Genomic DNA, 121,393 nt, shown 5'->3' on the forward strand with positions numbered 1-121,393 from the left:
TGGAATAGACCACAAGGGCCATCGAGTCCAACCCCCTGCCAACCATCAGAGCACTCCTGACATATGGTTGTCAAGCCTCTGCTTAAAGACCTCCAAAGAAGGAGACTCCACCACACTCCTTGGCAGCAAATTCCACTGTCGAACGGCTCTTACTGTCAGGAAGTTCTTCCTAATGTTTAGGTGGAATCTTCTTTCTTGTAGTTTGGATCCATTGCTCCGTGTCCGCTTCTCTGGAGCAGCAGAAAACAACCTTTCTCCCTCCTCTATGTGACATCCTTTTATATATTTGAACATGGCTATCAGATCACCCCTTAACCTCCTCTTCTCCAGGCTAAACATGCCCAGCTCCCTTAGCCGTTCCTCATAAGGCATCGTTTCCAGGCCTTTGACCATTTGGTTGCCCTCCTCTGGACACGTTCCAGTTTGTAATTTGAGCAAACTGGAACGTGATAATAATTTGCGCATGTTACACCAATCCTGGCCCAACTGCATTATCTGCCAATGAGTTTCCAGGCCCCATTCAAATTGCTGGTTTTGACCTAAAACCAGCCTCAAACCCCAGATAAACTAACCTTAAAACCCTTAAAACCCAGATAAACTATCTAACCAGATAATGCCTTAAACCCCAGATAAACTAACCTTCTTCAGGTGTCTCCTGCACAAGTGGTCCAGAGAGTGACGGCACAAGAACAGGGCCTTTTCTGCAGTGGCTCCCCATTTGGGGAGTGCTCTCCCCAGGGACGCTCACCCGAAACCTATTTATCTTTAAACACCAGGTGAAAACGTTTTTCTTCACCCAGGCCTTTGGCTGATTGAACAACCTATGGCCTTTTGAATGTGTTGGAGATATGGCTTTTGTATTATGTTTTTTGTTTTACTAATATGTTACTGTATGTGTTTTGTGGTTTCATTTTGTGTTTTTATATTGTAAACTGCCTTGTGATCTTTGGATGGAGGACAGTATATAAATTTAATAAGCAACAACAACACTGCAGATAACAAATGAGTTCTTATAGTTCTTGATCCAGCAGAATTGAAATTACATGAGGACCAATAAGATTTCATCTGACCCTATAAAGCTGCCTTTGAAACAGGAAATGGCCAAAATATAAGTATTCTGTCACTTTCTTTCTTTCTATTCATCTGTAGATCATGGTGGTTTACAACACAAAAAGCGATAGGTCTGTAAAAATCAGGTCAGCTGCTACAAGATCAAGCACAGCATCGTTGACATTCTGGTCAAAGAGATCTCAGCTGAAAACACAGCACTTTACTTTAAAAAGTAGTAAATATATGTACTGTATAGCCTACTTTGCATCAGGTTATCAATTCCTTATTGAGTCAGAACTTAATGAAGACGTGCTGCCTTCTGGTATATGAGAAGATATTGTTAAACTATTCCCCTACCCAACACACAAACAACATCTCATTTAAGGCATTTCTATGTTTTTGTTTATAACTGTTTCCAGAGTGGTTCCCATATAACAGAAGTTAAGACAATGTCCAGAAGTCAAGGCAGTTGGGTTGCTGACTAGTTTCTTCTCAAGATGCTGGTCTTCCATATGCAGGGAGATTGTTTTCTGTAGGAGAACATTTAAACATGGAATTCCCTCTCCTGCATCTAAAATGCTGCATAAATAGATTCCTGCTACATCAAGCCAAAAGGTCCATGTAGCCCAAAAGGCTTCCAACAGTGGCCAGGCAGAAGACAGAGACTTCCTGCTTGTCGCCACCAAGATGGCTGAAATTCCATCGCAGCTGCTCACACTGGTAGTTAGAGACTGAGATGAGAGTAATCAGCCTTCCAACCTCCCCCCTCCCCAGGTTCGGAGGGGCACTCTCATCCTCAGTTCGTCCAACAACTGGCCCCAAATTTGGAAGGAATGAGGGGCCAGGGGGCGCTGGGTGCATAGCACAGTGAGTTTCCTGGCAACTCTCCAAAGCTGTCTCCATGAGCGACAAACTTTCATTTCTTAAAATGAAAATTTGGATTTAAGTTATGGACATGCTCTGAGCGAGGAGGGGGGAAATATTCTTCTAATTACCAGCCACTGAGGTGCTAAAAAAGGATTTGATCGGAAGAAGGACTATTATCTGCTTGGAGGCATGCTGGAACAGAAAGGGGGTGTGTGAGAGCGTTGTTGTTTTCATTATACTTTTACTATGCTACTCAGCAAAATCCCCTCTAGAAGGTCCGGCTACTCGATTAACCATGAAGTAAGTGAGATTGAAAAAGTTTGGTATTTATTGATATAATATGGGTTTAACAATTATCAGCTGTGTGGAGACAACAATTATTTTAAACAAAAAACTAAGGATTTTGACTTTTGGCTTGTTGGAAAAAGATTTCTTGGTTTGATTTACGATATTGGCATAGAAGCAACATCTCATTAACAACTGGAGAGATGCCAAAGAACTCAGGATGACTGCCTGGGATTTGTGATGCAATCTTAATTGGCTGCCATTATGGACAGAAGTGCAGACCAGTTTGTTGTTAAAGTGTATAGGGTGTATGTTGTTAAAGTCATAGGGGGAGGTGAGTCTTCAATATTCTATGTTTGTATTTTTAACTAACACCCTTCCCTGGAAAGGCTAACGTTTGAATGAAAGCTGGTATGGGAAAAGTATGGGGCAGATGACTTGACTGGATTTTATCTGGACAGAATAGACTGGACATCTGCATCTGCATGTAATGGGAGGATTCTTGGACTGATTTGGCAGAAACACCAGCCTGTGAAGAGACGCTGCGAACCTATATAGGGTAATCCTGGACATAAAACCACACAGAAACATATTGTTTGATTTATCTCGCTTGTTGGAAGAACTCAGAGGCTCTGGAAAATAATGAGGATTACCACCAGAGTGACTTATGGGAACCATCAGAAATGAATATGAGAAGCAGTAGAAGTATGAGACGATCAGAATCCCTCTGACCTCAGAGAATGGTGAAGTCTCCCCGAAAAAATTATAATTTGGCATAATATTTGGATTGTTTAATTAATGAATAATTTGTATAATTCGGAATATATGATGTGATTTGATTGGAATGTTAAAATGCAAAATTTAATAAATATTTTTTTAAAAAAAAAGTGGCCAGGCAGAAGCTTCCAGAAGCCCACAAGCAGGACATGGAAAGGGCAGCCCAGTGTCTGGTATTCAGAGAGAAATATTACCTGTGAATTTGGAGGTTCCATTTCCCCATCATGAAGACTAACTCCCGCAGAGAGGCATCCTTTCATTCATCTGTGTCAATGGCTGTCAATGTGTCCTGTGGCATCAAACTCCAGTATAAGGGCCCCCAGAAGTTTTTTTTGGGGGGGGGTGTTTTCCATGGTCTCTCCCCGTTTGTGAAATGCAGGGAGGTGTGCCTGGCACCATCATTTTATATCTTTAGGTGCCAGGTGAAAACATCTCTCTATACTCTCTCTCTATATATCTCTCTATACTCTCTAAACCTTTGGCTGATTAAGCAGTCTGTTAAACTGGAGTGGGTGGGGGGTTATTGTTTTGTTTGGCAGCAGCAGCAACAACAACACCACATCAGGTATCGTTTGGAAAAATTCTCTTTCCTGCCCAATGGGCAGCAGATCCAAGAATAAATTTATTGAGTGACCACATGATTCTGATGATCATGCAAGCTCATCTTTAGTTCATTGCAAACTTTCCAAGTTATCTGAGCTTGTGTGCCTGTGCCTAATCGTCTGTGACAATGCTGGACAGCAAGTGATAGAGCTGCATGTTTTCTGCATGCACCCACAAAGGACAAAACTTTCCCATGGTCTCAGAAACGTTGTTGTTGTTGTTGCCCTTCTTCTTCTTCTTCTTCTTCTTCTTCTTCTTCTTCTTCTTCTTCTTCTTCTTCTTCTGGACCCAATTTACACATTCAGGAGCCTGTCCTCAAGCAGATGTCAAGTGTACGATGCCGATGTCTGTGTGACAGACCTAATGTTCACCAAACAACATTCTCAGTCCCTTTGATTTCTTTTCGCCTGAACTGTGTGTGGCGCATGTGTTTGTTTTGAAGTGATTTCAGTTCAAACCCCTTATTAGAAACAGAGGTTGACCGTTCACTGCTGAGGAGTCAAGGAATGGATTAGCAAAATCAAAGATTCTCCCTCCCTGTTATCTGTGAAACATGCTTGTCTCATTTCGAGGGAGCAGAAGGAGGGAGCCGGGTTACCATAGTGATCAATGAGGAAAGGACATGGTTACCTGGATACGAAACTGTTTCCATCCACTGAAGCAGCTTTTCCTTTATTTGTTTATTGGTGAGAGATCAAAGCCGACTCCTCTGAACTAGGAAGCAGCTGCTCTCATTGCAATTGGGGGGCATCATGGAGCAGAAGGGAGAGGAAGACTTCCAGAACTTACTTTTGACAGGGCTGTCAGTTCTCTGGCTGTACAATAATCATCCCCATCTCTGTCCACCTGGGCAACGATAGCTGAAAACAAGTGAAGGCCTGGATGAGTTTGTAGGGCTCCGTTTGTTCCTGCAGAAACCTCATTCCGCTGCCAATATGTTATGCTGTCATGATTTTGTGGGTGCCAGACTTCCCTCAGAGGCGGATTTCGGGGAGCATGACTATACATTCAAAGCAGTATTAGACCGTAGTAAACAGCCATGGCTTCCCCTAAGGAATCCTGGAAATTTTAGCTACAGATGCCAGAGTTCCCTGGGAATACAGATTGGTTTTAAACTACTCCAAGAATTGTAGCTGTGTAGCCAGGGGAGTCGGAGGTTTCCTAAATCAGGATGTGTCTATTCTGCCAGCATCATCTCTGCCAATGTAGCTGACAGAGATCTGGAGCAAGAAAGAGGGAGTGAATCTCCAGGTCCTGGCAGAGAGGGCAGGGAATGAAATAAAGTTCCGCTCACATGTAAAGCAGAATTTGTCAAATTTGCAGTTTCCTAAACTATATGGGAACTGAAACACGACCCTCCTTCAGAATGTGCGCTTATTCACATCCTGCAATGCAGTTCTCCAACCAACCAAGCAATCTTTAAAGAAATGCATAATGTGGGCAAAAATGTGCATAAAAATATTATTATTTGGGTGAAAAAATATATACAAAGATGCATCTTATTAGGAGAAATGGCTTTTAAAAAGGCTTTAAGAAATGGCTTTAAAAAATGCTTACATTTGTCTGCATCAAAACTGCAGACACAAACTGCGCCTGTTGGGAAAAATTTGTTCTAAAATGCTGATGAATATTCATGAGGATTTTTTAAAATGGAAAATTGCAAATTGCTGCAGAAATGTGGAAATTTGAAAAATCTTACCGTAGTGATGGTTACTATATCTGCAATGTGATCTGGGAGCGGTCTATAATTATGTTTTATATTGTTTCTTTATTTTATTATTATTATTATTATTATTATTATTATTTCTCTTCCCTTTTTTCCACTTAAATTTTATTTCCTCTCTTTCCCTTTCTCTTCTGCTTGTTAAATCTGCAAATGAAAAATTAATGTTTTTTATTTTTAAAAATGGGGAAATGAATAAACTGAAGGGACCAAAATTGACAGAACCTTCCATTCCTACTAGCAGATTCTCCGTTCCCCACTCCAAGCGCCTGGGCAAAGGCAGGGCAAGAGGAAACCAGGACAGGAGCAGTAATCAGGCACGGCCTCCCTCTTCCATCAGCCTGCATTGTCGGGCTGATTTTCTGTAGCCTTCGGCTTCTGCAGGAGGCTTCTGGAGGCAAGCTTCTTCTAATCATCCCTGGGAGCTGCTGCCGGCCTGTCACAGCAGACGTTTGCGGAGGCGCTGCCAACCGACGCTCAGTACTCTATCCCACTTAATTCCCATCCCTGCTTCGACTCAACCACCTGGACTACAGCTCTGATGCGAAACAAGAGGGATAAGAGGAAAGCTAATTTCCTTGAGTGAGGCAAGCAGATAAATAAGGCTGCCATCCTGTACACACTTACCTGGGACTGCGCAATTGAACGCAACAGGGCTTACTGCTGCGTAGCCATGCATGGGATCACACTGCACGTTGCCCGAAAGAAACTTGTCAGCTTTGACAAGAGCCATGACAGTGCTCACATTCAATATGTAATTCTCCAATTACTGTGTTTTCAAAGCATACCGACAGGCTTCCTGGAGGTATACAAACAGAGCTCATTACTGTCACTCAGATCCCTTGAAGTTGCTGCACTAGTGTACCAGATGCAAGAGGGCTGCCATCGTTTGTTTTAAGCCAAATTCACTCGGCCGCAACCAAAATCTCACGTCTTCGCTTTCTGTGTCTTGGCAGATGGAACAGTGGCATGGCACCAGCTGTGGAAGACTGGCCTCTGGAACATGGAAGCAACCGCATGCCCTTAGGGGTGCAATGAGCACCCATGATTTCAGCTGTCTAAAGTAAAAGAAACCACATGCACAGCCATGGAGAAGTGTCCTGAGTATAGAAATGGGTTGCTGTACAGTTAACACGTTTTTTAAAAAATAAAGAAAGAACAAGACTGCACTGTTAGGGCTTTTTCACTGAACAGAGACGAGTTGCATGATAGGCTCAAAGGGCTTCGCTCTTTCTCTGGACACACTGAAATCTGCAAAGCACGCATCCAGCCCTTCCTGTCATGGCCTTGGCGGCCCTGATGGGGACCCAGCATTGAGAGCAAGACAGGGGGAGGGCAACTCTTCTCTTGCTTCTCGTTCTCCCAGCTGCTTTTGAAACACCCGACCACAGAACCTTCCCCGAACCAAAAGTGTCAGGTGGTACAGGGGTTGGGGCATTGTTTTGCAGTCGTTCCATTTACCTTTGGAGCCATGTTCAGAAAGTAGTGCTGGGGGATTGTGTCTCAGTCCCAGGGTTCTTGCGCTATGGTGTACTGCAAAGCACAGTTCTGTTGCCAACGCTGTTCAATGTTTATATGAATTTGTGGGTGGTGGTCATGAATTGGGGGAGGGGGCAAAGTATCACTAGTACTCTTAACTTTATTTGGATTCATATAAATGTACACTACAGCTCTACTTTATTTGACTTCAGGGGGAGAGAATAGTACCCTGCAGAACTTCATAGCACAGCTGCCAGGGGTGCAAGGACCACTCAACCAGTGCTACTCTCTGAACACAGCCCTAAAGATAAGAAGAGAACATTGTAATACAGTGTTTCTAATACCCATCCCACTGAGATGATCCATGCAGGTATCATGGTCTAAGGCATCAAAAGCCACTGAGATAACAAGTATAGCAAAATAACAGGGTCTCTCCCCCCCCCCCCCCGCTGTCCCTCTCACAATAAGCACCACCAAGGCTGATTCAGTTCCAAAGCTGGGTCTGAACACAAATTGTAGCAGTCACATCCAGCAATACCTGCCATTGCTCCACAACCATCCATCTTTGCCCAGAAAGGGGTGTTGCTGACTGGTCCATGGTACACACCATTACGTCTACAGTGGGCTTCTTAAGAAGTGGATGCCCCACCGTCACTGTAAGCAGGGCCGGCCTACCCATGAGGCAAGGTGAAGCAACCGCCTCAGGTGGCAGGATCTACAGGGGCAGCAGATCATGTCTCCAAGGAATGCATCGCCCACTGTTTCTGCCACTGCTGCCAATGGCTGCAGTGTGTTCCTGGGAAGCCAGGTCTACCACCTCACCAGCAAACTTCCATCATGCCACCTCTGTGTGGTCTCTTTTGAATAGGAGGTACTGCTGGTCTCTTCCCATCCTTGTTCCCGATAGAGATCTTCACTCGCCCCTCCTTCACTGGTGGCTCATTTTGTGGTTCGCCTCAGGTGCCAAAATGTCTTGGGCCAGCCATGATTTTAAGGGCAGCAGGCAACACTCCATTCTTCAATTATGTGTTTGTCACACCTCTGACCCATCCAGCTAGCTTCCATAAATGTGTTAATGCTTGAAGGTTTTCACCAGATTTCCACCATAGCTCTGAAACAACAACACCTTTCCATGCTGGCGCCATCTTTGCCATTAATGGAGCATTAGGCACCTCTGTACATGTGCTTGTTGAAGAAGCCTTATCAATTATGTGAATGTAGCCACACATTTTATTCATAACTGTATTTGCAGTTACCACTTGATCTCATGAATGTACAAAATTGCTATAATAGCTATCTCTTGGTCAGTCATCATGAGCCATTGTCTATATTTCAGTCAAGAAATTACCCAGCATAATGAGCTTCCTTGCTATCGTTCAAACTGTGTGCAGGTAAACTCCAATCACAGAAAACGTTGATCAAGCTCTTCAACCTGTAGTTGAAGTTACTCACCTGAGCCACTCCTGAGGCAAATTCTATTAATTGTAAAATTTTTAGCTATCTGATTGGTTTCACAGGAAAAACTAAAAGGCCTCTCTCACTAAGCAGAGATAACTTGGAGGAATCAAATGCACAGAATATGTCAGATGTGCCAGGCGGATATTCCTTGGAATGAATAGAAGGAACGGATGCTGCATCAAGTTTGGGCAGCTGTTATAGGCCAAATTAGAAATGCAACAAATATCCATGGTTCTTAGTTTCCAAAGTGAAAGCCATATATTTGTAGCTGCACATATATGTGGGGAAGAGACCGACAAGTTTCCGAGCAGTTATCATAAATCAGTGAAGAAGAAACACTGTGATGTGTAACAGAAGACATGCAGCCGAGGACTACAATGATTGGAGAAGAAAAGAGGAGGCTTCCTAACCGTTTCCGTAGAACTATGGAAAAGGAGGAAGGGGGAGGAAGCACAATTAAAGGGAGTTTTGCACAAGGACCCTGTGAAATAGCAAGCAAGTCAACACTTCCAGTAAGAACTAGCCCCACCCTTATTGCTAGGATGTGAGCTGACAGTGCAGAAAATCCCACCATCACAGGAACTGCATTGCAACATGTGGTACCAGTGCTTGTCAAGACAGAAGTATGCATGTGCAAAAAAACTGGAAAAATATTTGCATATTCCTGGGACAAAAAAACTAAGATCCCAACACGACAGCAGATTCCCAACGTTAGATAGTATCTTTAAATTTGCCATTATCTAGTTTCAAGCTTCTTTCATAGAATCATAGAATTGTAGAGTTGAAAGAGACCATGAGGGTCATCTAGTCTAGCCCCCTGCCTATAGACTTCCCAGTAAATTTAACCCATCTTGACTAAATAATATATGCTAATCACACTTTGGGGGAGGAGGGAAATGATTCAGACACACTGCCTGAACCAAAGGTTGAGCCAAGGTTATTTGCAACAATATAATCAGGGATGAAAACGCTCAGGTGTGCACTTCAAGGAAAATCAGAATGGGACCTGTTTCACACAGGACATTTCCCCCTAAATCTGGAGTGTGTGTGTATATATATATACAGCCATGCACTATGTCATGTGGAAATGAGTGTTCAAGTATTTATTTCATTTTGCAATTATTAAACATAATGAGAATGTGATGTAGCAAAGACACGTTGAATCATGTCCAGCTGAACTGAAGTTCTGAGAGAACAAATACATTTGTAAAACAGAGAGCTCAAAAGTCAAACAGGCTGCTGTGTTTAAATGAGACTTTTATTACCCCATTCTGGACTTAATGGATTCTTGCTAAGCTTCACCAACTTGCATTAAATTTGATCTCTGCTACCTGTTGTTTCTGGATTAAATGGAACAGTTTTGCTGTAGTGATGGGTGAGGTACATTTAATTTCCCTGGCCTCTCTTAGAACAAGTAGTTAATCAGAAATAGTAGGACTTGAAATTGCAAAAATTGCATTGTAATCCCTCGGGTTTGAAATAGAATTTGCAGGTGGAAATGAAAGCTTTTAAATTGGGTTTTAATGGAATGTTATCAAAATTGACAAAAATATATGGGGAAATAATTAGCATGGCAATCAAAGTAAACGAGCAGAGCTGGAAGGCTTAGAAAGATGACAATAAGTTCTAGGGCATTTCCTTGTCAATATAATATGTTTACAGCATCTTGCCTTAGAATGGCAATAGACAATTTCTTTTGTCACTCCCTCACACTCTGCTTAGGGGTTGACCAGGTTTCTGCCTTGAAATGGGAATGCCTCAGCTTCCCCTGTGTTGTCTGTCTGCGGAGCCCAGCTCCCCAGCTGAAGAACTGGCAAGCCTCCCTTCCCCTGGAAATGGAAAGGTTCCTCTGCTCAGAATTCCAGCTCTTCCCTTAGCCCCATACAGAGGAAGGGGGTAAATTCTACCCTTCCTCACTTTTTTCTTAGCTTATATGGGGATATACAATCATCATTTCATGTTGTGAGAACAATATTATTTTATTTTATTTTTAAAAGGTTTAAACCTCTGTTCCAAATACTCCAACTTTTTTCAGATCAAAGAAATATATCTTAGCCATCTGAGGCACTAACTAATGCCATCTAGCAGGCACTACTCAACAACCAATTGGCATCTCTCTCTCTCGCCCTCCCTCTCTCTATATATATTTGCTGCAGTCATTTTTTAAATCTAGTTTTGGCTCTTCCTGAGTTGAGCTTGAAACAATACGACCTCCTTGAAAAAGCAGGTACCACTATGGGATGCAAAAAGGAAAAAATGTTTAAACATGAGCAATGGCAGGTCTGCACTGCTGCTGCTGTTGTTGTGAATCTTATCGACTTCTCTTCACCAGTAGGTCCCAGGGAGGTTACCACAGTTTGAAAGTCAGAGTTAAAAGCAGTCACATGAATGGGGACCCCCTGAAAATGCACATCTCAAGGGTCAAAGGGCAAGCTGAATACTGAAAACTGCACTTTTGACATGTGTGATATACAAACATTCATATATATAAAGATAAAAATAAACATGCCACTCAATTCAGAGGTGGGGTATCATTTATTACTTTAAAATAGCCTGACCTAAAGATTTAAGAGGTTGAAGATTTATTTGGCCTATAGATGGAGAAAGTGTCAGCTGCTTAAGTGGCCACGGACAGATCTGTTTGTTGTACCTCTCTTCTTGCTGATGTTTGCCTGGTTCATTTGCTCTGTCTGATTTCATTTGTGGATTGACCGTGTTGTGCTTTCTCAGCCTGCCATGGCAATATACTATCTATGAGCAATGCGAGATTCCAGGGACTCCTGGCAGCTGACCATGTTTCCTTTTGGGAATGAGGCATCGTGGGGGCTATAAGGTTTATCTACACATGCGTACCACCTGAGCCCATGATGGAGGGCCTCACAGCTTTTAACATTTTCTGGGTCCAGGGATTAAGCGGTTGGCACCCACAAACACTTAACACAAACTCATAACAACACTGAGAAACACACTGCAGATGTTGCACGGTGAGGAAGGGGAAATGTTTTAGCATCAGACTGCCAGTCTGCAAAATTGTTATGCTAACCCTTATTGAAAATACATTAAAGCCATAACAGAAATTATAACATGACTGCAAACACTAATAACTTATCCCTTCCAGACCAGAAACACAGAGCAAATGATAAATTGCCATCCTTATGGGAACACCAACTGCATTAATCACAAAATGCAACAAATGGCATTTTCAGAACCTGTTTGTAAGAGTGACTGGCAAATTACAAAATAAAAATAAAAATGAAGCTTAATTTGCAACTGTATGGATTTCCTTTGACATACAGTGGTACCTCGGGTTACAAACACCTTGGGTTACAAACACTTCGGGTTACAGACTCCGCTAACCCGGAAGTAGTACCTCGGGTTATGAACTTTACCTCAAGATGAGAGCAGAAATCGCATGCCAGTGGCACAGCAGCAGTGAGAGGCCCCATTAGCTAAAGTGGTATCTCAGGTTAAGAATGGTTTCATGTTAAGAACGGACCTCTGGAATGAATTACAGTTGTACCTCTGGTTATGTACTTAATTCGTTCCGGAGGTCTGTTCTTAACCTGAAACTGTTCTTAACCTGAAGTACCACTTTAGCTAATGGGGCCTCCTGCTGCCACCGCGTCGCCGGAGCACAATTCCTGTTCTCATCCTGAAGCAAAGTTCTTAACCCGAGGTACTATTTCTGGGTTAGCGGAGTCTGTAACCTGAAGCGTATGTAACCTGAAGCGTCTGTAACCTGAGGTACCACTGTAAGTTCATAACCAGAGGTACCACTGTATAATAATTTTCTTTATGCTACAGTAGCAGATGTGCTATGTGTCCACACCAAGGTAGGAGAGGAGATATATTCCTGGATATATTAAGTATTTTTTTCTGCCATTGTCTCTGCATCTTCAAGAGATGTGTGACAAGTGAAAATTCAGCAGGTGAAGCTTTTCATAGCAGGCACATGAAGTCACCAGAAATCCTTCCATGGATGCTTTTTCGCCAAGGGCCTTGCCTAAAATAGCATGGACAGGTTGTTGTTGTTGTTTTTTAAAGTTAAATGGCCCTTACCAGGCATGGCGGCTGAGCTCATCATCACCAGGGTTGCAGTACATAGCAAGGGGAAATGTAATTCCCGCCCCCCCCCCATTATTGGTAAGGAATGCAGGTGTTGCTTTGCAGTGGTATCCTGTGAACACATCTCTGTGCCCATTTTGCAACTAACCTGCTTGGGTGCCTCCTTCTCTCTCACCAGGGCTGGCCCTTCTCTGAGGCAGAGTGAGGCAGCAGCTTCAGGTGGCAAAAGTGGCTGGAAATGTGTGCCGTGTGGTCTGCACTGCAGCCCCCCAGCTAGCTTTCTGCTCTAGGGTGTGACGAAGAGTGCACTGCCTTGTCCTTTGCCTCCGGCCTCTCGCCACATCTCCCCGCAGCTACTCCATGCGGGATCAGGTCCCAGCACCTGAACTGGCCCCGTTGCTCCCGCCTCTGACCTTGCCTCAGATAAAGGAGAAGTTTAAAAATAAGGTTGAAAGCCTAGCTCTTCACAGTCTTCTCAGATAACAGCAACAAACCTCCAGGCCTTTCAGCACCAACAGCCTCTTGTGATTCCGGTCAGTGGTCTAAGTGATCGCGCTCTTGTCTAGTTGGAGGACGTTTTGCAGTTCACTGATTTAAAGAACGTATCCATCCCAGAAATGTCACAACCATTCTGAGAAAGACAGGGAGGGGATGAAATGATATTGTTAAAAGGCAGCCGCTCATGGACAACAACATCATATGATGCAGAATTTGGCCAGCAAGGACAAGCCAAACCACAAGGGGCATAATGTGCTAAGAGCAACGGATGTTTCAGGTTTTTATTTTAGGGGGAAATGAAATAAGCAGCAGCAGGAGAAGAGAGATGGGAATTCTGTAGTGGTCAGATAAAGGACAATAGGACATACTGTTAGGAAACAAGAATTATGATTTCTCTGAATAGTTTCTTTTTAAATAATAATATTTGCATTTTTGCAAGCAATTCCCCCCTAGCATAATGTAATTTTGAACATTATTTTCACTAATACATACAATCTTATGTGCATCGTTTTACTTGAGAATTGCATTACAAAATTCTGAGAAGTGCAAATTTTCAGGGATAACGGTTTCAGCTTATGCATTGGTTTGGAAAGTATGAATCAGTTAGACGCACTGTAAAATTTGAAGCGAATGAATTTCACGCATATACACAATCCCTACTCTGTACCTTGGGAAAATGGAGGGCACATATTGCACTGGGCTGCCAGAGCCACAGTTTGATCTGAAACAACTCTTAGACTAAAATCTTACTGGGGCATGAAAGCCATCTTGATCTTACAGTCAAAGATTTCATAGCATGTATCAGTTTATTATTACAGAGGAAAGAAGTTAACGAACCTATAAAATTCACTGAATTTTCCCCAAGTGAGCTTCCTCTCTTCTTCTCAGAATAACTGCGGTAATATCCTCAATCTGGGTGTTTCCTAAGATTCATCTTCCTGCCAATATTTTGGCAATGTGCTCTTTTACTTTCAGTCAGCCACTGCCCCCTCACGGCCAAAGTGAGTTCCCACACTCCACCCACCAAAGGACCAGGCAGGGTAGAAATCACCCTGGGAAACTAGGTTTCTTCCCAACAACCTGTGTCCAAAATTCCCCTTTGCACAAGGTCCTACACACATAAGTCAAAGTATTTGCTGAAAATGTCCAAATTTTGAGAAGAGGTGTTTTGCTTATGGGGGAGAAGTGACACTTGTTTCGTTTTGTTCCAATGTGATTTAAAACCTCCCTCCCAGCTTCTCATGATCTCCAGTACAGAATTATCAACTGACTTCCAGTGTATTACCAAGGCATGTAATTTGTGGCAGCCTCACCATCATTTTCTTCCACAGAGAAGAAAGGCACTGAGGCTGGAGGGGTGAATAAGGGAGGGGCGGAGAAGGGTCATCCCCATGCTTCTGGCTCTTTGCCTCAAGACCCCAGGGGTGGAAGGAACCCTGAAGACCAGGCAAGTTTACCTTAAAAATACAGAATATGAAAACAATTGCTGAGTGCCATCCTCAAATGATTTCTGCTGCTGTAATGCCACCTAGTGGTAGATTTGCAATGCTAAAACAAAATATGCAGACAGAAGCACATACCGGTAATTCTGTTTGGATTATTAAAAAAAATAATCTCTGATGATTAAAAGAAGACTTATTATTTTGAAGGCTAACTTAATTTCTGGGTAGGCTGTATTCCTGAGTGATATTCTGATAGGGTCAGCTCTACCAAACTGAATGTGTCTGAAAACCAATTCACACTTTGGGGTACTAGCATTAAACACAGTAGAAGATGGAAGCAGAGACAATAAAAGAAAAAAAATACCTTGTTTCTTTTTTTATTATCATTACAGGGAGATTGGGTCATTTGAATGCTGATGTTACATTCATAGAATCATAGAGTTGGAAGAGACCACAAGGGCCATCGAGTCCAACCCCCTGCTAAGCAGGAAACACCATCAGAGCACTCCTGACATATGGTTGTCAAGCCTCTGCTTAAAGACCTCCAAAGAAGGAGACTCCACCACACTCCTTGGCAGCAAATTCCACTGTCAAACAGCTCTTACTGTCAGGAAGTTCTTCCTAATGTTTAGGTGGAATCTTCTTTCTTGTAGTTTGGATCCATTGCTCCGTGTCCGCTTCTCTGGAGCAGCAGAAAACAACCTTTCCCCCTCCTCTATGTGACATCCTTTTATATATTTGAACATGGCTATCATATCACCCCTTAACCTCCTCTTCTCCAGGCTAAACATGCCCAGCTCCCTAAGCCGTTCCTCATAAGGCATCGTTTCCAGGCCTTTGACCATTTTGGTTGCCCTCCTCTGGACACGTTCCAGTTTGTCAGTGTCCTTCTTACAATCTGGCCTTGCCTGTATTGTGCCATGAAAAAAGGATTTGTTTGTTAAACTGCTCTGGGAATTGTAGCTCTATGGGGGAATAGGGGGTCTCCTAACACCTAACTGCCAACCTAGCAGTTTGAAAGCACATCAAAGTGCAAGTAGATAAATAGGTACCACTCCGGCGGGAAAGTAAACAGCGTTTCCGTGTGCTGCTCTGGTTCGCCAGAAGCGGCTTAGTCATGCTGGCCACATGAACCGGAAGCTGTACGCCGGCTCTCTTGACCAGTAAAGTGAGATGAGTGCCGCAACCCCAGAGTTGGCCACGACTGAACCTAATGGTCAGGGGTCCCTTTACCTTTTAACACCTTTCAGCACCCATAACAAACCACAGTTCCCAGGATTTTTAGAGGGAAGCCATGACTATATAAAGTGGTATGATGCTGCTTTCAATATATAGTGCAGGTGGGGCCCGAGTCTCCAGCAGAATAGCATGGCCTGAGTCAGGCAGCGTGGGAGGTTTTTGCAGCCAAACCTAACAATGCATATTTGCTAGTTAATATATGAAGAGATGAAGGACCACAAAGTTCTAGAGCAGGCTCACGTCACGTCCCTTCTTCTCCTGAGAGGGGGGAAATAATGCCTGGTGCCTGATGCCTGTTCCTCTCTCTCTCTCTCTCTCTCTTTGTGTGTGTGTGTGTGTGTGTGTGTGTGTGCGCGCGCGCGCGCAAGTCTTAGAGGCAAATGTGCCTCAACTTAGCTCCCAGCCTCAGAAACATATCTGAGGCTGCTTTGTTGCGTTTACTTGCATTATTGTATTGCTGCTGCATAAGGAAAACGCATGTCTGAGACCAAGAAACTGTAAGTAAAGCATTTAAAACTTACTCTGCAGGCTGTGATTTATTTATTGAAAAGAGGGTGAAAGGGGGTCAGTCAAACGAACTAAATGAGGTTTAATAGCCTATGTTCATAAGTTTCACTAAACTGCTTAACAATGGGAATTAAATTTCGCTTGGCGGCGCTTTCTCCCGTAGGAGAAATCGTAAAGCCCTGCATTTTAAAAACAGGCCCCAGCCATTTTTCCTTTTGTTGTTAACCCCCACACATGGGTCTCTAGAGGATTAGATAGAACTACAATATCCTCTTGCCAATTCCCACCAGTGGTGGCTTTTCCTCCTCCTGCTGCACTTTCTGCTCTTTCCTGTCTCTCTGCCTGCATCGCATCCTCCATGGGCTGCTCAGCCACTTCTCCTCCTCCTCTCCCCCCACACTCAGAATAATCCCCCACTGGCCGCCCAGTGCAGCTGCTCCTTTTCCTCACTGGGGACAAGGCTGCCTGGCGTGTCCCTGCCCACCCCTGGGCCATGTCAATGGCAAGGTACTAATAAATCATGAGCTTTCAACCATTATCACACTTTATGCAGTATTTTTAAAAGTCGCTTTCCACTGCCACAGCAAGCAACCCAGATACCCATAATATCTCGCTCTGAGGCAGGGAGTTCCAGAGCTGCGTTCTCAGCATCACTGAGCAACCGGGAGGGAGAAGGAAGGTCAGCGTCCGAGGGGAGGGAGAGTGGCAGGGAGAGATTTGGGTAAACAAATCTGTCATCTCACCTCCTTGGATTCCTTGGGAAGCTCAATAGCGCTTCAAGGTACAATAAAAGCCATTTTTAAAAATTAACAATTCTTTTAGTAATCAGGAAATGTAATATCCTGATTAATATCCTGGTTAATATCCTGATTAATGCTGCAAATATCACTGAACCTAAGGCGCATTAAAAGAGGGGAAAGGTTGTCAAGGCAATGCGCCAAACTTTTGAAACTGAAATAGAAACTGGTATGTTTAATCAGCTGTACAGCTTGAGTAGAATTCTTAAACACAAAGCTTAAAAAGCCAAGAATTACCAATAAATCTTCTTCCCTCCTTCCAAATCTCAAGTCATCCCTGTCCTGCATGTAAGGCTTCCAGAGCTCCCGAGTCTTTTTCTCTACACACAATTGCAAGATATGCTGTCAAGATGTTTCTACCCTGCTCTTTCTTCCTATCCTCCCCCCATGGAATAGATCACCCTTCCAAGCCCTTTATCAAACACAGCATTTTATGCTTAGCTCTAACTAGTGAAGCGGCTGGGCGCTTTCAGAAGGCAACCAGGTGCCACCTCCGAGGCGACGTCCAAGGCCCTGTGAAGCCTCCAACACGACTTCCTGTAGAAACTGGAAGCCATGCTGGAGGTCTCACAAGGCCTGGACGTGACCTCCAAGGCCCAGATGTCACAACGTCATGACATCACATTATGTCATGGGTGCGACTGGGCACCCATAATCTGGGGCCCAAGTCGGCGCCCCTGCACCCATGAAAATTTCACTGAATCCCCCCCCCCCTTTGATAATTTTCAATGTCATTTCTTTTCTCATTAATTAACAGCAATTGCCAAAATATGTGGGAGAATTTTTTTGGCACAGCTTGGTTGCTCTTATGTCCTGGACAGCAGCTTGATCTACATGAGTCGGTGGAGCCTCTCATAGCATGGAGATGCGCACAATCGCCTATTAATGTCTGCAGATAAAGCTGCCAAGGATCAGGAGCCGGTAAACATTTGCAACACCAGTGACTTTCCATTCACTCTGCCCAACTCTCTGTTTGATCCTGCACTTGCGCCTTTAAGCACAGCATCCTTTGAGACACAGAAATTAGGCAGATCAAGCTTTTGCACCAAGCACTGAGATAAAAGGATGGGCTAAGATTCACCAGCTTAATTGCTGTATATTGGGCTACTATTATGTACAAAGGAACGGGGCAGCAGACACAGTAATGCTATGCTTTCCTCCTCTGTGTCAAATTCAGGTCGGCAATCAGAAAACAACCCACCAGGCATATGTTGTGGGCTGCCATGTGTTTGACACACACAGACACACCTCTTTTGCCCTCCCAATAAAGCTGCAAAAACAGACTGTTTATTGAGCTCATCCCGTATGGCTTGTGATTGACATTTGGCTTTGTAGGTGACATGTTGTGGGGGATTTGTCCCTTATTCCATTCTGGCTGCAGAGTGATCACTCTTCAGGTGGTGCTACTTGCCAGATCCCTAAGGATCTTTGAAATATAGCAGATTCTTAAATATTTCACAGGCTACCCTTTTACTAGTCATCCCCTTGAGTGCGATCTCATGAAATATAAATTACTGGTGGTGTAACATTTTGCAGTGACTAGAGGCAACTGTGCTTCTATTATTATTGAGGAACAGGAAGCATTTTTTTTTCAGCTGCAAAGGAAAACAGTTTAATATTTGGGATAAACAGAGGTTTCCAATTCCCTGTGTTTATTTTCAGTGCACAAAGAAGCACTGGGTGGGCAGTCAGAACATACTGAAATCTATGCTTGAAGGGTGGGGGCAGGCCTCAACCCCCCTCAACGTATCTGAGTTCCCATCCACGGGGCAAACATGTGCTTTGTTCTCTCAATGCACAGTCTGTACCCTGAAAAAACAGAGGGCGCCAAGGGCACCCTCAGGGCATGGGTGCATTGGGGTATATGTCTTTGCGTGCATAGAGGTTGTGGGCAGCCCCAGCATGTATAATATTCACACATATCTGTGCACAAACTGAACATTACTCAGGCAACCAAATATATTTCTGTCCTTGTCCAGAGATCAGAACAACATTGGCTGAATTCTTCCCTCCAGACGGATTCTGCAGAGCAGAAGAGTTCTACACATTATGGCGAATGGTGATGGATTAACACTGTAGCATTCTGAACTCTGCTGCTTCAGACAGCAAATAAAGTCTTGTTTTTGACAGCTCCCTCTCTCTCACGACTCACTCCAGGTAGGCAATTTCTACAGTAAGCGGAAAGGTTTAGAATAGCCCTCTCTCTGTTATTACATGTAGACAACTGGGCATTTATTTATTTATTTATTTAGTATGCATGCCACCTTATACCCATAGATCTCAGGGCAGTACGCAACATAAAATTACAATATAAAAAACACAAAATACATAATAAAAGTAAGAACAAAGACAACCCGATAAAGAAGCTGTCCTTGTTTCTGCTTTGATCCTGGAATGTCCTGCTATTCCTTAGGACGTCAGAGAGATGTTGGATGGGATAGTGTGAAGTCCTATTTTCAACGGAGGAATGTTGGAGGGTGTGGAGTTTATGCAACTCCCAAGCCAAGGATATGATCTAAGGAGATACAAACTTTAGAAGACAGCTGAAGGCAGCCCTGTTTAGGAAAGCTTTTTAATGTTTAATGTTTTTATTAACAGTTAAATTAACAATAACAAAGCAGGTGAAGTATTTCACAGTATAAAGAATAATTAGCAACACCTGCTAATATGTGAAGATAAAGCTGTTGCCAAAAGCACTGCTTCTTGCTTGGATGAAGTAGCAGCTGACCGCAGGAGAGGACCTCAGAGGCAGCCCATTACCTGAGCCACACCTGCCCAGAACCCAGATACTGTCAGGCGGCTCCTTTGTCTGCTTTCTAAGAGCTGTTAGGAGGGGCCCCATATCTTTTTAATGCAACTGCACTTTTTAGCAGGCAGCCTGTTCTGCAGAAACAAGGAGGTAATATTTTTCTGGTATCGGAAAAAGGCTTGTTCTGCTTTCAGCACATCAGGTGGCTGTTAAAGACACAGTAGCAGCAATAGCAAACGGGTAACCTTGGTTACCAGCTTCCACCCAGCCATGGCAATCTGGAAGCCTTTTCAGAAATGATTTGTTGGTTAAATTAGCATCCAAAATCCCACCTTTCCACCAAATGGTGCTCAAGGCAGCTGGCAATGGGAAAAATAAAAGTCAAAACATAACAGCAGGTTGGTAAACCATCAATGAAAGCAATAGGAAAAAAGCCAAACTGCTCATTTACTACAGCCATAACAAGTCAGTTCACAAGGCCAAAAGAGTCTCTAAATAAAAATATATATTTGCCAGCCAACAGAAAGTGATCGGAGGAGGGTTTCCTTTGTCAGGAATCCCTAGAGCCACCAAGAAATCCCTCTTTCAAGATCCCATCAAGCACATTGGAGATATTGGTGGGATGGGAGAATATGATCTTTCAGATAACCCCATCCCAAGTCATGCAGGGTTTTATATGTCCTAAACAGCCCTTTCAACTGTACCTAAAAATCCAGATTGGTAGTCAGAGCAGCTCTTGTAACTCAGGAGTCCCATGATCCCAGCAACCAGCTCTGGTCAATGGCTTGGCTGTGGCATTGTGAACCAGCTGTGGCATTCTGAGCACCCTTCAAAGGCAGCCCCGCATAGAGCACATGACAGTCGTCCAAATGCAATAGCACCGTGGCTAGCTCTGACATTTGGGCAAACATTGCACAGCACCAACCACGGGCTGGTTGCTGGAGGTGCACCGCACAGGAAGCCACACTTAACCCTGGCTCCCTGATGAGAGTATGCGCAACAGTAAAACCAGGTTGTCCCCACTTTTTCATTTCCAACTGTACGCTGTAAATGTCTCCGAGTAGAACTAATTATACATTATGTTAAATTCATGACTATGCTGAAAATAGCAACCATGCACTTGATTCTTCTGTGACATCTAGGTCAGCTTATCAGTGTCCTGATACCATTTCCCCCATGTCTGCCAGTGGCAGCCAGTGGGGTGTGCATTGCAGCAGCATAGCTAGCCGCTTGGGCGCCTGGTGCGGCGGCGTGTCCTGCAGCCGGGGGCAGGGTGGGGTGGGGCGAGCTGCCGTGGGGCGGGGCGATCTGCCCATGGGCTTGGGGTGATCCGCTATGGGGGCGGGGCGAGCATTTCTGGCGCTTGGAACCTCTCCGCCACACCCCCCTCAGCTGTAGGGCTGCTGAGGGAAGGCAGTAGGCAGGCACAAGTCCCACGCTACTGTTTCAGGCAGCGCAGAACCTGCAGGTACCTAAGCCACCATGTCACTCCTAAAAAGTTTCGTGAGCCCAATTTTTTTTTAACTCATTTTGTCATACACACACCGAAGTGATGACACCCAGGGTGGGCCGCACCCCCTTCATCTGCCACTGGTGGTTTGGGAAAGTGCCCAAGGTCCTGACATCAGGATACAGCTAAGTTCCCCTAGGCATTACAGAGTGGTGTGAGGAAATTAAACACATGGTTGCTGTTTGTTTTCTGTGGGAGCCGTAAATTTAACATGACATGCACTTTTGGTCCAGTCCAGGTCCAGTAGAGAGAGCTTTGCTGAATCAATATTATTTATTTATTTGAAAGATATTTACATACCCCTATATCATAAAAGTTTTGAATTCTGGTGCTGGAGGAGACTCTTGAGAATCCCATGGACTGCAAGAAGATCAAATCTATCCATTCTGAAGGAAATCAGCCCTGAGTGCTCACTGGAAGGACAGATCCTGAAGCCGAGGCTCCAATACTTTGGCCACCTCATGAGAAGAGAAGACTCCCTGGAAAAGACCCTGATGTTGGGAAAGAGCACAAGGAGAAGGCGACGACAGAGGACGAGATGGTTGGATAGTGTCTTCGAAGTTACAAACATGAGTCTGACCAAACTGCGGGAGGCAGTGGAAGACAGGAGTGCCTGGCGTGCTCTGGTCCATGGGGTCACGAAGAGTCGGACAAGACTAAGCGACTCAACAACAACAACATATCATAAAAGAACTTCAATAATACAATAATATCTATATGTAATGAAAACTCGTAAGCATTTAAAATCAGAGACCAATAGCTAACTATTATGGAACTATGTGTTCTTAATTGCCTGCTTAAGCCTGGTGGAGTAAAAAGTGGTCAGCAGGCATGTGAAGGTGCTGCTGTATCTTCATGGCCAGAGACTTCCCTCATACTAGGCTGATGGTGCTGAAGGCTCTGTTTTGTGCTGATGTTGACTCAGGGGACAACCAATGACCCTCCTGCTGGTGATCTCGGGGATAGAGCTGAGATATCAAGTATTAGGCGCTCCCTGCCATCTTAGTACTGCGCTGGGCACTTGGGTATAACAGTGTTGGACCTCCTCCAGCTTCTCTCTGTCTTCTGGCTTTCTGGGAAAGGAGGGATTGCACAGCTTTGTTTTTATTTTTCTGTTACCCATACCTAGGATCTGGGAGATGAGAGTATCTAAGGAAGATTCTTGCTGAACACAAAGCCAAGTGTCCATTGAGTGAGATGCTGCCCTGAAGTCCACACTCAAAAGTCTTCCCCTGTGGTTTGTTCCACAGTAACTGGTGGTAACATCTGAAGATGTAGGGCTCATTGAGCTGGACCTCTTCTCCATGAAGAAGAGAAGTACATAGCCATGTGGAAACTGATATGACATGATTCAATAGTAAGAACTGCTGCTTCTCAAAAGTCTACTGAATATTAATTTCCTGCACTTCAAACAGGGTTGGCTTTCTCACACGAAATGCCACAAGGCATCTCCTTTGATGAAAAAGAGGCTTTCATACTAATTCTGTTCACAGGCGATCTGATCAACATGTGGCAGGCAATACTTCGCTCAAAGCAGTTTTGACATGAATGGATTAATTAGTCTGTACAGCCAGGCTGTCAGGGTTGCACTCAGCACCAGCGGCATCGCACAGCATCTTCAAGTGGAGGTCTGCCCTGCGCACGTGAAAAGCGGGGTGGATGTGTGACTTAAAGGGGGGTTACTGAACACTCACAAACACACAGCACACACTTTCACCAAGCAGTGCATTCCTAGAAGTCCTTTTCCTCCAGATGTCTCTTGATATTAGAAGATAACTGGCAGGGGCTGGGGCTGAGGAGCAGAAAGCGGCAGGTAGGAAGAAGGAGGGTTTGTCTTTAACTTTTATCCTTCATTAAATCACACACCCCTTTACAAAGGAATGGGTCACCCATGAGGCAAAGTGAGGCAACTTGGATCCACAGGGCAGCAGATCTGGCCTTCAAGAAATGAAACACCTGCTCCTGCTGCCCGAGATCTGCCTGTGGAGCCAAATCTGCCTCTGCCCTGCCCCCCCCCCACCAATGCCGTCTCTACAGCAGCCTCTTGGTGAATAGTGTTCCCATTGTAGATCTTTATCCCTGAAACCTGTTCCTTATGTAGAACCTCTCTCACCCCTTCTTCCTTGATGGAGTGAGGGTGATATTTTGTGGTTTGCCTCAGGTGCCAGATTGTTTTGGGCCAGCCCTGGGTCACATGTACCATTAAAATCCAACATTAGTCATACTCCAAGTTGAATCATTGAGATAAGTGGATTAGATATGACCCACGGGTCTTGCACTGCCACCTGCAGTTGTGGTCTCCTTGCTTGGTCAGGATAAAAGAGGAGGAGGGCTAAAGTTAGATGTAGGAAGAAGTTTAAGTGTTGAGCAGTGTTTAACTGCATAATGGTAAAGGTACCCCTGCCCGTACGGGCCAGTCGTGTCCGACTCTAGGGTTGTGCGCCCATCTCACTTAAGAGGCCAGGGGCCAGCGCTGTCCAGACACACTTCCGGGTCACATGGCCAGCGTGACAAAGCTGCTCTGGCGAGCCAGCACCAGCACAGCACACAGAAACGCCATTTACCTTCCCGCCGGAGCGGTACCTATTTATCTACTTGCACTTAAGGGTGCTTTCGAACTGCTAGGTGGGCAGGAGCTGGGACCGAACGACAGAGCTCACCCCGCCGCGGGGATTCGAACCGCCGACCATACGATCGGCAAGTCCTAGGCACTGAGGTTTTACCCACAGCGCCACCCGCGTCCGTTTAACTGCATAGTCAAACTATATTGTTCCTCCCTCTCTTCTTCCACAGGGCCTGCAGAAGAGGAGCAGGCGTCATATTGGGGGCTGGCATGTTCTGCTTCAGCTCAAGCACCAAAATCTCCCAGGCCATCCCTGCAGGATCTGAACCTTTCAAGGAAGGGGGAATTTTTTGTCAGGTACAGGTCATTGCGCGCTGGCAAGAAAAGCTGCACCTCAAGAATCATAGAATCATAGAATCATAGAGTTGGAAGAGACCACAAGGGTCATCGAGTCCAACCCCCTGCCAAGCAGGAAACACCATCAGAGCACTCCTGACATATGGTTGTCAAGCCTCTGCTTAAAGACCTCCAAAGAAGGAGACTCCACCACACTCCTTGGCAGCAAATTCCACTGTCGAACAGCTCTTACTGTCAGGAAGTTCTTCCTAATGTTTAGGTGGAATCTTCTTTCTTGTAGTTTGTATCCATTGCTCCGTGTCCGCTTCTCTGGAGCAGCAGAAAACAACCTTTCTCCCTCCTCTCTGTGACATCCTTTTATATATTTGAACATGGCTATCATATCACCCCTTAACCTCCTCTTCTCCAGGCTAAACATGCCCAGCTCCCTTAGCCGTTCCTCATAAGGCATCGTTTCCAGGCCTTTGACCATTTTGGTTGCCCTCCTCTGGACACGTTCCAGTTTGTCAGTGTCCTTCTTGAACTGTGGTGCCCAGAACTGGACACAGTACTCCAGGTGAGGTCTGACCAGAGCAGAATACAGTGGCACTATAACTTCCCTTGATCTAGATGCTATACTCCTATTGATGCAGCCCAGAATTGCATTGGCTTTTTTAGCTGCCGCGTCACACTGTTGGCTCATGTCAAGTTTGTGGTCAACCAAGACTCCTAGATCCTTTTCACATGTACTGCTCTCAAGCCAGATGTCACCCATCTTGTATTTGTGCCTCTCATTTTTTTTGCCCAAGTGCAATACTTTACATTTCTCCCTGTTAAAATTCATCTTGTTTGTTTTGGCCCAGTTCTCTAATCTGTCAAGGTCGTTTTGAAGTGTGATCCTGTCCTCTGGGGTGTTAGCCACCCCTCCCAGTTTGGTGTCATCTGCAAATTTGATCAGGATGCCCTTGAGTCCATCATCCAAGTCGTTGATAAAGATGTTGAATAAGACCGGGCCCAAGACAGAACCCTGTGGCACCCCACTAGTCACTCTTCTCCAGGATGAAGAGGAACCATTGATGAGCACCCTTTGGGTCCGGTCAGTCAGCCAGTTACAAATCCACTGAGTGGTAGCATAGTCAAGACCGCATTTTACCAGCTTCTTTACAAGAATATCATGGGGCACCTTGTCAAATGCCTTGCTAAAATCAAGGTAGACTACATCCACTGCGTTCCCTTCATCTACCAGGCTTGTAATTCTGTCAAAAAATGAGATTAGGTTAGTCTGACATGACTTATTTTTCAGAAATCCATGCTGACTATTGGTGATCACAGCATTCCTTTCTAGGTGCTCACAGATTGTTTGCTTAATGATCTGCTCCAGAATCTTCCCTGGTATTGATGTTAGACTGACTGGGCGGTAATTATTTGGGTCCTCTCTTTTCCCCTTTTTGAAAATAGGGACAACATTTGCCCTCCTCCAGTCTGCCGGGACTTCGCCTGTTCTCCAGGAATTCTCAAAGATGACTGCCAGTAGAGAAATTCCCCTCTATATAACAAGTCTTGTCCCCCTTTGCTGGTGGTGTGAGTAGTGATTATAATACTGTGCTGTGAAAAGTATTTTCTTTAAAAGCACAACTGCTTTTGAAAGGAAAAGAACAGGCCAGATGGAGATGTTTTCCAAATCAGTTGGTAGCCCTGTTAGATTCCCAAGTATATATTTGACCGCCATGAAGTGCTTGGGAAATTGACATTTGCAGTTGTCTCTTTTCATGCAAACTGTGTAAACTGATATAGACTTGTGCCATGGAGGAATATCGGGAACAGGTGGGCTATTGTTTTTGAAGCGGAGGAAATGCCATTAACCTGTTGAACCGCAGGGTTTTCACAGCAGAACAGACACCAGCAATAAATCTTTCATTAAAACAGATGGTGGTGACTGAGTTAATTCTAGCTGGCGCTGTGGCTGCGCAATGTGTAATGAGTTTGTCCTCTGGACTTGGAGATACAGGACAGGAAACTGAGGGTTGGAGTCAGATTTCAGCTAACTGCACATGTACCTGTTTCTGCCAGTCATGAACATCATCATCATTTATTTAAATTTAAAATAGACTAAATCATTGTTCCAAATCAGAATTGGAAAGAATGCAAGGAGAGGACAGGTGAGAAAGGAAAGTGCAGCCACAGCACTGGTTCCTGGCTTCATAAAGCTGGCTGTCACCAAACCTGCCTACCATGTACTGGAAGGAATTACAGTGGTACCTCGGTTTACAAACTTAATCTGTTCTGGAAGTCCGTTCTTAAACCAAAACTGTTCTTAAACCGAGGCGCGCTTTCCCTAATGAGGCCTCCCGCTGCCAGTGCCCTTCCACCGTTCAGCTCCCATTCTTAGACCGAGGTAAAGTTCACAAACTAGGACACTACGTCCAGTTTTGCGGAGTTCGTAAGCCGAATCGTTCGTAAACAGGACTGTTCTTAAACTGAGGTACCACTATATAAGATAGAAACACACATGGTGCATTCAAAATACTCTGTCCTTTTCCATCTGGTGGAATTTGGACAATCTGTCCCTCTTCCTATCAAATGATATTCAGCAGCCATGGTTCATGCCCACAATGGGCAAGAGAAAAATTACTTGCAAGTAAGCTCTGCTACATGAGGCCTACAGCCTAAAGACGGAAGGGCTGCTTCTTACATTTCAAAACTACCATGTGGTAAATTGTTGTGGCGTTATCAAGAAGCCCTCACACTTAAGCAATCTAAACTCAGGATCACAATCAGCTGGCGGTTCTGCAATGTACTGGGGCAAAGCCTGATGCTAGAGACTTCTTTGCTAAGGGAGGAGCCAAGTCCTAGGGGCCAAGATCTCTTTGTCACCCCAATAAAACATTAAAGCCCCCACCCTCGTTTATGGGCATTGCCATTCAAATTGTGTGCATGAGCCACATCTTGTGATCAGTTATGGGAGTGGGGCTTACTTCTTTCCAAAATAGATTCTGCTCTGAATGTACAGCAAACTGCTGTCATCTTTTTTAAAAAATCAACAACTCTTGTAGTAACTTGAAGATAACGAATTTGTTGTGCTACAAGCTGGCATTGGCCACTTCATCAAATACAGTGGTACCTTGGGTTAATAACTTAATTCGTTCCGGAGGTCCGTTCTTAACCTGAAACTGTTCTTAACCTGAAGCACCACTTTAGCTAATGGGGCCTCCCACTGCCGCAGCACTGCCGTTGCGTGATTTCTGTTCTCATCCTGAAGCAAAGTTCTTAACCCAAGGTACTATTTCTGGGTTAGCGGAGTCTGTAACCTGAAGTGTCTGTAACCCAAGGTACCACTGTACAACTATAAAATGATGCTCTGCAGTATTGCCAGGTTAGCTGGCATCTTCACCCCAGATCCTCAAAATCAGATGTTAGATGTAGAGACCACTCCAAGTTACCTCCTCGTGCATCTCTCTTCTTTTTTCCCTCACAGTGAATCTGATTGTCTTACTTCTGAGTAATCATGGCTAGGGTTGCACTCAGGAATGTGCCAGGGGGCAGCAGCACAGCAGCCATGTTTTCATATTTCATACAAAAAAATCTCATATATTGTTCAGAGGTTTTTCTGCAAATACTTGTTTTTTCTAGCAAGAATGATTCCCTTTCTCCTATTTGATATGACCATCTACTGTATTCTAGCTGTCCCCTCTGTGGGCTTGAATGACCTTTCACCAGAGCACCCCACTTCTCTCCCATTGCTTGTCCGCAACAGACGGGTCCAATTCTTCCTTCAGAAAACAAACATTTGCTTTTGAACCTCAGAAGTAGATGGCAGGGGTGGGAGAAGACCTAGCACAGATCTGCAGGCATTTGTGCGTCAACAGCATTGGCTCCGATAATATTTATGTTAAGGCAACAGATGGAGACAAAGGAAATTTACGTGTCTGGGATCAACGTTATTCATAGTTTTAGGTGCAACACCCACAGTTGTTTTGACGTGGGAACTGTCACTCTAGTTGTCAAGTAATCTTGCACAGGGGGGCTGCTTTAAGCCAGGGGGTTGGCAGCCCTGCAACTCGGGTGGGACTCCAAACTCCCACCAACTCCTGTCAGAAAGGTCAGACTCAGGGGTGATGGTAGATGAAGTCCAACGAGCCCCGTTTTAAGCAAAGGCTGAAGAGTCAGCAACATGGGCTTCACCCACAGACTCAGTCACACCAAACTGGGCTCTTTAGCCTCCTTGAGGTGAACAGCAGCAGAGATTTCGACAAAGGTGCCCAAGGCAATTCTTTGTGGACATGTGCTACTAAGGGGAAATGGGCTACTAGGTGCAGAACCCCACATCCCACAACATCCTCCACCACTATGGCCAAAAGAATGAACTTAGAGCCTGGTTGCAAATATACGCTTTCAAAGGTGTGCTTTAGGCAATGTCTGCTGGCGAGGAAGCAACAGGGTGTGCTTGGGAGTGGGGCGTCGATGGCTTTGCATAGCTCCTTGTTCCTCCCCATGATTAGCGAAACCAGAACAAATTGTGGGAGCAAGTGCTCATATAAGATGCATGGTGCAGAATTTAGCAGTTCTTAGCTCATAATTTTGACTAGCTGGGTACAGCAGAAAGAACAGGGAGATAGTTCCTTCACAGTTAATTTCATTTCAGGAGAGAGCGATAAGGGTTTCCTCTTGAGCTGCTTCTTTCCTCTGCTTTTTATCAGTATTTCCCCAGACTCCCCTGCTGTTTCCTTTTCCTTACTCACAGCTAACTGTAGCTGCTGTTCAAGAAGGTGTTCACATGCTCCATTTCCCACCATCCTCTTTTGCTTGTGTGAGCCAATGGCACAGACATTGACGTCCCTCAACCGACTTAGCTCCCTCCCAGACCTCGTCTTCCCTGCTGAGGCAGGGCCTCCTCCATCACATGGTGGATCAGTGAATAAGCTTCATGCAGATGCCATGTTCTGTTGCTATATAACAAACACTTTTCCTGTGGTGGAGCACTCTCAACGGAGCCAGCAAAGCAATAAGGGAGCTGGAAAATTCAAATGACAAACTCATTAGACTTGTACATAAAAGGCCAGCCACCCCCCTTAACCCACTCATCATCATTGCTTCTGGTAATAGATGTGCCTTCTGTGGCCGGCTGTCATGGAATGATCTACAGCAATGATAAAAGTATTTAAATAAAAGGACTAAGAAGAAGAAGCCTGCACTTTAAGCTACAACCCATAAAAATGAAACAGTGCCATGTGGCAGGCCAAGGAAAGATAATGTACAGTGAGCTAAAAATAATTTGCAAAGTAGTGTTATCAAGATACATTAAATCAGCATAAATCCACCAACTCATAAGCAGTGGGATGAAACATGGATTGCAAGCGGACATTTCTTCTTTTGGTGCACATCTGTACTCAGCCTGCCTGCAATTTCCTGAACTTGACGCACAAGGTTTGTGTTGTGCTTTGCTTGATGAGGCCTGCCACCACCAGTGGGTTCCTAATGTTTGTAGCCCCTTGCAACATCAGCTTGCCTGCCAAGGAGCCCCTGCACATAATAAATAATAACAATAATAACAATAATAACAACAATAATAATAATACCTTTATTGTCAATGTACAGCCTGTGTACAATGAAATTAACCGAGCCTTTCCCCCCCCCCAAACACTCAGTCTCATTGCACTCTGTGTCCTTGTCGCACAACGCACCAACCCCAAAAGTCAGTTGCACTGGATTATTTTCCGTTCAGCAGCTGATTACAAACCCTCCAAGTGTCCCTTATTTTCCAGGGACAATCCCAGAATTATGAAAGTCGTCCTGGCTTCTGGTTTGATGCCGGAATGTCTCTATTTCTCCAGTTAGTGCCACTGCTGCCAATCTCAGGGATGAGGAGGACTCAGTGCTCATCCTGAGCAACTGTGGTGGCGCCAGCGGTGGCTGCAATGGGGGCATCCCATGGCCTCTCCATGGCCGCAGCCCTCCTCCCTTGAGCAGCTTGTGGCAGCTGCTAGAGATCAGGAAAGGAGAATGAGAAGGATTTAATTATTCGTACATGTTTATTTATTTTTAGGTATTTTGGATTTGATGTGTTACTGTGATGGGGAAAGGGGGAAGAATGCCCTTCTTGGTAAGAATTAGTTGTAACTTTGAGTTATAAAATTGCAATATCTCAAAAAGAACTTTAGGTTAAGGATTTGATAATATGTAAATCTGCTAGAATGTAACTTAAAAACAGGTGGCCTAAATAAAACCAATAAAATTAATATGTAGTAAGTAGGTTGTATTAACAGCCAGTAACAGTAATGAGGTGAGATCAAAATAGACTAAACATATTTCTAAAAGATAAGATTACCAGCAACCCCCAAAGTAATTAGAGTATCCAGTCTTTCATTTTGACACCTAGGTGTTTGGAAGTATGAGGACTTTGGGAAGAATCTGACATATCCAGGTACAATATTTAAGCATTCAATCCATTGTTGTTCATGCAGCGCCATTCTCACTGACAGCACTATGGATTTCACAGCAATCAAAGCTCTCGTTTACATTTCCAGAGGTCCATGTTACAGTACTTTGCTGCAGCACGAATAACCCAAAGTCTTGTGGCACCTTAGAGACTTAACAGATATCTGATAGCATGAGCTCAATTCACCAGCTGCATGAACTGCTGTCCTGAGTGGTGGGATTGTTCAGGAGCTTGGCCGGCTTCTGGGATGAAGCGCTCAAAAATCCCTCCCAGCAGGCGGCCAGTGTGAGTGTGCCCTTCCCTCCCTTTCTGTTCGCTTTCCTTTCCTGCTGATGCAGCATTGAAAATTACTGAGCAAGGATTCCGGGAGGGAAATGGGCTCACAAAGCAGCTCTATCAACACCAACAGGAGCGCCAACTGGAGATTATTCTTAACCAGCAAAATGCCTGTCCTCCTGATATGCGGCACATGTGCAAAGGGAGGGTGTGTCTATTAAAGGGCTCTCTGGGGACGCAACCTCCTGCAGGAGCCTTCTCAGCCAGGGTTGGCTGCACATTGTCAAGAGCAGAGTTTCTTCTTCATCCAAGTTTGGCACTTCACTTTTCCTGATCGGCTCCCGTTTACACACCTTGATCTCTGTTGCTTGTTGTGCCACAAGGGTAGAACAGAACGTTGGGAACTGGCTTTTATTTTTTAATGGCATAAACAAAAAGGATCTTGCCCAAACCAGGAATTTCACCATTTGTTTCATTTCACAGAGTCATTCATTGGAGGCTTTGACCTTCATTCTCGGATGACCAAGATGGCTTGGAAGCAGCAGCCAAATCCTTGGCTCTGGATGGATGAATCTGTCAGTTCTGGTTTCCGATTTCCCCAGTTTCCACATCAGTTTGCTGCGTCTCTCTGAAGCGGCTCCCCAATTGGGGCAGAGCCACTGTGGTTGCTTCCTAGCAGATGCATAGTTGCTGCTTACTGGAAGTGGGAGGGGCAAGGCAGTGGGGAGGTTGTTGCAGTGGACACGATTGGCTTTGCTGGTGTGTTCATACTGTGCCAACCCCCCACTGCCTTGCCCTACCCAATTTTCTTCCCAGTAAGCACCAATGACCCCACCTGTCAGGAAAGTAGTGTAGAAATTCTGCCCCCCCCCCGGGCCCCATTAGAACATTTTGCCTGGCACTTGACTAAGGAAGGGTCATTATGATTTTGTATTTGAAGGCCTTACTGTACAACTTTTGAGGTCCAAGCAAATGGGCACAGCTGTCTTGCAATGCAGAGTTTCCTCTTCCAATGAATGTTTTCCTTTAATCTGATGTTTTACTTAAAACAAATTCGTGTTTGTAGCTGTCCATGGCTGGAGCTTGATTTTCCTGACTCCTTGCAGAGACACCTTTTCAAAGATTCTCTCAACCATCTCACGTTCATACAAGTTATACTTAATTTCATTAAAAAATACTAATAGTAGTAAAAAGTATCTGACTTGATCTGGTGTTTGACTGTGTTGTTCTTCAGGATTCTGCCCTCTCCTCTAGTTCTCAAGAAATATGTTCCTGGAGATTGATTGATTGATTAAATAAATAACTAAATAAATCCCACCATTTTTTTTTATCCCGGTGGGCTCTGGAGTTTGCTTGGATTGGATTTTCTGACGCTTCTCCTAACTTAAATATGCTTGCAGAAAAGCAATTCATATTCACGTGCTGCAATCCTGTAGTTCCTTTTCCCCAACTTGAATCTCTGTTGTAAGCACAGAACACCCACAAGCATGAAAATGTTTTAAACATTTTAAATATTAACTCAAAATACCCCAGCTCATGATAAAATCAGAAACTGTGGAAACAAAAGACGTGTGTGCCTTGGTTACTGATCACAGCAAGCTGCTGGCTAAACACATCCATTTCTGCTAAAAAAATTGTTAGCGGACTATTTGGCATATTTTCGCCTGTGCTCTTTCCTGTGCGCCCCCTCTCTCCCTCCTTCTACCTTGTCCAATGGCGACGATGCCACAGCTCAGCAGAGCAGAAAGCAATGTAATCACCGCACTTGATCTTTGGAATTGCTCTTATAAAACAGCAATAAACAACCCAAAGCAAAAACTGTTGCCTGCATGCACTTATGTAGAGACATAATTCTTGTAACTAGGGGAGTCCACAGAGTTCTCCACTTCGCCTCACCACATCATGTATGTGTGCAACAACTGCTCTTCCAATACACACACTTGCAGGGCTGCATATAAAAATTGTGATGAAACAACTGGGATATTAAAGAAACAAACTAAAAACAACAAATATTAAGCAGCATTAAAATATCAGAACTTGAGAAAGCAGCATAATACACTGAAAGCAGCATAATACACTGAAACGTTTTTTAAAATCCTGGGCAAATGTAAAGACCTTTCATGGAAATCCATGGGAGTGTGTGGTGTCTCTTGCTTTTCCATACAATTGCTGCCTATGTTAGATACTTGGGTGGTTTCCATCACCATAAAAAGAATTTGCAGGAACCGGGATGCATCATTGTGGAGCCTCCGTCTTATCGAGCAGTTAATAACAAATGGCACCTCCAGCTGACTCTTGCAGACAGAGCTGGGTGCTCCTGCTCAGGATTGCAGCTGGCCTGTGTTGGATCCCATTCCATTCCTTCTCTTCCCCTTCCAACAGCCAACCAGTATTCTAACTCAGGGTTGTTGTTTTTCGAGAGCATGATCTGGTGCCGAGTTAAGATGCCACAGCCACACATTTGCCATGGCACTGACAGCCTTATGCTCCCATCTAGGGAAGCATGAAGATGTTTGACTTTTTTTTTATTAAATCTGTACACTGCCCTGTACCTGTAGATCTTAGGGCAGTTCACAGCATAAAATCACAATATAAAAAACCACATATTTGTACAGAAACAGCTGGCTAATTTAAATGCCATTTCCTGGAGGGGTGTTTGGTCTTTCAAATTTTCAGCAACAGCCTGCGCAAGGCCAAAATCTGGAGCCCACCCCCCTTGCCTTCTGCTCTGCCTGTGCATCAGAGCCCAGTGCTGGGGAACCGGTAGTGCTGCCCTGAATCCGCTTCTGCAGAAACAAAGATGCGCTAAAAATCATATTCCACAGAAGTCCCAGGAATCAGTCAGTAAAGCTTGAAACCGAATCTCAGAGTGGTAAGTTCGAGCCAAGCATCGTGCAAAAAGACCTGCATTGCAGAGGGTTGGACTAGATGACCCTTGAGGTCTCTTCCAACTCTGCAGTTCTGTGATTGATTATAGAATCGGAGCAAGGGAGGCGCCTGCCCTTTTGGAGCCCTCCAGCACTCTGCAGATGCTCAGGGGTGTCTTGTTCTTCCGTTTTAAACTTTGCTCCCCACTGGGGGACTTCCCTCCCCGCAAATATTCTTATTAGTTGCCAATACAGCAAGATTCTGATCCCCCCCCCCTCCGCCTACAATGGGAAGATGCGCGTTTCACACAACACCAGCCGCTCCCCTTCCTGCTCCAGAGGCTCGCGATCCTGCAAGCACACAAGCTGGTTTGGGGCGGGGGGCGAAGTGGAGCGGAGCTTCGCCCTCCCCCCGCCTTGGGCTTTGGCCCCCCGCCTCCTCCCGCCCCCCGCTGCGCGCCAGGAAGAAGCCGCCTCCCTCCCTCCCTCCCGGCCGGGCGCAGCGCATCTCCCTCGGCGCGCACGGACCGCCCTCGCCCGCCGCGCCGGACCGAAGCCCCAGCAGAGCGGCGGCGGCGGCGGCAGGAGGCAGGAAGGCGGCGGAGCCGGCCAGGCCGGGCGGGAGGCTCCCATGGCGGCAGCGAGAGGCGGCCGGAGACCCACCTCGCGCCCACCCCGAGCGGCTTCCCCCGCCGCCGCCCCGGTGAGCCCAGCCAGCGCCTTGGGGGGGGGGTCTGGGAGGGAGAGGGCGTCTCCTGCTCCAGGGATCTGCTCCGGGGGATCCCTGGCCGGGGTCTCCTGGCCGGATTTCCGCGCTCGAGCCGGGGGGGGGGGTCGGGGAACCGGAGAGACCCCCCCCCGGCTGCTGCGGCGGAAGCCACGCTGGGCTCCGGCAGGGAGGCCGCGGGGTCCTTCGGCTTCCTGGCCTCGCGCGCCGGCCAAGGTGAGCCAGCGGGGGGGGGGGGGGCGAGAGGCTTTCGGTGCAGGAAGCGGACCTGAGCGGGAACAGCCGGGCGGGGGTGGCGCTGGGTGCGTCGGGTTCTCCCTCCGGGGGGCTGTCGGCCGGGAGCGCGGGGGAAGCGTGGCTGGTGCGCTTCGGTCCGCCTTGCCTGACCCTGCCGGCTCTTCTCGGAGCATCCTCAGAGCAGCGCATCCTCACTGGTCCCATGGACACCCCTCTTGCTCCGAGGAGGAAAACCCCAGCGAGGCTGATGGAGAGAGAGAGAAGGGCTGGCCCAAGGAGAGCTGCAGCTCATGAGTTTGATGGCTGGAAACCATAGTAATATAATTTGTTATCTTTTGTGGCTGGGTTGGTTGAGCATGAGACTCTTAATCTCTGGGTCCTGGGTTCGAGGCCCACCTTGGGCAAAAGGATTCCTGCATTGCAAGGGGTTGGACTAGATGACCCATGGGTCCCTTCCAGCTGTACAGTTCTGGCATCCATCTGGCTCAGGAGAAGTCACACCGTTGGAGAGTTACAGCTGCTGGCTACTGAGGCTGTAGATAGTGATACTGGAGAAATATTGCATGGGTAGGCAAACTAAGGCCCAGGGCCCAGATCCGGATCTGGCCCAATTGCCTTCTCAATCTGGCCCCCAAATGGTCCAGGAATCAGTGTGTTTTTACATGAGTAGAATGTGTCCTTTTATTTAAAATGCATCTCCTTGGGGCATAGGAATTTGTTCATTCCCCCCCCCCCAAAAAAAATATATAGACCGGCCCCCCACAGGGTCTGAGGGACAGTGGACCAGCCCCCTGCTGAAAAAGTTTGCTGACCCCTGTTTTATTGCATGTGGGGCAGATGATTCTATGATTACTGTAGGGACAGTGGCTTCATGCTCCAGCATGGGGGGGGGGGAGAGCAGATGGGGGTGGGGCTGGCGCGTGTCCTGGGGGCAGGACGCCCAGTGCAGGGGAGTAGCTGCGATGGCACCCTGCTGGGGTCGCTCTGCCGGGAGTGGTGCACTCCTCTTCCTCCGCCAGTGTGTAGGGGTGTTTTATATTAGTTGCTTTCCTTGCTTTAAATGTGTGTTGCCAATCAGGAGAGGCTGGCGGGGCAGCACATCAGAGTTGGCCTCTTGGCAGTGGTGTCGCTGCTTCTTACCAGGGTGGGGTCAAGGTTAGAGTGGCACTGCTGGAGCCAAACTAGCATTTCCAATAGTACTACAGCTATTATACTGTAGTCCCTCTCTCACCTCCCCCCCCCCCCAATGTTTAATCAGATGCACCTCCCCATCACCAGTCACCTCTCACATTTTACAGGGCAAAGACAGACAACCCCTCTTGCCAAGGGAAAAACTGGGAGCAATTTAAGGCTCCCAATTCTTGCTTGGAAGTTTCCGCCTGCCCCACATCTGACGCCCTTTGTGGTGTCTAGTGCAGGGCAGGGAGGTGTGATTTGAAGAAGACAGTCTTGCAAGCTAAATGGCTACCCAAATTAGGCCTTTAAGCCAGGGGTTCCTCACCGCTGCTATAACAAATTTAGAACAACATATTCATTAAATTTACATTTACATGTTTTTCCTGTTCTGTTTGCCATTTAAGATTTCTTGATCCTCCCCTCCCCACCCAATATATTTATGTTAGAAAATGTAAAAAGCACGAAATAGCTGTACAGGAGGCTTAAAACCCTGTGGGTTGAGCATTAGGTGACGTTTTAAATTAATGACATTAATGGACTTAACTTAGTCCTGCTCATTAAGTTCAGTAGGTCTACTCAGAGTAAAACACTCCATGACCCTTGCTGTCCAGTGGCTTTGAGGCTGTTTCAGAGTCAGGTTTACATGTGGCATGACGTTTTTCGCTTCTCCCCCGTAATGTTCAATGACCAGAGATTTATGTGTGCCGTGTTGCATGTTTTCCCCCCCATGTTGATACTGGTGGGATGAACATGGAGTGACTGTTTCCTAAATATAACAGAGGAGAGTAGCAGAACACAACATCGGGGTGCCTTGACTGCATCGCACATAGTGAGCAGCTCTAGCCTCAGATGAAGCTTTTTAGAAATACTTTCACAAAACTGCATTCTTATTAACTGTTCCTCCTGCTGAGGTTTTAAATATTTGTTGTTGGGTATGGAAAGGGTGGCTGAAGTGGATTCAGACTTTCCTGACAGTGTCTTTATGGAGCAGTCGTTTTTGTTGATCCGTTTGTAAATGCTTGTGTGTTGCTTCTTCAAAACTTACCTAATTACTTTTCAGTTTAAAGTCAGTGTCATTGTTTCACTCAGGTGGCCCCTCTCATTCACGATGTGCAGGCAAAATGGGGTCGGATGCAGACACCTGTAAGCAAAGGTGCCTTTTACTTTATTTATATGCTATATGCTGAATACAGGAAACTGTGACATTCGTGTTTGGTCCCCTGTATCTAATTCTCCCTGCTTTGGCAAAATAAATGGATCTCAGATAGTAGGATCTGAAAGGACATTAGCTTAACAAGCTCAAAACAGCCCAATTTTCTCATGTCAGAAGCCCCTGGGTTCATAGGTATGCAGCACTAAGCCCATGTAAGAGCTGGTTTTGTGATGCAGGTTGGTGCTACTCACCTGAGAAACCTATAGAGCAGAAGCAAATATTGGGAAGGGTGAGCATAGCTATCATTGTATCAGCCTTAAGTTATGGTCTTAAAAGAAATGACCAGCTTGCTTATCACTTGCCGTAAGTTGAATTTTTAAATCATTTCTTAAAGTGAGATAGAAAAGAGGGGAGAGTTTCATACATAAGGGGCCACAAGAGAGAAGGCAAGAAATAGCAGAAGGAAGTGGAGCTTTAATAGGAGTTGTGTTTGATGAGCAGAGGGACCGTGGAAGAGAGTAACCAAGATAGATGGCCATCAGCAATACCATCAAGAGGCTTAGGCTATGTACCCATTCGCAGCTTAAAACGCAGTGAGGTCATTTCCCCTTGCTGGGTTTCAAGTTGTATTCACATGTTGCAAGTTGCAACAGCAGCATTTCTCAAGAAACCACATACGGATTGTGGCTAATGCCATGTGCAAAAGGCCTAGAACAGCAGCAGTGGAGGCGCACTAGAGGCAGTGTGGTGCAGCGGTTAGAGTGTTGGACTAAGACCTGGGTTCAACTCCTCACTCAGCCATGAAGATCACTGGGTGACCTTGGCCCTATCGCTGCCTCTCAGCCTAACCTACATCGCAGGGTTGTTGTAGGGATTAAAGGGGGTGTGGGAGAGCCAAGCAGGCCGCTTCCAGCTCCCTGGAGAAAAAGATGGGATATCAATGCAAGGAATAAATAAAATAAACCATGGTGACAATTGATGACAATTGCTTTACATAACTGACAATTGCTTTACATAACAAATCTTATTAGTATTATAGAGGGAACTGACAAATTTTAGCTAGGGCAGGAATTTGAACTAGAAAAGGAAATATGGTGTGTATGAGCATGCAGTCATTGCTATATAGGCCAGATGTGATGTTCTCTCTGCAGGCTCACTCTGTGGACAGAACCCACATTCGCAGCCTAAGTGTAGATCTCCCCTAATGCTTTCTAGAGTCTTCCAATCAACAACTTTGTAAAGTAGGTCAGTATTATTGCCGTATTGCAGGTTGAATTCTGATACATAAATGAATTATTAACATAAACTCCTATTATCTGTTGCAACAGGGCATATATTATGTTCAGCTCAATCCTGTCTATGGAAGTTATGTCCCATTGGGTACAGTGAGGCTTACTCCCGAGTAAGCGTGCCTGAGGCTGCAGTCTTAGAACTGCTGTTTTTCCTGCTCTGCACCATGTTAAAAGTGGACCATTTCGTGGTTCTGTTGTTAACTGAGCCATTTCATGAATTCCTAGTTCTGTGGGATGCGCAGAAGACATCCACGGATTTTCTCTCAGGTGTCCAGGAGCTGAGTGGGTGTATTTGTGTGAGCTGTACATTCTTCTAAATCTTGCAGATATTTATGTAGTCAAGCAGGCAATATAGCACTAGAAATTGTTGGCCCAATTTGTGGCAGTATGTATTTGAAAATCTGGCTGGGTTCCTGTCTTGAAACCTAAACCCACAATTATTCCTTGGCTCATTCTGCTTACGTTCTTTATATTCTGACGGAATAGTTTTCCGTTCCATTCTGTTCTGTTCTTTTCACTTGGCAATATTGTGGAAGTAAAATATAATTCCTGTGAAAGATATCTAAATTACCTCTAATAATTTAATGTGGAAAATGTACAGGATTAACAAACTATGACTTGAATGCGTAGGAAAACATTGCTGAAATGTTGATCAAACACCTGAACTGTGTTCAACATTGAAACTGAAAGTCAAGACATGGGGAAATCTCTATTTTAGGCTTGTAAAGGCTTTAAGCAGAACTGTGTGCACACCACACTAAAAATTCTGCTTCAGGAAAAGCTGAATTCTGTAGCCTGCACAAAGTTTACAAGTACCTCGGTTTTCAAACGTCTCTGTTTTCGAACATTTCGGTTTTCAAATGCTATAAACCCGGAAGTAAATGCTTCAGTTTTTGAACATGCCTCGGAAGTCGAACATGCCACACGACTTCTGTATTGAGTTTTTTGTATTGAGGCTCCCTGACTGAGTTTTCGGATATTTCGGAACTGAAACGGTCTTCTGGAATGAATTATGTTCGAAAACCGAGGTACCACTGTACAATTATTGCCATAATTTTGCTAGTGAAGGGGGAAAACAAGGAAGTAATACAGGGCATTCTAGATCACTAGAAACTGTATTTACATTTGTGACTTCTGAGATTTCACCAGACTGGCACTGTCCATGCATTCAAAAGCATATCTTCATTGGGGCATTGTTATGACCTTGTTAGTCTAAAAATGAGGTGCAGTGGAATACAGTCGTATCTCGTGTTGCGTTAGGTTCATGTTGCGTCCTTTTGGCTTGCGAACGCGGCAGACCCGGAAGTGTATACTTCTGGGTTTCACCACATGCGCAGAAGCGCTCTATCACACTCCGTGCTTGCGCAGAAGCACCGCTCTAGTTGCAGACTTTTTGGGATGCGAACTGCACCCCGGAACGGATCGTGTCCGCAACTAGAGGTACCACTGTATGTCATTCCATTCTACACCTAAGTAAGATATCACAACAATATATTGAGATAACAGTGAGAGACATCTAATTCTAATAGTACAACGGCTTTAAAATTGTGTACTAGGGGATTAAAGTGTGTGTGTGTGTGTGTGTGTGTGAGAGAGAGAGAGAGAGAGAGAGAGAGAGAGAAGCCTTCCTAACCTTCTCAAAATTCAAAATGGTGTAACTGGTGTGGGAGAGGGATTGTATTTGCCTTCTCTTTATATGAATATAAAGAATATTCTTTATCTGCAGTTGTTAAGTAAGGTGTCCGTAGTCATTTTACTTTATGGGAAATATGAAGCAGTACTGTAAAATAACAACTGATAAAGTGTTTAGTGCAGTGTTCTTTGTCACATGTTGTAAGCCGTAGAGTCAGCCTTAAAATGGGCTTTTGATTCTCCCCCCCAAATAGGCTGAATAGAACCCCAGAGGGTTAAACACTGACCATTTGAATGCTTTGCTTTGACACAGCCAGCTGACTGGCAAGAGCTGCATTTAGGTCCTCAAAATGGGGGGAAATGCGGGGGGGGGGGATATGACACCAGGTTTGTTGGAACCCACTGTTAGCAAAGTTAGCATCTTTTTCTTCTTAGAACCATCTTAAGGTAAGATATCCTTTATAGCTACCACCAACTAATTGCAAAATCAGCCAACGTGTGGAACCTGTTTAGAATGCTTCACCCTGTTCAGATTTCTTTGGTCTCCATCTTTGTTGCAGATTAATTAATTAATGGATGCATTGGGTTCAATAAACATCTCTTTGTATCTGGAGGTTTCCTCTCTTCCTTCAAATCAGTGCCCAAGTTCCCGCTGACTTGGTCTGCCTTAGCAAGTGTAGCTCAAACAGCCTTTTGCTTTATTCCTATTTGGTGCAACTGCTGAAAAGCATACATGAGGCCAAAATATGGTTTGAAATGCTCTCTCTCTCTCCTCCTGATTTCTGTGCTACGTTCACAGTGTTGATGTTCTGAACTATGAGGCTCTCCATTGCTCAGGGTGAGCTGGCTCTAGCGCTGCCTTCTCAAAGGTGCCCATGGGAGACCTTGATACCTAGGAGGCTTCTGGAAATTAAACAAATGCTTTTAAACAATGTATTTGCCAGGAGGCCCGGCTTGCTACAGAAGGAGCTCCTTGGCAATCGCAGGTGCCCTTAGAACAGGGGTCAGCAACCTTTTCCAGCTGTGAGCCGGTCCACTGTCCCTCAGACCTTGTGGGGGACCAGAGCATATTTTGAAGGGGGGGGGGGAAATGAATGAATTCCTATGCCCCACAAATACAGTGGTGCCTCGCAAGACGAAAAGAATCCGTTCCGCGGGTCTTTTCGTCTTGCGGTTTTCTCGTCTTGCGAAGCAAGCCCATTGACGGAGTAGCGCTATTAGCGCTATTGGCTAAAAAAGGGCTAAAAACGGCTTTTTAACACTTGGGAGATTAGCGGTTTTGCTGCTAAAATGCTTTTAGCAGCTTAGCGATTCAAAATAAGGGGGTTTGGAGCGGAAAAAAATTTCAATTTTTTTTCGTCATTTTTCGTCTTGCGAAGCAAGCCCATAGGGAAATTCGTCTTGCGAAGCGCCTCTGCAGACGGAAAACCCTTTCGTCTTGCGGGTTTTCCGTCTTGCGAGGCATTCGTCTTGCGGGGCACCACTGTAACCCAGAGATGCATTTTAAATAAAGGGACACATTCTACTCATGTAAAAACACACTGATTCCCGGACCGTCCGCGGGCCAGATTGAGAAGGCGATTGGGCCGGATCTGGCCCCTGGGCCTTAGGTTGCCTATCCCTGCCTTATAATCTGAATATGATGTGACTTTCCCTGCTAGGTGATACATTTCCAAAAATTAAGTGGAGAATCTGCATGCCTGGCTTTGCAAAGCGCACAGAGACCATTAAATATTTTAGTGTCACTTGTGAAAACCTGAACCAACTGAGAAATTCACCCGTGTTTTGTTTTAAAGGACAGATGCAATCCTACCCGAGCTGCCCTTTGAGAGCCTGCTGAAGGCTGCTGCAGATTCCAGTTGCAAATAAGGGCTGGCTTGTTCAAAAATCATCTGGTCCTTGTTCAATCATTTTTTGGAATTTTGCTTTGTAGGTGGAAAGGTTTGTGGGTGTAGAGATTTGAAAGAGAGAATTGTGGTTATAAGTATATTTCACTGCTGATTCTAAGCCACCAATCCAAATTAATTTGCATTTACATTTTCAGGCAAGCAAAATCTCTAGGACCAGCACTGAATGCTAAATGCAACCTGACAGCTAAATTGGAGAACATGCTTCATAGCTGTCTGGAGCCTTCCTCTGCTAGAATAACTAGGTTGAATTCCTCTCCTCCTATTAGACTTTGCTTGGCGTAAATATACCTCTGATTAAAGGGGGAGGGTAAATTTATCCAACAACTTCTCCCCCACCAACTTTATTTTAATGGTTACTTTAAATATTTATATCCCGCATTCAGATTTTAGAAGTGCCTATGGTGGCAGCTTACAATGGCACAGTTGATAATGACCATTATTACAGTTAATAGTAAAGGAGCACTAAAAGAAATGCAAGAAATTGAAGATAAGGAAGAGCCGTAAAAATTCACAATTGCTGTTTCTTAAGAGCTTGGGCAAATGAAGAGGCCTTGAGCTGGTGCCTGCTTTTCCGTGGAAACAGCCCCGGGGGAGTGCAGTTTTCTGATGCTGGGGTGTCCTCATTCAAAAGGTCATGTCTCCAGTTTCCATCCACCTGACCTACCAAGTTCTGGAGCAGAGCCTCCATTTATGACTGTAGAGAGCAGGGAGGCTCGGGAAGAAGGGGGCGACTGGCTATTTTGCTTTGATGCTTGCTTGCCAATTGTCATGATCAGCTTTTGTTCCATCTGTCTTAAGATGGCTAATAAAACTTAGGATCGCTTGAATGAAGAGAAAGAAGTGGAGACCAAGCTGGAAGAGGTGGGGGTGTGCACAGTGGCGTAGCGTGGGTTGTCAGCACCCGGGGCAAGGCAAGTAATTTGCTCCCCGCCCCCGGCTGCACTGTCCCTCCCCCAGATAGTCCCTCGCTCTCTCTCCACACCGCACCGCACGCCTGGCACCCTCCCCTCCACAGTGGGCGGCTCGGATCGGATTCGCACAGCCAGCACTGCAGTGAGAGAGAGTGAGTGAGCCAGGTAGGGGCAGAGAGCTGCGAGTGCGAGCGCACCCCCCAGATGTTGCGGCCGGCCCCCCCGCACCCCCCACGCTACGCCACTGGGTGTGCAGGAAAGGGGCAGGATCAGATCTCAGTGGCTGCAGTCTAATTCTATGGGACAAAGAAGCTACAGACTGAGTCTCAGTTAAAAGGAGGACATTTTGACACAGAGCTCAGTCACTGCTACACCGAGGTGGGTTTAAGTTCTATCCATTGATTCCATGAGTTGGTTCCCTTTACCCATGGATATCATATGGGGGACGACGGAATAATGTGCTGTGTTTGGGTACTGTATTACAGAAGGGATACAAGCTGACCATTTATCTAAGTTGCCCGGCTGCTGCCAATGATCAGATATGGTCATCTACAGCTGTGTAGAGAGATATGTTAGGAGATACAGCCAGGGACAGTTCTTTTGCCAGCCACTGCCATCTTAGAAACTCCTGTGATGCACATCCATTTTTATATGATGGCAGATTTTTGCACTGCCAAAAAGAGTTTGTGGGTGTTCTTGAGTAAGGAAAACTGCCCAGGAGACAGGGTGGATTTGATTTAAATCGAATCGATTTAAATCACAATTTACACCACTAGTTAGCAAGACTTGGTTTAATTTTATTTATTTTTTTACAGAAAAATTAACATTTACAACCAGATGAAGGTTTCATTTTTGGAATAATAAATTTTCAGAGTAGTTTTTACAGTTATATCAAAAATTACTGATTTGGTTATACTATTAGAAATACATAGACAGATAATTATGAAATTATTGTGAGGTGTAATAAGTTAACTGTTTATATTTGGACAACTTTTCTGCTGTACTTTATTGGAAGGTGAAAAATGACCATTTCCTTAATAACAATTTAAACAATTTATTTAACTAAAACAATAACATTATAGCATATGTATCCATGTTTGATAACTGATGTGGTTAAACTTAAAAAACAAAACAAAAACTTAGACTGAGTTTTAGCACACATGAAAAACTTAAAACAAATCCTTATTTCCTGGTTAATAGCCTTTGGACTATAATGTAACTTAAGTAGAAAACTATCTTTAGAAAGATTTTTCCTCCAAAAGCGTTTTATTTTAAAAATCCAATTTAAATTAAAAAAAATCCAATTTAAATAATTAAAAAATCGGATTTAAATTTTAAAAATCCAATTTTAAAAATTTATTTTTTAAATCATTGGTTTTTATCCACCCTACTTGCAAGTACAGCGGACGCTCAGGTTGTGAACATGATCTGTGCGGGAGGCACGTTCACAACCTGCAGCACCGCGTCTGCGCACGCGCGGGTGGCGATTCTGTGCTTATGGTCAAAACGTGATGTAGTGTTTCTGCGCATGCGCAAGCGCCGAAACCCGGAAGTAACCCGTTCCAGTACTTCCGGGTTCAGCACGGTGCGCAACCTGAAAACGTCGCAACCTGAAGTGTCTGTAACCCGAGGGATGACTGTAAACATGTATGATGTTGAGCTGCTAGTCACTAAAATAATATTTAATAGCCATTCTTATCAAATGAATTCAGCTCAATAGCTATGATTCAAGCTATTTGACTACCATACCTCAGTTTAGATCTGCACATATAAAGACAATTCTCTGTCGACAACCCCACGAACTGAAGAGATCAGCATTATTTATCTCTACATTTATGTTATTGAGTTAAGTTTGCTTCTTCCGCTGTTATTTTTCCCTTTCCATAATTCAACAGACAGCTGATGTACAGTGAAATCCCTATTTTTACTGTTAATTCTGCATCTCTACAAACTTAGCTGGGGAGGACTTATAAAAGTCTTGTACAACTAAACAGGCATTCATCACTTAGGTGGAAAAGCAAACACAGAAATAAATTGCCTCAGTGTTACAGTTTTATAAAAATGCCTGTTAGTATAACTTGAAAGATTGTAAATTCAAGAGAGTCTAAACAGATGGTTTGCATTTGTCATCTTAGCAGTAGCAAATTGCTTATTCTATTACCGTATTTTTCGCCCTATAGGACGCACTTTTTCCCCTCCAAAAATGAAGGGGAAATCTGGGTGCGTCCTATGGGGCGAATGCAGGCTTCGCGGACCTCTCCGCAAACAGCAGGAGCGCTCCCGCTGCTGGCGGAGAGGTGCCTGCATGCTGAAGCCTGCGCGCGCTGAGCTCAGCGCGTCCAGGCTTCGCGGACCTCTCCGCTAGCAGCGGGAGCGCTCCCGCTGCTGGCGGAGAGGTGCCTGCATGCTGAAGCCTGCGCGCGCTGAGCTCAGCGCGTCCAGGCTTCGCGGACCTCTCCGCTAGCAGCGGGAGCGCTCCCGCTGCTGGCGGAGAGGTGCCTGCATGCTGAAGCCTGCGCGCGCTGAGCTCAGCGTGTCCAGGCTTCGCGGACCTCTGCTAGCAGCGGGAGCCAGCACTGGGCTCCCACGGCTTGCAGAGAGCTGCCTGTTTGGGGGCTGGGGTCGGGGGAAGCTCGGGCTTCCCCAACCCCGCGCCTGGGGGGGAAATAATTTTTTTCCTTTATTTCCCCCCAAAAAAACTAGGTGCGCCTTATGGGACGGTGCTTTTTATGATGAAGCTTTTTAGAAATACTTTCACAAAACTGCATTCTTATTAACTGTTCCTCCTGCTGAGGTTTTAAATATTTGTTGTTGGGTATGGAAAGGGTGGCTGAAGTGGATTCAGACTTTCCTGACAGTGTCTTTATGGAGCAGTCGTTTTTGTTGATCCGTTTGTAAATGCTTGTGTGTTGCTTCTTCAAAACTTACCTAATTACTTTTCAGTTTAAAGTCAGTGTCATTGTTTCACTCAGGTGGCCCCTCTCATTCACGATGTGCAGGCAAAATGGGGTCGGATGCAGACACCTGTAAGCAAAGGTGCCTTTTACTTTATTTATATGCTATATGCTGAATACAGGAAACTGTGACATTCGTGTTTGGTCCCCTGTATCTAATTCTCCCTGCTTTGGCAAAATAAATGGATCTCAGATAGTAGGATCTGAAAGGACATTAGCTTAACAAGCTCAAAACAGCCCAATTTTCTCATGTCAGAAGCCCCTGGGTTCATAGGTATGCAGCACTAAGCCCATGTAAGAGCTGGTTTTGTGATGCAGGTTGGTGCTACTCACCTGAGAAACCTATAGAGCAGAAGCAAATATTGGGAAGGGTGAGCATAGCTATCATTGTATCAGCCTTAAGTTATGGTCTTAAAAGAAATGACCAGCTTGCTTATCACTTGCCGTAAGTTGAATTTTTAAATCATTTCTTAAAGTGAGATAGAAAAGAGGGGAGAGTTTCATACATAAGGGGCCACAAGAGAGAAGGCAAGAAATAGCAGAAGGAAGTGGAGCTTTAATAGGAGTTGTGTTTGATGAGCAGAGGGACCGTGGAAGAGAGTAACCAAGATAGATGGCCATCAGCAATACCATCAAGAGGCTTAGGCTATGTACCCATTCGCAGCTTAAAACGCAGTGAGGTCATTTCCCCTTGCTGGGTTTCAAGTTGTATTCACATGTTGCAAGTTGCAACAGCAGCATTTCTCAAGAAACCACATACGGATTGTGGCTAATGCCATGTGCAAAAGGCCTAGAACAGCAGCAGTGGAGGCGCACTAGAGGCAGTGTGGTGCAGCGGTTAGAGTGTTGGACTAAGACCTGGGTTCAACTCCTCACTCAGCCATGAAGATCACTGGGTGACCTTGGCCCTATCGCTGCCTCTCAGCCTAACCTACATCGCAGGGTTGTTGTAGGGATTAAAGGGGGTGTGGGAGAGCCAAGCAGGCCGCTTCCAGCTCCCTGGAGAAAAAGATGGGATATCAATGCAAGGAATAAATAAAATAAACCATGGTGACAATTGATGACAATTGCTTTACATAACTGACAATTGCTTTACATAACAAATCTTATTAGTATTATAGAGGGAACTGACAAATTTTAGCTAGGGCAGGAATTTGAACTAGAAAAGGAAATATGGTGTGTATGAGCATGCAGTCATTGCTATATAGGCCAGATGTGATGTTCTCTCTGCAGGCTCACTCTGTGGACAGAACCCACATTCGCAGCCTAAGTGTAGATCTCCCCTAATGCTTTCTAGAGTCTTCCAATCAACAACTTTGTAAAGTAGGTCAGTATTATTGCCGTATTGCAGGTTGAATTCTGATACATAAATGAATTATTAACATAAACTCCTATTATCTGTTGCAACAGGGCATATATTATGTTCAGCTCAATCCTGTCTATGGAAGTTATGTCCCATTGGGTACAGTGAGGCTTACTCCCGAGTAAGCGTGCCTGAGGCTGCAGTCTTAGAACTGCTGTTTTTCCTGCTCTGCACCATGTTAAAAGTGGACCATTTCGTGGTTCTGTTGTTAACTGAGCCATTTCATGAATTCCTAGTTCTGTGGGATGCGCAGAAGACATCCACGGATTTTCTCTCAGGTGTCCAGGAGCTGAGTGGGTGTATTTGTGTGAGCTGTACATTCTTCTAAATCTTGCAGATATTTATGTAGTCAAGCAGGCAATATAGCACTAGAAATTGTTGGCCCAATTTGTGGCAGTATGTATTTGAAAATCTGGCTGGGTTCCTGTCTTGAAACCTAAACCCACAATTATTCCTTGGCTCATTCTGCTTACGTTCTTTATATTCTGACGGAATAGTTTTCCGTTCCATTCTGTTCTGTTCTTTTCACTTGGCAATATTGTGGAAGTAAAATATAATTCCTGTGAAAGATATCTAAATTACCTCTAATAATTTAATGTGGAAAATGTACAGGATTAACAAACTATGACTTGAATGCGTAGGAAAACATTGCTGAAATGTTGATCAAACACCTGAACTGTGTTCAACATTGAAACTGAAAGTCAAGACATGGGGAAATCTCTATTTTAGGCTTGTAAAGGCTTTAAGCAGAACTGTGTGCACACCACACTAAAAATTCTGCTTCAGGAAAAGCTGAATTCTGTAGCCTGCACAAAGTTTACAAGTACCTCGGTTTTCAAACGTCTCTGTTTTCGAACATTTCGGTTTTCAAATGCTATAAACCCGGAAGTAAATGCTTCAGTTTTTGAACATGCCTCGGAAGTCGAACATGCCACACGACTTCTGTATTGAGTTTTTTGTATTGAGGCTCCCTGACTGAGTTTTCGGATATTTCGGAACTGAAACGGTCTTCTGGAATGAATTATGTTCGAAAACCGAGGTACCACTGTACAATTATTGCCATAATTTTGCTAGTGAAGGGGGAAAACAAGGAAGTAATACAGGGCATTCTAGATCACTAGAAACTGTATTTACATTTGTGACTTCTGAGATTTCACCAGACTGGCACTGTCCATGCATTCAAAAGCATATCTTCATTGGGGCATTGTTATGACCTTGTTAGTCTAAAAATGAGGTGCAGTGGAATACAGTCGTATCTCGTGTTGCGTTAGGTTCATGTTGCGTCCTTTTGGCTTGCGAACGCGGCAGACCCGGAAGTGTATACTTCTGGGTTTCACCACATGCGCAGAAGCGCTCTATCACACTCCGTGCTTGCGCAGAAGCACCGCTCTAGTTGCAGACTTTTTGGGATGCGAACTGCACCCCGGAACGGATCGTGTCCGCAACTAGAGGTACCACTGTATGTCATTCCATTCTACACCTAAGTAAGATATCACAACAATATATTGAGATAACAGTGAGAGACATCTAATTCTAATAGTACAACGGCTTTAAAATTGTGTACTAGGGGATTAAAGTGTGTGTGTGTGTGTGTGTGTGAGAGAGAGAGAGAGAGAGAGAGAGAGAGAGAGAGAAGCCTTCCTAACCTTCTCAAAATTCAAAATGGTGTAACTGGTGTGGGAGAGGGATTGTATTTGCCTTCTCTTTATATGAATATAAAGAATATTCTTTATCTGCAGTTGTTAAGTAAGGTGTCCGTAGTCATTTTACTTTATGGGAAATATGAAGCAGTACTGTAAAATAACAACTGATAAAGTGTTTAGTGCAGTGTTCTTTGTCACATGTTGTAAGCCGTAGAGTCAGCCTTAAAATGGGCTTTTGATTCTCCCCCCCAAATAGGCTGAATAGAACCCCAGAGGGTTAAACACTGACCATTTGAATGCTTTGCTTTGACACAGCCAGCTGACTGGCAAGAGCTGCATTTAGGTCCTCAAAATGGGGGGAAATGCGGGGGGGGGGGATATGACACCAGGTTTGTTGGAACCCACTGTTAGCAAAGTTAGCATCTTTTTCTTCTTAGAACCATCTTAAGGTAAGATATCCTTTATAGCTACCACCAACTAATTGCAAAATCAGCCAACGTGTGGAACCTGTTTAGAATGCTTCACCCTGTTCAGATTTCTTTGGTCTCCATCTTTGTTGCAGATTAATTAATTAATGGATGCATTGGGTTCAATAAACATCTCTTTGTATCTGGAGGTTTCCTCTCTTCCTTCAAATCAGTGCCCAAGTTCCCGCTGACTTGGTCTGCCTTAGCAAGTGTAGCTCAAACAGCCTTTTGCTTTATTCCTATTTGGTGCAACTGCTGAAAAGCATACATGAGGCCAAAATATGGTTTGAAATGCTCTCTCTCTCTCCTCCTGATTTCTGTGCTACGTTCACAGTGTTGATGTTCTGAACTATGAGGCTCTCCATTGCTCAGGGTGAGCTGGCTCTAGCGCTGCCTTCTCAAAGGTGCCCATGGGAGACCTTGATACCTAGGAGGCTTCTGGAAATTAAACAAATGCTTTTAAACAATGTATTTGCCAGGAGGCCCGGCTTGCTACAGAAGGAGCTCCTTGGCAATCGCAGGTGCCCTTAGAACAGGGGTCAGCAACCTTTTCCAGCTGTGAGCCGGTCCACTGTCCCTCAGACCTTGTGGGGGACCAGAGCATATTTTGAAGGGGGGGGGGGAAATGAATGAATTCCTATGCCCCACAAATACAGTGGTGCCTCGCAAGACGAAAAGAATCCGTTCCGCGGGTCTTTTCGTCTTGCGGTTTTCTCGTCTTGCGAAGCAAGCCCATTGACGGAGTAGCGCTATTAGCGCTATTGGCTAAAAAAGGGCTAAAAACGGCTTTTTAACACTTGGGAGATTAGCGGTTTTGCTGCTAAAATGCTTTTAGCAGCTTAGCGATTCAAAATAAGGGGGTTTGGAGCGGAAAAAAATTTCAATTTTTTTTCGTCATTTTTCGTCTTGCGAAGCAAGCCCATAGGGAAATTCGTCTTGCGAAGCGCCTCTGCAGACGGAAAACCCTTTCGTCTTGCGGGTTTTCCGTCTTGCGAGGCATTCGTCTTGCGGGGCACCACTGTAACCCAGAGATGCATTTTAAATAAAGGGACACATTCTACTCATGTAAAAACACACTGATTCCCGGACCGTCCGCGGGCCAGATTGAGAAGGCGATTGGGCCGGATCTGGCCCCTGGGCCTTAGGTTGCCTATCCCTGCCTTATAATCTGAATATGATGTGACTTTCCCTGCTAGGTGATACATTTCCAAAAATTAAGTGGAGAATCTGCATGCCTGGCTTTGCAAAGCGCACAGAGACCATTAAATATTTTAGTGTCACTTGTGAAAACCTGAACCAACTGAGAAATTCACCCGTGTTTTGTTTTAAAGGACAGATGCAATCCTACCCGAGCTGCCCTTTGAGAGCCTGCTGAAGGCTGCTGCAGATTCCAGTTGCAAATAAGGGCTGGCTTGTTCAAAAATCATCTGGTCCTTGTTCAATCATTTTTTGGAATTTTGCTTTGTAGGTGGAAAGGTTTGTGGGTGTAGAGATTTGAAAGAGAGAATTGTGGTTATAAGTATATTTCACTGCTGATTCTAAGCCACCAATCCAAATTAATTTGCATTTACATTTTCAGGCAAGCAAAATCTCTAGGACCAGCACTGAATGCTAAATGCAACCTGACAGCTAAATTGGAGAACATGCTTCATAGCTGTCTGGAGCCTTCCTCTGCTAGAATAACTAGGTTGAATTCCTCTCCTCCTATTAGACTTTGCTTGGCGTAAATATACCTCTGATTAAAGGGGGAGGGTAAATTTATCCAACAACTTCTCCCCCACCAACTTTATTTTAATGGTTACTTTAAATATTTATATCCCGCATTCAGATTTTAGAAGTGCCTATGGTGGCAGCTTACAATGGCACAGTTGATAATGACCATTATTACAGTTAATAGTAAAGGAGCACTAAAAGAAATGCAAGAAATTGAAGATAAGGAAGAGCCGTAAAAATTCACAATTGCTGTTTCTTAAGAGCTTGGGCAAATGAAGAGGCCTTGAGCTGGTGCCTGCTTTTCCGTGGAAACAGCCCCGGGGGAGTGCAGTTTTCTGATGCTGGGGTGTCCTCATTCAAAAGGTCATGTCTCCAGTTTCCATCCACCTGACCTACCAAGTTCTGGAGCAGAGCCTCCATTTATGACTGTAGAGAGCAGGGAGGCTCGGGAAGAAGGGGGCGACTGGCTATTTTGCTTTGATGCTTGCTTGCCAATTGTCATGATCAGCTTTTGTTCCATCTGTCTTAAGATGGCTAATAAAACTTAGGATCGCTTGAATGAAGAGAAAGAAGTGGAGACCAAGCTGGAAGAGGTGGGGGTGTGCACAGTGGCGTAGCGTGGGTTGTCAGCACCCGGGGCAAGGCAAGTAATTTGCTCCCCGCCCCCGGCTGCACTGTCCCTCCCCCAGATAGTCCCTCGCTCTCTCTCCACACCGCACCGCACGCCTGGCACCCTCCCCTCCACAGTGGGCGGCTCGGATCGGATTCGCACAGCCAGCACTGCAGTGAGAGAGAGTGAGTGAGCCAGGTAGGGGCAGAGAGCTGCGAGTGCGAGCGCACCCCCCAGATGTTGCGGCCGGCCCCCCCGCACCCCCCACGCTACGCCACTGGGTGTGCAGGAAAGGGGCAGGATCAGATCTCAGTGGCTGCAGTCTAATTCTATGGGACAAAGAAGCTACAGACTGAGTCTCAGTTAAAAGGAGGACATTTTGACACAGAGCTCAGTCACTGCTACACCGAGGTGGGTTTAAGTTCTATCCATTGATTCCATGAGTTGGTTCCCTTTACCCATGGATATCATATGGGGGACGACGGAATAATGTGCTGTGTTTGGGTACTGTATTACAGAAGGGATACAAGCTGACCATTTATCTAAGTTGCCCGGCTGCTGCCAATGATCAGATATGGTCATCTACAGCTGTGTAGAGAGATATGTTAGGAGATACAGCCAGGGACAGTTCTTTTGCCAGCCACTGCCATCTTAGAAACTCCTGTGATGCACATCCATTTTTATATGATGGCAGATTTTTGCACTGCCAAAAAGAGTTTGTGGGTGTTCTTGAGTAAGGAAAACTGCCCAGGAGACAGGGTGGATTTGATTTAAATCGAATCGATTTAAATCACAATTTACACCACTAGTTAGCAAGACTTGGTTTAATTTTATTTATTTTTTTACAGAAAAATTAACATTTACAACCAGATGAAGGTTTCATTTTTGGAATAATAAATTTTCAGAGTAGTTTTTACAGTTATATCAAAAATTACTGATTTGGTTATACTATTAGAAATACATAGACAGATAATTATGAAATTATTGTGAGGTGTAATAAGTTAACTGTTTATATTTGGACAACTTTTCTGCTGTACTTTATTGGAAGGTGAAAAATGACCATTTCCTTAATAACAATTTAAACAATTTATTTAACTAAAACAATAACATTATAGCATATGTATCCATGTTTGATAACTGATGTGGTTAAACTTAAAAAACAAAACAAAAACTTAGACTGAGTTTTAGCACACATGAAAAACTTAAAACAAATCCTTATTTCCTGGTTAATAGCCTTTGGACTATAATGTAACTTAAGTAGAAAACTATCTTTAGAAAGATTTTTCCTCCAAAAGCGTTTTATTTTAAAAATCCAATTTAAATTAAAAAAAATCCAATTTAAATAATTAAAAAATCGGATTTAAATTTTAAAAATCCAATTTTAAAAATTTATTTTTTAAATCATTGGTTTTTATCCACCCTACTTGCAAGTACAGCGGACGCTCAGGTTGTGAACATGATCTGTGCGGGAGGCACGTTCACAACCTGCAGCACCGCGTCTGCGCACGCGCGGGTGGCGATTCTGTGCTTATGGTCAAAACGTGATGTAGTGTTTCTGCGCATGCGCAAGCGCCGAAACCCGGAAGTAACCCGTTCCAGTACTTCCGGGTTCAGCACGGTGCGCAACCTGAAAACGTCGCAACCTGAAGTGTCTGTAACCCGAGGGATGACTGTAAACATGTATGATGTTGAGCTGCTAGTCACTAAAATAATATTTAATAGCCATTCTTATCAAATGAATTCAGCTCAATAGCTATGATTCAAGCTATTTGACTACCATACCTCAGTTTAGATCTGCACATATAAAGACAATTCTCTGTCGACAACCCCACGAACTGAAGAGATCAGCATTATTTATCTCTACATTTATGTTATTGAGTTAAGTTTGCTTCTTCCGCTGTTATTTTTCCCTTTCCATAATTCAACAGACAGCTGATGTACAGTGAAATCCCTATTTTTACTGTTAATTCTGCATCTCTACAAACTTAGCTGGGGAGGACTTATAAAAGTCTTGTACAACTAAACAGGCATTCATCACTTAGGTGGAAAAGCAAACACAGAAATAAATTGCCTCAGTGTTACAGTTTTATAAAAATGCCTGTTAGTATAACTTGAAAGATTGTAAATTCAAGAGAGTCTAAACAGATGGTTTGCATTTGTCATCTTAGCAGTAGCAAATTGCTTATTCTATTACCGTATTTTTCGCCCTATAGGACGCACTTTTTCCCCTCCAAAAATGAAGGGGAAATCTGGGTGCGTCCTATGGGGCGAATGCAGGCTTCGCGGACCTCTCCGCAAACAGCAGGAGCGCTCCCGCTGCTGGCGGAGAGGTGCCTGCATGCTGAAGCCTGCGCGCGCTGAGCTCAGCGCGTCCAGGCTTCGCGGACCTCTCCGCTAGCAGCGGGAGCGCTCCCGCTGCTGGCGGAGAGGTGCCTGCATGCTGAAGCCTGCGCGCGCTGAGCTCAGCGCGTCCAGGCTTCGCGGACCTCTCCGCTAGCAGCGGGAGCGCTCCCGCTGCTGGCGGAGAGGTGCCTGCATGCTGAAGCCTGCGCGCGCTGAGCTCAGCGTGTCCAGGCTTCGCGGACCTCTGCTAGCAGCGGGAGCCAGCACTGGGCTCCCACGGCTTGCAGAGAGCTGCCTGTTTGGGGGCTGGGGTCGGGGGAAGCTCGGGCTTCCCCAACCCCGCGCCTGGGGGGGAAATAATTTTTTTCCTTTATTTCCCCCCAAAAAAACTAGGTGCGCCTTATGGGACGGTGCGTCCTATAGGGCGAAAAATACGGTACTCTTAGCTGATACAGAGAGGGGGGATCTTTCTGAAATATACTTAAATTAGGGCTGGGGAATTTGTTCAGCGCAGGCAGTGATCTTGGAGACTTGTGCCCTAGAGCGTGATGATAATAACTCGCCTTTTCTTAAGGCTGGTTGGTTTATTGCGTTTTTATCCTGTTCTTCATTATATAAGCTGCTGATGTTATACATTTCCCCACTCCCATTTTAGCCTTACAACAACCTTGTGATAGGGGTTTGGTGGAGAGGAAGTGAATTGTGTGAGGGAGGATTTGAACTCAGGCCTTACCAGCCCTGAAGCCTCCCATTCCATTACGTCTCAGAGGTTCAGACATGCACATGAATCAATGCTGTTTGCTACAACACTGTTTTGGCTGTCTAATTTGTAGCACACGGGTTAATCCTTTTAGAGCTGATAGTCCAAAACCACAAATGCTTTATCTCTTTCCACCATCCTGGTGAGGGCACAGTGCTATCACTTACTTTGAGGAATACGCAAAGGTAGATGTTTTCCTTTGTCAGCACGTGCGGCCTTTTAAGTGTTAAATGGAAGAGCCACCTTGTATGCTGTTTTTCTGCCCACAAAAGCTTGTTGATGTTATAAGAATTTTAAGGTCTTATATATATAAAATAAAGGTAAAGGTAAAGGTACCCCTGCCCGTACGGGCCAGTCTTGACAGACTCTAGGGTTGTGCGCTCATCTCACTCTAGAGGCCATGGGCCAGCGCTGTCCACAGACACTTCCAGGTCACGTGGCCAGCGTGACATCACTGCTCTGGCGAGCCAGAGCCGCACACGGAAACACCGTTTACCTTCCCGCTAGTAAGCGGTCCCTATTTATCTACTTGCACCCGGGAGTGCTTTTGAACTGCTAGGTTGGCAGGCGCTGGGACCGAACAACGGGAGCGCACCCCGCCGCGGGGATTCGAACCGCCAACCATGCGATCGGCAAGCCCTAGGCGCTGAGGCTTTAACCCACAGCGCCACCCGTGTCCCCATATATAAAATAGATGTTCATAAATGTACCAAGCAAACACATATGTAAACCACATGTCTGAAACCCACAGAAAAGTCCTGAAACCATTTTCTCTCTTCCAAATTCACCTCAAATATTTCTCTGCAAGGTGGAAGGAAAGGGGGAGCCTCCCCATTGTCTCTTGGCTCACAAATCCTGTCTCAAGGGCACATTTCAGCATAGCTGTCAACGTTTCCCTTTTTTAAAGGGAAATTTCCTTATTCCGAATAGGATTCCTCGCAAGAAAAGGGAAAAGTTGACAGCTATGCATTTAAGATATGAATAGGGTGAACCTGTGACCTGGATTCAGGAGTTGAGTAGTTATCATAACAAAAGAGTGGCCAGGATGCCCAGGTAATCCAATCAGGTAACCTAGCAGACAGGAGAAGAAGAAAAAAATGCACTCAGATTTCTGTTGTAGTCCGCCCCTTCTCTGATGTATTGTCTTGGGCTACACCCCTTCTGTGCTGTAGGTATGATGTATCTGGGGGGGTGGTACTGAGCTACAGGGGTGGGAAATTTCAAAGTCTATAAAAGGGCTTGCACACCTTTGCTCTGGGTCCTCCTCGTCTCTCCTTGGGGGGGGGGGGAGTACCCTGTTGCAACAGCTTTAATAAAGATCAGGCTTATAGCAGCTTTGCTTTCGTATTTCCTGGTCTGGTTTCTGTTCATTTTCCGACCGGTTAGAGCCTTAAAAGGTCCACTGTCTCTGAAGGTCCAGTCTTCCTTAAGAAGCTGAACAACCCCTTGAAGGGACCCCTCAATATTCTTATTTCATTGACTTTGGAATTTCATGGGAAATTCAGTACAGAAATGCAAATGTATTCAAGGAAGCCATAAATACCCAGTATTAAAACTGGTGTTTCTTTCTCTTTGCAAATACAGTGGTACCTCGGGTTAAGAACTTAATTCGTTCCGGAGGCCTGTTCTTAACCTGAAACTGTTCTTAACCTGAAGCACCACTTTAGCTAATGGGGCCTCCTGCTGCCGCCGCGCCACTGCTGCGCAATTTCTGTTCCCATCCTGACGCAAAGTTCTTAACCCGAGGTACTATTTCTGGGTTAGCGGAGTCTGTAACCTGACGTGTCTATAACCTGAAGTACCACTGTATGCCATGGGTGGTGGCCATACCTGAATCTGGAAGATGGATATACCGTATTTTTCGCCCCATAGGACGCACCGGCCCATAGGACGCACCATGTTTTTTGGGGGGGAAATAAAGAAAAAAATTTTTATTTCCCCCTCAGGCGCTTGTGGGGCCAGGAGCGGGGAGAAGCGCTTTTCTCCCCACCGCCAGCCTTCACATCAGGTCCGGGGACAGGGGGAAGACTCGCTGCGCCTCCCCACTGTCCCGGGAGCTTGTGGGGCAGGCAGCGGGGAGAAGCGCTTTTCTCCCCGCCGCCAGCCTTCACGTCAGGTCCGGGGACAGGGGGAAGACGCGCCGCGCCTCCCCGCTGTCCCCGGAGCTTGCGGGCAGGCAGCGGGGAGAAGCACTCTTCTCCCCACCGCCTGCATGCAGAACAGGTCCGGGGACAGCGGGAAGACGCGCCGCGCCTCCCAGCTGTCCCCGGAGCTTGCGGGCAGGCAGCGGGGAGAAGCGCTCTTCTCCCCACCGCCTGCATGCAGAACAGGTCCGGGGACAGCGGGAAGACGCGCCGCGCCTCCCAGCTGTCCCCGGAGCTTGCGGGGCAGGCAGCGGGGAGAAGCGCTCTTCTCCCCGCCGCCAGCCTTCACGTCAGGTCCGGGGACAGGGGGAAGACGCGCCGCGCCTCCCCCCTGTCCCCGGAGCTTGCGGGGCAGGCAGCGGGGAGAAGCGCTCTTCTCCCCGCCGCCAGCCTTCACGTCAGGTCCGGGGACAGGGGGAAGACGCGCCGCGCCTCCCCCCTGTCCCCGGAGCTTGCGGGGCAGGCAGCGGGGAGAAGCGCTCTTCTCCCCGCCGCCAGCCTTCACGTCAGGTCCGGGGACAGGGGGAAGACGCGCCGCGCCTCCCCCTGTCCCCGGAGCTTGCGGGGCAGGCAGCGGGGAGGAGCGCTCTTCTCCCCGCCGCCAGCCTTCACGTCAGGTCCGGGGACAGGGGGAAGACGCGCCGCGCCTCCTCGCTGTCCCCGGAGCTTGCGGGGCAGGCAGCGGGGAGAAGCGCTCTTCTCCCCGCCGCCAGCCTTCACGTCAGGTCCGGGGACAGGGGGAAGACGCGCCGCGCCTCCCCCCTGTCCCCGGAGCTTGCGGGGCAGGCAGCGGGGAGAAGCGCTCTTCTCCCCGCCGCCAGCCTTCACATCAGGTCCGGGGACAGGGGGAAGACGCGACGCGCCTCCCCCCTGTCCCCGGAGCTTGCGGGGCAGGCAGCGGGGAGGAGCGCTCTTCTCCCCGCCGCCAGCCTTCACGTCAGGTCCGGGGACAGGGGGAAGACGCGCCGCGCCTCCCCCCTGTCCCCGGAGCTTGCGGGGCAGGCAGCGGGGAGGAGCGCTCTTCTCCCCGCCGCCAGCCTTCACGTCAGATCCGGGGACAGGGGGAAGACGCGCCGCGCCTCCTCGCTGTCCCCGGAGCTTGCGGGGCTGGCGGCGGGGAGAAGCACGCATCTCCCCGCCGTCAGCCTCTAAACCACATAGGGAGACAGCGGGATGGCGGCGTTCCGCCTCCCTGCTGTCCCCCGACCTTGTGGGGCTGGCGCTGTGGCTCTCCTGAAGCCTGGAGAGCGAGAGGGGTTGGTGCTCACCGACCCCTCTTGCTCTCCAGGCTTCAGCGAAAGCCTGCATTCGCCCCATAAGACGCACACACATTTCCCCTTCATTTTTGGAGGGGAAAAAGTGCGTCTTATAGGGCGAAAAATACGGTATTTCTCTAGCTAAAGATCAGTGGCTTTGGCTGGAAGCTAGAGTCTGAAGTGCAAAGCGAAGGAGGATATGGATCTGTTGAGTAGGCAAGGGCAGAAAAATAGGCACCCAGTATTTATACCTGGTCTGGCCTGGCCAATCCAGTGGCTTTACACCGTGTGCAGTAGGTAGGAACTAATGTAACACATCTGTTCTCTACTCTCTGTGTACAGAGGGCTCTGGGGTCTGACCATAAACTAAATGCATCTTCGCAAAATGAGCCTATCCCTGGGAATTCTGCCCTGGCATCATCCCTGTAGCAGAATAAATTCACTGCCAGGTAATGCTTTGACCTGCAAGGCAATATTAGTAGGAACTGGTGTGACTGCTGTATGTGCTGAGCCTGTGAGTGGGACTTTTGTACCCATTCACATAGCTAGGTTTGCTGCAGATCGATCGGGATTTCTATGGGTTTCTCTTCCAAATCAAAAGGCCATTTGTGGGTGGTTTGTTTCATAGCCCCAGTTCCATTGGCCAAGATTTTATGCAGACGCCGACCCTTGGGTGTGCTCAGGTGGACTTGTGACCTTGAAGAGCAAATTCACCCCGTGCCATATTGTAATCTGTTGCTTTAAAGTTTCTTTGGTTTCAGATTTACCCCCACAGCGTAGGAGACCATAAACCTGAACCGCCGCTCCCATTCCTGACTGGACGTGACTATCTTCAGATTCCCCTGGCCAGATTCTTGTGTTTTACACGTAGCGAATGCTGTTCTTACTATGTATGAGAGCTAATGGCCTGGTTAATCTGTAATGGCAGCCTCCCTTGTGAATCACACTTCTCTGTGAGCACTGCTCCCTTGTGATTTCTCCAGTAACCCAATACAGCGGTACCTTGGTTTATGAACTTAATCCGTTCCGGAAGTCCATTCTTAAACCAAAGCGTTCTTAAACCAAGGCGTGCTTTCTTCCAACTCTATGATTCTATGATTAAACCAAGGCGTGCTTTCCCATAGCAGTGGGGGACTCAATTTACAAATGGAACACACTCAACAGGAAGTGGAACATGTTCTTATTCCACGGCAAAGTTCACAAACCAAAACACCTACTTCCAGGTTTGCAGCATTCTTAATCCAAGTTGTTCATAAACTAAGCTGTTCTTAAACCAAGGTACCACTGTATGCTCCTGGAGTGCGCCACCAGTAGAAATGCATGTCCCCCATGTTGACCAATCACCTTGACAATAAACCACATTTCGAAAGTTGAGAGAAGCTTGTTTCCTAACAGGGCACCCAGTTTCTCAACCAGTTGGTTTGCCACCTGTAGCCAAGACAAGGGTTTGGGGAAGCAGGGTGGGGTGGGGGTAGAAGCGATACAGTAACCTGTTTTTTCTAATTTATTCTATGGTATCTACCTTGTGTGCTTGACAGGAACTTTGAGCATCCTGCAAACTTCTCAGCAAGCAAAGCTAGCAATGTGTGGCTTTGGTTAAGATTGAAATTATGAGGTTACAGGGCAAAAGTTATATGGCAAAAAATTCAACAAAGGGGTATAAATCCAGGGCCACATTCCTACAGGGTTTAAATCTTCCAGGGTCTATAGTCATTGCATATTTTATTCTCTCGTCGGGTTTTCAATAATTGCAGCTGCAGTTTTACCTCTGCAAACATTGCAGGTTGCTTCTTTCTCAGTAAAGTCTCCAGCATGTGTGACTATTTTTAAACAGGCCTTTGTGGTAACTAACTTGGCAACTTTCCAGGGTTTTTTCATGTGTTATGAAGGTGTTCATAGTGTTTGCACCTCTGTGAAAGTCAGCAGAGATGGAAAGATAACACGGGTGAAGGTGAATAGATCCTCTGCAAAGATAAGTGCATTTGCTCATCTTTTCCATGCCTGTAGCTGGGTTTTTCACATGCGAGCATTTATACTTGTTAATTAATGTAGCTAGATTCATTTTAGTTTATGGGCTTGCTCTTATTGCCTCTTTATTGTGAAAAATCATGGGAAATCTCCTTTTTCAGAATTATATGTGTAAAGAACAATATGCAAGAAGGATTGTTTAAAAAAATAACATAATTAAAATAATTGATAATGTAAATTTTTAAATATATATATATATTGCCCTTCCATAAAAATATAGCAAAGCTGTACACGACATAAAAACAAAACATTACAATAAGATAAATTAAAGCATCGGTAACTACTGGTTGACAAAAACAATTTCGTCTTTCAAACTCCCGTCTAAATAATAGTTTTCAAAAGGTGCCTCAGAAATGGCAAAGATGATTTCTGCTGGACCTCTGTTGGCAAGGAGTTCTACAAGGGAGGGTCTGCCACACTTAAAGGCTTGCTCCTTGGGAGAAGCGGACCTAAATTCAAGCACAGGGGGCAGGGGCAACATTGAGGGTGTGTGAAAGCCCCCTCCCATCTTTCTTTGGAGGGGGCCGGGCAACCTCAATATTCCGCTGCCTGTGGCGGACCTCGCTGGGCCTAGGTGCGGCTGCTGGGGAAAGAGGCCCCGGCTGTTCCCAATGTTGTGCATGTGGCACTTGGGGGGCGCGGCTTGCACGGAGCTTGCGGTGGTCGAGCCACTTGGCATGCGCAGCCCACAGGGAGCATGGCGTAGAAACAGAACTGTCTTCAATTAAAGGAAACCTTTAAAATGCCTTTGTCAATTCTGCTCTCTGCTTGGGGCAGCGGTGCCTGCAGGAATGCAAAATATAGACCATAACTAATGTAAAAAGATCCAAAGGACTATCCGGGCAAATGGCTTGCGCAGGGAGGAAAGAACCATAGAGCCGTTATCAGCTGAGCCTCCGTGTTTCATATTCCAAGACTTGGAATGTGAGGCACATTAAATGGTAATGATTACCTATTGAAGAATTATTTAAAAAGCCTTACATTATTAAATGAACCCACTGTATATTAATAACGGGAGGTGAACTAACAAAATAAAAACGATGGCTTACTCAAGCTTATGCACAGAAGAAAATAACGCTTCACATTTTCTCTTATCTTCATACTAAACACCCTCTTTTGTTTTTTTAAAATAGATTTTATTAAGGTTTATAGAGAAAAATAACCAAACCAAGACTTTTATACAAAAAAACCAGAAAGGTGTGGCATGGCGGGGGGGGGGGGCGGGGCGGAATAGAGAAGGAAAAAGAAATACCGTATTTTTCGCACCATAGGGCGCACCTGACCATAGGGCGCACCTAGTTTTTAAAGGAGGAAAATACGGAAAAAAAATATTCTGAATCAAATGTTGCACTAAACTATTTAAAGCAGCAAAGCGGGCGGCTCCTGTCCACTTTGCTGCTTTAAATTGAGCCTCAGAGGAGGGTAGGAAGGGGAACCATGGCTTATCTAAGTCCAGTTAATAATGCTGAGCCTGACTTATGGCCATCGAGGTTAGCCTGGCCATCTCAGTGGAAATCTGGGGAGGCTGAGGTGGACTTTCAGTGGTCAAAGTGTGGTTGTGTCTTCCTGCCCAGCCTCTATTTCCTGCCCTCTTTCCCCCCTGCACCTCCGCACCCTGCTTTGAGGGAAGGAAGCGGAGCCATGGATCCTCTGCTCGCAACTGCACTGAATTCCCTCCACTTTGAAGCAGGAAAGTGGGAGAGGAGCTGCTTACACAAGTGTAAGCTGCTCCCCTCTCACTTTTCTGCTTCAAAGGGAGCCCAGGAGAAGGGAATCCGCTGCAGTCGCAAGCGGTGGAGGATCCATGGTCCCTTTCCTTCCCTCCTCCGTGATTGCTTTGAAGGAGGAAAGCAGGAGAGGAGCTGCTTACACAAGTGTAAGCTGCTCCCCTCCCACTTTGCTGCTTCAAAGGGAGCCCGGGAGAAGGGAATCTGCTGCATTCGCCAGCAGAGGATGCATGGTCCCCTTCCTTCCCTCCTCCTTAGTTGCTTTGAAGGAGGAAAGTGGGAGAGGAGCTGTTTACACGAGTGTAAGCTGCTCCCCTCCTACTTTCCTGATTCAAAGCAATCAAGGAGGAATCCCTGTGAGCAGCGGAGGATCCATGGTCCCCTTCCTTCCCTCCTTAGTTGCTTTGAAGGAGGAAAGTGGGAGAGGAGCTGCTTACACGAGTGTAAGCTGCTCCCCTCCCACTTTCCTCCTTCAAAGCAATCACGGAGCAGCGGAGGTATCCATGGTCCCCTTCCTTCTCTCCTCCGTAGTTGCTTTGAAGGAGGAAAGTGGGAGAGGAGCTGCTTACACGAGTGTAAGCTGCTCCCCTCCCACATTGCCGCTTCAAAGGGAGCGCGGGAGGAGGGAATCTGCTGCAGCTTCCCCCACCTCCCGCAGAAGCCGTGCGCTCTTTAAAGGGGCTGCGCGGCTTCTCCTGGCTTTTCTGGGAGGTGGGGGGATTCCCCCACCTCGTAGAAAAGCCCGCAGGAGCCGTGCAGCCTTTAAAGAGGGCTCCGCTCTTTGGGGCTTTTCCCCGAGGAGGGAGAACGGACCGATGCGGCCAGTCAGTCCCTTCTCCCTCCTGGAGAAAAGCCCGCAAGAGCGCACGAAGCTTGTGTGCGGCTCTTGGGGGCTTTTCCCGCCTGCCTCCCCCTTGCATTCGCTCCATAGGACGCACACACATTTTCCCTTGCTTTTTAGGAGGGAAAAAGTGCGTCCAATGGTGCGAAAAATACGGTAATAACAAAAAGAACATGCAGACACAGAAATGCTAAGTATAATGGTTTAATTAACCCCGAAATGAGAATGCCTAAATGTGTATTGGTGAAATGGTTTAACATGGGTATTTTCCATGGGGCTATATTAAAGCCAATGAGAGCCCTCTCAGCTGATTGTTCTCTGCTAGCTTACATGGGAGTGTTGCAATGGTCCATATAGTTGCAGGCTCATCCCCCCCCCCTGCCTTCAAATTTTCTGCATCCAGGTCCTTGCATCTGCTACCTTTGCAGGCCAATGATGGCAGGTGGACAGTCTTCCTCTGTCCATTTTCCTCTGAAATCAAACCATGCCGCCAAAGGCACAGCATGGAATATTTCAACTGGAATAGGGCTGGTGGATGCGGCTTGGCCAAAAGAGTCTTGTTAGGCCTGTGGGTCAGTGGTTCCCCACTGCTGGGTCAAGAAGCCTGCTTTCCTTGCTCAGCCTCCCCTTCCCTTAGAAGCTGCTCCATGCAAATAAACACGGCCAGGGTCGTGATCTTTGGTCTGCCACTATGATATTACTGTGAAAGTCCTTGATTGTCAGCAGCCGGAGTCAGGAGCAAGTCAGCAGTAAAAACACCAGTGTCTGGGAACTTATAACTCTTTATTCAAAGCAACCAAAACAGTGCAGGCCTGGAGATCCCAGCACCTCTTTCCAGTAGGTCTTGCCTCAGTAAAGCAGTTGCAAGGAGCCTTCCCAACACTTCCTAAGACTCCCCCCCCCCACTCCGTCCCTCCATCCCTCCCAAGCAATCTTCATCTTTTTGCTCTGCCCTCATTTCTTTGCATGTTCTGGGAGACCAGGGCAGAGGCAAGCTGTTTGCAGCAGGAGGGGGAGACGCCCTGATTTCTTCAGCCGCTTCTCGGTCTCCTGGCCCCTGTCCTTATCTGCTTCTAAGTCGGGACTTCTCCATTTCCCAGCCTCTTCCTGCTCACCTGTTTACCTCTTCTGACACCTCCTTCTCCCAGTCTGCCCCTCTTCTCCCTCTGACCACTAACTGTCAGCCCTTGGCTCTAAGCCTTCTTCCCCTGGGGTTCCCTTGGGGATTCCCCAGCTGGTCCCCCCCTCCTCTGAATCCAGCCAGTCCATGACATTGATGCCTCTTTAGTTTATTGGCAGCTGTTCCAGCCAATCTGTTGTGTCTTCTGTGTAGCCATCTGTTGGTGTCATGAAGACAATGGGTTGACCTACACAGTCCCCGGTCTCATGACTTGAGGAGCACATCCTCCACATCTGGGTATTCTGAGATAAGGGTGCCAGGTGCACTGGGTTACCATAGCAACACCAGTGAGGTTGAGTGTATGACTTCCTGAGTCATTCGCCCTCCCGTTGGTTCAGGAAATATGCCTATGTGTAGAGACAGGTATAATAGTCTCCAGGGCATTGCTTTCCTTATGTGCGTCCTCTCCTGTTGTCCCTGTCCTGCTTCAGGCCCTTTTGCTATCCTGTTTGCTGTCAGGATCTGACTCTGAATCTGAGAGAGTCAAGGGAAGAGGCTGCACAATTTACACAGCATTAGCTAGCATGTTGATAGTGTTAGTGGCTCTCTTTGTACGTATGTATCGTTACTTCAAAGGCCAGAAGAACCGTATCTAGGAGATAGCAATGCTTAGTTTTATCTTGTGTCTGGAGACATTAAAAGACTTTGCTACTTTTATCTGTGTGTGAAAGGAGTTTCCCCTTAACCAGGAACTCTGGAAGAAGCTGTCTGCTGGGAGCAGGAAGTCTCTGAGGACTCTGCTGACATGAGGGGTGGTGAACTACCAGCTGACTTCCACAAGTCACCAGCACGAGCCCCCTTTCCTGCCTTCAGTTCAGACTCCCTTTTGCATATCCTTAACAGCTGTCAGGGACGTGGCTGAATTGAATACCTGGGAAGAGACAGTCTCGAGATGAAGGAATGCCTGTACAAAGGGAGACAGAGTCTGACTCTGTAAGCAAGAGATCGCAGCCACAGTCAGAGCAGGAGTGGGATAGTTCAGCCCCCCTTTATCAAGTGTTCCCAGACTTGGAGAGCTCACAGGCAGAGGAAGGGGAGGAGATAGAAGACATCAAGGGGGTTGCTATGCAACCAGGAGGGAGACAGCATTTGTAGGAATTGTCATTTGATAGCGGGGGGTGGGGGGGTTCACCCACCTCCTCCTCAAACCAAAAGAACCGAAAGGGTTAAGATGCAACGGAAGTACAAAAGAGGAAGGTCTGGACTTTGGTGCCCTACATGTTGTGATAGGGGCGGAGACTCAGAGTGACCAGCTTGTAGCTAATTGCGGCAGGCCTGGCGCCGCTCTCTGGATTTAAATTGTAAATAAACGTACATAAAACTGCCGGAGACCCGCTTGCCTGCCTGAGACCATTACAACAGCCCAGGGATTCTCCTGCACAGAAGATACAGCTTGTAACCAACCTTCAAGCAGATGAGACAGTCCATGTCTACCAATACACTGGCACAGGCATAGGCAAACTCGGACCTCCAGATGTTTTGAGACTACATTTCCCATCATCGCTGACCACTGGTCCTGTTAGCTAGGGATGATGGGAGTTGTAGTCCCAAAACATCTGGAGGGCCGAGTTTGCCTATGCCTGCACTGGCAGATCTGCCAGTGAAGGCCAGGTTCCCTGGCACTAGGTTGGAAGTTCCTCACAACAAAGCTCTCCTCAAATACATCTTTTTGCTCCATGAGTGAATGAGTGAGCTGCATTCAGGGACACAACTGAGGTGGAGGCCAACCTTTTCCCGTAGCATTGGGAGAGCCCAGAATTTGAAAATATAAGCTTGGATTTGATATCCCGCTTTATCACTACCCTAAGGAGTCTCAAAGCGGCTAACATTCTCCTTTCCCTTCCTCCCCCACAACAAACACTCTGTGAGGTGAGTGGGGCTGAGAGACTTCAGAGAAGTGTGACTGGCCCAAGGTCACCCAGCAGCTGCATGTGGAGGAGCGGGGAATCGAACCCGGTTCACCAGATTACGAGACTACCGCTCTTAACCACTACACCACACTGGCTTATCTCTGTCTTCATAACCTTGCCTGTTTATGTGCAGGACTCTATCCTCCTGAAGCATGATGGGATGCTGGGAAGTGGCCTTTAAAAAAATATAAAGTTTTGTCAGCAGTGGGTCTGTTATTATCCGCTTTCTTACTGTCAACTCAGTTACTGCTTAAGTGTTAGCTGATGGTATTCAGTTGTTCCTTCAACAACTGTGCTTCACTGTGTTTTAGTTGAACATCCATGGTTCTTGTCACAAATCTGGCAGGTTTGACATCATCGAAACAGCTGTTTGACAGTAAATCTGTCATCCTAGAGACCTGTTGTTGCTGCTGCTTCTAATGCACAAGACCCCAGGAAATGATTTCTTTAGCTCTTTTGTGCATGCCTAAGTCCAAGTAACATGGAGGGTGGGGAGAGATCATAGAAATTTTGCGCCATCTGCTCCATAGACTAAGTGTGCAGCTGTTCAGCTAATGGCAGTCTTGTGGAGATGCTCTACTAGATTGAATTCCAGACCCCTTGCCTATAGTGGGAGGAGAGTGGATGTGAGAAAAGCTTCTTCTTCAAGGCCATTTCCTCCTCTCTGCAGTCCCTGAAAAGGAGAGGGTGTCCTTTGCAGCTAACCTGGAAAAATTTCTGTCCCACATTGATGCCAGAGAAAAACCCTTGGGATTTCTAGATCTGTGCTCAGGATTGAGCCATTGTGGTTAATGGACCTAAGTTACTTATGCCCATTGTTTTCAGTAGGTCTGCTTTGAGCAGGACTAACATTAGATGCAACCACTGATTTCTGCCCTGGGGGCAGTGAGTCTGTTGGTGAATATTAGTGGGTCTACTTTTGAATTCCACTTGATTGGATCAAAATTGAATGTAACTGAACCTAGTAGGGCTTGTATTTTGTGCCAAATTTAACCGTCACAGATGTAAGCCATGCTGGCAAAGGAAGAATCAAGAATGCGCTTTAACACTCCCAGTTGTTCCTTTGCGGTTGTTACTGTACCTAGAATAGAATCATAGAATAGAATCATAGAGTTGGAAGAGACCACAAGGGTCATCGAGTCCAACCCCCTGCCAAGCAGGAAACACCATCAGAGCACTCCTGACATATGGTTGTCAAGCCTCTGCTTAAAGACCTCCAAAGAAGGAGACTCCACCACACTCCTTGGCAGCAAATTCCACTGTCGAACAGCTCTTACTGTCAGGAAGTTCTTCCTAATGTTTAGGTGGAATCTTCTTTCTTGTAGTTTGGATCCATTGCTCCGTGTCCGCTTCTCTGGAGCAGCAGAAAACAACCTTTCTCCCTCCTCTATGTGACATCCTTTTATATATTGGAACATGGCTATCATATCACCCCTTAACCTCCTCTTCTCCAGGCTAAACATGCCCAGCTCCCTTAGCCGTTCCTCATAAGGCATCGTTTCCAGGCCTTTGACCATTTTGGTTGCCCTCCTCTGGACACGTTCCAGTTTGTCAATGTCCTTCTTGAACTGTGGTGCCCAGAACTGGACACAGTACTCCAGGTGAGGTCTGACCAGAGCAGAATACAGTGGCACTATAACTTCCCTTGATCTAGACGCTATACTCCTATTGATGCAGCCCAGAATTGCATTGGCTTTTTTAGCTGCCGCGTCACACTGTTGACTCATGTCAAGTTTGTGGTCAACCAAGACTCCTAGATCCTTTTCACATGTACTGCTCTCAAGCCAGGTGTCACCCATCTTGTATTTGTGCCTCTCATTTTTTTTGCCCAAGTGCAATACTTTACATTTCTCCCTGTTAAAATTCATCTTGTTTGTTTTGGCCCAGTTCTCTAATCTGTCAAGGTTGTTTTGAAGTGTGATCCTGTCCTCTGGGGTGTTAGCCACCCCTCCCAGTTTGGTGTCATCTGCAAATTTGATCAGGATGCCCTTGAGTCCATCATCCAAGTCGTTGATAAAGATGTTGAATAAGACCGGGCTATTCTTGTACTATCTCCTTAGTTATTCTGGGCTGTGTTTTCTCTGCTGAATCATTTGCTCCAAATTCTTCAGGTCGGGCATTGTTTTCTTTATCGGAGAAGACTGAGGCAAAGAAGGCATTGAGGAGTTCAGCCCTTTCTGTGTCCCCTGTTTGCATTTCACCATCTTCTCCTCTGAGTGACCCCACTGTTTCTTTGTTCTTCCTTTTGCTACGAACATACCCATAGAAGCCTTTTTTGTTGTTTTTAACCTCTCTAGCAAGCCTGAGTTCATTCTGTGCTTTAGCTTTTCTGACTTTGTGTCTACACGTGCTGGCTATTTGTTTGAATTCCTCTTTGGTGGTTTCCCCCCTTTTCCATTTTTTGTACACATCCTTTTTTAATCTTAACTCAGTTAAAAGTTCTTTAGATAGCCACCCTGGCTTCTTTAGGCACCTTCCATGTTTCCGTCTCATTGGTATTGCCTGAAGTTGTGCCTTTACTATCTCCCTCTTAACAAACTCCCAGCCATCATGAACTCCCTTTCCTTTTAGTATTACTGTCCATGGGATCTCACCCAGCACTTCCCTAAGTTTTATGAAGTCAGCTTTCTTAAAGTCAAGAAGTTGAGTCCTAGTATGCTTGGCTGCTCCTTTCCGTTGTATAGTAAACTTCAGAAGAGCATGATCACTTGCGCCTAATGATCCTTCCACTTCTACCCCATTAACCAGGTCATCGACATTGGTTAGGACCAGATCTAAAATGGCTGTTCCTCTTGTTGCTTCTCCCACTTTCTGGAAAAAAGGACCACCTACCTGCCTCACACCTGATGTCATATAGATGGTCCTTGGGGGGAAACCGGAACTGCTGGCTGGTCTAATTTGAGCCACAGACCAGAGATTCCTCAACTGTGAGTTGAAGCTGGTAGACCTAGTTTTCAGGTACATTTGGAAATGTTTGTTGTGTCTTTCCTGTGGCCTTGGGCACATTCTCTCACCCTCAGCCTTACTGCTGCAACTTGTGGATAACAACTCAAACCTACCTTACGGGATGGCTATATGATCCCTGGGATAATGTATAGGAAGTGCTTTGAGCGCTCAAAAATAACACAAATGCTGCTGCTGCTGCTGCTGCTGCTGGTGGTGGTGTTAACATCAGAATCATTAGGTGTGTATGTAGAATGCTTTACCCAGGGAAGGCTACCTGGCAGCAGCTTTTACATGCTTTTGGCACCAGGTCAAGACATACCTTTTCTCCCAGCATTTTGACTGATTGTGATAACACCTGGAGTGGGTGGGTGTGGATGTGTGTCTTTGGGAGGAGGGGGGTATTGTTTATCATTTAACTTTATGGTTGCTTTTCAGTTGTGCTTTTCAGTTGCCTAGAAATGCTTTGTATTTGGCAACATGTAAGTAATAATAATAATAGTATCTTACAGAGTGAAAGAGGACAGATCACTGTCCCAAGGAGCTTGTAATCTAAAATTCATTACAAGAGAAACGATAGCGGAAGGGAGCTCAGTAGAGGCAGGGTAAACAGGCAAGCCATATACAGTTGTTTTGGTTGCAGGTATGGGCTGAGTTACAGATCAGGGTTCAGAAACAAAGTAGTTGGGCAAAGGCTCAAAGGTATGTCATTAGCAAGTGAATTTTCTGCAGTGTAACATGTTAAATCTTCTCTTGCAGAGCTACGTGGCTTCATGCAACTTCTTTAGACTCCCAGAAATCTCCAGTTGTGACATGGATATAGTGAACTACTACATTTTTTGATCACTTCAATTCAGTCCCTTGCTCTGAACTCTTCAGCAGGTAAGTTGTTTCTTAAAGTTCTGGCACAGTTTATTCAGATGTGATGCTCCTGAGAGGAACTTTGTATTTGTGCAGGGACAGCCCAATTCCGTAAGCAGCAGAATTCTGTCTTGGGGGCTCCAGGAAAATGATAATCCTCTCGGGGACACCATTTTCAACCTGCCCCCAAACCTTTGGACATGATGGCCTGTAGTGTGCAAGCTTCTGCCCTGATTGCAGCCCTTCTTGCAAGCACATACAGTGGTACCTCGGGTTAAGTACTTAATTTGTTCCGGAGGTCCGTTCTTAACCTGAAACTGTTCTTAACCTGAAGCACCACTTTAGCTAATGGGGCCTCCCGCTGCCGCCGGAGCACGATTTCTGTTCTCACCCTGAAGCAAAGTTCTTAACCCGAGGTACTATTTCTGGGTTAGCTGAGTCTGTAACCTGAAGCGTATGTAACCTGAAACGTATGTAACCCGAGGTACCACTGTAAATGGAATGAATTGATCTATTTTTTTCTTTCTGCCTTTGTATTCTACCCAATAACAACATGTCATCCGGGTGGCTTACAGGAAATGACAAATTCATTCCCCATAAAATAAAAGCAATAGTCCTAAAATCTTAAGGGCAGCATAAAGCCAGCGGCAGAGTGACAGTCTCTTCCCTTCAGAATTGGAAAAGGAGCTGCAGCCAGGAGAAAATAGAACGGCAAAATGCATTGTTGCCTCCAGCGGCAGAATATCAAGAGCCAGCCTGCATGGCTGAAAAGAGGGTCCAGGGTGTAGCCTGGCTTTCAAAAAGGCCTCAGCTCCTGCTTTTGAGCTAGCAGGACACACCTGCACAACTCGTGACTCACCATGCTGAGCAGATATAGCAACTGCACGATGCCTGCTAGTAAATCTGTTTTGGCTCTTTTCCTGGGGCTGCATATGTGGGGCACGGTATATGTCACTGGGGGGCTGTATCCATCTTGATGGGTCACGAGTTGGGTGGACCTGCATTAGGGAATAGCAGAATGAACACTTTTGTGTGGTTTGTTGCCCCTCAGTCTCTGCCTCAGACCTGACCTCTGTGCCTGTGGGTATAGGGCAGTATGGAAATTACAACAACAACAACAACACTGATGTAAACATTTACTACTGTTGTGAATGGAGGTATGCCCAAAAAGAAGAAGAATAAAATGTCAGATAATTTTCTTTTATGCCCTGCCGCATTCTACAGATTCTCTAAAAATTCTGCACCGGGTGGTTTTTTCTTTCTTTCTTTTTGCTGGCTACCCCACTACACCAGCCCAACATGATTTGGGGTGTTGTGGGTCATGCAGCTTGGCCAGATGCTGACACGATGGTTTCTGATTCTGCTGCTAAACAGTCTCACTCCCCCAAAAAACTGCTGGAAAATTTATTCTCCACCCCTCTCGCCCACAAATTCCCTGAGAATATTAATCAAAGTAACACCTTCAATTTCACTACCAAAATACTGTAGTAGGGTGGGGCAGATAATTTGGGGAGAGAATTTTCTCTCACCTCTAGCATGAATGCCTTGGCCAGTGGATAACAGCTAATTTAAATAATAATAATAATAAAAAAATACAGGCTTGCTTTGGATAACAATACAGTACTTTACACTTTAAGAAAAGATTCTCTTATTGCCTGAGGGACTTTGGTTCCTGAAACCAGCTCCATATTTCTCATAGTTTTCATGAGCAGTGCAAACCTAACAGGGCTTAGTTGTTGTTTTCAAAGGTTTCTTGGTGCTCGTCTGCTTCATGATGTAACTTCCCAAAACATGTGGATGTGTGCATGTCTTTGCCTTGAGCAGAGTGTGACGCAGAATTATGTGTAGTGACCCTAGACTCTATTTTCTGTTCCAGTTCTAAACTGTGGCAGTCTACAACCTATTCTCAAAGGGCGGAATTCATTGTCACACTATTACAGTTGTTCCATCAGTGCATGCATTTTAGCTTGCCAGGTGAAACTCTTCAGCGCTGGGGAATCCCAGCCAGATTGGCGGGGTATAAATAATAAAATCATTATTATAAGGGAGTTTCACTTGCCATTACTGATATTTTAATTAAGAAATCCCTGTAAGTTTCCAACGGTTGCCCAGACCCTAGCTGGAAAACCTCTAAGCTAAAATGGCATTCTCACAGTAAGAGATAAATGGCCTTGACTTACTAAGAGTTCCAAGGCTGCACTGACACAGTACACCCATTATTATGCCACTTTAACAGCCATGGCTTCCCTCAAATAACTCTGGGAACTGTAGTTGGTTATGGCTGCTGAAAGTTGTTAGGAGAGCCCTCAATTCCCCGAGTTCCAAAGGAAGAGAGATTGATTGTAGCTCTGTGAGGTGCTTGATAATGTTCTGGATGTTTGGTGTGTGTGCATCCTAAATCCCAAGGGGCTCTGTGCTCAGAGAAGGCTCCCCTCCTCTTGCGGGGTATGGACAGTGGGAGACGGGGCTTTCAAGGGGCAGCGTGTTTGACCCCGTGCTCTGGATAATACTGAAATGGTTGTCCTCTAAAAGATACATGCATACAATTTGCTATTTTCCCTTCTTAGATACACACAAGTGAGAACCCCAGTTCTTGGTCTCTTTTGTGAGTTTTAAAAAGAAGGGCACCAATCTACACATGCATGCTTTCCACAACTGATGTGGCATATGCATCTCAATGCTGTTTTGTTTCTCCCCTTCCGCCCCATACTTTGCTGCAACACAGCGCAGAAAGATAGAGTTGCCTGGTTACCTAGGCGATGTGAGACTTCTTCTCTCTCTTCCTGCACTGCTCTGCAGGCTGCGGGGCTTCCTTTTTGCCATCTGCAGAGGGGGTGGGGAGTTACTGGGATTGCTTGCCAGCCTATCAGATTCCCCCCCCCCCTTTCTGGCTTCCACAACAGGAAGCATTGCATTTGTTAATGTTTCACTAGGCTCAGGAGCAAGAGAAATGGGAGACCTTTGGAGTGTGGCTCTGGGAAGCAGAGGGGTTGCGAACACTCTTGCTGCCTTTCAGCCAGACATTTGGCAGCCTAGGGTGGGGGAGAAAGTGAGGGTACTGTGGGAGAAGCCTGTGCACTGGGATGGGGGCAGGGAGCCATGAGGGAGGGGAGAAGAGACATAAGGAGGAAGGCCAGACTGGGTGTCCTGTCCTGACGTCGTTGTTAGCATCTGTCCATCTCAGACACAATGGAGTGTGCCTCCAGAATCACTGTGTTTGCAGCACCAAAGTGACCTCCCTGGGGCACAAGCCTGGGCAGCGTGTCTGGAGGTCCTGGGCTGCCCACATGACAAGACCCCCCCCCCCACACACACACTTGGCCTTGCTGATGTGGTTCAAAGGAAAGCAGAGCAAGGCCTTTGGCACCATCTTGGTGGCAGGCAGTGGCGTAGCGTGGGTTGTCAGCACCCGGGGCAAGGCAAGTAATTTGCGCTCCCCCCCGCTGCACTGTCCCTCCCCCAGATAGTCCCTCGCTCTCTCTCCGCACCGCACCACACGCCTGGCACCCCTCCCTCCACAGTGGGCAGCGACCCGGCGGCTCGGATCGGATTCGCACAGCCAGCACTGCAGTGAGAGAGAGAGAGTGAGCCAGGTAGGGGCAGAGAGCTGCGAGTGCGAGCGCGCCCCTCCCAGATGTTGCGCCCGGTGCGGACAGCCCCCCCTGCACCCCCCACACTACGCCACTGGTGGCAGGAGTTGCTGGGATTTGTGTCGGGTTCACTCCTTAGCCTTTTCTTCTCCCAAAGATGTCCCACAAGGCAGCGGGTACGGATTTCCTTTCTCTCATGAATGAGTATAGGCTCATGGTAGCAGAGGTTTAGGATTAGTGTTCCTTCTCCTAGGTGGGCCACCTCCCCAGGTGGATGAGCCCCATCTGCCCCTCACTTCCCTGTAGAGCACATGCAGAAAGCGCCCTCTTTACCATTCAACCCACTTTTGTCTCATCCGCTCAATTCGCGGGAGCCTGACTTTGCATGCAGGAGAAGTCCCTAACTCACTAAGGGTTTGAGACCCACCTGCTGCCCTGAAGGGTCTTTGGAGTATTGCACACTCTGGTTTAGGCCAGGCTCAGTTGGATATGGAACTCTGGGTTGCAGTAATGGCAACAGCAGGTGGGTGGTCAGGTCTAGGTAGGTTGTACATGGCTCAGTGTTAGAAAATATGGTGAGAGTTGCTTTGCAGCTCTGTTGAGTTCCTGTGTCAACTGCTGGCAGAGCCTTGGGGGTGTGCACTATGGGGAGAAGATGATCCTGGGGTGAATTGTAGGCCCCACTGTTGAAAGGGAGAGAATCAGAGACCAGTGATGTGGAAGGGGGAGTGAGAAACACAGAGACCAGTGATGTGGAAGGAGTGAGAAACACAGGCAGCAAAGGGGGCAATGGCCAGTAACAGAATGCCCCCCCCCTCCCTCACTTTGCTATATGGGGATGGAACAGAGACACTGCACAAGGTTGGTTCAACTTTCTTAAAGCTAAAACATAGTTTGGCAGATAGGGTAGTGAGAAAGGAGGTTAGCCAGGCATGGATTTTGGCCTTTCAGATTTCAGTGGCACCTGTGCGAGGCCAGAATTCGGCGCCCCCCGCCTCTCACCTCTCCGCATGAGGCTCGGAGGGTGGCAACACGAGAATGGGCCTTCTCTGTAGTGGCTCCCTGTCTGTGGAATGCTCTCCCCAGGGAGGTTCGCTTGGCGCCTTCATTATATATTTTAGGTGCTAGGCGAAAACATTTCTCTTCAGCCAGGTCTTTGGCTGATTAACATTCTCCCACCTTTTAAATGTGTCTGTGGGAAGAGAGTGTTGTTGTTTTACTGTTTTGTTTTAATTATTTACTTGTGTTTTTTTTCTGTGTGTTATTCTATGAACCACCCTAAGATATTATGATGATGGGCAGTAGATAAATTAAACAAACAATCTAAGGAAGCTGTGTCAGCTCTTAATTGGTGTTTGACAAGGCCGATCAAGTTGAGCCTTAATCCAGACGTGACTGAGGCAGAAGATGGATTAGGGAACAGGAATTCAACAACTGTTGGATGGGGTCTCCTTGAATACTCGGACTCACAGTTTGGATGTATTCCTGGATTCTGACAGTGGCCAGGTTGGCATTTGCCCAATGATGGCTCATGCACCAACTGCAAGATGCTGGATCTGGCTACAATGTTGTATGGCTTAGTTACATCCTGACCGGACCACTGCAACACATTCTATGCGAGGTGGCCTTTGAAGAGTATTCAGAAGCTTCAGCTGACAGGGACTAGTTACAGAGAGCATATTACCGTACTTCCCAGTTAAAACAACGTCACTGGCTACTGGTCTATTTCTGGGCACAAGTCAAAGTAACCTATAAAGCCCTATATGGCTACCTGAAATATCGTATCTCCCTATACGTACCTGGCCAAGTGTGGAGATCCTTGGGGTGGTCACCTTCTCTCGGCCGCATCAACATCAGCAGCACAGTTGGTGGTGACATGAGAAGCGGGCTTTTTGTGTGTGGCTGCGCCCATATTATAGAATTCTCTCCTTCTTTGCTATCATCCTACCAGCAGGAAATACCTTCTAATTCAGGCAGGTCTTGGAAAATTGTGAGTTGAGGTCATCTGTATTGGATGCCACCAGCCATCTAAGATGAAGATCTTCTGCCCCAAGAAACAGAACTTATTCAGTGGTGACACACCCATTATGGAATTTCCTCAAGAGATGTTCCAACAGGCCTTTCTGCATTCTCAGTAATGGGTTTTCTTTTCTAAACCATAGCTTTTTTCCCTGTGATACTGCTGCATCAAAATTGTGTTTATGGTTGCTTTTATTTTAAGCTTCTTTGAGGGTCATATGGTGGGTTAAGAGGCCTATAAATTTACATATAAAGTGGGTGGGTGTCCAAAATTTATACTGCTTAATATGAAAAAAATATATATTGATAAAAGCAGATATTTAAAATATTCAAAAGGTGATTAAAATCAACAGTAGCTAGCAAGAAATAAAACATGTAAACTCCATATGACTTCGTAGGCTTGCCTAAACAAAACTGTTTTAAGCAGGCAGTGGAGGTTCCTGCCTGATGTCAATAAGCAGTGAGTTCCGAAGTGCAGATGCTGCTACATTAAAATATTGACTTCCTACAAGCATGGAATGAATATTATGTGGCACCTGTAAGTGTGCCAGTTTTTGCACTGCCGGGGCTTGGGCTAGATGACCAGTGGAGCCCAACTCTGTGATTCCATGTTTCTGTTAAAGTGGTCAAGTGGCATGTCTGAGGTAAGGCAATCCCTCAGGTAAACTGGTTGCTTTATATACGCCTTCGACTTGGCCTGTTATCAAATGGGCATCCACTTCAGATCTCTTGAGTAGAGGTGTTCTATGATGACAGGGTCTCATTCTGCTCTAGCGGGAGTCCTTGCACTGCCCTCTGCTAACACATCACATTAGTTGAATCTGGCCCAGAAGACTCATACACTCAGTATACTCTCAAGATACATTAAAATGTACTCTTCATTTTCTCAGTGCTGAGAGCCTATAACAATTCAAGTGTATATCATTTCTCATGTTGAAAGGTGTGGGTTTTTCAGTGGGTCTCGGTTGCTTCAAAGGCATCCTTCCAGTAGAGGGAGGCATTTCCACAAGAAAACCCTAAACCTGATATCTGGAGATCATTAGCATAAGAACACAAGAGCCTTCTGGTCAGGCCCATGGCCCATCTAGTCCAGGATCCTGTGCTCACAGTGGCTGACCAGACCAAGCAGGCAGGATCTGAGCACAAGACCAGCACTCTTCAGAAGCATGGCTGCCTCAAACTGTGGAGGCAGAGCAGAGCCATCACAGCTGGTAGCCAGCCATAGCCTTCTCCCCTAAGAACTGGCCTCATCTTCCTCTCCAGATTGCTCATACTTGAAAACAAAATAAGGAGACATTTTTCCTGGAAGCAAAAGGACAGGATGTGCCAAGAATGGCGTGTCCTTTTCAAGTGTGTGTAGGTGTTAGGGTTGCATTTCCTTCATGCGCTGAAGACCACAGAGCAGCTGAGGTCTTGCATAGGAGGTGGCTGAAAACGAGATAGCAGGAAGCTCAAAGGATAAAAAGGTGACTTCAGGCGTGGCTGCTTTTTACCACCATCCCATATTCTGCAAACAGGCTTGCAAACGTTCAATGTAAATGTAACATTAGTGGTTGAGGTCCTGTTTGCTGCCATAATTGGGACCATGCCCTGACCCTCCAACCAGCAGAAAAGCGTGGAGAGGGAAGAGGCAGCTCTCACCAATTCCCCTTTCCTCCTCTCTCCCTAAGGGAGGGAGGGAGGCAGACCCCCTCTCTGTAGACCCTCTATAACCACCACAAGGTATATCTTGGTTTTTCTGTGAGGGTAAACTTAGATCCTTGAAGACAGTGGAATTTGCTGCCAAGGAGTGTGGTGGAGTCTCCTTCTTTGGAGGTCTTTAAGCAGAGGCTTGACAACCATATGTCAGGAGTGCTCTGATGGTGTTTCCTGCTTGGCAGGGGGTTGGACTCGATGGCCCTTGTGGTCTCTTCCAACTCTATGATTCTATGATTCAAGCAGGAGCTGAACCAATAAAGAAAGATTTAGTTTACAGAACGAAGTTGATAAAACAAAGGATGTGTCAGGAGATAATGTTCTTTCAGGAAACAGTTAACTTATTAATAATTATACTTAATCAGGTGGATGATACAGGCTTCTAAAGAAGGTAATAAATGCACAGCTTCTATTACATGTCAGCTGCTTTAATTCAGTTATTACTCCTCAGTTAGATGTTACAGGTTTCTAGACTAGATGGTAAATGCTCAGTTTATTTCCACTTTTTTCACTTCAGTTCCTTAACTTAGTTGTTGTGTAGGTGTTACAGCATAATACTTTGGTTCTTTCTGTCCGTTTCCCAGCCTTTGACCAGTCATACTCCTGAGATACCTCTGGCAGTCTAACAGACCCAGGGGATCCCCACGCACCCCTTTTGCCTGGTTTGGGAGTCTTCTCTTTCTGGATGATCTCTCCCCTCCTGACCGGAAGGAGACCCAAGGAGACGGTATCCTCACAGCTTCTCCTTCTCCTGGCTCCATCTCAGCCCTCTGGTTAACTCCTATCCAAATGCTCTCCCAAGACACTCAACACCATCTTCCTATCTAAGCTCAGAGACTCCTTTCTCTAGCTGTAGATATTTGCCCAGGGCGGATGTTACACACGCAGACCAGGACCAACTCTCCAACTCTCCCTCCTGCTCTCTCTTAAACCATCTCCCCATCTGAATCCTCTCTCTGAAACGGCTCCTTTTATTCTCCCTCCCAAAGTGCTGGCTCCATCCCCTTCTGGCAGGCCATTTTCGTAGCCTATCTTTATCTTGCCGTGTGGGTACTTGTGTGTGTGGTTTTTAAAATCAAGACCGTTAAGAGGAAGAATCTTGAGTTGTAAAATAGGGCTGTGGGAAAGTAAAGTTCTGAACAACCCACAGCTCTGATTTCCGAGGCAATAGCAGGCCCCGCACCATATATAAGCATAGGAGACAGTTCTGTGGCTGATACTTCAAGGTCGCCCTGTTCAGAGAGCCAATTAACATTCTGCAAGGTAGGCAAGCTAAGGAACAATTTACACAGCACAGAGGTGAGCAGGGAGTTTCAACTGTTTCATTATCAGTTGTTATTAGATGAACTTTCCCTGATCTTATACATCAGTTTAAAAGTATCTGCACATTGGACAGAGTTTGTGAAGTGTTAAATCATCTTCTTCCTTATCACCATCCCTTCTAATAGCTAACTTGGTGGTCCTGTACCTGTCATCAAGGCAGTGAAACGGGACCAGACTAGGCAGGGATTTCTGCATACTTGGCAGAAAACGATAAAGAAAAAAACTGAAAGCTCAATGAGAGCCAAGCATGCACATTTCCCTCCCTGTGAGGTGGAATTTTGAAGGCCCCCAGGGGCAGGAGGATGACTGCTTAGGGCGCGAGGTATGCAGAAACACCAAAAGTTGACAAACCAAAGTGGGGCAGCCCCCCTCAAAAAACCTAGGAAGAACTGAGCATGCTCAGCTGCCTCCAGGAGCCTTGGGGTGTTGCGTCAGTTGGAGAAGAAAAACAAAAAATGAGGGGAAGGTGTGGATTCACCTCCTTAAGCCCCTCACTGCTTATTGATGTCATGGAAGGGCACTGGGGGTCACGTGAGCACCCCCACCTCCATGTCTTTAGAGCCCAGGAAGTGTGTCCTCCTCAAGCAAACCTCAAGTTGAACTGGAATGTCTCTTGTTCTTCTTTCTGTCCAGAAGGACCCAGTTGCGCTGATGACCTGCAGCTGTTTCTCCATAACATCTGCAATGGAAGTAGCCTAGAATGCAATGGCAGACAAGGATGAATCCGGGACTACCCCCAAGATATGTCACTGCTCCTTTAGAGGGAGTATAGCTCTGTCCAGAACAGGCATAGGAACCATCTCCCCACAGCACCCGTTGTCTTCCCAAGATCCAGATTCATTTTATTCGTCTTCCTCTAAGCATGCAGGCGATAGGGATGGGTTAGCATGACTTAATTCTGCCAGAGTGAGGTACCAACAGCAAATTAGTTTCAGAGAGGCTTCAGTGATGCTGAGATTGCTTTGTATAATGTTGTTGTTGTTGTTTAGTCGTTTAGTCGTGTCCGACTCTTCGTGACCCTATGGACCAGAGCACACCAGGCACTTCTGTCTTCCACTGTCTCCCGCAGTTTGGTCAGACTCATGTTTGTAGCTTGGAGAACACTGTCCAACCATCTCATCCTCTGTCGTCCCCTTTTCCTTGTGCCCTCCATCTTCTTGTGCCCTCCATACACAGTGCCAAAGAGTTCCTTTCTCAGGTTGAATCAGAAAAAGTTTCTCCCAGATCTGTCTCTCACTCTGCAGACCTTGGAAATCACAAACAGTCATATTCAATAGCATCTGGCACAATTCTGAGATAATTTTTCTAAATTAACTAACCAGGTGGTCCCTTTAGCTCTCCTTTCTATATTTTCACTTGCCCCAGCCTTGTCCATAAAGAACTTGGTGTTGTGAATTTGGGGGTGGAGGTGGGCTGTTGCCTGGATCCCTTCCCCATTCCTGGATCCAGCAGGGATTCAATTGCTGAATTAGCCAGCCAAGGACCATAATGGCCTTCAAAGTGTGGGTCATTAAGGAAGTGGCTCTGTACCAGAGAATAACTGTCTGCTAGTTAGAAAAACAAAAGCAGGGTTGTGTGTGAAGCTAGAAGCAGGCTGGGCAGAACTGCAGGCTGGGCAGCTGGGAAACAGAGTCATGCCTGATTCTTGCTGGGATCCAAGGCTGCGGCTGTGGGAGAAGCAAGACCCTCTTGTGAGCCCCTCAACTGTAGCCTCAGGTGGTCTAGATGAGTAAATAAGCTAGATGGTGTTGTTGTCGTTTAGTCGTTTAGTCGTGTCCGACTCTTCTTGACCCCCTGGACCAGAGCACGCCAGGCACTTCTGTCCTCCACTGCCTCCCGCAGTTTGATCAAACTCATGCTTCAAGAACACCATCCAACCATCTCATCCTCTGTCGTCCCCTTCTCCTTGTGCCCTCCATCTTTCCCAACATCAGGGTCTTTTCTAGGGAGTCTTCTCTTCTCATGAGGTGGCCAAAGTATTGGAGCCTCAGCTTCACGATCTGTCCTTCCAGTGAGCACTCAGGGCTGATTTCCTTCAGAATGGATAGGTTTGATCTTCTTGCAGTCCATGGGACTCTCAAGAGTCTCCTTCAGCACCATAATTCAAAAGCATCAATTCTTCGGCAATCAGCCTTCTTTATGGTCCATCTCTCACTTCCATACATCACTACTGGGAAAACCATAGCTTTTACTATACGGACCTTTGTTGGCAAGGTGATGTCTCTACTTTTTAAGATGCTGTCTAGGTTTGTCATTGCTTTTCTCCCAAGAAGCAGGTGTCTTTTAATTTCGTGACTGCTGTCACCATCTGCAGTGATCATGGAGCCCAAGAAAGTAAAATCTCTTACTGCCTCCATTTCTTCCCCTTCTATTTGCCAGGAGGTGATGGGACCAGTGGCCATGATCTTCGTTTTTTTGATGTTGAGTTTCAGACTATATTTTGTGCTCTCCTCTTTCACCCTCAATAAATGGTTCTTTAATTCCTCCTCACTTTCTGCCATCAAGGTTGTTTCATCTGCATATCTGAGGTTGTTGATATTTCTTCTGGCAATCTTAATTGTGTGGTCGACACAGTCAAAGGCTTTTGCATAGTCAATGAAGCAGAAGTAGATGTCTTTCTGGAACTCTCTAGCTTTCTCCATAATCCAGCGCACGTTTGCAATTTGGTCTCTGGTTCCTCTGCCTCTTCTAAATCCAGCTTGCACTTCTGGGAGTTCTCGGTCCACATACTGCTTGAGCCTTCCTTGTAGAATTTTAAGCATAACCTTGCTGGCATGTGAAATGAGTGCAATTGTGCGGTAGTTGGAGCATTCTTTGGCACTGCCCTTCTTTGGGATTGGGATGTAGACTGATCTTCTCCAATCCTCTGGCCACTGCTGAGTTTTCCAAACTTGCTGGCATATTTAGTGTAGCACCTTAACAGCATCATCTTTTAAAAATTTAAATAGTTCAGCTGGAATACCATCACTTCCACTGGCCTTGTTATTTGCAGTGCTTTCTAAGGCCCATTTGACTTCACTCTCCAGGATGTCTGGCTCAAGGTCAGCAACCACACTACCTGGGGTGTACGAGACATCCATATCTTTCTGGTATAATTCCTCTGTGTATTCTTGCCACCTCTTCTTGATGTCTTCTGCTTCTGTTAGGTCCTTACCACTTTTGTCCTTTATTATGGTAATCTTTGTACGAAATTTTCCTTTCATATTTCCGATTTTCATGAACAGATCTCTAGTTCTTCCCATTCTGTTGTTTTCCTCTATTTCTTTGCATTGCTCATTTAAGAAAGCCTTCTTGTCTCTCCTTGCTATTCTTTGGAAATCTCCATTCAGTTTCCTGTATCTTTCACTATCTCCCTCGCATTTTGCTTGCCTTCTCTCCCCCGCTATTTGTAAGGCCTCATTGGACAGCCACTTTGCTTTCTTGCATTTATTTTTCATTGGGATGGTTTTAGTTGCTGCCTCCTGTATAATGTTGCGAGCCTCCACCCATAGTTCTTCAGGCACTCTGTCCAGCAAATCTAAATTCCTACTTTCTTCAGTTTAAGCTTGAATTTTGCTATAAGAAGCTGATGATCTGAGCCACAGTCAGCTCCAGGTCTTGTTTTTGCTGACTGTATAGAGCTTCTCCATCTTTGGCTGCAGAGAATATAATCAATCTGATTTCGATGTTGCCCATCTGGTGATGTCCATGTGTAGAGTTGTCTCTTGTGTTGTTGGAAAAGAGTGTTTGTGATGACCAGCTTGTTCTCTTGACAGAACTCTATTAGCCTTTGCCCTGCTTCGTTTTGATCTCCAAGGCCACACTTGCCAGTTGTTCCTTTTATCTCTTGATTCCCTACTTTAGCATTCCAATCCCCTATAATGAGAAGAACATCCTTCTTTGGTGTCACTTCTATAAGGTCTTGTAAGTCTTCATAGAATTGGTCAATTTCAGTTTCTTCAGCACCAGTAGTTGGTGCATAAACTTGGATTACTGTGATGTTAAAAGGTCTGCCTTAGATTCGTATCGAGATCATTCTATCATTTTTGAGATTGCATCCCAGTACAGCTTTCACCACTCTTTTGTTGACTATGAGGGCCACTCCATTTCTTTTATGGGTTTCTTGCCCACAGTAGTAGATATGATAGTCATCCGAACTGAATTCGCCCATTCCCGTCCATTTTAGTTCACTGATGCCCAGGATGTCAATATTTATTCTTGCCATCTCATTTCTGACCACATCCAACTTACCCAGGTTCATTGGTTCTTACATTCCAGGTTCCTATGCAATATTTTTCTTTACAGCATTGGACTTTCCTTTCGCTTCCAGGCATATCTGCAACTGAGCGTCCTTTCGGCTTTGGCCCAGCCGCTTCATCAGCTCTGGATCTACTTGTACTTGTCCTCCGCTCTTCCCCAGTAGCATGTTGGACGCCTTCCGACCTGAGGGGCTCATCTTCCAGCGTCATAACTTTTATATGCCTGTTGTCTTTGTCCATGGAGTTTTCTTGGCAGGGATACAGGAGTGGCTTGCCGGTTCCTCCTCCAGGTGCATCACGTTTGGTCAAAACTCTCCACTATGACCTGTCCATCTTGGGTGCCCTGCTCGGCATAGTTCATAGCTTCTCTGAGTTATTCAAGCCCCTTCGCCACGGCAAGGCAGTGATCCATGAAGGGGGTATATATGAATAAATAAATATATGATGGTATATATGAATAAATAAACCATATATCATTAACTCACATAACCCATACAGTGGTACCTCGGGTTACAGACGCTTCAGGTTACAGACTCCGTTAACCTAGAAATAGCACCTCAGGTTAAGAACTTTGCTTCAGGATAAGAACAGAAATTGTGCTCTGGTGCAGCAGCAGTGGGAGGCCACATTAGCTAAAGTGGTGCTTCAGGTTAAGAACAGATTCAGGTTAAGAACATACCTCCGGAAAGAATTAAATACTTAACCTGAGGTACCACTGTATATCATACAGTAAACTCAATCCAAGGAAACCAAACTCAGGGTGAGTGCCTGGAACCGCTGGGAACTTTCAGGACTCTGAGATCTCAACACACGGTCCCTCATCTAATTTGAAACTTTACCAGAGCCTGCTTAGCTTTGCAAATGTGCTAGCAGTTTTGTTGCTGCACCACTAGGGGTTGTAGGCAGATTAGCAAAAGCTAGAGGCCGGGAAATGTCCTCTGATTTTTTTTAGTTGCAAGTTGGTTTAAGCACGTTTTGTGTCTTGCTCTCATGGAAATATTAGCACATGATAAGTGGAAAGCAAGGAGCCAGGCTATATTTGACATGGTGTGGTTTCCGTTTCTAACTTTCATAAATGCTTCTTGAGAGTTCATCACCTCTCAACTACCCACGCTGGGTTTTGGAGGGGCAGTATTATCGCTAACCTGATTTCAATGGATACCACTTCTTTCCAGTCAAATACGGGAATAATGATGCATGAGAGACCAGTCACTGCTTGCTTTGTTACTGTTCTTTATTGTACTGCAGTTTGCAAAATGCTTTTTTTGTTTTTGTTTGTTTGTTTTTTACTGAAGCGTTTTATTGTTAGTCTCCAGGGGTATTTATGCTTCTCTCTCAGCCATATATGATCACAGACAGATACGATCTCGTGTTGTGACTTTGATTAGTGCATTTAATAAAATCTATCCAAACAGCAGAAAATACATCCTTTGTCTATTTGCCAACCATAGCTAAAACGGGAAGCCCCATCCTTTCCTCCTAAACATATTGCGCTTTCTCAAGAGTTTCTGGGAACACCATCACCGTTGTACGTTATATGTAATGTTCCTTAATGGGCGAGGCCACCGCCAGATCTCCTCCTTTTATGGAATCCTAGGATTTCATAGAATCATGTAGTTGGAAGGGATCCCCCAAGGATCATCGAGTCCACCGCCTGCAGTGCAGGAATCTCAATCCATTTTTGTGAATCTCACAAAACACATAATGGCGCAGGGTTTGGGGAGCACATTCTTTGGCCTGGCAGGTAGTGCTCAATGTGCCCACTCAAAATCATATTTAGTGAAGTTCGCCTTGGGGTGGAAAGTTTTGAACATGAAACTTAAATTCCCTGTACGTTATCTTCCTTCTCCCCTCCTACATCTTCCAAAGACACAGGTTAGCCTCTCCTAACAACCCCACTTATTATGGGCTCCCCTTTGGGGGCTTGTTCGCTCAGTTGCTTGCTTCTAGATTATAAATTATGGTTTTGTTTTTGTTTGAAATAAATCCCAGTAGCTTCTTTACATGTTATGGGGTGTTTGTTCATAGTGATTAATATCATCATTATAAGCATTAGACACTGTATAGTAAATTGAGTAGATTAGACAACTGGAGTTTACCGCAAAAGCACAGGGTTGACATATGATGTGTTTGTTAAACTGTGACATGCAAATCCGGGCTGAGAGGCAGGTGCAGATGTTTTTGGCACTTACCTACCAAAATACACTCTTCTTGCAAGAGATCTGTTCAACGTGAGTGGTTTGGGGGCAGAGGAGCCCCTAATACTGAGCATTTCTTTTGTGATTTGGGGTTAAGGGAGTATTGTGACCAGATAACTGCCTATAGACTCTCTTCAGTGTACCTAGAGAGTTGTAGAATATTTTTACAAGAGAATGGAAAATCTCAGGATGCCAGGATACTTAAATTCCCACTTTGGGTGGATACACGGCCTGCCTTAGAGCAGGGCTAGGCAACCTAAGGCCTGGGGGCTGGATGCGGCCCAATCACCTTCTCAATCCGGCCCGCGGATGGTCCGGGAAGCAGCGTGTTTTTACAGGAGTAGAATTTCTCCTTTTATTTAAAATGCATCTCTGGGTTATTTGTGGGGCATAGGAATTCTTTCATCCCCCCCCCCTCAAAATATAGTCCGGCCCCGCACATGGTCTGAGGGACGGTGGACCGGCCCCCTGCTGGAAAAGGTTGCTGACCCCTGCCTTAGAGTAAGAGCGGAGGCTGTTGTTAGGCTATCTCAACTGCAAACGGCTTTGCTCTGTCATATATGCTGCTGAGCTCCTCCCACTTTTTAAAATTTCAAGCTGAGTCATCTCTGTCTGTTTCTCCAGGTTGTGGTGTTTTAGAGACCAAATATGCCCCCCCCCCCCCGCCCCGTTGTAAAACTTTGCTTTTGAAGCTGTTATGAGGTGGAAGTGCCCCCAGCAACCAGCGCTGCAGGACATCTTTGAAATGCTTTTTCAAAAGCGCCCACATCTCCTTAAAGCGACCTCCTGTTTTGCCCAGGAGGCTTATCTTGTGCTTTCAGCTTAAGCAACCTCTTAGACAAGCAGATTTGTTATTTGCCCGGGTGAAAGACACACACACACAGAGAGAGAGAGTTTGTGTGTTGTAATGTGGCAAAGAATCGGTGGTTACGAAACTTCCCTATGCAATCTCCTCCATACGTCACCCGTAGTGGGTGTCTTCCCCCTCCCTTATTGGCTCCGGTTACAAGAGAAGGGGGGGGGGGCTCTTGAGAATTCAGTGACGCTTTTACTATGGCAGGTGGAACATGCATGCGGAATGAGATTCTCAGGTTTTTTTACAATGGGGATGAGAAAAAGTTTTGCACAACCTTCCGGTTTAAAGGGCCCCTTAATATGTAAAGGACAGCAACGAGGAGTTCAGCTTTAAAAAGCCTGGAGAAATTATTAACCACAATTTATGACGTCAGAGTTGATCTGATTAAAGGTTTGTTTTCTTGCTGGCAGAGGTGTGTTCTGTAGAGACTGGTTCTCTCTTCTTTGTTTTTTGTTTTGTTTTTTTAAGTTTCATTTTTGAACAGCAAACGGAGAAGCTGCTGCTCCAGCTGCGTGTGTGTGTGTTGTAAAAAGGATGGTGTTTCTCTAGCTGCCACGCACAAAACAACACATTTGACCATGAGGACTCTTCGCAGGTTGAAGTTCATGAGTTCGCCCAGCCTCAGTGATCTGGGCAAGAGAGAGCCGGCATCCTTGGATGAGCGGGGGACCCAGCAGCGACGGGCCTGCTCCAACGCCACCTGGAACAGGTACGGACTTGCACACACCCCCACGCAACCAGGCAGGCACCAGGAATTTCTTCCACAATAGCAGCCAGCGCTGCAAACAATCACTTCTGGCTCAGATTTTAAAGAGCATGTGCTGTGCTCACACACAGCAACAAGGCACGACACAGTCTGATTTTCATAGGAGAGGAAACCTCCAGGTTTTTCATGCTTCTAGCCCTTCTGTTAGAGCTGACATACATAGTTTTCTCTCATTTCATTCTCACTGGCAATGACTGTTAAGATCTAGAGAGCCCTTCTTCTTCTGCTGGCTATTATGTCTCCTGGTTGCTTTGCTTGTTGAGAAAGTAGGTGTAGTTTCTCCTTTCCCAGGGGAGGGTGGTTTGTTTATGGAACAGGAAAAACTGCATGTGTCTTGATGATGTGGGGGAGAGAAACACTTGAAGTGGGTTGTTAAATATATTTGTAGCTAGAAATAAATCACAGGGAGAGAGATTTACTGAAAGAATCTCTGCCATTTTTTTAACAAATAAAAAATGCCAGAGTTCCCTATATTATCACTAAGGTTTAACCATTATTGATGTTGGCATTTGAAGAAGAAAAAAGAGAGAAGCAGACCAAGTCACGACTATAATCTTAATCTGGCCCTTACTAAATGTTATATGCACGTGTGTGAAATGAAACCTCAAAAGACTTTTTTAAATATTTTTGACTAGAAACACTGGGGTGGGGGTGGCATTCATTTGAAAGCAGAGGAGTGGTGGTCTGGGAAAGGAAGGAGGAACTCTAAATTGTCGCCCGCCCCCCCGAAAAGGCCTTCTCATTTTTAGCCACTCTCCTGGGCGCTGAATGCAGGGGCAAAGGGCCTCCAATGGTTGGTGGGGCAGGCTTGTGTGGAATAATGCAGTCCCTTGGGAACCCAAATCCCAGGATGTTTAGGATTTTGAAAGCCAAAAACAGCACCTTTAATTGAGCCTGGAGGAGGAAGAGGAGCATGAATTTACTCATCCTCTTTACGCAAGTCTCTCAAGGCCATGTGCAATAAAAATCAGCAATTTATTTTTTTTAAATAGACAACGATGGCAGAGACCCATTCATCCAGGTGGCAAACCACACCATGAAAGAAAATGTATTAAACCGTTTCTGGAAAGTGCAAGTAGTGGTCACTTGTCAGATCTCGACAGGAATGCTGTTCCACAGAACAGGTAGCCATGCTGAAAGCCCTTTTTTGAGTTGCCATGGAGTGGGCTTCTGATCTTCTGGAACTTGTAGGAGCAGCTCTTCTGCAGTGACCTGCTGGATATATATTGGATAACACAGTCTCTAAATTAACCTGATCCTGAGCTGTATTGGGCCTTATATGTTAGTACCAGCACCTTTATCTTAGTCTGTAGCAGAGAAGACAATTAGTTGGCTGCTCACTCTGATGGCTCTGCTCTGCTTCCATGGTCAGAAACTATACGCTTCTGAATACCAGCAGCTGGAAACCTTAGGAGGGGAGAGGGCTGTTGCGTTCAGGTCCTGCTTGGCTAGACAGGCCACATGCTCTTATTCTTAAATTGCCAACCAGTGGAACTTCCAGAAGCAAGATGTTATATGCAGGTTCCCACAAGCAACCTGGCCACCGCATTCTGCACCAGCTACAGTCTCTTCACCAACCTGAAGGGCAGCCCCACATAGAGCACATGGCAGTGGTCCAACTGTGGCGCTACCAATGCATGGACAACGGTGGCCAAGCTGTCCCAATCCAGGAACAGTTGGTAACACTGTCCCAATCCAGGAACAGTGCCCCCAGGGATGGGTGGATCCAGGAGTGCCCTCAGATTACACACCTGCTCCTTCAGGGAGAGTGTGACCCCATCCAAGGCAAGCAACTTACCAAATTTTCAGAGCCAGTAAACATCCGCAAAGCCTCCATCTTGCCAGGATTCACACTCTTTTTTAATGCCCACTGCTGCATCCAGTCATCTTCTCAGCCAAACCCAATTCAGATGTTACAGAGAAACAGTGTTGGGTATCATTGGTGTACTGATGCCACCTCGTGCCAGATCTCTTAGTGACCACTCCTAGCAGCTTCATGTAGTGTTCAGTAGCACTGGAGACAGCATAGCACCTTGTAGTACCCCATAGTGTGGTGTAGTGGTTAAGAGCGGTGGATTCGTAATCTGGGGAACCGGGTTCGCGTCTCCGCTCCTCCACATGCAGCTGCTGGGTGACCTTGGGCCAGTCACACTTCTTTGAAGTCTCTCAGCCCCACTCACCTCACAGAGTGTTTGTTGTGGGGGAGGAAGGGAAAGGAGATTGTTAGGCGCTTTGAGACTCCTTCAGGTAGTGATAAAGCGGGATATCAAATCCAAACTCTTCTTCTCTTCATAGCTCAAGACCCAGGGGACTGAGAAGCACTCAGCCAGTGCTGTAACCATCCCTGGAGATAAGACAGGAAGCTCTGTATAACAGTGCCACCCAAATCCCATCTTCCATAGACAACCTAGAAGGATATCATAATCTATGGTATCAAAAGCCAATGACAGATTTATTAAGAGTCACAGGGTCACATCTACGTTATCCCTTCACTCCCCTTTAATTCTGCAGCTGTGTCACCATGACCTTTTCAAGCACCTTGCCCAAGGGGGGGGGGGATTTGTGACAGGGCAGTAGCTGTTAATACGCCTAGTCTTTAAGAGGGGGTGGTCCCCATAAGGAATAGGCTGAATACTACTTTCCTAGATTGATAATATTAGCAGCAAATCTGTTTTGGGATTGAACTTCAGTTTCTTAGCTCTCATCTAGCCTGTTGCTAACTCTAGGCATCTGCACAGAGTATCCATGATTATATCTGGACCACATGTAAGAGAGAGAGAGATGGGTGTTATCTCCATAATGAAATCTACCTCCATCTCCTCTGATGACTTCTTTCAGTGGTTTCATATAATTGATAGGTAGCCTGGGGGGCAGTGCAGAAGTCTGTGGAGCACTGTAGCTTAGCTGCCCCAGTGCCAAACTGCAGCCACCCAGCCCAACATTCTGCAAATGATCGTCAGGTAGGAATAAGTGTCAAGCAGTGTACCCAAACCAGACAGGCATTTCTGAAAAATATTGTGGCTGATTATATGCTGATGTGAGGTGTCAGGGAATGGACACATGCCTTCTGTCACTCTCCTATTACTGTTTGACCAGTGGCTGACCAAAGGCACTTCAGTTCCCAATCTGCCTAGAAGAAGGCAGATAAAAATGGCTCCAGAAAAAGAGCGTCATTCAGGATACCTGGAGCCTCACACCTACACACTTTGAACCAAGAAAAGGAGATTTGCAACTCAGTGATATCTAGTGAAATCACCAGGGTCCAGGAAGGTCTTCTTTAGAAGAATCTGCCCACCTGTTTCTAGCCACTGTTAATACTTTTTTAAGAGTTTGCCACCATCTAAGTCCTACTCATCAACCCAACCATTTCATTGTCTTAGCAGATCTGAGAATAAGAAGTGATTGTGTTGGTTGTCTGGGTCATCTCTGGTTTCTGGAGGTCAACCAGGGCATCGGTTTGTGCACCAACCAAATCAACTAGACACCCTTGCAGAGCTGTCTGGTCCTTCAGCCCTGCAGAGGTTAGCAAGAACCAGTGGCTGAAATCAATATACTCGCTCTGCTTTCCTTTACTCTGAGCCTCTCATTGGTTGGGCCACTTTAAGGATGAGATGGAGCATAACAGGTCAGGGGTAGGCATAGAGTATTAAGGGGGCAAGAAAATAGCATTACTGATAGCGGACTTGATTTGGCCCTGGAGCTACTGCTTGCTGTTCCCTAGTCTGTGAATCCACCTTGACAAACTCCTTAATCACACGCAAACACCATGGTAATGTCTTTTGACCTCAGTGGCCAGCCTTTCCTTATTTGGACTCGGGGTCTATTTTTTCTCTTGCCTTGTAGGTAAGCTGCTCTAATGCCCCCTGGCATATGTCACTACTTAGCTGTTTCGATTATCCACCTGACGTGACACTGACTTGTGAGATGCAAGACCTCTGCTCACTTAATTTGCATCCAGGCGAATATTGGGCATATATGTGCCCAGGTGCTATGATAGCCTGTTGTTGCAGCAAAAAAAATAGCATGCTGTTTGTTACAGAAAAAATGGCTTAAATTAATAAAATGTGTGTGCATATGAGTTTTGAGGAAGGGGAGAAACATACTTTGTTTTTACCCAATGCACACCCAGGCCACAGCAAGCACCGTCTTAGAAGAGACATTCTGTCTTGTACAGAAGAGAAGAGGCAATGCCACTCCTTAAAGGGCCTCTCAAAATTTGTGTACATCTGCTATAAAAAGTCATTTTGTAAAAACAAAAAAACAACAACAAAAGACCAGATTGTCGCCTGATTAATCCAGGGGACTTTTAAAAACGTTTAACTCAATATTGCAGACCTAATAAATATATTTATTATACTGACTAGATTATCTGTACATAAAATCCAGTTCAAAACTTGAGAGAGATGCTTTTCCTAACAAGCAGTAGAGTGGTTTCCTAAGAAATGTCCCAGTTTGTCAACTATTCATTTTACCATCTCTATTCAGTAGTATTCCTAGAAGCCATCAGATAGTCTCTCTGGACAAACTGAGTTTCCAATTGAAAGCAAACTTTGATTTTAAAATAAATTAAACAATTGTCCAGTAGCACCTTAGAGACCAACTACATTTGTTCTGGGTATAAGCTTTTGTGTGCATGCATACTTCTTCAGATACAAACTTCAGATACTAACTTTTGATTTTAAAAGTTACTTGACAGAAAATACAAGCACACTAAAAGCTTTTCAGCAAGAAGACACCAATATGTCTGTCTTTTGGGCAGTCTTCTCAGAAAGTTACAGTGCATTATAGTCTATGGAATCCACTTTTTTCTTTTACTTGTCCTATCACCCTGTAGCCATTGGGTGGTCAGTTGTAAAATCACACAGGGCTCCTTCACCTGTATTGTTAAATGGAAGAGCAAATTTCAACGGCTTTTGGTGTCTTCTGATCAACTTCCGTCTTCTTTTGAATCCAGCCACCCTATGGGGAGAAAAGAACGTAAGGATAAAATGGAGAGGAGCTGCAGCTGCTTCAGTCAGTCAGACTTCTGTTGTTTATGGCCAATGGCTATTTCATTATAAATTGCAATACATCAACAAGACGATCCACTTAAAATATATCGATTTTCAGAACTGCAAATGACCCAAAATTGAAATTGAAAAGTTCCCCAAATCATTTAGAACTTAAAAAAAAATCCTGTTGACCATCAATGGTGTTCTGCAAGTGCTTCATCTCTCCACTTCTTTTCAGTAATCTTAAAAAAAGTTGCACTCTTGGCTGCAATTAAGGATGTGAGCTTGTGACCGAAAATTCCTGGTCCGTAGGCAAGGACAAGCTTTGGCAGATCAGGGACCAGAATGAGAATTTTTGGCAGACCTGGTTCAGAAATTGGGGGATTTTGATGCAAAGACCACTTGGAGGTTTGTTTGGTTTTTTACAGTGAAGTGGCATATAAATTTGATAAAATAAATGCATTAAATGCAGTGATGAAGAGCCTTCCACCCAGGCACTGATCAGGCTCAGCAGGCAGTTTCCAACTCAGAGCCCTCACCTGACATCTTCCTTCACACTCTTGAGTTCTCCGAAGCTGTGGCTTGACTTCACACCACTTCTAGTTGTGACAAGATTGACATCAGGTGATTGGCAGCTGCTTTGGCACCTGTCCCTTCCCCAGGCCTGCCTAAGATTCACAATTGGTCTCAGCTTTTGGAATTCCTAGCATGCTTTCATTCTCTGCAGGGATTTCCCTTTGATTCCAAAGCTAATGTGAAACTGTCAGATCAAAGCAAGCCTTCTGCCTAGTTTCTGCTGTGCAAATTTATACTTTATAATTTCATGGCCTCTTCAGCTTTCCCATGAATCCTCAAAACAGCTTACATTGCCTGCTTCACAGCCTACACAAGCAAACCAACCTAACAGCAAACAGAAGCATAAATTACATTACCTACCAGTTTCATTTAATCACACAAAATTTGCATAGGATTAAAATAACTTCGATTCTTTACTTTCTTTGTGAAGTCTTTAGCTGCTTGTTGAAGTGGGGCAGGACTGGAATAAGCTCTAGAGTGCTGAAAACAGAACAGATAATAATAGCAAAAATGAATTCCAGGCTTTCTGATCTTTGGCCTAATTTCTAAGACCAAAAGGATAGGATATTTGTTTGTTTTCCTTTTTTGTGCCCCTTAGAAAAGAAGTGGCTGCTTGTAGGATTAACTGGTAGCGTTGGAGGTTGGGGGGAAGGAAGAGACAATGATGTAGAAAGAAGGGGAATATAAACCTGAAAAAGACAAGCGTCTTCAAATGGTGAAATTGATCAGCAGTGCAAGTAAGTAGACATTTTACACATCATGTAGGCCAAAATCCGCCCTCGTTGCTGAACTGCATGTGAAGAACAGGATCTGAGGGAAGGAGCTGCCACAGGTACCTGGTCTAACCACTCAACCTCCTTGTCACTGAGACTCTTCAGTGATGCCTCAAACCTTCACCCAGTTCCCCAAGTTCTCTATGACAGAGTCCTGGATTTCCCTGTCACAAACAACACGTTGCTCTTTCCCTGCTTCTGTTGTGAGTTGACTGGGACAAGGGCTTGTTGTTGGACGTTAGGAGAGCAGGATTATGGCCGGAACCTCTAACCTCTTCCCCCAGTCCCGGAAAACCAGTTTCCTCCCTTTCCGCAAAACAATAGTACGACCATGTTACTTAGAGCATTTGTTTATATATGATATCCTGCATTTCATGGATTCTAAAGAAGTGTATGAAATAATCTTGTAAAATCAGACCTTTGCTTAAAAGGTCTGCAAAGCCAGTTTTAAATGGATATTCCTTAACTGGGTACCTCGGTTTAAAAAGCTCCACTATCTTATGTATTCATGGGATCCAAACTCCAGGTCCTTATAGAGAAAGACATCCTTAGTTTGGTTATTTCTTTACAGTTCAGGGAAACAGAATAATCCACTGTACAAGGTTAAAACAAATGAGAAGACAGCAAAATAATAATAATAATAATAATTTATTATTTATACCCCAGCCACTCTGGGTGGCTTCCAACAAAGTACAGTGGTACCTCTGGTAAAGAACTTAATTCGTTCTGGAGGTCCGTTCTTAACCTGAAACTGTTCTTAACCTGAGGTACCACTTTAGCTAATGGGGCCTCCTGCTGCCGCACGATTTCTGTTCTCATCCTGAAGCAAAGTTCTTGACCCGAGGTACTATTTCTGGGTTAGTGCAGTCTGTAACCTGAAGCGTATATAACCTGAGGTACCACTGTATTAAAATGCAGTGGTCTGTTAAACATTAAAAGCTTCCCTAAACAAAGAAACATACCATAGGAGCAAAGGACACGACCCATTCAAAAGAAACCAGGCCTGGATCAGCAGAAGTGAAATCAAAATAGTTTTTCTGTCAGTTCTTTCCCTCAAAGCACAAGAAATCTATGCAACATTACTTTCATGTGAGATGTTCATCTTTTGTGTGTGCATATATTGCATAGTTCCCTCCATTTCTTCACATTTTAGTGTCCGTAAGAATGGGGACTATGCAGATAGCAGCAGACTGAGTCCTACTTGATGAAAAACTGTAAGCAGAGAGTGCAAGGAATCCTTATCAACACCTCATGTCGTAGCTGCAGCCATTTTAAGTTTGTGTGGGCGTCAGAGCACCCCTAGCTTAGATCTTGGGTTGCAAGTCATTTACTGGGGTCCACGGCAGGAAAGATTTGCAAAGTGTGTTAATCACAAGTCTTGTGCATATAAATGAGCTGGGGGGCTAATTTGCTGACTTCAGCATCTTCACATTACCATAATTAGGGTATAGTTTCTTGAGAAGATGTCAAGTGTTGCGCAGTATCTTACTCTTACGCAGTTCTGATCAATTATGAATAAGTGGCAGTTATTAAAGCTGAAGAATGCTATTACTTTTGGGAGTTCTTGTTCCCTTACTCTTTTTGCAAATTTGTCACCCTCACTTTTTGATAGCTCTAATGAGAGTTTCCACAGTCAGCTGGTTCAACTTGCCCAACATTGTCTGTAGGGAGGGAAGGGGGGGGGCAGCTCATGCAGGGAGAGTGGTCTCCCTGGGAGCAGAAATAAGGGTGGGGACACAGCAGTTGAAACTGGTAGCCATGAGCATCAGGGCTTAAGCATCATCATCACTGTATTCTGCTCTGGTCAGACCTCACCTGGAGTACTGTGTCCAGTTCTGGGCACCACAGTTCAAGAAGGACACTGACAAACTGGAACGTGTCCAGAGGAGGGCAACCAAAATGGTCAAAGGCCTGGAAACGATGCCTTATGAGGAACGGCTAAGGGAGCTGGGCATGTTTAGCCTGGAGAAGAGGAGGTTAAGGGGTGATATGATAGCCATGTTCAAATATATCAAAGGATGTCACATAGAGGAGGGAGAAAGGTTGTTTTCTGCTGCTCCAGAGAAGCGGACACGGAGCAATGGATCCAAACTACAAGAAAGAAGATTCCACCTAAACATTAGGAAGAACTTCCTGACAGTAAGAGCTGTTCCACAGTGGAATTTGCTGCCAAGGAGTGTGGTGGAGTCTCCTTCTTTGGAGGTCTTTAAGCAGAGGCTTGACAACCATATGTCAGGAGTGCTCTGATGGTGTTTCCTGCTTGGCAGGGGGTTGGACTCGATGGCCCTTGTGGTCTCCTCCAACTCTATGATTCTATGATTATATTAACTGGCTGGCTCTGCCTCATCATAGAGGGTTGTGGGACTGAGAGAAGGGTCTCTGCCAAAGATCTCAGAACTCAAGATAGGTTTGTATGAGGAAATGCCGTCTTTCAAAGACCCTGGACCCTGCTTGAGAGGGCAGGGAATGCTGATTTGCTACACCAGCTCACAGGCTTGCACAGTGGACATGCTTGGATTTGGACTGTTTCCATCACACAATGGTAGCCGGACTAGCTCAGGATCCAGCCAGGGCCGTAGCTAGGGGGTGGTGCGGTGGGCCCCCACTAGGGGTGCAGACAAGGAGGTGGGCGCAAAATCAGCTAAAAAATATGTCCAGCAGTTTGAGGCAGAGTTGTATAATCCCCATTTAGCAGAAAAACCTGTAGGTTCTGTAGATAGACGCAGACCTGCTTTAGGAGTGCGGCAGGGATTTTCCATTCCCTTCTGCTCTGAAAACTAAAGCCAAGCTGGTAATTCAAGAAGGAAAGTTTACTTGAGTGACACACGTTGCTCACCATGCTGCCTTGGGATGGTACCCCAGCTCAGGTACTGCTCACAAACAAACCACACCTGTACTGTATGGTAGATGGCTTGGTTTTCATGAAGTGTGGTGGTAGGACAGAGATTTTGGTGTCTGGGCCAGTTTGAGAAGAGTCTGCCTGCGTGGCCCATGATTCCTTGAAATGTGTTCCTTGAAATCAGAGTTTTCATTAGAGAGAGAGAGAGAGAACGAACTTCTGCCTTGAAGCATCTCACTACTTCCCCAGATCTGTGAGCCATTTAAGGCCCCGATTAATTTAGAACAAGTGAGGGACAAATGACACCAAGACTCTTTTGTTCCCCCTCCCATTAATTTATTAAGTAATAATAGTTAGGAGGGCCTGAGCAGTGTTTCATCTGATGCTTTACAGTAATTATACCATCTTTGTAATGCATAAAGATGTATTATATGCACATAATAATATAATAATTTAATACATAACCCACACATTATGATGAGGAACATTTTGCTGGTGGAAGAAATAAGAAAAGGATATTGAAATTGTACAATGGTGACAAAGACCCTAATCCTATGTCCTTGGTCCAAAGAATTTGTGCCTGAATAGTGGGGGTGTCTCGAGATCTTTTCTCTTCCAGAAGAGCTTTTCAGACTGCATGGGGATCACTTCTGAAGATCCCTGAATTTTAGGGGCTGCTTCTTGAAAGGGGACTTAGAAGCTGCACTCCTCTCGTGGAATTGGCTGTGAAGACCTTTGGATTCTGACCTGACCTGGCATTTAAGCAACACAACCTCCCATCATTGTTATTTTGAGCTGGGTTATGTTCAGCAAGAAACACACAGAAGAGTTCCTTTTAAGTTGGAGAAGAAAGTCGATTTTACTTTAATGTTCTCCCACATTTTGTACTAGTTTTATGTGTGCAGCAAATTTTTAGCTTGGGATGTGAAGGACTTTCAAAAATGCTAACCTCTACCCGCAGTCTAACGTCACCTGCTAAATAGTTAGATCAGCTTTTTGACTGGACTATGATTTAAACGAGATTCCTGCATTGCAAGGGGTTGGACTAGATGACCCTCAGGGGTCCCTTCCAACTCCACAATTCTATGATGCTGTGAGTATTACATACCCAGAGCAGATTATATCCCTCCTTGGAAGGAGGACTTTGTTCTCCCAAAGCCAGTGAATCAAAAGTGTTTCACTGGGTCATTTACAGAGCCGGAATATGCAATGCAAAGCATCACAGATCAGAAAATTATAATCCTATAAGCTTCAGAAGCAGAATTCTGTTACCTAGGTTGTTGTTTAAATCTGACAGACAGGATGAGCAACAACAACAAAGAGAACCTGTTGATTCATCCAAGGCAAAAGAACTGAGCGAGTGCTTTGGACTTGAAGACCCAGTTTCGGATCCTTTCTTACTCATGAAGCTGATGAGGCGGCCTTGGGCAAGTTGAACTCTCTCAGCCTAGACTAAAATGGATTCTTTGCACAAAGGATGGAATGCAGTGGAGTAACTTATAATTAGTTGGCCTAATTGCGTACCCCAGATGTCCTACTATAATTTGTTGGTGGAAACAAACCCTTTTGTCTTCAAACAAATCTGAGTACCTCCAGTAAAAATTACAAATGCTTGCAAGATGGTGGCAGAAAGTATATTTCATATTCTGAATGTGTTTCATTTTCTCTCTGAACTGAATTGCGCCTGAGTTGTACTGCTGTCTGGAGAGACATCTACCCTCAAATCTTACAAATTGTCCGCTGTCCCAAACCTGCTGACCAGTGTTTCCATTCTGTGTGTCTCTGACAAAGAGCTACTGAACCAGCTTGAAACGCTTATCAGCTGAAAGAAGAATGGGGAGAGAAGAGAAAAACCAAGCAATATCTTCTATTTTTATCTGTTCATGCATTTCTGCATGGTTAGGTAGTGGCCTCATTGCCCCGGCCTGCCAGCTACGGTTTCCTGTAAATGGGATGATGAGGCCGGACTCGCTGCTCAACAATGAGGCTCAACATGAAACTGGAAGCATGCTTTGGTGATGAGCTGCTGCGACCGCGGCAAAAGGTCATGCAAACACAGCAATTATTGAAGCAAAGAATCCCACCACTTTCCTCTACACGCAGGAACGCTTTTTTGTCCTTTAAGGTGTGCAGCATGATTGAAGTGCTGACTTTCTCTACTGTGCAAAATACGAATGGCAATACAGTAGCATAACAGACTAAACGCTCTGCAGTCTATTTCCCCTTTAAGCATAGAATAGGAGAGGTGGTTGGCAATCCATCCAGGGGTTCAGCCCAGCTTCCTGTCTCGCCCTTGATCCTGTATTCCCTCCAATGCATCTCAGATCCTTTCTCCTGTGCCAGCAGAGATTAAGGGAAAGACTTCTTTGGCACCTCTGCCAAAGAGCAGCTAGAGGCTTGAATAGGGCCCTCACATTATCATCATCTCACCTGCTGTCTTCCTGGGTCTGTCTGAGGCAAACAAGGGGAAAGCTCTGCCAAAGACTTCTTTCTGCTCATGATTGCATATTTTATATATATTTCATCAAATACTGCAATATTACCATTAATAAAATATCACATGTATCCTGCCCTTCCTCAAGCAAGCTCAATCTATATCTATCCTGTATTATGAAACGCAGCATTTTTTCCTTAAAGCAGCTTCAATCTGAATGGAGAAGAAGAACAATAGCTCAACTGGTTAGAGCGTGGTGCTGATAACACCCAAGGTTGCAGGTTTGATCCAAGGTGGGTTGGACTAGAATAGGCAAACTCGGCACTGAGATGTTTTGGGACTACAACTCCTACGATCCCTAGCTAACAGGACCAGTGGTCGGGGATGATGGGAATTATAGTCTCAAAACATCTGGAGGGCTGAGTTTGCCTATGCCTGGACTAGACGTTCCTCAGGGTCCCTTCCAACTCTACAGTTATTCTATAATCTAGCTGAGTTTTAAGATCGTAATGTGTACCCAGCCATAGTTGATGGTTATGTCTGTGCAGAGGGATTTTCAAATCGTCACTCAGTTTTGTCATTGTTGGGCAGGGTTTCGAACCCAAGTTTTCCCCGATCTAGTCCAGTATTCCATCCATTACATGCTTTATCAAAAAGAACTAGAAGTTAGAACTTCTCCATCTTTTCCTCCAGCCTGATTTCCATCTGTTCTGTCTTCTTCACCATGCTACTTCCAGCAGGTTTGTGGGTTACCCCTCACTTTCTGTGCTTTGGAAGTAATTGTTAGGAATGCCTAAAAACTAAAGGCTGTGAAATCTTAAGTTGAATGCTGTGCAGCTTGTCACAAATGTGCCTTTTTCTTGCAGTATCCATAATGGAGTCATAGCTGTGTTCCAGCGAAAAGGTCTTGCAGAACACGAGCTCTACAATCTGAATGAAGGAGTCAGGTGAGTCCAGATCATCAGATTATACACCTGTCCCAAGACACAGTCATCACCACGGAGGGTCATTGTTTCATAAGTGATCGGTACCATTTTACTTTATTCCAACTATTGAGATAGTGGCACTGGTGTTAATGACAATGTGCAGAGATGTGCACAAAGGCAAGCCCTCCTCAAGGAATTAACGTAGGTTCTGCAGTCGTTGTTGGCTTCCATCTTTCTTGAGAGACAATGGAGTGTGCCTCCAGGGGTGAAGCCAAACAGCTGTGTTAGCAGCACCAAAGCGACCTCCCTAGGGTGCAAGAGGGTAGTTACCATATTTTTGCCCCTGAAAAGTTCATACAGTTGAAGAGAGGATGATTCAGTGCTTTTTCTAGCTTCCTCCTTCACCTCACTGTGCTTGTCCCTTTTCATACTAGCCCTGCAACTTTTCAGAGGTGCCAGAAAACAGCAGGGCTAATCATCAACCCTCCTTTAGACAGCAGCAGCCAGTTCTGTTTCGCTGCCTGAGGCGAAATGACAAGGAGCTGGTGCCCCTTGGCTGAAGCCTCACTTACTGGGGTTGCAAGATCTCGCTCCTTCTCCTGTCTGGGGCAGCAGGGGCAGGCAGGGCAAGGGTGCTGCCCCAAGGTATTCACCACCCAAAGCAGCTGCCTCAGGCTGCCTCATGGGTGGGCTGGCCGGCCCTAGCTGTAGGTAAAGGAGACAGTATTTACAGTAAAATCCATTATGTGGTTGCTATAAGCGATAATGCCTTTTATCCTTTTCTTGATGCCCACTGAGGCTAGAATTCTCTGCCCCTCCTCCAGCAGCCTTCTTTGTTTATCTGCTGGCTGTGGACAAAGATGCTGTGCCTTCGCCCTGCCCAGCATCAAAGCAAGCAGGCTTGCAGCAAAAGTCTGGAGCGCTGCATGCCCCTCTCCTTCCCCTGCCAGCCCGCTGCATTTCTACACTGGCTCTAGATAAGGGCCATGTTCCCTCCTGTGGGTACAGCATAAAAGCCAAGGGCTGGCAGGAAAGGTGTCTGTCGCACCAGGTTGATATATTTGCTCTATATTTTTCCTAGTCTGTTTTCTATTTATAAGAGAGGCTGGCAAAGAACTGAAGAACACTCTATTCATCCTCTACTGGGCCACTTTTAGGAGTTAAACAAATCTGGTATATTTTATTTTTTCTTATTTGTAGTCTAGGGTTGACTTTGTATGGGTGGGGTAAAAGGATAGGAAGATAAGACCGTGAAAAGCTTTCCATGGCTGGTAAAGCTGAAACAAGCCTGTCCTTTGAAGGTCTTTGCTGCATTTCCTAAGAGCTAGTTGGAATTGTTGTTCTTTCCTGTGCTGTATTTTTTGGAGCAGACATATCTTCCCCCCTGCACTGATTATGTTGGTAAGAATTTCAGATATTTACTGTATAAGAAGAACAGAATTTGATAACAAATATGCTTTTAACATTGTTGAATGAATGAGCTGATGCCTAGGAAAAACAGCTGTCAGAGTGGTGGAAGTCTAAGGCATAGAGAGAGGGATCAGTTGTGTCAAAGACAACAAAGGAAGCAGAGCAAGAGAGAGAAGGGACCTTTGGGCTTGCCAACAAGAAGATTGTCCGTGAACTTAGCAAGGACATTTTTTGGAGTGCAAAGGGTGGAAGCTAGACTGCAGGGGGTGAGGAATGGAGCTGGAAGAGAAAGTCAAGTGGGAGTGAGAAGCCTGCTGAAAAATTGAGGAAGACAAGAAGAGAGAGGAAATTGTGATAAAGCAGGATATCAGTGACTCAAGCTTTGGGGTATTTTTAGCTGCTTCCAGATACTGGTAACAGACAAAGCACATTGCAGAATTGCTTTGCTAACCTCTGCTGTGGCTGTTGCCCAATACAAAGGCAGCCCCTGCCTCTTTCATCAGGGTTTTTGTATATGGCAGTTTTGAATACCTAAGCTACTTTTGTTTTTCTGAATTAAAATTGAAGGCACCAGGAAAGTTAGGCTCGGCTTACTTTTAAAGCCTCACATCACCTTGCCAACAAAGGTCCGTATAGTTAAAGCTATGGTTTCCCCAGTAGTGATGTATGGAAGTGAGAGCTGGACCATAAAGAACGCTGATCGCAGAAGAATTGATGCTTTTGAATTCTGGTGCTGGAGGAGACTCTTGAGAGTCCCATGGACTGCAAGAAGATCAAACCTATCAATTCTTAAGGAAATCAGCCCTGAGTACTCACTGGAAGGACAGATCCTGAAGCTGAAGCTCCAATACTTTGGCCACCTCATAAGAAGAGAAGACTCCCTGGAAAAGACCCTGATGTTGGGAAAGATGGAGGGCACAAGGAGAAGGGGACAACAGAGGACGAGATGGTTGGACAGTGTTCTCGAAGCTACCAGCATGAGTTTGACCAAACTGCGGGAGGCCGTGGAAGACAGGAGTGCCTGGCATGCTCTGGTCCATGGGGTCACGAAGAGTCAGACACGACTAAACAACAACACTGAGGGACAAACTAGATGGGATGCAATCTGCAGGTTTTTGTTGTTTGTTTTTACTTCAGAACAAGCATTCCCATGTGGAATTGCTCATTTTGTCCAGTGCCACTATTTCAGTAAGTGTTATGTGGTTCAACAATGATCTAACAAGGTATTGTGTCATTTTTGATAGACGAATACATTTACTCTTGCATGAACATTCAATGGCCATAAAGTACGGTACATGTACAGCACAATGTGATGGTCACATGATTTTTTAGTATTATTTTTATTATTATTCTCTTTGGAACAGGCAACTACTGAAAACTGAGTTGGGATCATTTTTTACTGAATATTTACAGGTTGGTACAGTTTGCTTTTTAGTCTTTTACTTTTCCCTCACGCTGTTCACTGAAGCAGTCTGCTGAACAAAACTATTGACAGCAGACGCTTCCAACCTAAGAGGTTTTAATATGAAAACTTTGCATGAGAGTTTGTTTGCCTGTTCACAGTGGACCTGACCTGAAGACATTTCACTTCTAAAATAAGTGTTTTCAAAAAGAATACTGAGGGACCTCAGTTTGCTTATATAGACGGCAGGGTCCGAGACCTAATTCTCACAGGGGTGGTGAACTTGTGTCAACTGAGGCAGCAGTTGGCAGCTTACATGGCTGAGTGCCCTTTCCATTAAGGGGAAGGAGACCTACACAAAGCAGACTAGTGCCAGCCCAGTAAAAATGTGGCTTCATATCAGAGTAACTGCAAAAGCAACCAAGGTTGCAGTCTCGCATACACTTAGCAGGGAGTCAGTCCCATTGAACTTAATAGGACTTACAGAACTATTCCGATGGAGGTCACGGAGCAGCAGGGCGGAGCAGAGCAGCAGATCCACCGCCATAGCAGAAGTCCTGTCGGCTCATGCTGGCCAGGGCTGAAGGTGCAGGTAGGAGCTTTGTCACTCTTGGTGCACCAGCTTCAATCTGGCCTGAACAGACATGCAGAAGATGCTGCTATGAATTAGTTCCATTTTATTTATTCAAGTCATGTATTAAACATATCTAAAATCTAGGGGGGTAATATTTGAAGGACGTTTTCAAAATTATGATATAAAGATGGCCAACATAACATTGAAAGACTAACGGGGGGCACTTTTGTAGGGATCCTGGCTCAGGCCAGAGGAGTTTAACCTCCTCTCCCTACACACTGTGGCTGCAATGAAAACTAGGGGAGCCCCAAACCTAAGGTTAAGGGATGTTTTGGACCCTGACACGGCTGCTAGCCATAGGGCTGGGTTCAACTAGCTAATCCCAATAGTAGAAGCTCGTGCAAGGACTTCCACGAGCTCAATGGGGCTTGCTCTGGTGGAGCAATCTCCTTAGCGCTGTGGTGAATTCCTCCCATAAATTGTGGTTTGATGCTCAGTCAAAGAAAACAGGATTTATCCTTGGCTAACTCCTCCTCCTCACTTTCCCTGAGCTCTGTGTGGATTGTAGCTGAGAAAGATGGAGAGGAATCCTCCCTTTCTTGCTGGCTATTAAATACCTAGCAGCAAGCTTCTCAGATCTCATCCCCCTGCAACTTCCTCATAAGACATCCGGAGCTTGCATGCTTGCGAGTTGCCTCCCCTTTGCCTTGGCAACTGTTTCTACAGCTCTGCAGCTGCTGGCTTCAGCAGACTCTGCCAAGGGAGCCGCGCCAGTGGCTGGTGGCATCTTCTGCTATTGCACCTCGGAACTGCAAGAATATGTGGTTGTTTTTCTACAAGCTCAAAAATTAGAAAGTGACAAAAAAACCATACAAGCGTGTGATTTCTAAGCCAGCCCAGTCATGTGAGTTAGCACAAGGTTTTTAAAACAATCCTACACTAAAGGTTCCCCAGTGAGTAAAGTGAGGGGTTGAAAGGAAAGCAGGATCTGACCCAGGCTATGCAGTCCAGTAAAATCCACACTATATAATTCTAGTTTCTTTGCATATTGTCTGTTTCCAGGTTTAATTTTCCTGCTTTCACAGCATCATAAATATTAAGATGGGGCATCCCATACATTGCAATTACTATTCACGTAGCCCAGTAGAAGCTGTGAGCAACCTTCCTCTAATGAACTGCCATTTAAAAAAACCCAAAATACCTTGTGGTTAAAATATGGAAGTAATAATCTATCAACGATTCAAGGGAAGCAGCATGACATAAATGGAAAGTTGTTTTATGTTGTATTTGCAGAACCAGCTGCTTACAAAAGGCATGGTGATCCTGAGGGACAAGATCCGGTTTTATGAAGGTAATTGAGGCATCAATTGTGCCTGCGGAGCTTGATCCAAAAGCGCATCCAAATCAAAACTCTTTCTTCAACTGGCTTCAGACCAGAACAACAGCCTGCTTCAGCCCCAGCAGTCGTTTAATGTTCCTGCCTGCTGAACAAGGAAATGAAGTTGCTCTGGCACATCAGCTGAGGAAACGGCAGCCTCCCGTGTGGCTGTTTACCTTTCCCCTCAAATTATAAACCTCTTTATGATTAAATAGTCCTGTGAACATCGGTGAAAAGCTGCAAAAGCCAATTCACTGAGAATGTTCCTTCCCTTAGACTCCACTCTTCTGTCAAAGAGCTCATAGCCATTTCCATATGTTTCCCTGGCAGTCTCCCATCCAGCCAGCGCTCAGGGCCAGGTCTGCTTAGCTTCTGCACTGGAACTCCGTTCTGTGACTTAAGGCCATTCTCTGGGACTTTAAAGGGCAGCGGGAGGCGTGTCTCAGGGGGTTGCACATATCTGGGGCTGCACATAAATCTCCCCTCCCCTCACACACCTGCAAAAAAAGTAAGTTTGAATCTTATTAATTTAGGAGAGGGTGTTAATCAGCTGCCCTTCAGGGGCTTGGTTTTATTGCTTTTTAAAAAGGAGGGTACACACAAACATGCACAATTTGTTGAACTGGTACAAAATTATTCGAGCCTCACCAAATGGAGCTTGAACAAAATCTACCTGATTCAAGAGGCAGGGCTTGCTCTTATTAAGCCTGATTCACAGTTTGCACAGCAAATAAATCTCCCGTATCTCTGCATGAACTTTCCTCTCATGTTTGAAGGAGATTCCCAGTGGTATGAACACAAGACTCTACAGTGAGTATGCCATATACCATCTCGTGCATCCACGGTACCCACGAACTCAATAGTTGTGCCGCACAAAGCTCTTCTGTGTGTTTAGCTGTTTGTCTTTCAAATGTATGCAAAGGGAAAATGGAAAAGAGTTCCCTCCTTCACGTGTATTTTAAAGAAACAAGAAGCTCAGCGTATGCACAGTTCTGATGTGGCACATAATGCATATCTTTGGTAGTTTGCTTTTCCACCTTTGTACAAAATGCCTTTTTAAAAAGAACTCTTCAGTATGAGCCCTTGGACTAACTCCGGCCTCCCCTCCTAATTTGTAGGACAGAAACTTCTGGATACCTTGGCTGAAACGTGGGATTTCTTCTTCAGTGATGTCCTGCCCCTGCTTCAGGCTATATTCTATCCTGTGCAGGTAAAATATTGCTCTGTTACTTTAGAATCAGGAAAAACCAGAAGAAGCGACTCTGCAGGTTGATCAGCCAAGAGCCAGACATCACAGCGGGACAACAGATGAGGAAATACTTCTGCCAAACACGGGGGGGGGGGGGTTCATTACGGAGAATTGCCTGTGTAGGCGTGTCTCTCTTCATACTCTCTTCATAGCATGATGTTCACAGTGTCACTAGAAAATTATAGCTTGAACTTTCAGAAAGTCCCACCACTTTCTCAGCCTAGATGTGTCCAGTACCTCCAAAATAACTGGCTAGGATCCAGAGAATCAGGTGATTTGTTTTGCATTTCCATGGGCTATTTGGAGTTATGAGGTTTGGGGATTAGCTTTCTACACCACCACTCATCAGTCCTATGACGATCACAAGCCACTTTCGAAACTAAGAGGAGTATCAAAGAAGTTTGTAACTTTAGAGAGGTTTGAAAAAATATTCCTAAATACAGTATCCTAAGAAACATGAGTTAAATTCACCACTGTGATTAATATTATTTCGATAAACCTCTATCCCCACATAAAACGATCCAGATTATAATGGCAGAAATTTTCATAGAATTAGTCAGTTATAGGATTTCTATAGAACTACAGAAAGTCAAGTATTAAGGATTAAGAGATCAGGACAATAACTTTTGGAGGGCCCAAAATACTTCTGTTGCATTTCCAATGTCATCACATTCCATACAAAAACAAATATTTATTATTATATATATCCATCTCCTTAACCAAACTCTTACCCAAAGTAGTAGTAGTAGCAATAGCAATTTTATTATTTATACGTCACCCATCCGAATGGGTTTCCCCAGCCACTCTGGCCAGCTTACAGCACATATAAAAACATAGTTAAATGTCAAACATTAAAAACTTCCCTATACAAGGCTGCCTTCAGGTGTCTTCTAAAAGTTATGTAGTTCTTGGTCTCCTTGACATGTGAAGGAAGGACATTCCGCAGGGAGGGCACCTCTGTCTGGTTCCCTGTAACCTCACTTCTCGCAATGAGGGAACCGCCAGAAGGCCCTCGGTGCTGGACCTCAGTGTCCGGGCTGAACGATGGGGGTGGAGACGCTCCTTCAGATATACTGGACCGAGGCCGTTTAGGGCTTTAAAGGTCAGCACCAACACTTTGAATTGTGCTCGGAAATGTACTGGGAGCCAATGTATTTCTTGTGGCTGAAATTATAGTTGCTCCAAAATTCATATGCCCTCCCAAAAATTGAAAACTAGAAATGGAATCGATATAACCAGTCTTGATATTTTACATCACCTTTGCATTAATTTTTACATTATGAAACATATATGGCAGAAATCAGCCATTTTGATGGACTATATAAATTTTAAAAATTAAAGTAAATACTTTCCTATGGTAATTTCCCCATAATTATTTGGAATATTATAAAGGCAGAATCTGTTCATTGTTCTTCAGCTTATGAATCTCCATTTTATCCTGATTGTAAACATCCTAAACATTAGGAAGAACTTCCTGACAGTAAGAGCTGTTCGACAGTGGAATTTGCTGCCAAGGAGTGTGGTGGAGTCTCCTTCTTTGGAGGTCTTTAAGCAGAGGCTTGACAACCATATGTCAGGAGTGCTCTGATGGTGTTTCCTGCTTGGCAGGGGGTTGGACTCGATGGCCCTTGTGGTCTCTTCCAACTCTATGATTATATGATTCTGTACATAAAGTTTGTGTTCCTTACTGCCGAGACTAAATTAGGGAATCTTCCATTAAATGAAAAGGACTTAAGCAGGCTTAACTGGCTTCCACAAATAAATCTGAAAGCAAGCAAACGACAAATGTTGAAAACAACTTTCATTCAATTGTCTCTTTAGGGAAAGGAGCCCTCTGTCCGACAACTGTCTCTGCTGCACTTCAGGAATATTATAACTCTCAATATTAAATTGGAAGATGCCTTGTCCCGTTCCAGAGCGAGGGTTCCTCCTTCCATTATTCAGATGTTGCTTATCCTACAGGTACGGATTTTTCTCAAATATATAAATCTGTGTTTGTGCATGACTTTAGCGTAACAAACTCTTCAAAGGGACTTACTGGTGTTGACCCCTCTTAGAAGATGCTTTCGTTTACTCCATTTGGTGACTCTCCGTGTAGCAAGAAGCCATTCATTGAGAAGGGCATCGTGTATGTTGATTCTTGGGGCAAGATGCCATTATTACCACCCGCACCACACAGCACAGCCAGAACCCATGTATGTGGTGGCCCATGATGTAAGAATTACTACTAAGTAATCAGAGAAGGTGGGACGCGGGTAGCGCTGTGGGTAAAACCTCAGCGCCTAGGACTTGCCGATCGAAAGGCCAGCGGTTCGAATCCCCGTGGCAGGGTGCGCTTCCATCGTTCGGTCCCAGCGCCTGCCAACCTAGCAGTTCGAAAGCAGCCCCGGGTGCAAGTAGATAAATAGGTACCGCTTACCAGCGGGAAGGTAAACAGCGTTCCGTGTGCTGCGCTGGCTCGCCAGATGCAGCTTGTCACGCTGGCCACGTGACCCGGAAGTGTCTGCGGACAGCGCTGGCTCCCGGCCTATAGAGTGAGATGAGCGCACAACCCTAGAGTCTGGCAAGACTGGCCCGTACGGGGAGGGGTACCTTTACCTTTACCTTAATCAGAGAAGGAGGGACGCGGGTGGCGCTGTGGGTAAAACCTCAGCGCCTAGGACATGCCAATCTCATGGTTGGCGGTTAGAATCCCCGCGGCGGGGTGAGCTCCCATCGTTTGGTCCCAGCTCCTGCCCACCTAGCAGTTCGAAAGCACAATTAAGTGCAAGTAGATAAATAGGTACCGCTTTCTAGCGGGAAGGTAAACGGCGTTCCGTGTGCTGCTCTGGTGCCGGCTCGCCGGAGCAGCTTCATCACGCTGGCCACGTGACCCAGAAGTGTCTGCGGACAGCGCTGGCTCCCGGCCTCTAGAGTGAGATGAGCGCACAACCCTAGAGTCTGTCAAGACTGGCCCGTACGGGCAGGGGTACCTTTACCTTTATCTTTAATCAAAGAAGGGATGGTTTGCAAACAGAGAAAGTTGGTTAGTGATAAAGTTGGTTTATCACAGAAAATACACTTGTCTTATAAACCACTTTGTGGAGAATACAGAAACTGACCATACCTGGCCCCTAGATTAAAGGAAGCCAAATGGCTACAGGAAGGCCATGCTCTTTTGTTCCTCTGCTTTACTTGCCTTCACATGAACAACAAAATGTGGACATAGGAGGCCATTTACTATATGGTGGCATGCCACACAGGCAGGCAGGCATGGCAAGAGAGCTGCTCATGATCTGCTCTTATCTTGCCTGGTGGCAGGAGGAGAACTTTATTGCAACCAACACTGAGCTCTGTTGTCGTTGTAGGCTTGTACTTTTAAAACAGCTGTGTGTGGCCTGTAATAGAGAGGAGACCATATCAAAAGCTTTCTGGGGCCCTTTGTATGTCTTTGCCTCTGCTTTATAAGATTATCAGGGAGAAATGTCATGTCAGCAGCTACCACCATTGTGTTCAGTGTTGTGTATGGAGAAAACAATGGTGGTGACTCTTCTGCAAATCCTAATGGAGGAGTCAATAAAAGTTACATTTTTTAGTTTCACAGTTCAATTTCAGTCAAAGTTTCCTGTTCCATACTATACCAACAACATCCTTTTTGGGTGGGGCCACCTGTAGCAGGAGGAGGTGGGCTTCACTCCTGAAGTGGTAGGGTGTTCTGTACTATTTCAGACTGCACATGGGAGTTCCTAATTTTGAATGCTCTCCTCTGCTAACTGAGCCTTGTATTAAACAGCAAGGGCTGTTTGTGCAACTGGGCATGAATGAAGGCAGAAGACGAAGCCAGAGTTCTTTCCCATTAGGCCAATGAAGATGCCTGTCACCGGTGGCATCAGAGTAAACCCTGATTATAGATAACATGCTTGGAGAACACTGGAAGCTCTGTTCACAGCGTAAAAGAATGCAAGAATCCTGCATTGTGAATGCCTGGAAGTGGGCCAGGAACAGCTCAGGAGAGGACGAGGTCAGGCTGGAACGGATTCCACTTCCAATGGCAATTTCCAGCTCCATAGCCAGCCACAGAAGTCCCCCGACAGCACTGAAAGTTCAAGAGGATGGAAAGCGCTAGTTGTACAATAAGGAAACCTCACCCCGATCCTTGAGCTCATTCCTAGTAGGAAGGGTTGAGTTTGTAGTCACTCATACCAAGCTAATGACACCTCAAGGCATCCCATCAGATGTCAAAGCGATAAACAACTACCTGACATTCAGAAGACATTCAGGGAAGTTTTTAATATGTGACATTTTAGTGTATTTTTCATCTTTGTTGGAAGCCGCCCAGAGTGGCTGGGGAAATCCAGCCAGATGGGCGGGGTACAAATAATAAATTATTATTATTATTATTATTGTTGTTGTTGTTTTCCCCTTCAGAGGCTATCCCATGAAGCCATAAACTGGATATTTATTTATTTGTTTGTTTGTTTGTTTGTTTATTGCCCCACCCTTCATCCGTAGATCTTTGGGCAGTTCACAACATAAAATTACAATATATAAAGCACACGTCAAGGTGTGCTTTTTTGCAAGAAACTTCTCAATGGAGAGGTCATCCTATAACCACCTTTTGTCATATGAATTTACTAGCCCAAACCTATTCGTATTTACTAGGAAGCCTTTGCTAGGGACGCTTGCTCCTTAGAAGGCAATTCCGGTCTGTGTGTGCGGATGTGGCAAGGCAGGCATAGAGCTCCCTCTGCTGCACCTAATACATCTATCTGCCTTTCCCCCCAGACAAATGTAAGTGGGGCCTACTTTCAGTCAAAGGTGCTTGGCTAGGACTCAGATCAACTGTTTTCGTACATTTGCCTGCTGTTATGGAATACTTAGAAGCAAGGGCCAAAGACTTCCCTAGTTGTCTCTTCTGAGGATCAAACAAGACATGATGCTAAATGTGTCACTTGGAAGTTCATCAAGGATGTTTGAAAAATAGTCACGAGGGACGAGCGGTTTTCCCTGGAACCACCAGTGCACAGGCAGGGAAAGTTTAACTCTTACAAGTTCTGATCCCAGTGATCCCAGCCCTTTCCTTGCTGCTGTTAGCCTTGGGCAGGGGAAACTCCCACTGACACCAACAGTAGGGTGAGGTGACAGTTTTCATCAGGATCATGACATCAGGAGGAAAGGTTAGGACTCCTGGGTGCACTGTGGTCCCACGATATCCTGTGCATCTTTTTTTTTTTTTTAATCTGCTATTGGTGCCTCAATGTTAAGCATTTATTTTCATGTGTGGTGCCTTGCGTGGTTTGGCCCTGAGTGTTTAAAGGGACATTAATGTAATTTTAAACATGCACTTCCCAAGTGATTGAGGAAGTCGCATGGGTTGAACACACCATGGAGAATCAGCTGCAAGGAAATTGTGCCTTTAAATGTACACTGCTGTGAATAGTAGCATGTATTGCATATTTAAAAAACACCCAGGCTTCTATGTGACAGGCAAGAATTTGCCCTGAGCAAACATCACTGTATTCTTAATAAAAATAATTGAAGGTGTTAGCTTAAAAGGTGGTAACCTAATTATTAAGATACCAGAAAAAGTTGCTCTTTACAACCTTACAGAGATTTCCTATCCGCTTCTTTAGTCATACTTCAAAAGCAAGAAAAAAAACCAGTCAAACTGATTTAGTTATTCACAGAGGATAAGGCTGTGGAAATGCCTTTGAAAGCTGAAATCCATCAAAATGAAAAACTCATGAATGTTTTAGTCCAGGAACATAGGTGCGAAAGGGTGGGAGGGTGTTATCCTCATAAGCGCTCGACAGCAGTCAAGCCAGCATTCATACTTCTTCAAAGCACTGCATAGGATATCTCTTCAAAGAAACTTAAGGAAGCCAAACTTAGCTGTTTAAAGTAGATTCTTGCCAATCCCTCCGCTTCCTGCTTGGAGATATACACACATTAAACTCAGGTAGTTAAGCACATCTCAGTTTGGAAGTGAAACAGGGCCACCCAAAAATAAGGGCGTCCCCACACTCGGGGGGCTCCCTAGGTGTGCAGAAATATGTGCATTGGTGGTTTTTCCTTTAAACGTGCTTTCTAAAGCTTCTAGCATAGCTTTGTTAATTCTTAGGGTTGCCAAATTGTAGAGCTTTTTTGGGGAAACCTCCCTTCCAAATAGTGATTTTAAGCTTTTGGAGCTGTTTCTTTTGTGCAGCTACATTTCATTTTTTTATATATATAATAATATTTATTAGAAGTTTAATAATTACAGAAAAAAGAGAAAAAGAAAGACAACAAAAAAACATTTAAAAATTTAACAATCAATACATCAAAAGTAAAAAGAAAAACAGAGAAAAACAATGCATTAAAGCAGAAAAATTTAAAAACACATCCAATGTTTCCATATCCTTACTTTTCATTTACTTGTTTCATCGACCTCCTCACACCTCCCTTTTTTGTATTCTAGTTCATAGCTATTTCAGCAAATCCTTTCCATCTTTCTCAAATTTTTTATTCTATAATTAATCTTAACACAGTCTAACTTTAAATTTTCCACTTTAACCCATTGCCAATCAGTTTCAACTTAATTCCTTATAATATTTCTGCTAAAACCATATAACTTCATTCCAGCATTCTTCTAACATTCATTAATTTTGCAATATTTCTGTAAGTATACTCTGATTTTTTTCCAGTCTTCTTCCACCGACTCTTCTCCCTGGTCTCGGATTCTGCCAGTCATTTCCGCCAATTCCATGTGCAGCTACATTTCAGTGGAACTTGCAGAGGAGAGCTTCCTGTGACATTGTGCCCTATCTGCCATGGGTGCCACAGCTGAGACTCCAGCATTGCAGGGGGTCAGGCCAGGGGGGTCAGGGTCACGGCCATCTCTAAATTAAGTGCATCATCCTGAGCTTGCTGGCCCAGTGGTCTGACGCAGTATAAAGCAAGTTTTAGGGAAAACACCAGGGGCAGAGCACGTGGCTTGAATGCAGAAGGTCTCAGCCCCTGGCATCCCAGTTTAAGGTCTTGTATCACAAGATTGGCAAAAACCTCAGCCTGGGCCATTTTGTTTTAGGTGAGCTTTCCATTAGCCGTTTTCGACTCCGTGGTTTTTAAATCTGGCATAGTCTCTTATGCTTTAAATTTTTAGATACAGTGCCTTCTGTGTACATGCACGTGTTAAGGAAGAATAAAAATGATCTTGAATAAATAAAGAGCTAATGCTGGTTAGAAAAAGCTGCCTTGAACTGATTTGGTATGTCTGGTATTAGTACGTCTTTGAGATTTTCCGCCTCAGGCACCAGAAAGCTGTTGACTCCCCCTACTAAATAAAGCAAATGGCAGATAATAAGCAGGTGAGCCCTGCCTTCTGCAAAACTTCCAAGCATCCTACCTGAGATCAGGTCAGATCATAGAACTGTGTCTAGCAAAGGACTTGCAGAGGCACCACTTTGCATTTGGGTAGAGTAATTTAACTCCTTCCTGCTGGGCCCCCTGACCTGCAGCTAAAGTCTAGGGGCTTCCAGTTAAACAATGAGACCCAGCAAGTTCTAATTCTGACGAAACATCAGCTTGGGGCGGGGGAAGGGGGTGAGGAGTAAGACTACAGTGGTGCCTCACAAGACGAAATTAATTCGTTCCGCGAGTTTTTTCGTCTTGCGAAGCACCACTGCATTTAAACACTGACAACGGCGGGGAGGAGCGGGGAGAAGCAGGGCAGCTGCCGCAGCCGGTACCTCGGACTCACCCGCGCCTTGTGGCCACCGCGCAACATGGCTGCTGGACGGCGGCGGGGCTCAGGAGCGCGACTCCGGCTGCAACGCTGGCTGCTGGCGGCAACGGCTCTCTGAGAGGAGTGTGCGAGGGCGGTGGGCAGCCGGAAGGTCGGAGGGAGCTGGAGGAGGTGGGAGGGAGCCGGAGGAGCGGGGAAGCGAGCGTGCGTGCGTGCAGTGACCATCGCCATGACAGGAGAGTCGGGGCTGTTTCGTCTAGCGAAGCAAGCCCTTAGAAAAATCCGTCTTGCGAAGCACCTCAGAAAACGAAAAACCCTTTCGTCTTGCGAGTTTTTCGTCTTCCGAGGCATTTGTCTTGCGGGGTACCACTGTATATATAGCAGATTACAGGTATTTTTACCATTCCTGTGTGCCACAGCAATGGTGCATGTGTGCTTTGTTTTTAACAGAGCTATCATTCTGAATAGCTGTAAACAGTTTGTGAGTGTTTTCATTGCACATTTAAAGCACTTGTTACAGCTCCTTATCACCTGCAAGTCTGTTGCCACATTGTGTGAAAGAATCAATAAAACATTAAAGAGGGAAAACGTTTGCTTAGATTTCCCTAAGTAAGGTGGAACCAACTCTCACTTTGAAAGCAATCTCTGCAGGCAGCTTCAGTGATTCTTCCTTGGTACAAACAACCAGGCAAGTGGCTATTTACAGACCTGAGGTAATCCCTCAGTTTCTGGATTTAAAAGTCCACATTATTCATTTAGAGTCTGCGTACTCCGGTGCACTGGCACCGTTAAACAACTTGCAAGTGGTGCTTATGTATATACAAACGGCTACCAATTTTCCACATTTAAAATTTTAGAGGAGCAATCCATTCCCAGGAAATTCTGGAAGATCTGTGGCAATAGTTGGCCAGAAAGGAATTGTGCAGGTGGCTGTGGCAGTAGATTGCAATGAGACAAGAAAGGCTGTGACTCTTTTTGAAAGCTTTTCCCGTCCTTTTGTCTCTGGGCTGGGAAAAGGTTTGCCAGCTTCATTTCTGCGTGTCAGGCTGCTGTTAAAGGCACAGGATAGCTCAGCTGGTTAGAGTGTGCTGCTGATAACCCCAAGGTTGCAGGTTCGATCCCCGTATGAGACAGCTGCATATTCCTGCATTGCAGAGGGTTGGGTTCGGTGGTCCTCAGGGTCCCTTCCAACTCTGCAATTCTATGATTATCTCACTTTACTACTGATCTTCACAAAAAGGAATAAGACAAAGTAATTGTTTGGTTTACTAGAAGTGTTTCAGGGCATCCCTGAAAATGTAAAATTGTCATCCTTAATATGGTTGCCACAAGTAAAAAAACTTTGCTCTAGCTAATAACTGGGAGGGGGGATTTCTATGGTTATAACTTTATCTGGATTAGCACAAACCCAAACTCTTGCGTTGCACTGACACCTAGTGGCCCATGGCAATAGTGCAACATCCTGAGAACCATGATAGGGCATTGCATTCTGTACAAAATGTGGGAAGTGTCTGGGATATAGGGTTGTCTCCTACACAATGAGACTATTGGGCTGGAACATGGGCTTATCTTCAAATGGGGGCCTCTTGTGTGAGTGAGTTTGTGAACATGTGTTCCTTCCAAGGAGCTCAGGAGGGCAGACATGGTACTCCCCTTCCCCCTTTTTACTCTTGCACAGCCTTAGGAGGTAAAGTAGGCTCCAAAATCACCCCATGAGCATTGTGGCTTAGTGGGGATTCAGACCTGGGTCTCTCATGCCCATAGCCAGGACTCCAGTGCCACTGCGCTATCTTGGCTACCAATGTCATGGAATCACAGGGTTGTAGAGTAGGAAGGGACCACGAGGGTCATCTAGTCCAACCCCCTGCAGTGCAGGAATCTTTTTGCCCAACATGGGGCTCAAACCCACATTGCTGAGATTAAGAGTCTCGTGCTCTACTGAGTGAGCTATTGTGTCAAGACTAGGGAGTGCAGATTTAGATCAAGCAGAAACAAGGGATTGGCTCACTGCAATCCACAGACCAGGCTGGAACTGTTTGCAATTCCTCCCTCCATTCATTTCCCACACCAGCATTCATTCATTCATTCATTCATTCATTCAATTTCTATCCCGCCCTTCATCCGAGGATCACAAGGAACCAGAACAGAATCCACAAGGTTTCTCATTCAAATCCTGCAGAATGTGACACACAAGCTGTAATTAAACAATGCATGTCCCTGACAGCAATTAAGTACACCAGCCTTACTTTGCAATGATTGATAGCTTAAGTCTGAAATGTTGACGTTTGTGTCCCCCCCCCCATGTGTTTCTCAGGGTGTTCATGAATCAAAAGGGGTGACTGAAGACTATTTGAAACTGGAAGCCCTGTTGCAGAAGGTTGTTTCTCCTTACTTGGGCACCTATGGCTTGTATTCCAGCGATGGGCCTATCCCACACTCCTCCTGCATTTTAGGTAATGTTCACACTGTCTTCTAAAACACAATATGTCTGTTGAAGTGCTTTTTTGTCCACAAAACATGGTATCATTTTCTGGCTGGCACTGCACAACTATACCAAAGTTAGGCATCTGTGTAAAATGTCCTCCATAACCAGCTTACCTAAGAGATTTCGCTTGGATGATAAACTAGGGGCAGGGCCTTTGTGCCAATGCAACTTCTTTGCTGGAGGACGGCAGAGGTTGTCTGAGGTCAGCAAAATATGCATCGTAAAATCTCACTCCATGAACTTGGCCCAGGACCAAGCCAGAGGTTTCCCAACTTCAAGTTGGTAGAGTAGGTTAGGCTAGAGAACTTCATGCCAAACATTCAGTGGGTGCTGGAAAAGAGCCTCAGATATTTTCTGACACTGGTAGAAGGATGTGAGAATGGCACTGTGGTGCCTCCGTGGTTCAGACATGCAGAGTGCTTCCAGCCTGTGAAGAGCAATGGACTGTTCTGTCTACGCGGTTGACTACCAGAGAGAAGCCTGAGAGGAAATGAACCTTCTTTTCCACAAGACACTTCCCCTCCTCTCAGACTGGGGCAAGTTTGGGAAGCTGTCTGTTGGACAAAGTTTCCATAATAATTTTACCCGCGGTTGGCCTTTAATTTGGGGGCTGTGACCTCTGACATGGCAAACAAGTAGCGCTGCTGGATTTCCTTTTCCCCTTTTCTGCCACTGATTGTCAGGTAAATATTAGGGATACATAGAAAAAGAGTCAGAAAGGTGAATCTACAACAGCATCAGCTTTTTTCTTATTTGCCATCAGATTCCAAAGTAATTTACAGAAATAATCCTACAAACATCCTAGCTAGACAGGATGCAGAAAGAAGTAAAAGACGCTTAAAAAGAAAAGGGCTTCTATGTCAGTTCTTCTATTTAAAGGCAGATTCTGGTTATGGAAAAGATGCTGGTCACGCTATACCCTTTTTGAAAATAATTTCACCTGCAAGAGAAGGAGCTGGCATTTGCTCCTTTGCATGTGACAGCTTTAAGCTGCTGCCTCCTTGTGGCTATTTGATGAAACAGCACTCAGCTGAACAGCCTCAGCTGCCTGAAAGTTGTGACCACTGTCATCTCACTCACCTAAGCTCTTCAAGGAAGAACAGGACTGAATATACTTTTTTCCCCAAAGAGGAAATTAATAATAAAAGTTAGAAAATTCTCTGAAACTGATTGAGAAATCGCTTGACCTTAGTCTGAGAAGGCCTGGAGTCATGGAATTGTAGAGTTGGAAGGAACCCCTGGGGTCATCTAATCCAACCCCCTCAATGCAGGAATCTCAACACACAGCCCCCCCCCAATCCAATTTGGAATCTCTGTGTCCAAATAATCTATACTGTAAGGCACTGTGAGATGCTGTGGCCGTCTCCAGGCTGAGTCTCCAGGCTGATCTGCCATAATGGCAGGGGGAGAGGGGGGCAGAAAGGTTTTTCTTGTTGTTGCTGCTGCACATGCCCTAGAGAGGGAAGCAGAAGATGCTGAGGCCAAGAAGGGAAGGAGGCAGAGACCTGAAATGGTAACTCGTCAAGCACATACAGCCAAGTGTCTGAACCTGGCCAGGCAAGTTTAGGAAAGAATGGGTTTGAAGAGTGAGGAAGAAAAGGGGAAGAGTCCATATATGTAGGGGGAAATTGGGGGGCGGGGTGGGAGAAGAGGGGCACATGACAGAGGTGAGGCTAAGCCTGATGTTTACATATTGATTTGAAGCAACTGTCCAAATACTTGACCACAGGCCTCTCATGGTGGTAGTAGCAGTGATGGTAACGATGCTCACAAGAAAAGCGTAGGGTTGTGTACAGGTTTTAACTGGTCTTCGTGTTTGTTAACAGAAAAACGTTTCTTCCGGCGATCCAAATCGGGGGAGATCCTGACCAAGAACCCTGTGGTGAGATCCAAAAGTTACAACAATCCTTTGCTGACTCCAGTAGCTGAGTACGAGACGGAGGGCGCGGCCCCCAACGGCACTGGCATCCGAAGGCACTCTGTTTCCGAAATGACTTCCTGCACAGAGATGCAGGGCTACTCCAACCTCACAACCATCACAGACAATGGTTCCAAGACCTCCATGATCACCATGAAGAATTCGCAGTCAGGGGAGTCAGAGAGGCTTTCTGCCGGCTCAGCACAGTGCCCCAGCAGCCTCAACGCACCTGAGCAGCAGAAGGGACTCTTTTACCCAAGAGACGACCAAAAGAGAGCATTTGAGCTGGCCAGGGACTCAGACTTGATTGCCATAGCCCCTACAGCCAGCCCTGAAAATATAGTGGACCAAATTTTGGAGTCTATTGAGTCAGATTCTGATGGGATTTTCATTGATTTCAGCCAGAGCTGCTCAAGTTCATCAGGGTACAATGTGGATGTGAGCAGGCAGAGCCTTGTCTGAAGCACTCTTGATAAGAATCCTAGTTTGTGCTTAGGAACACAGGATAACTGAAGGGTGCAAGGGGGTCATATGACATTCTTGAGCAGCTAGAAATTCAGATAAAGAGAATGCCCCTCAGACCAGAATGACATAGGAGGGACATGTGGGGGGGGGGGGGAATGGATCATCGTGGTTTAGATAATGGTAATACCACTGAACCTCAGTTGTGGGAAAGTGTCTCTGTCTATTCCACAGACTTCAGTGGAGCTTGGGCAGGTTGCACCAGCTGCCGGTCAAACCTGTGAAAGCAGCACCATTCCGTCAGAGGCCAGCCTGGGGCAAAGGTGCTACATGAGGGGCAGGCAAGGGAGCACGAACCTGGGGTCTCCAGTCTGCCTCTGCCCTGTTATACTGCTGCTGCCCTGGATCAAGAGACCAGAGGAAAACCCTGGTGGAACAGTGGGCTGGGTAGCTGTGTCCATGTGCTGTTGTGCACACAAAACTAGTATTCTCTCATTCTCTGGACTGGACTTGTGGCACACTTTCCTTGGAGGAATCCTGCCCCCTTCCCATTCTTCCACCACACCTGGCGTGTGTACATTGCCTCCCTGCCATCAAAGCTCCTTCCGCATGGTTGTGTTCCACAGTGCAGCGATAGCATCAGTAAAAAGTAAAAAAAAATGCAGGTGCGATTACTGGTTTGGAAAGTAATTATGTCATTCCTCTAGCATATGTGATTCCTATTGATGGAGGTTATCAATGTGGTTTGGGGTCTAGGTAGATGGAAGTGGTCCTTGCAACAAACGGGAAGCGTATGAATTGGGCTGGAGGATTTGAGTGCATGAGAATCTCCACGTTTTCCAATTTTATGCTTTCACATAAAGCTGTAGGAAGAAGTTTCAGAAGAAACAGGGTATTTGAGGTGTGGGAGAATTCCATGCCAGCATTGCAAAGGGCAGAAGGGATGCATCCTCAATGGCTGCCCCGTCTGTGGCACAAACAAGCAGCAAAGCAGTGTGGACCAAACACCGTGAATCTGATGCCCTGGAAAAGCAAACCAGGGGCAGGTTTGTGGGCTCATGAGCACCACTTGGCTTATCGCTGGATTACTCACACCTCATAGTGCCTAGCTGACAACCCTTTGGAAACCTGTGCCAAATTAGTGACAATTAACTTAAGCCTCGTTCGTTTTAATTGGATTGGGGCCATTAAATCTGAAGTAAAGTGAGGAGGTATCTGTGGCCCTTGATTTGTGAAGGCCCATTCATAGTTCTGAAGTCATCATCTAATGTTGCGGTCATCCTGAGCATGCATGTGTGAACCGGCCTGCAACACAAACCTGAGAATGCGCCATGTGGTTATGCCCTTAGACTTCTTGCTGTCTTTGTCTCCTTCATCAAACACTGTTGTTAAGTACCCCTTTCCCACCCCTGCTATTAAATCCTTTTGGATGGCAACAGCCACCGCCACCGCCTGCCACACGTACTTTTGGGGTTACTTACAAACACTTCCATAAAAGCAAAAGCTAGGTTCTTTGGAGAATAACATTTATTTAGGATTCAGAAGTCAGCAAAGTCTGTTTTAATTTTAAAAAGATTGTGGCAGATAATAGTAAAATCTTACGATTTATCATGACCATTTTGGTTGTTTTTCTCACTACATCAGCACTCCCTTTACCAATCAGTGAGTGGAAGTTCTAAACAAAATTTAAATAAATAGCGTGCTGTATGAATAGCACCGTTGAGAAACCGCTTCCTGTGTGTTTTTTCTTACAAAACCAATAATTTTTTAAAGCATAATTCTTGGAAATAATAGCCAGATGCACTGCCAGAAACGGCATTTCACTTGTGCTAACAGAAGCTAAGTTAAGTCCTCACTATACAGTGGTACCCCGCAAGATGGAAAACCCGCTAGACGAAAGGGTTTTCCGTTTTTCGATGCGCTTCACAGGACGAATTTCCCTATGGGCTTGCTTCGCAAGACGAAAATGTCTTGCGAGTCTTGAGATTTTTTTTCGCTCCCCACCCCCTTTTTCTAAGCTGCTAAACCGCTAATAGCCTTTTAGCAGCTAATCCGCTAATCCCTTAAACCGCTAATAGCCGCTAATAGCCGCTAAACCGCTAATAGCGCTAATCCGCTAATAGGGTTGCTTCGCAAGACGAAAAAACCGCTAGATGAAGAGACTCGCAGAACGAATTAATTTCGTCTTGCGAGGCACCACTGTATATATATAGAAACCCATCCCATTCCTGATTTGTATGTACTGCGTGTTGGGAAATTGAGCCTCAGGAAAACTCTCTTTGGTCCCCCATTAGTGGGAGTGATGATGTTGTATGAATTGTATGAAGTTGTCATGAGCTCTGCTGGGTGTGCTTCCTTTTCTCACAGTGTTCCTCACGAAGTCTGAACAAGTATCTTGAGGATCTTTGGCCCTTCCACACTAGCAAGAGGGGAGAAAAGCGAGAGGCACGATAGAGCTCATCTCCTGAAGCTATTCTTCCCATTTCTTCCTCTGAATCACGCTCATAAGTAGAAAGGAGAGAGAGAGAGAGAGATATTCCTTTTTTCCTTCACCCCATTTTCTGCTCCACTATTCCACAATTTGGATGCTGGATATATGTAGAATCATAGAATCCTAGAGTTGGAAGAGACCACAAGGGCCATCGAGTCCAACCCCCTGCCAAGCAGGAAACACCACCAGAGCACTCCTGACATATGGTTGTCAAGCCTCTGCTTAAAGACCTCCAAAGAAGGAGACTCCACCACACTCCTTGGCAGCAAATTCCACTGTCAAACAGCCCTTACTGTCAGGAAGTTCTTCCTAATGTTTAGGTGGAATCTTCTTTCTTGTAGTTTGGGATGTAAATCCCATGCAGCCTGCACTCTTCCTCCCTTTTATAATTGATCCTTAGAAGTGTTTTGCAAAGTGATTGAGAACTCCCGTGCATTCATAATTTGTGTGTACTGAATGCACCAACTTATTGTCTAGGTAAGCGGTTGGGAACCTGTAGCCCTCTAGATGTTGAACCACAACTCTCATCATTCCTGACCATTAGCCATGCTGATGGAAATGAGTCCAGTATCATCTGAAGGGCCACAGGTTCCACACTGATGGCTGAGGACCTAACTCGGCTTCATTTAACCAATAACAAGAATGCTATTTGAATTACACTGAAAACGTAATACACCCTCAGAGTTCTGTGGGATAAACCTTCAAGTACCACCCAGACTTTATTCTCTTCACCAGACTTTCCGCCTTTCACCCAACCCCCCTCCACATTAGGAACTGAACTCCAGATATGTCTTAAAATGACACACAGAGGAAATTCTATACACAAATTAATGTAGCATAACTTTACAGACCTTTGTGGGATAATTTTAAAGTGAACTGAATACTTACTGCAAACACACAGTTCATACAACATTCATGTTTCTGGCAGAAGAAGAGTCTTGGCCAGCCTAAAAATGTGAATAGGGAAGAAGTTCACCAAGATTTTTAAAGAGGTGTGATAGGAATCTATCTTAGCATTTTGAAGAGGAGTGCATAGCTTAGGAAACTGGGCCTTAGGAGCAAGGGGATGCAGTGAAAAGAGCCACAGCTTGATATAGATTGCATCCTTTGTGTGCAGACTGTTCCAGGTTAAAGCCCCAACATCTCAACTAGATAGGATCTCAACTAGCAAGGCTGCGAGAAGCCTCTTTCCAACACCATGGAAAGCCACTGACTGCTAGAGTAATAAAGTAGACCAGGTTTATATGAGAGAAGGAGTGAGGATGGACCCTGAGAAGTCTCAGAGGTCAGATGTGCACACCCCCTCTCATTAAACAACTATTTGGTTTGTCTACCTGCAGTCCTATCTAATTTCCATCAGAGTGAAATATAAAGCTTCCTGCAACTTTCATTTGTGAGGAAAAGATGCAGTATTGTCTGGTTCAAAGAAACCAGAGACATTGTTTACTTAACGTTCCTGTCTCTCTTTAGGATTTCGTAGGCCATGTTCAAGCTGCACCTCAGCACATGTGCTTCGTAAGTGGGAAACATTTGCTGCTAGAAGGCACCAACTTAATTACAGAACCTGATTACATGTCCACTCTTACCTGGAGAACAGAATAGTCCTGGGAATACAGAAGCTGCCAACATTTGTATTGGGAAAGACCAGGAACGAACCAGCCCCCTTCCTTGGCTCCCTATGTCCATCCATATATTCAGAGATGCTCTTAGAAGGCAGGTGAAGCAGGTGTCATCACGAAGGAGTGTTTTGTGAGGCTCCTCCTTGCCTCAGGTTTAGCATTTGAAATGGG

At 45.5% G+C, this 121,393-nt stretch overlaps 1 protein-coding gene and 2 long non-coding RNA genes across 7 annotated transcripts; all 3 read left to right on the forward strand.

Annotated features, from left to right (window-relative positions):
• The first annotated feature begins 34,076 nt into the window (after positions 1-34,076).
• Positions 34,077-118,839, forward strand: PRR5 (proline rich 5). 5 transcript variants are annotated; one of them, XM_083440882.1, is made up of 10 exons: positions 34,077-34,230; positions 69,207-69,329; positions 85,823-85,936; positions 98,473-98,553; positions 101,307-101,355; positions 103,212-103,269; positions 104,415-104,506; positions 106,367-106,507; positions 114,562-114,700; positions 116,559-118,839. In XM_083440882.1, exons 3-10 carry the CDS (start codon positions 85,833-85,835, stop codon positions 117,110-117,112), a joined length of 1,218 nt encoding a protein of 405 aa, XP_083297008.1. In that variant the 5' UTR covers positions 34,077-34,230; positions 69,207-69,329; positions 85,823-85,832; the 3' UTR covers positions 117,113-118,839. The 5 variants fall into 5 exon arrangements, with proteins under 5 accessions (XP_083297008.1, XP_083297006.1, XP_083297009.1 ...); XM_083440880.1 differs by having other exon boundaries at positions 34,080-34,230; positions 85,696-85,936; XM_083440883.1 differs by having other exon boundaries at positions 34,115-34,470.
• Positions 87,719-92,233, forward strand: LOC310677788. The gene is made up of 2 exons (XR_014511449.1): positions 87,719-88,048; positions 88,295-92,233. It is a non-coding gene; the product is annotated as an uncharacterized lncRNA (long non-coding RNA).
• LOC310677777 lies at positions 106,656-108,133 on the forward strand. The gene is made up of 2 exons (XR_014511439.1): positions 106,656-106,789; positions 107,545-108,133. It is a non-coding gene; the product is annotated as an uncharacterized lncRNA (long non-coding RNA).
• Positions 118,840-121,393: the final 2,554 nt, after the last annotated feature.

The sequence above is a fragment of the Podarcis tiliguerta genome, assembly GCF_965153285.1.
Source record: "Podarcis tiliguerta genome assembly, chromosome: 5".
Taxonomy (NCBI): Eukaryota; Metazoa; Chordata; class Lepidosauria; order Squamata; family Lacertidae; genus Podarcis; species Podarcis tiliguerta.

Coding starts and splice junctions, on each gene's coding strand:
- PRR5 (XM_083440880.1), top strand. CDS start 85,806: ATGAGGACTCTTCGCAGGTTGAAGTTCATGAGTTCGCCCAGCCTCAGT. Junction 101,356..103,211: donor TTTTTACTGAATATTTACAG/GTTGGTACAGTT, acceptor TTGTATTTGCAG/AACCAGCTGCTTACAAAAGG. Junction 103,270..104,414: donor CAAGATCCGGTTTTATGAAG/GTAATTGAGGCA, acceptor CCTAATTTGTAG/GACAGAAACTTCTGGATACC.